Source organism: Ptychodera flava, chromosome 14 (assembly GCF_041260155.1).
Source record: "Ptychodera flava strain L36383 chromosome 14, AS_Pfla_20210202, whole genome shotgun sequence".
Lineage (NCBI taxonomy): Eukaryota > Metazoa > Hemichordata > Enteropneusta > Ptychoderidae > Ptychodera > Ptychodera flava.
This window is the reverse complement of record NC_091941.1, coordinates 31,648,058-31,792,236: the sequence shown is the minus strand read 5'-3', so window position 1 is coordinate 31,792,236 and position 144,179 is coordinate 31,648,058. Positions and strand designations below refer to the sequence as shown.

Sequence of the window (144,179 nt, the reverse complement as noted above, 5' to 3'; positions counted from 1 at the left end):
TGGGTTGGAGTTTGATGAATCAAAATACTTCCTAAATTTCTTTTAAAATATTTCATTTTTTATCGTTAGAGTCATGTCAAAGTTATATTTGTTTATCAATAAAGTGAAAATAGCTATAGTTTTTGTATAGTATCTTTTCACCGTCCTTGATATAAAACTCGAGTATACATCTTCTTATTCTCCTCCCGAAAGTGTGTTGTAATGTCAAGTATTACTCTTATTATTAGTATTATTAAAACACACAACGCACTGAGTACAATACGCAATATTACTATTGACGAATAAATCCTGGTCCGGACTGACCGTGACGTCCAGTACCATTTGGCGTTACACAAATACAAAGTTGTGTCGAAAGTTGAACTACGGGGCATTCAAAAGAGCCTGAGAACTTAAAGGGATATAGTCGTCGGAACTGCGCTCAAAGGTCGTATGGGACCCATACGACCCATGGCAACAATGTATCCAAGGCACAATGGTGATTGATGACAGTTAAAACATGTCTGTCATAATCTATCATCGTATAATTTAAATGTTGCAGCTATGATGATGAGGTGCATCTTGATATCGTGCACGAAATACATTGTTTGTAAACAAGAAACTCGCACAGGCGCAGTTCCGATGACTATATCCCTTTAAGGAATAGGACAAGAGCCTGCATATCACGTTTGAATCAACATTTAATCGTTTTCTTTATTCATGTCATGCACAAAAATCTTCGACGATCGTTTAAATTTGACAAAAACACAATTAAGGATTATTCATTATGTATCTGATTGCCGCCTTCAGGCCTTCATACGTCTCTACACCAGACGGAATGATCTGATCTTCCGGTAAGATGAAACCGTACTCCCCCGTGTCCCTGAGCTCAATAGTGTACGAATAGGTGATGTTGGCAACATCGTACGCCCAGTCCTGACTCACACCGGATCCAAGATCTGTAACGTACACCACAAAAGGGAAAATGAGAATTTTCTGAGGACTGCATTCGCTGGATATGTCATTGAAGTGGAGTTCAATAGCACGAATAAACTACAGTACGAATTCAATCTGCGCGAGAAGGTTAGCTTCTTACTATTATAGTGAAACAAAAGTTCTTTTCGAAAGAGCCAAGTCCCGGAACCAAAGTCAGCATTTTGTGTGTACCGAGTCTTGCATTTACAACTTCATAGAGCGTAGATGTTAAAAAAGATAGAAGGCTACAATACTCACACAGAAGTTCTTCGAAAGTACCAATTGAATAGTGTGTGCCGTTCACGGCTTCAATTGCCGCGCACGCGTCAACAGCCAGTGCAGTCTGCAGGAAACAAATTATGAGGCTAGTCAATGGGGTGCATGAACATCCTTGCAAAAAGCAAAAAAAGCAAATCAAAACATGTCACTTATGATTTCACATCTTCAATTGAAGTGATGCTTGTAATGTAATGGCACAGACCTGTGTTGCGTAGTCAACAGGATGGGTAGCTGTGTAACCATACGGCGACAACCAATACTGGCTGTAACTATGAACGTCCAGAAACATTCGATAGGTTTGAGTAAGCGACGTTTCTTCAATGAAAGCCGCTACTCCCTTAACTTCCGGTTCCGAATGAGGGGAAGGTCCATGGTAGGTACTCGAACATGGGATACTTCCAGCTCCTGGTTCTGTACATGACAAAATAAGTTTTAAAGATTTGACATTTTGACAGAAAATAGGAGTCGGTCACTCCAGCTTTTAATAATATTGCTGATCTCACTATGATCGCAACTTAACTTTTCTATGTCGCAAACAACTTAGCTCTTTATAGCAGCTCGTCAGTTTACCTATTTACAGCATAATCGAGCAGTCGAGATATGCACAAATTTGCTTACTTGCCCAACACTGAATTATCATCGACCAAGCACAACAGAAACCTACCGCAAAGAGCAACTCATACGATCATACCATACAACAATTACTATAGAATATGTACATTAACTTATAAGCCAAATCAATGTCATGGTCATGACGATATGTCACCACATGCAATACACACTGGATGGATTACAGCGTAAGCGAGTCCCCTTTAACTTACCCGCCCACTTAATATCCCAGTTTCTGTTTGCATCGGTTCCCACACAAGCTGAACCATCGTTGGGGCTGCGAGTTTTCCGCCACATTCTTTCCTGTGATTTTTGGAATTTTGTTCAGTGTACTTTATCAAATGAAGTAATATATTATCGTTGTAGGATATGGCAATACTGACAAAAAGCATAATCGTAAATGTCCCATTTCATGGTCATCGACGAAACTGAGTTCTTTAAAAGCGCCTATTGCCCAAATTATTAATTCAATGCCCTTGTATTAAAAGATAATCAGTTTTAAATATTTTGCAGGCAGTTGAAATTGTTAAAACAATACTCTACAGACACTTCCGTCTCACAAAGTTTAAGGTGACAGAAATTTAGACTTACCCCGCCCCAAGTGTGAGCATACCCATCGGCATTTAACAGAGGAAGCACGTAAATATCAAAGCGATCCAACATGGCCTTCACCTCTGCATCGGTTGTGTAATCTTCAAGGAGCTAGATAATGCGTTGTTACATGTAAACAATTACAGAGTCTGCTATGAAAGTCTTTACAGCAAGCGTTTAAAATTGAATTTTAAAAACTCCTTGTCGATCCGGTTATCATTGAAATATACCAGATTCGCTTTGATCTCATCCTGATCTCGTAATTTATCATCAGTATGTATTTGTCAATAGAGACTGTTTCAAACTATATTGTTGTAGAAATGAGAAGAAGAAATTTCAAAGTATTGTAACGAGCATCACTTGATACAGCCTCTTAAATTTGACAGTAATCGTCTGAATACAAAAAGACCAACCTGATTGGTCATCCACATCACCGTAGCGGGCGATATCCATTCTCGGGCATGGATACCACCTTGAATCCATATTGCTTCTTTAGGAGTTTCCGAAGGACTTCCAATCTGTAAAGAAACACGGGCGCGGGGTAATTCCAAATTTGATGATCGAAAATAAAGTATTCACTAAGTGCCCATGAATACATACTCTCGGAAATACATGCCCAATGTGGTATGTACAATATCCGTAAATTTTCATTGAATTACATTTAGTCACGTACGTTTTGAAGAATACCTACCAATAAAGCATTCAACTGTCTGGCTTCGTAGGACATTGTTACCACAAAGCTTGAGGCAAGATCTGGAAAGTTACTGGCTGTGTCTAAAACCCACTGTTGAATCTGCGAAGAAAGGGAAAGCACAAATTTATTGGTACGCAGAATCGGGCTGAAAATGCATGAGTCCCGAAGATATTCCTGGTCTTAGGCCCACTGAATTATGTGTGAAAATATGCTTTGACTTGCCTCCTCGTAGGTATGGTAGACGGAATAGTCGAAGCTGTCAATTTCACTTAATCTCGAAGAAATCGAAAATTGGTCGTCGATCAAACGTTGGACGTCATCTATCCAAACACTGTACTGGATGCCGTTGCTGTCAAAGATGCCCTTGATTTTGCCAAGGTGTGATGGCTCAACCATGACGTCACGGGGGAAGTCCCAGAAGTCAGCCTAGTATGGAAAGCAAAATAATAATGCATTACTAACTTACAACAGTGACAAACGGTGGTCATTGCTACAAAGACTGAGGCTCAATGTTTGAAAACTACCTATATAATAGCGCAGATAATCATATTTTTTCACGGTATAATTGGGTGATCCGCTGTCTTTGAGAACCCGCATAGAGGGTCGCCATTTTTGCTCTTCACACTGTCATGTCAACAGGTTGCAATATTTGCTCTGCACAACTCTAAAACAAGCTGAAGTCTTGCCTTTATCAGCGCTTGTAGATAGCTTGATAACTCGCGTCGACGTCGTTACATACCACAATATATGTAAGGTGCAGTAGGATGACAAAGTTTAAGTTACAATTATGGAAGGCATGATTGAGCAGAAGACTAATTTTATCGTAGTTGCTTCAAAGATTGATATCGATATTACAAACGATGAGAAAACAGACATCTTCCGTTGTTTGAACAAACTCGAAGACAAGTCACTTCAAGATGGTGTACAAACTGAATTTACATTCATTTTTCATACAAAGGCATTTATCTTTCTATTACTATTGGTCACTCACCATACAAACGTTGACTGATACAAGGTTCAAGCAAGGGAATTTAGATAAATGAGCGCAACAAAGTTACAAGCTATAAATCAACGGCATTAGTGAAGTACAAAATAATGCATTACTCATATTAATACTCAGTATACGTGTCCAAAAAGCATTGCAGGGCTCAAACTTCACCGTTTTCAATATGTAACAAACCATGGCGTAGTCCTTAAACGTTGCAAAGCTTTGCGATGAGTTTGCAAACAAGCATTTTATCCAGCAACTGTACGGTGCGATATTAGTTTTCACTTCCATGGTAGGACAATGCTTTTGTCGGAAAGCGAACGACTGTACACTCACCTCCAGTGAATTCAATAGCTCCTTCATGACTTTCATGTCGTCAGACTTGACGTCCGCGCGTAACACTTGATACCTGTAGTTATAGAATACAGTTTATTTCGTTGCGCACTTCACACTGGCCTTGGGCGTCAAGAGGTGCGTATTTGAAATGCCTTTCCTTCCGAAGAGCTGAATTAGGCAAGTTAATGGATTTCGTCCCTTCGAGGCGGAGTGCAGTGAAAATGCCACCACGTTCAAGTTCAGAATATCGTTCTCGAGTTATGAAATTGATGAGTATTCTCTTTAAACATGAAGGTGTTAGGGTGGACTAAACAAATTTGATGTCTTCTAGAGAAAACGCTCACTTGTTATACTTCCAACTGCATAAAAGCGACTGCGAATTTGCATGCAAAACGATGGTTCCATTTCAACAACTCTGTTAAGAAATCGTTTTTATCTCGCGTTTTAATCACTTTATAATTTGGTATTTTACTGTAACTTTCAACAAGCATTGTACATGATCTAAGTAAATTGCACCAGTTCTATCGAAGTGATGATAAATTTGACGGTAAAATGGTTAAAGTGTCTGTAAAAATGTCCATAGATTGATTGGTCTTTACCGAAGATTTTTTCGACCATTTAAACAAAACTGAGTGAAGCTTAACATTGAGAGGATATCTGTCATGACTGTTAATCTTGCTCTCAAGTTGGAGAATAATTATGTCCTCTGCCATCGGGGTAAACTGTGGAACATGGAAAGTGACTACACGGAATAGAAATTATGGCGTAATAGTTATATTTGTACAAACCCATCATATCTTTTCTCGGCAAAACAGGAAGAGATGGCCAACAACACGAACAGAAGACCCTGCAGCATAGTGGAACACGGTCACTTCGCTTCGTGGTACTGACATGTCATGTGGAAGGTACAGCCGATAACAACCCGAAAACACGACAGTTTGTTAGATAAATGTCGTAGATTGTGGACCCACAGCTGCTACATTCAGTTTATAGTTACTGTGTAAAAATGGTCATACGTATGCACAGGTTAGGGACTGGGTCAATTTCTTCACCCTGGGGGCCGATGAACTCATGGCCGGCGGTCACCTTGTTTTTGACTTTGGTGATAGAGGTCTCCATTTTTTGAAATGCTGAATTTGGGCGGGGGGGGGGGGGGAGTCAGTGTGTTTTTTGAATTTAGACACCGGCTCATACTTGCTTAAATGCATTGTACCAGCCATGGATTGCATCATTCAGTTGCAGCGTTCGACAGGCTTCGGGAGTATAACCTTAATATATCAGAGATATATCTGGATGTTTGCAAATTGAAAGTCTATTTGGCAAAGCGTACAAGTCTGTATGAAATCTGCAGTTCATATTCAAAGCATGACAAAAACCTGATCGTTTACCGTTTTCTCTGTGAGAACTCATTATGAGAAAGTACCTTGCAGTAGTATTTCACAATACATTGATACAGTGACATATTTTAGAAAATGACAAAACCATTTTCATTCTCATTCTTGATTCAACTATTTTTCTTCCTGTCACAGGTTTTCAAATAAAAGGCTTTTTTTCATAAGTAAAATGATAGTTAACAAAAGGCAGTTTTTGTCATTATTATCAGTGCTCTTATGGTTTCAACGTTAAAAGAAGGTCCTCTCAGACACTGTGCACATCAGATTTGTCTAAAACTTATAAAAATAGCTCTCTTGGGCTTCTCAGGAGATGTAATTGGAACCAAGTCAAAAGGCCAATTTTTCTTTGCTCCTCAGCTTCGGTTACAAGTATATTGCAATGCCCAGTGTTAAGCTTGTTAAAATAGCCTGCAAAAAGGGAATTTTCAGTCTAAACCAAAATTTATGTATTGGCAATTTTTTACCTTGAATGATACTGACTATTGGAACTTCATGTCAATTTCATACATATGTATGCTATGTTGACAAATTGAAGTCTAGGTATTTCTGTCTTTAATATACAGAATAAAATCACGAAAAATTGTCAAAGAATACAGCTAACTCTCCCTTCAATATGTTAAGCTTTATCTACAAATGAGGAAAATCGGACTTTCAATGAGCCAAGCATCGGTTCATAAACACTTAACATGATGGCTGGCAACAGTTTAATTACCCACTGAACCTTTTGATTTACTGTCGTTCTCTCTTTGATTTACACCAATTTATGTACAACAGTTCTTGACATCTGACTTTTTAGGGACAGTGTAAGATATATTCACTATTCAAAATACTCTATTCATACTTTAAAATTGAAAATTAAAAATTCCTATACACGGCAACTGACATGTCAACAATATCACCAAAGCAGAATGACTCTGTCTGTCTCTGTATGTATGTATGTATGTATGTATGTATGTATGTATGTATGTATGTATGTATGTATGTATGTATGTATGTATGTATGTATGTATGTATGTATGTATGTATGTATGTATGTATGTATGTATGTGTGTGTGTGTGTGTGTGTGTGTGTATGTATGTATGTATGTATGTATGTATGTATGTATGTATGTATGTATGTATGTATGTATGTATGTATGTATGTATGTATGTATGTATCTGTGTATCTGTGTATGTATCTATGTATCTATGTATCTATGTATCTATCTTGTCTTTATATTTCACCACTTGTTTTCCTTTGTGTCGGGGGTCACCCTTTTTTGAAAGGTGGAATGGTGGGTCAGCAACGTTTTGATGTCTGCAAAATATTATCCATCTACCCCCCAGGCCGAAGAAACTGACCAGTCCCTTATTTTGCATAAATAGAAGTCTAATCCAGAATTAGCTATTTAAAGGAATAAAGAGCGACGCGTCGACCATTAACGTTTATTATAGCAGTCGAGACGAGAAAAAATATGTCTCCATTGAGCATTTTACCAAAACTGAGTGAAGCTTGACATTGAGAGGATATCTGTCATGACTGTCGATCTTGCTCTCAAGTTGGAGAATAATTATGTCCTCTGCCATCGGGGTAAACTGTGGAACATGGAAAGTGACTACACGGAATAGAAATTATGGCGTAATAGTTATATTTGTACAAACCCATCATATCTTTTCTCGGCAAAACAGGAAGAGATGGCCAACAACACGAACAGAAGACCCTGCAGCATAGTGGAACACGGTCACTTCGCTTCGTGGTACTGACATGTCATGTGGAAGGTACAGCCGATAACAACCCGAAAACACGACAGTTTGTTAGATAAATGTCGTAGATTGTGGACCCACAGCTGCTACATTCAGTTTATAGCGGCTGTGTAAAAATGATGAGACGTATGCATAGGTTATCTTGCATAAATATGATAATGTTATAAAGTCTAATCCGAAAATAAGTTATTTAAAGGAATACAGAGCGACGAGCCGGCTATTAACGTTTGTTATGGCAGTCACATGCTCATACTTTATTGCAATTCGCCACAACATGTGACGTGACGAGAAAAAATGATAAGTCTAGTCTCCACTGGATCGGACAAATGTTATGTCAGATGGTATTTTTTCAAGCTGTTTCCCCGGGGAAATAATCTTGAACAAGTGCCAAGTCACGTAACAGTACGTGGAGAGTCGTCTGCAACTGTGGCGGACGGTTACATATAAAAAGACGGGTGACGAGCCCTTAATTTAAGGAGCAACAATTTTCTTTCTACATCACAGCGTTTTTGAAAAGCTCATCACTGATAACAAAGATCCAAGTGCAAGCAAATACGTAATTTGGTATGCTAAGGACATTTTTGCTTCTTTTTGTTGAGAAACTTGCATTACTTTAACCGCTTTGGAGAAATCGCCCACTTCTAAACATCATAATAACAATTCATTGTTGAGGTACATCAAAGTACATTAAAATGCATCACAGAAAACAGTGTGAGTATGTGGTGTGTTATATAAAACACCTATAATCTGGTCGTTATTTCGGGCTTTGGCAACTGTTTATGGTCACTGGAAATGGCGGTGTATTTCTAATAACGCATGGCCCCTTTTGGTAATATCCCCCATGACCAGGTAACAGGTGGCAAATACGAGAGGAAAACCAAAATGAACAGGCGAAGCAAAGCTGAACACATTAATTTGACTTTCCTGACGCCCAAGCCCTATTCGTAAACAAACGTTAATAGTCAGCACTGGGCCCTTCGTTCCTATTATGAGCCCAACAATGCGAAGAAAGCCAACATTTTTACAACCGTTACGTACGACTGACCGTTTTGCCTTTAAACATGGACAAGCAAATGTGAAATGTACGGAACAATGACGGACGCTTTCACTCACTGTCTGATAGAATTTATACTGACTGGGTCATACATAAACAGTTCACTTTAGTGGGTTTTCATTTCATTTGTACAAGTACAAGTAACCAATGAAATATCTTGATATTATCACATCGACCACCCCTCTCGAAAGTGTTAAAATAAAAACGGAAACCTTGGCTAAATAGTAAACATATCTTAAACGGATTTGAAAATGGTCAGGCAAGTTGCCCTAATTTACCAATGAAAGTGTCTCTTTTTCATTACAATTGATGTCATGCCGTACATCTGAAGAATTTGAGACTTACGGTATGTGATAAATCTGTACTAATTTGAGTCTCTTTAAATAAAGTTTTGCTAGATAGTGCGCAAATTGGGATTTCTCTGCTGTGTTTTATGTTTGATGGGAATGAAGATAAAACGTTTGTTACTATGCTAGGGCGTGGGAATAGTAAAAATCTATATTCTCGGCTCCATCTACCAGCCAGTCCATTTCCTCTCGCCCTTGCCATTGTAAGCGTCAATGGTCAACCCCTTGCCATTTATTCCTTCACTAACCATTATGTTGAGACCAAGTCGATAATAAAATAAACTGAGTAATGTAAATAGGTTCATGATGGACCCATAGACCCTGAAGCTTCAGGGTTTATGGCGGGACACGTAATACTGGTGAGCGGAACGAATATTTTAATAGATTCGTTGACACATGTATGTTTTTGAACTATTGAGTTAAACTGTACAGTTTAACTCAATGGTACAAAACCATGCATCTATTGAAACACTTCTGCTTCAGAATTACAAGTACAGGTTGGTGCAGTGTATTTCGCGTGAGCAGTGCTGCGTAGTGGGTGTAGCTAAGTGTCAGGTACATCTGGCCCAGAAACTTTCAAGGCCAGATTAATATCACATATATTGCCAAGCATTGGATGGAGGCTGGATGTCGTCATTATTCAAGAGTTAAGAGTGGCAGTTGAGTTAAGAGTGGCAGTTATCGATAGTAGTTGTTCAAAAGCGGTCATCTCCTGTACTCTGCTCTTCACACCATTGCAACGCTTTGCGTAAAGTGCATTTATTACAGCCTATGAATGTGAAGATGCTTTCTTCCCCCAGGCATTGCGTATCGTTATTGTTGGCAGTTTTTGTGAGTGGTTGTTATGGATACTCCATTCGATATGATGGGTAAGATGAAATTGATCCAACTCTCCAATCTGGTACCAAACTGATAGAATTAGAATGTTGTGGGTTTAGACCTGAAACTTCATGATACAGCAAAATGTAAACATATGCCATCAAACTGCGGTCCGACAGCGTACGTGAATCTCGCTTGTAAAGTTTATTCGAGATTCAAAAAGTATGAATTCCGAAATAATTGTTTTGGATATTTTATTAGCTTCTATTGTTAATAATAATTGCAACTTTTTGTGCGGAGTCTGATCAGCGATGGTTAAGGGAAAGGAAGGTTTCTGTTGCTTCACATCGGCTTTGCTCATAATTTACAAGGAAAGTGGAAAAAGTCGAAAACATTGCAAAACGTAAACATCGTTTCCACAGTTGACAGTCTTATGCATTTTGCAGGTACAAAGTCTTACGTGTGGACGCCAGTAATGAAAGACACCTTAGGCTTATGAACCAGCTTCAACACGATAGAGAGGTGGGTAAGGTACAAACTCAAGGCCATGCCAATTTGGAAGAAAGCGAGACCAAAGATGTTTTACTAATAAATGTGCTAGTGTGGTGTATTTTGAACAAATTTAAAATGGAGGTGGAATGAAGGGTGTTCGCAACTGGCCTTACACTACGACCTGGTCCTGTTTCCAACCCTCCGCCGCAAACATTTATATTTGCCCCTCTCCCATCAACAAAGTCCCCCTTTGTGATTTTACTTTAACTCTCCACACATTTTCTTCCAATGTAATAAAATCCTGTATCTTTTCACAAGATTCTACCTTTAGAGCTGCATACCAGAACCATACGTGGGACGCATGACCCCGACGGCCTAGATAACCATGCGAACGTTTAAAAAGATATCAAGCTGTATTCCCAGCCGATTAAGGTCAAAAGTTCACCCGTAGATGTCTAGCCCTGTATAATCCCAAAACCCGACTGGTTTTTTATTAACCTCTCACATTAGATGTGTAAATTTCGGTCTAACACAGCAAATCCCTAAGTAAAACTATTGGTGTGTCAGATAAAAAATATATTTAAACGTACCATTCGTCCGACACCTTCAGAAATTAGGGAAATACATTATTTCATAGCAGCAAATCACTATAATGGTGGTTTGCCTTTGATATTTTATTTTGCATTGCAAATATAGTTTTTCCCGCTCACATTCATCGATATTAAACGTTGCGCACAACATGTTTATATGTCCGATCATTGTGCCATTCGTCAAGTAATGACGAATCACCAATGAGCTTTCCAGAAAAATCAGAAAAAATATTTCGTTCGCCGATTAATACAGAGTATGAGATCCCTCCCACAATAGTGCTCTGACGTTTTCTGCTCATGGGCAGTTGATATTTAAAACTACGTAGATGACAAAAGAAAGTTATTGGTTCAGGGTTGGGCGGTGTGGCTATATTTCTATTTACCCGAATTCGCACTGAACATACGCTACGATTGCGCCATTGGACAATGGATATGCAACGTTACCATACTGATTCACATAGGTTGGATTGTGTTTTATAAATGTATCTTGTTACAGCACCTGTCAGCTTTCTAAAAGTCCAACATTCTATTTCGATAATTTATTTTGGGGAGGTTATCATGTTTTTTTAATATAGGATTTCTTTCTCTCGAATTTATGAGAGGGACTGGTCTGGGGAGAGGTCAAACGCAATGAGTTTGGTTTGCCATTTGCTCGTTTTAACCCGAGTAATTAATTTTATTCCTTAAAATACTTAAGTGCGGAAACACAAATTTAAATAACTGAACACTCGCCATATTATAAAGCTAAAAATTACCCGACCGCTAACGAACAACTTTGTGCACGCTGGGTTTCATCCGCCACGCCTTAAAGTCATTTACACCACAAGTTTTTAAAATAGGCAGCCTATTTGGATGCATTGCCTTCCAGCTTGATTTCTGGAAATTTCCAAAAGATGTCATGGTGCCACCGGAGAAGCTAGCTGGTGTCGTAGAAAGACTGGACAGCAACGGTGTGGCCTATGACGTCATGATTGCCGATGTTCAAAAATTAATCGATTCCCAAGAGACTCAATATATCGAAGGAAGACATAACCTGGATCTAGCAGGTTACGATTTCACAAGATACTACAACCTATCAGAGGTGAGATCATCTCTGATGCATTTCTATGTAGTGAATGTCTGAGAAAATGTCTCTTGCTGTCTTGACAAGAGCATCGGCATTCTTATGTCATCTTTCAAGGCTCACACCTCATCTCTGTTTTGCATATCTGGATGTCATAGAATCATGATAAACAGTGTTTATCACTTCAAAAGCATCTTAATATATTTCAGCTTGTACAGATATTAGGTGAACTGAAATAGAGTAGCTATAACAGCTGTACCAAGTTTGACTTTTCTCTGTGATGTCAATAATGATAAAACATGATGTATATGGGGAGACATTGTGCAGTTTCGTGCGTGATAGTTAATCACTTCGTGCAAGGTTTAAGAAATTGCAAACTTGTGGAAAGAAGATCAGAGAAAATAAAACTTTCAATTCACTGACAACTTGAACGTTTACTTATGCAAGGAGGATTGTCTCTTCGCAGCCTTATTCACATGGGTGTTAAAGGGAAACCGTCGTCGGAAGTGCGCCTGTGCAAGTTTCTTGTTTACAAGCAGTTTATTCGCGCACGATATCTAGATGCACCTCATCATCAAAGCTGCAACATTTAAATCATACGATGTAGATTATGACAGACATGTTTTAACTTTCATCAATCACCATCGTACCTTGGATACAGTGTTTATATTGGTCGTATGGGTCCTTTGACCTTAGAGCGCAGTTAATTCCGACGACTGTCTCCCTTTAAATTTTCCGTTAGGGAGCAGTAAAGTGTTTTCTTTTACATGCGAATGTAACAAAATTGGAGAATGAGGGAACTGTTTTTCGAGAAGTACGAAAGCGCTTATCTGCTCTAATAAGTCTAAATTGCGGGCCAAGAAATATTCAGAATTTTACAAATATCAAGAAATATTAAATTATCGTTGGCATCATTCTGTCTATTTTTAAGGCCTTCTTGGCCATGTTCATTGTATTTGCCTTCAACATTTTCCTATTAAATTTTCCAATGCGAAAGGGTGTGCACTCAGAAACACGATGTGATGAATTTTGAAGCTCAACATATAGTTTGTTGCTAAAATAATGAGCATGTGGTCTAATACATCATATTTATTATATAATATACATACAAGTATGCCTGACAATAAAATTAAAACTCATGTTTGCAGGTACTATGTGCACTGAAAATATCGTACGTATAGAAAGGCTTGTCTTTACAAAAAAGTGGACCTTTACATTTGCTTACAATAGAATAGATGATAGATAGATAGATAGAGTGGCAACGGGTATTGTTTAAGGCGTGAAGCGGTTACGTAACCCATCCATGTTCGCCTCGCCTCAGGTTGCTCTCGCCTCTCTTTTCCGAAGAGTGCCGACCATGAATCCTTCGGTAATTTTCGGATTTTCGCCAATTGTTAAGCGAAAGTATGTTCGGCAAAGTTTGTGTTGTTGTTGTCGTGTGGTGCTGAGCAGAATTGACGTGCTGGCGAAAACGGGAGTGTTTTGAGCTTCAGAAAAGGAGTTTTACTGTTTTAAAAATTCCTCTAACATTTTCATGAATATATAATGAGTGTGTTTGAACCAAATTTGAAAATCTTTTATCGATACTGTCTGGTTTTACTCAGTGGTTTACGGTCAGTCATACCCTCTTTTACACGTGCGTCAAGGAAGGACATGTTTATGAAACTGCTGGCGTGTTATGTTTTGATCGGCGTGAAGCAGTGTTTCTGGCCTGACAGCTCATAAAGTAACTATGGTTGCTACGCGACTGGCAGTACGATGCCATCTCGTCGTATTTTTCGCATAATCTCGTGTAATTATCAACCACAATACAAACAAAGCCTCCAAAAAGTTTAACACCTTTGAAGCTCATTTTAATATAAAAAGCCGATAGTCTACCGAGACGACCATGAACAAAAGGCATGCAAGTGTTGCCACTCTGTCTATCTTACTCTGTGCAATAGAATAGATGATTTCAGTAGAGTCATAGACAGTGGAGGGGGGCCCTCCACTGTCTATGGTAGAGTGTTATCTTTCCTTACCCTGTTTTATTCTCATTACAATGTGTAAATAGATTGCGCAATGGGTAAAGGACATCGCAGCTACATATCCATCGTTAGCTACTGAAGTTCAAGTCGGGTTATCGTACGAGGGTAGGGAACTCCGAGCTTTAAAGGTAAGGAGAATGTTCAAGTAACGTAGACGGTTTTGGACAGTGGTGGTTTCTCAAATAAACGCCGAACAGTTGCGGTGAGCGATCCTTAAATAGCTCCATCTCGAGCAAGTCTTTTTATTGACAACAATAATCTTCTGTAATTAGGAAGCGTTTACAAGGGGTAAGGTAGACGAAGCCCATGCGTGTATGTTGCGTAAATGTTGACCACCCACTTTGTAGACAGAGCAGCAATTGACGAGTTTGCATGTGGTTTTACCGTAGACCAATATACATTTGTTTTAAAAATAAAATACACGACTTAATGTTCTGTTGACTTGTGGGGCATGTACAAATTCAATTTGCAAAGTACAAACAAAATGTTTCATTTCAGGTTGGATCGGAACAAAGCGAAAGTAAAGAAGCAATATGGTTTCACGGTACCCTTCATTCCAGGGAATGGATTTCTCCGGCTACAGTTATGTTTATGACAAACCAGGTATTTTGCTTCAGTCTGTTATTGTGTGCATCGAAACTTAGGAGTGATCCATTCAATTTATATAATAAAGCATCCAATTGCATGAAATGCCAGTGTCAAAAGAAGGAGCTTGTCCCTCCAGGCAATGTTGTCTGGCGGAGCAACGCTTCGAAATAAACGAGCTAAATAAATAAATCATAGATTTGAAATTATCTAAAACATTAATTCAAGGATATACTAGTGATAGAGTATTTCTACTCAACGTGTTTAGTTACTGGTAGACTACTCTCACGATCCAGATGTCCAGAAGTACCTTGACACCTATGATTTCTACATCTTGCCTGTGATGAACCCGGACGGCTATGAATATACCTGGACGGATGTAAGTTCTTAGTACGATAATTGTCATATCTAGATAACTTGCTGTGGCTTCCATACCATCGCATTCATTTTACCTGATCAGATGCGCATTAATGATCACACTGACTTACCTATATTATTGACTACGTCAAAAAAAGGCACTTTGTCTTTAGTTTTTGGATGAGACACTTAAGAGAGCTGGAAAATCATTCGCAAACATGAACGACTGAAATCGACAGAGGGGTATGGGTTTTATTTCAGTGATCAACAACAATAATTGTAACATTTTATGAATAAGTGTTTAGCAAAGGGCTGCATACAAGGTAGCTATAGAGTATGGACGTGAAAGTGCGGTTAATGTAGCGAAAGTAGCGAAAATAATAGGCGAAAGTAGGCAAATTTGAAGATTTGCAGAAATGCTGCGTGTAAGTTATCCGTCAAATTAGAATATTTTGCAGAAATTCTGTATGTAAGTTATCCGTCGCATTTGAATACCCACAACTGACGTTGTACCTTAATTAACCGTAAATACAAATCACTTGCAGAATCGCTTATGGAGGAAAACTCGATCACCAAATGAAGGAAGTCCATGCTATGGTACTGACGGCAACAGGAATTTCGAGTTTATGTGGGGAGGTAGGAAGATGATACGGTCACTGTAACTTTCAATGGCAGTGACCAATTTGTAAAGTCTGAAAATTTATGACGCTTGAGTTCAAAAAAGAACAGTGTGCCAACTCTTGATAATTAGCAATTGCCTGTGAAATTTTACCGTTGGGTTGTATCATTTTTGCAGGGAACTATTTTAAATGTAGCAGAAGATGGTATATGTATAACAATATTTTATCTTATTTTATTTTTGTTTTGTTTTGTTTTGTTTTTTGGTTGACTTTTTGTGGATTTTATTTGACAGAGCCAGGTGCTTCAGACGACCCCTGCGACAACAATTACCGTGGACCTTTCGCACATTCAGAAATCGAAGTGAAATCGGTGACGGATTTCATACTGGATACATCGGAAAAACAAACATTCTCGCTCTTCATAGACTTTCACTGCTACGGTCAGATGTGGATTACACCGTGGGCTTACTCCATCGAAGAACCATTGCATTATTCTGAACAGGTGAATTGTGAACACTAATTACCCAGCCAATAGAGCAAAATTATAGTTTCTGTTGAGAAAAAGCACAGAAAGGGATTCTTCCCCGGCCTACTCCTTAGTTAGGTTGTATGTGGATTTTTTTTACCATAAAGTAGTCATGAGCCTAATTTTACACTCCTTCAAAGTTGGATTTGAACAGATGTGCCGTCTCAAATGGAATTTTCTCGCTAACAGTGAAATGAGGTAAGGGGACCTAACGAAAGTCTTGCCACAGTAGGCTATCTGACGTAATTTTTCAAGTCAGTTGACACTAGATTTATCAGTTTTCTCTTTAGCAAAGAACATGTGACACTTCATACTAAGCCATAACCTCTCTTAACTTGGTCATTTATGTCCTCTGCCATTTAAGCGATTCAGTCTAGGTTTGGCTGTCATCCCTGATTTAAGTTATTCCAAAGTTGTTGATGTTTGTATGTGTTTCTTTTAAAACTGTCACAGTTGTTGAGACGAACACAATGCAGCAAAGTTTAATATCGGATTAAACTTGCTCTATTGCGCTCAGCTACTGTGCAGCCTCTCAAACTACCATAGTGGACAGCATATAGGCTAAAACTTTTGTCCACAGAACCATAGACAGTGAACCGGCGCTCAACTGTCTGAGTCACAACTAGTAGGTTTTCATCCGCAATAATACTATGAAGAGTCGCGTGCATCAACCACTGCTGCCATTACTTTTTAAAAATACAATAATTTGAATCTTGGACATGAAATACGTGACAAGACTTGCCAGAACAAGTGATAAAAGCAAATAGACAGAAAAGTTTTGCTCAACTTGGCATTCACGGTATAGTTGTAGTTTGCTCCTTTTATGAAAATGCATTTCCCCGAACATTTTCGACAGGAAACTGTCAGTTGCTAATGAATGAAGTTTTTGTATTGCACACATAGACTACACAAAATGCTTTTCCGTTTCAGCATACCTGTGCTGGTCGTGCCGCATCAGCTATAGAATCAGTGCACGGAACGCCTTATATTTACGGAAATATTATCAGTAACGCCGGTGAGTACAACAGAGTCATTAGTTGTTCTGTTCACCAACATACACACCTGAGAAACAGGGCAAGAGGCAACCAACCAACCAACCAACCAAACGAACAAACAAACAAACAAACAAACAAACAAACAAACTAAAGTTAAAACCAATAACCGACCAGACTGAAATCAAACCTTCTCACTGACCATTTACTCCCAGTTCCTAAAAACTAGCCACTTCTCATCACCTGTTCAGCTCATCTTTATCTGCGCCTGCGTGAACGACCTAATTTACTAATCTATTCCTTCATCCAGCTGCTCAACCTTATGAATGTCTCACACAATAGTCAATTACCACAGAAACCTGGCCACATTTCCATATACCAACGTCCATCTCTTCCCAGGCCTGTCTCCATACGTCCCGTGATTACGTCATCTCCAGTCTTCATTTCTTCACGCCACATCCATTGACTAGGAGGAACACATCGGCACATTCACATACGTAACAAATCTCTACAAAATCTCACAAGATGGGGAGATGATCAAAGCGCCTAATAAATTCCACTGTCAAAATATTGTACTTTGCAACCTCTTCGACAGAATCATGTGACCTGTCACTTTGCACCACGTGACCTCACTTTATCAACCTTCAATAAACAAATATTATTGCAACCTTATTAAACTCTGGCAAAATTGGAGAATTATGGAGTGAAATGGAGACGAAAGATCTAAACCTTGAGACCTACCTAACCTTAAATTTCATTTTTTTTCTACCAGATCCCGCTTCTGGGCTCACACTGGACTGGGGCTACGGTACGGCTAACATAAAGCATTCATATCTCGTTGAATTGCGTGACAGAGGTGAATATGGATTCCTGCTGCCGGAGGATCAGATTATACCCAGCGGCGAAGAAACGTATGCTGGACTCAAGGCGATGCTGGATTGTATTTTGGAGGGTCAAGTCGTGTAAGGAAATGCTACAACAAAGTGACTGTCGACTGTCATCGAAATCGTCTGTATTTCGTTCAGCATGTTTTACAAGTAGATAATGTGTATAAATCAATAAATTAACACATGTTCGTTATGTGACTTGTGGTTTGTTTTTGGTATCGACTAAATCTTATTTTTTTTTACTTCTTGCAACTTTAGGAGAGATTTTATGGCCGACCGCTTGCTAATAGACGAAGTTCTTATTGGTGGGTGTGATGAACAGTCATACCGTCTGCTCTTGCTGCCTTGTTACTTGAACCTCTTACTGGCGGTGTTGACAGTACAAAATCTGATGTAATACGACGCAATGAATTTTACAAAAATATGCCCAAATTCCCAAAGACATTATTTATTTGTAGAGCAATACAGACATTTCGCTGCTTGTTCAAGATAATTCTAGAGAAAGACGAAGAAATTATACTTATACGATGTATTGCAGCTGTAGATATTCCTTCCAACCACTTTAATTTGTTAATCCTTTCATATAGATCTGCAGCCAGAAAGTCAGGCCTGAAAGTGCGTATTATGGCTGAAAGCAAACAAAAACCTGAAAAAATCGATCACGTATCGATAATGTCTGCATATGCTCGTCACCATCAGATAGACACCTGCTCACTCTCTCACGTCAGCTTCGTGTATGGAGACAGCGACACTATAGTTACATCTGCAGTTGCTCTGTGGTCCTAGCTCCGGGCCTACCTTTGTCCATCGTTTTCGTATCATTGGTTACATTTGTTACAGGTTATACGTGTTTGTCATAACGTGATGTAACAGTACATTTTTCGATCATTACTCATGAGGGAAAGGACACTTTTTAGACGAAAATAGAGCAGACGAATGAGGGGTTTCAATGACGTCGCTGAGCAGCCATGAAATTGACAGCTCTATGGTGTTTTGTGTCTCGTTTATGAGCTGCAAAGCTGATGACCACTCACGCGCATGTCAACTCTACAAATGCGATTGAGGTTAGATTGAGAAAAGATTGCCCTGATAAGTTGTAAGCCTCGGAAAACGACATGTAAGTCTGGTTTGTTTCGAAGAGAAAAACATTATTTTAATGGCAGGACTATTACTGTAAAAATTAACAACAATTTAAATGTCTTGTTTACTTTTGTGATAATCACACTTTTATTCATGAATCATATCAAACTTTATTTGTTCATGAGGTATCTGAAAGCTGCTCTGATTCCAGCGTACGTCTCTTCTCCGGTGGGAATGATTTGATCTTCCGGCAAAAGGAATCCGTGTTCGCCGTTGTCACGAAGCTCTACCACGAAGGAGTACACGGCGCCAATAACACCGTAGCCAAAATCGTTGGAATTTCCGGCCGCTTCGTCTGCAAATTTAATAACGGATATGCATGTTAGTCCGTAGATCATCCCCTAAAAATTAAATTAGTTTCTTCGAAACCTGGAGATTTTTATGATAAGTTGAGGTTACTAAGTTACTAATCACATCAAGTAGACTTTTCAACAGAGTTAAAGCCCCAATCCCTAGAGTCATCGGCGTTCAGAAATATCATCTTAATGACTGTTGAGAAATTTTTCTCGTGAAAATCTGTAGGTTAATTTATCAATTGATTTTAGTCTTCGACATATAAAGATTTCAAAATTACGCCAGTCTGATGAACATTGTTTACAAGAGTTAGGCCAACATGGTGGCCTCAGAGAGAGAGAGAGAGAGAGAGAGAGAGAGAGAGAGAGAGAGAGAGAGAGAGAGAGAGAGAGAGAGAGAGAGAGAGGAGAGAGATGGTTCAGCGGTTCAGTTAAAGAACACTCCGATCCAACAGGAAATGAAGACATCAAAAAATGCTTACATAGGACACGACCACATGGACCATAAGTGTATTCTTTTCCATGTACGTCGACTGTAGCTGCGCAGGCGGCGTCTGCCATGTTCATCTGTTCGGTAAAAAGTTGAAAGTAAATACAAGTTGCGGTACAGCGGTATCGCCTGGCCATCGGACAAATACGAGGCTACCTCTACCCTAAGTACGGAATTATGAAGTTCAAGTGAATAATTGGTAAAGATGGCACTACATCTAAAGAAACACGAGAATGATCTAAAAGACTGAAAGGGACGGGGAAATTGTTACATAACGTATAGTGTTGTAAATATAAGCGTAGTGATTCGTACAATGACATAACATTTCCATATTCGGTCATGAGGAATTATTGAAAGTGTCAGTGGAACTATAAGAATATTATCAGATGACGACATTTGAAAAGATCAGTTTAATTGGGAATCTTTTCGTGAAATATCAACATCGTGAAATATCAACATCTATTCTGTTATTTTAAAAGCGAGTGAAACTACGATTCAAGTTTTGGGTTATCTCCATAGATTCATTTCTTTTGGTTAAAAGTGGTTCTCATGGTGGTAGTTTGAGAATCCAAAATGAAAGGTTTTAAATTGAGCTATCTCTAAAGGGCTTGCGTTGCCTTCTAAATTATTCCCATGTATTTAATCATTTAATTTCTTTAAAAATCGAGTTTCCTATTATCTGAAGGCAGTTTTTGTCATTAATCTTCTATGGTAGGTGTGAGGCCCATTTCAGGACCGGTATACTTTTACTCAGCCTGTAGCCGGCGTGAGCTCATGTCCAATGAGAAAAGATTCATTCACCTGACCGATTGATGTAATATAATAGCATTTTATACCTGTTCTGTGTGGTCGGGTTCGGATGGGACATAGTTTCTTGTGTACGCATATGGAGTCAACCATAGTTGGCCGTAGCTGTGAACGTCGATAAAAATGACGATGTCTCTGCCGGAGTTCTTCAAATCCTTCAGGTAATCAGTGATGACTCTAACTTCTGATTCCGAGTTTGGGGTTGCACCACGGAATGTGTCGGAACAATACGAACTGCTCGAGCCCCATCCTAAAAAAAACCGGGGGTGTCAAAGTGTATTTGGAGGATGTGCTTTCGTATTAAACAAGGTGTATGCTTGTCTGTACCTTCTGAAAACTGGGACAACCAATCAGTCGCTTTTCAAAAATGGCTATGGGTCTTTTAATTCGTAAGGATATATTTTCAGGTATTGCAATTTGAACAAAGTGGAGAAAACGAAAGCTGTATGTAAATTGTGTTCCCGTTACGATTTGAAAGTTCTCCCTCCTGCGAGTAGGTTTATATCCAGGAACAATTATCACTGTCCTCAACCTATCCCAAACCATGCAGCCCACGTAAAAACTGAATTCTACCCTGGTCTATCCGCTACACATCTAACAAAGTTTAACGCCAAGAAAAATACAAAATATCCCACCCACGTATGCTATTAAATACCGATGTACGTCCCCTCCCCCCGGTGCTGATACGTGAAAGTTGTCTGTCTACCGGCCTGCCAAGAAACCACTTGCATACACCTATTTTAAGAAACACGCTTCCCCTTTGTCAATGAAAAGAGCAAGAAAGTATGGTGACATCAGACCTTCAAATGGTACATACAGATCTATCTACGTAGGACTTTCTTTGATTCTAGTCATGATTCAAAATTTGTTAGTGAAGGTTCTCTCTTCAAAGCGAAGAAATGTCATTGCCTCACGTTTACTGGCTTCTTTGTAAGTTTCATTTATGACTTCCTAAGTTTTTCTTCAACTTTGATTGACAATTAAACTCAGCGGCCAATTCAAACTTGACTTTGATTTAAAATCAAACTCTCCACCCTATCCATATTCATCTTTGATTCCAAATTAAACTCACCGCCCCATTCATATTCAAAGTTCCTATTTCCATCTGTTCCACGACATGGACTGCTTTTGTTCGGTGATCGCGTCTTCCTCCACATTCGCTCCTGTGTCGAAAAATTCCTCACACGTTATTGTCAATGGATTATGCGATCTATTTGATCGTTAATTCAGCACAATTAGAGGTCAATAATGTAGTCTATTACATTGTGGGTTAAGTGTTATTACATATTGAGTAAGTATGACATATTTGGATTAATTATTGCGTATCGGGGTGATAAAACAGTCATTGTCATTCTTTACTCACCTGAATTCTTGAATGTTCATAACCATCGGGGTTGACGAGGGGATGGACGTGAATTTCATAAAAATCGATGATGTTATTGACTTCGCCATCCGTGCTGTAATCTGATAAAAGCTTATTTCCAAAAGATTGGAAATAAATTTCACAGCTTTAATAAAACTAAGCGATGCCCCTTTTCGTATATGGGAAATTAAACATGCAAATTGAATTTTTGAGGTTTCAAACTTCGTAAGCTAAACAATGAGACCGTATTTGAAATGCACTAAATAAAACATAAAAATCAAAGGCCAAGCAATACCCTCTGGCCATGAGAGACATATATTGAAACAAGAATTATACCTTTTGCAAGTAAATGTACACCGATTGAATTCGGAGCGATGCTACATCTGTTCGCTATCGACCTTCTGCTTCGGCTATCAATAAACTCCGTAGTTTAAATGTAGGGGATTGTTCTTGTTTCAAAATTTCATCAAATGGTTTCTGCGTGATTATACAGAGGCCGATGACGATCCGAACATTCAGATGAAAATATCTTTTGTAAACCAAAGCTAACGTATAACTGTGTAGATATAGGCCACATTTGATCTATACTCACCTGATCTGTTATAAACATGACGGTAGCTGGAGAAATCCATTCACGGGCATGAATACCACCCTGTATCCAAATGACTGGTTTATCTTTACTTGTATCGCTGCTAATCTGCAAACACAAAAAAAAGTATTTTTTTATTATTCGTATAACAACTACATTCGGAAAATTATGCAAGACTGAGAGAAAGCAAGATCAATGCCCACCGGTTTGAACTTTTTTGTACTAACATAAAACGCTCATAACAGAACTTCACTTAATTACAAAATGACAAGCGCGATACTTACTTTCATCATAGATGACAGGAAAATGAACCTACATTAAATCGTGAATGTGTGATCAAGAATTCTGCATCAAAGAAGGACGTCGTGAAACAATTGTCACCTTTAAGGCGCGCAGCTCTCTCCCCTCGTACGATGGTTCCGAAAACACAAAGTCCTCGGCAATGGACGAATAGGCGGCAGCTGTGTCTTTGACCCATTGGTTAATCTACAGTGGTATGTGATTGTAGAGGTAAGAAATAGAATTAACACATTTGAATGGTAAAGACCTTACCAACGATATTATTTTGTGATAGTGAAAGGATGTTTCACAGTACAGTCTTTCCTTATGAAGCAACCTGACGAAAACTATGATAAAAAGTAAATGACGCTTTTTATATAAAGGGAAGCGGTCGTCGGAACTGCGTTCAAGGTCGCCAGGGACCGATATAAGTACTGTATCCATGCTACGTTGGTGATTGATGAAAGTTAAAACATGTTCGTCTTAATGTACGTTGTAAAATTTAAATGTTGCAACTATATTGACATGATGCATCTAAATATAGTGCATGAAATACATTGTTTGTAAACAAGAAAGTCGCACATGCGCAGTTCCGACGACTGCTTCCAGTAAATGAATGAGCTGCACATGATATATTAAAGCATAATTAAATTTCCTGTCCCGCGAAACAAGTAATTGTGATAAAATGCAGTATATTCTAGTAATGCAAATGGGAACACAAACAGTTATTTCTATAGTCCCTGTAATCTTGACGGCCAATTTTTGATGATTCTTTTCGGTGCTCATGTGATGTAAATGTAGAACAGACTGCTTGTGATATCTAAAGCAAATAATGTGTTATCTACCTCATCGTAGGTCTTGTACGAATCGTAGAACCCTTCTGATGCTTGACTTGTTGATGCGCTGTCAATCTTTTCTTGAACGTCCGGGATCCACACTTTGTATGGAATGTCGTGTTTTTCAAGAAGCTGCTTGACTTCGGGTGCTTGTTGTGGAGACACCATGAGGTCTCTTGGGAAATCCCAGAAGTCCAGCTGAAAAGAAGAAAATACACAAAAGGCGTGATAAATATAAAATTAATATCGCCCCCATTTCCGAATAAAAGTATTCTTCAGATCAAAATGAACCACTGCAGTTTTTTTGAGGAAAGAATATGAGATTGGATGCTGGGATATTTCAGTGGTATATTACTTGAAACAATGTTCAGAATGATATTCGTCCTATGCGTTGACTTTTTATCTGCTTTGACTGTACATAGTCGGGTTACACAGGAGACTGGCGACTTATCAACAGACTATGTAGGTCACGCCTTGCTATGTTAGCTGGTTCTTCATAAATTATGTGACTCATAAGGCAACCCGTCACAGACCAAATAACCAAAGAACGAATTAAATATCGGCAAGAAATATCGAATACCGTCATACGATTCTGGCACAATCACAAACTTTTGGGCATAAGTCTTCACAAAGTCAGTTATGAATTTGTAACAACACCTCGGGGGCAGATATTTAGACGTTCAAGCTTTTATAATAATTTATGTCTACCACCTGTGGTTGGGGGTCATGAAGTAAATAAAGATATCAACGGCTCATCTTTGTAAAAATTTGAAATTTAGTTTTGCCTCATAGAGTTAACACAGGGGTGATAAACGTTTTGAATTCAAGTGAATATTGGATAATTTGATTCAAAAGTATCAAATTTTGCTCGGTAACTCATGGATTTTATCCTTGATTTCTCAAGGGTATGGTTGAAGGTTTCCTTACAGAAAAGAAACATTCGTAACATTCCATGCTCTCATTTAATGCCCGCTGACCAACAAACTAGTGCAATTGTGATATACTGCTTCTCTGTATGATTATCAGATTCGTACTGACATATCGGCTGTTTTAATCTGGGCTGACAAACGCCATACTGTAGAAGTTTCAAACGTGTCTGTTTGCCACCCAACATAATCGCCCCAAGTCTGTTGGTATATAATTATCAAAACACAGTAAACTGAAGGAATAAACTGCAGCAAACTGTCGCGTAGATGGTGCGGTGGTCGAGAAGCAATATACTTTGGCAGACTGTTTACGCGAAACCTACAGACAGTAACTATCGGCCAGGCCCGAGAAAAACAACAGGATCGTACCTCGACTTCTTCTCGCAACGTCTCCATTATTTCAAGGTGAAGGTTAGACTCAACATCCGTTCGCAGGACTTCATATCTGGAAACAAAACGGAAATTTCTTTCGTTCTCTTGTGCATTCTTGACATTGTAAACAAACTGATATTATCAAATATTCATTGTATTGTCGAACATACGTTAAAGTAAAGGAATGATATTCATAATTGTAAGGTGGTCATTTCAGCGCACTAGTGCGGGGATGAGTGAATTGCTTACTGTCACACCTTACTGATGGGGACAGTACCACATGTCACTATCCTTCTCATTTCAACAGAAAACTGACTCGAATAAAGGTTATCATACAGTAAACTCTTCACTTGCTATATTGAAAGTCACATTTCATGCAAAATGTACCATTGGTTACAGCCTTTCCTCTTCCTATAATTACTGATGCAAAACTATGACACATCAAATTGTTGCAACCGAAGAAACATACATTAAAACTTGAACAAGAAATATTCATAAGGAAAGCGCTCACCCTTGGTAACGAACTTCAGCTGCCGTCAGCGATAGGCTTATACAGAGAAGAATAACAAGCTTCGACATATTGATCCTCCGTGACACGATATGGCTGGTGCGACTGGGTCTCGAACTGGGTCTGTTTCTGATATTCTCTGCATGATTGATTCGCATTGATAGCAAACTGATTAATGCCATTGGTCGCCATGCTATAATAACACTGATGTGAAGGCTTCCGTATGTTGGTGTTCTAACTCGTTCTATGAGACTTTGAAATAGATTTTTGATAAAAGAGATTTTGAACGTTTTTGCACTCGTGAAAAACAAATATACATGGAATGCAAAATGTAGGTTGTGTGGACACCTCGAAACTTCTCTCTTCCCCTAATAGCCTATAGGTTCACTGTGCATTTGACATGCTGTTAGACGATCTCGCTGAGACAATAGTACACCATCTAGCTGTGCGTTTTCTTGTTTAGTGGAATCAAAAATCAACAATTAGGTCTCAGACTTCTCTGACGACTTTCATGGAAACCATGTATTCCTCTTACACTGTATCATGGTTTCTCTGCCCGAGTAACCGTGCTCCGTATTCTGGTATAGACAACCATGAATCAGCATTGCCCTACAAGTGTTACCGAAGGAGTTTGATTTTGGGGAAAGGGCTTACATAAAGGAGTTAAAAGAAATGGAAAACCAGTCAGCTTTATTTCGCCTTAAGAATTTATTTTCTCTTTCATCTGTAAAACTCGTGAGGTGAAGATTTAAATGACAGACGACAATTATCAAACGGTTGCTTCTTCGAAACCTTAATTTCTTTCTCAGTAAATTACAGTCTATTATATTTAGTTTTAAGGCTTGTTCATGAGGTATCTGAAAGCTGCTCTGACTCCAGCGTACGTCTCTTCTCCGGTGGGAATGATTTGATCTTCCGGCAAAAGGAATCCATGTTCGCCGTTGTCACGAAGCTCCACCACGAAGGAGTACACGGCGCCCACAGTACCGTAGCCGAAGTCGTTGGCATTCCCGGCCGCTTCGTCTGCAAATTCAGGAAATGATAGACAATCGATAGTCTGAGATTTGCCGATGAAAATCAAAAGGTTTCTCTAAACGGCCATCTCTGAAATATGCAAATCATTGGCCATAATAACATAAATCATGATATTCATGAACAACTTTGTGGTTCATTGTTGCGCAGTGCCTCCTTTTGAACGAAAAATAGTAAACGAAAAAAAAAACTGTCCAGGAAACCCTTCCATTATCAGCTTATGTTTGTGAAGAAAAGCGACCGAGAAATGCAACTGCACCGAGTCAACTTTATTTTCTGTGACATGTATTTTACAAACACGGTGGACATTGGAATTTGAAATATTTTATGTGCTGCAAGATTCCTGAAATTTATTCCACGATGGCCAGCCCTAATTGCCACAGGAAAATGTAGATGTACTGTATACACCTGTACTTACAGAGTATGACTCCACACGGCCCGTAAGTGTACTCCTTCCCGTGCATGTTGAAAGTTGCGGCACAGGCTGCGTCCGCCATGGTCATCTATTTACAGTAGATATAACAAACAAACAGACTAAAGCAAGTTTCAAAGACCGGCCATATGAAAATGAAACAAATTAGAAATGATGATCCAGTTTATTCCTCTCTTAAATCGACCGTGCTGTGTTAAAATAGACCCTGCACGCAAACATGACACGCGAAAATAGCAATTATTGATGTTTTCATTATAACTTGCGCCTATAACTGAAGTCTCATTGACAATTTTTCAGTAAAATACGGAGGGAACGGCAAATAATAATTCCCATTCTGTCAAATATTATTTGGAAACAGAGATCATGTCTACGGGACGTTACCTTCTTCGGCGTGATTTTTAGATAAGGCAGTAGTTTATTCGATTTTATTGACGTAATTCTATCGAGTGGTCAAATCTCCAAATATACCTGCTCTCGGAAGTGATACCACACGTACTTCCATGACACAATTTTTGTCAGATTTATGGAAAAGGATGTGGTAAAGTTTTTTCTTTTAAATTGACGAGTAGAGTGGGGGCAGATTACTAACGGCACATGGCTGCAGGGTACTATTGCAATCAGAGATATAATATTCGAAAAAATGGTATATTGCATCATAGACAGTAGAGAAACTCTACTATCTATGATTGCATGAGTCTAAAATTAACAAAACACATTCCAAATATGGCGAACTGTTCGACCATAACCTTTGACCTTTGAACTTGTTGAGCAGATGCGCTCTCCAGCTCGAGTTGACGATTCCTGGCTGAGGAGGATGGTTAGCATCATTGTGTGCTGTTGTTTTGTTGGGTAATTTTCTTTTATTGGTTTATATGATCAATTTTGTTTGAAACTGATGATATTATGAAGAGATATTCGTTTTCTGGTTTGATTTACGACAATGTCTCGTATTCCATCAAAGAGGCAGATGATGACAGCTAACACGAAACATTAATATTAACACTATTGATAACATCCCAATTTTTTTTTTGCCAGTAATGTAATAAACGGCGCGGAAAGTAGTGTTACGGTGAAGACACGTATATTATCGAAAGCAAGGTCTCTTTTACCAGCTTTCACAGGACATCATTGGCCTATATATGTGTGAGTCAGAAAATTACAAAACACATTTCTTGGATTTTTCCAATTCTCAATACACAGACTCCTGAATCAAGCAAGTGTTCTTTTTTTACGAAAACAAATACCCCAGTGTAAATCCGTACCTGTTCGGTGTAGTCGGGCTCTGGCGGCACGAAATTCCCAGTGAAGGAATATGGAGTCAGCCATATTTGACCGTAGCTGTGAAAGTCGAGAAACAAAGCGATGTCCCTCCCAGAACTCTTGAGGTTTTTCAGGTAGTCAGTGACGACTCGAACTTCAGGTTCCGAGTTGGGAGCCTCGCCACGGTAAGAACCAGAACAGGGATTGCTACTTGAGCCATTTCCTTGGGGGTTAAAGATGAAAAGGGATCACTGAAATCTTTCAGGAAAGTAGAGACTGAAACACACTGTAAACGATTTACAGTAAAAATCAGCATTCCTAATATACTGTTGCAAATAATAAAAGGTAATAATTCTCTCTTTTTTTCTCATTTCGTTCATGAAATTACTCTTTTGATTGCGACAAAAAAGATCTGTACACACTTACCGCCCCATTCGTATTCAAAGTTTCTGTTTCCATCCACTCCTATACACGTACTATTCACATTAATAGCTCTAGTCTTTCTCCACATTCGTACCTGTTTTATTTGATTGAAAATATTTATCAGCCATGAAACGATGTAGCGCAACATTTTGGATTTTAATTTTCAGCAGCCCTTGCTTCTAACGACAACGCCACTGAGGGACAAAGTCGATCAATATCTTATCAAAGACACTGCCATTCGGAGTATGACTCTTCAAGCAGTACTAGCAGTACTATCAAAACGTGTTCCTGTCTCTTCTAATTCTCATGATAGTGCACTCTATAAAGCTTCGACTTTTATATAAGTGTCCCAGGAAACTCTTGGCAAAATGTTTCGTGACGTGGTGTACACACGTTTGTAGGAACTTTAAAAAGTGTTGCGGCATAACCTGAAATCACTTGACGAGCAGAAAGTGATTCTGGACAATCTAAATGCATAGACCACTGTTGATAACTATTTGATATCAGTATAGCAATTATGGCTCTGCGCATGTGCCAAAAAGACATGATGATAGGGTCAATATCGTCCGTGTACCTCACGCATTTATAGACATATTACGATGAAGTTGACAAAAAGAGACAACTTTCTAGATTGATGCAAGTCAATGGAAAAGTTTAAAGTTTTTCGGTGTTATTTTTATCCGAAATGTTTGATGATTTCCTCCTGTCAGCTGACCTGATTATTACATGTAACATGTTGCCTTTCGATTGAGGTTAGCGATTGAATGAAGATAACTGTACAGTGGTGGTAGCGGAGTCAAAGAAGGTCAAATGTCAGGATCCAAATATCAGCGTATATTGCCTGCATATCTTACACATTGCCAGCGCAGTCTTTTAGGGTGACACACAAAATTGTGCAATTGTTCTAGAAAGACCTATTTGGCTCTACACATTTAAGCGTCAGATCGCACACACCACATGCACTAAAACAATTCTATCACAAATAGACACTTTGCCACTTTACAAAAACCAAGTGTCTAAGAAATCTCTCTCATAATACATCAGATATCTGTCCTGGGTTGCCTCGATATACTTACATCCGATCTTGTATATTCATAGCCATCTGGATTCATTAGAGGGTGTACGTAAAGATCGTATGTATCCAGGAGGTCCTTCACTTCGCCGTCTTTGCTGTAATCTGCCAAAAGCTGAAATGATGGAGTTGTCAGTTGTGAACGTCTAGTAGTGGTATGGTTAAAAGTTTTAGCAAATGTTTAAGTCTCATACTATCTTAATAATTTTTAAGTACAAGTGCATGTACATCTCGCTGTAGTTTGTGGAATATGCATAGACTGTCAGTTGTTTCTGTGTACAATTCTAACATTGTGAATATACGTTCACGTTTTAGGATTTTTAGCAGGTTTTCTTTATCATTTACAGGTTTTATCAGCTTAATTTCCAATTCATAAAAACAACAATTTATCTAATTTCAGATGGGGACAAACCACTAAAATTAAAGATATACAGTCACCTGTAATCTAAATATGCCCATATATGGTCAAAGGCACGTTCCTTGGTATTCAAAATGCCCATGTGAGGGCGCTGTTTATAAAAAACGGCCACCCGCTTAAAATCTGTGATTGGTTAGATTTTCTCTTTCCACGGTAACTGTGGCAAAATTGGAACAGGTGATAGTATACCTTTAAAAGCAAAACATCAAGAGGTCAACCTTTACCATTTTATCTAATTACAATAGCGACAAGTCTATGCAGACGGCAATTCTAACCATGGTTAAATTAATGAAATTGATTTTGGAAAAGGGTTTTGGAAATGTCATGTAGGCCTAGACGTGATCTTGCAAATACTAAGCCAGTCCACATACTATCCTGCTTCATGGAACAACCATCAGGAAATGAGTATAACTGATCAGTGACTGGGGAGATAAATGAAAGCTGTAACTTGCGAACACTAGACTTTCCTGAAAGAAGCTTTTTATTCTCTTTAATATCTTTTATAGACAAAAATAAAGTCGCGCCGACATGAACATACTTGGATTAAAGACGCAAATTGCATAAATAATGAAAAAATATTGTGAACAGTATTTTGAACTTTAAAATGGCCACTATTCTATATTTTAAATAAACTTCAAACACAGGCATGACAGTAAATAGTCAATTTTCTGTCAAGGTTTACCAGTGAGTTGGCATATCGTTTAACGCAGTAAAGACTGTAAGATCTTTAGTGCCCGTAACCCCGTCGTCAAGGATCATTCTGCATTGATTGCAAGAAAAATGTAGGATCCTGTAAGACATATAATACATTCGCAGTGGAATGCCTGTGTTGCTTTTTAAATCATTTACGAAAAGTGGAATGTGCACCTAAGTCTTCATTCCTTCTATCACAGTGTGAAATAGTAAGGACAACTTACCTCGTCTGTAATAAACATGACGGTAGCTGGGGAAATCCATTCACGGGCGTGGATACCACCTTCTATCCAAATAACAGGTTTATCTGTGCCCGTACCGCCGCTAATCTGTGGATGTAGACAGTGTAAAGTTTGACATTATCCCACAACGACTACTGTGTTCAAGACAGGTGTACACTCACGTGACTCAATAAAGGATATTCTAACATGAATTATTACCTTTAGAAATTTTAGTTTGGGAATCAAGATTGTCGTCGCTAAAACGTTGGCATGCACACACACTTATTGACAATTTCAAAAACTGTAGAACGAGTCAGCTTGTGTTTGTCCGAGGTGAATTTTTCAGGGATTAAAGTTAACAATTTAGTTCTCGTGACATTTTATCATCCCTATTGAAGTTTAGGAGCAAAGATGTAAGATTTATGTTCTGAAGTTTCCATAAATATTAAAGGGGGTACAGTCGTCGGAACTGCGCTCAAAGGTCGTAAGGGACCCATACGACCAATGTACACACTGTATCCAAGGTACGATGGTGATTGATGAAAGTTAAAAGATGTCTGTCCTAATCTAAATGTAATAATTTAAATGTTATAGCTACGATGATGAGGTGCATCTAGATATCATGCACGTAATACGTTGTTTGTTAACAAGAAACTCGCACGACTGTATCCCTTTAAATTGTCATCTGCCATACATAATGCCGAGGGAAACCCATCGATGACTGTGTATTCGATGAAATTGAGGAAAAGAAAAATCATACTGATTACATTTTCGTGTTGGAAAAGCATCGACAAAATATTACATAATAAGCTTATCTACGGCCTACAAAAAGTAGTCACTCTTTAATTCAGTACGTTGGTATGAGCGGATAACGTGATCGCATCTTTAATCCTTGTTCTCACCTTTAAGGCGCGCAGTTCCCTTCCTTCGTAAGATGATTCCGAAAACACAAAGTCCTGGGCAATGGACGAGTACGTGGTTGCTTTTTCCTTGACCCACTGGGCGATCTAAAGTGACGCATCACACGAGATTAGACGAGACGAGCATGTCTTACAAAATTTACTCGCCACGTTGGCACCGACATAAATTGTTCATTTCTGAAAAGATGTGAATTGTATTGCCCCAAGGCGCCGTATATGCATGCCTCCATTAGAGGGATTCTTGGAAAGACCCTTAGAACACCAGGTAGTTCAGACATATGGTTTTCTTCAGTGATTTGAAGGAACACAGATCATTAATTTGCCTGGTATTTGAAATTACACAATAAACAAGGTCAATCGTTCTCCACTGAGAAAAGTCAGTCGCTCTTTTCCATAAATATAAGTAAATAAACTCCAGTTTCAAGTAGACAATAGAAAAGAAATCTGAGTGCTGAAGTAGAATGTATTCACCAATATTTCATGCATTCAATTTGTGGGCATACTGTGCATTGCATGTATAGGGAACGTTTTCACAAGCACAACATGGTCACATATTTGTTATAATCTATATCTATGGCAAAATCTACCTCATCGTAGGTCTTGTAAGAGTTGTAGAAACCTGCTGATGCTTGACTTGTCGACATGCTGTCAATTTTTGCTTGAACATCCGGGATCCATACTTTGTATGGAATGCCGTGTTCTTCAAGAAGGTATTTAACTTCGGGTGCTTGTTCTGGAGACACCATAAGGTCTCTTGGGAAATTCCAGAAGTCGAACTGAAATAAATTATATCAATAACAATATCAATACTGTCCAATGTCCTACAGAGTAAAGCATCTATTAGGGTGCCTAAAGTGATATAGGCCTTAGGTCACAGTCAAAGTTGATAATTTTGTCATAAAATGAATAAACATTCCAGGGAATAAACAGACAAGATACTCAAGCACTGGCGTTTTCTCTCAAGCGGGGCAGAATATGTAATTCTATCGACAATATGGTAGGTATAATTCCTCATTTTGCAGTAATTTGACCTGTACTCAATAAAAGAAATACCAAGGCAAGTGGGAGTAGATGTTTTGGTCAACTTTAGGAAGAGCAACTAATAATAACACAGTACTACTGATTTTGTTGGAGTTTCAAGTAACCAGAATGAGATTGCCCCTCGAGACTTAATACAAATCAAAGATTAAAAACATTTGACTGAGCGTGACGGTGTTTCATGAAAAGGTTGACAGTAAAATTTACACCACTTGGAACAGTTTTGAATTTGCCTGAAAACGTCGATTTTTTTTTCTGACCAACAGTACATGAATTGACAACACCATGAATTTATAATTTATTATTTTGTGCGTGCAATGATTAAACTCGATGTATTGTTTTTTTTCTAGATGTAGGTCACCATAATGATAGTGGCAATGTATGTCAGAAGTAAATGGTGTTTGATAATTTGAAGGCATTATTGAAAAGTCTATACCTCATCTGCTGTGTTTAACTTATCCATCACTTTCAGCTGGAGGTCAGACTCAACATCAATGCGCAGAACTTCGTAACTGGAAGGGACAGAGAACAGTTATCAAGTATTGCATTGGCAAAGGATAGCCACTCTTTATGTATGGCAATAACTCCCGCCATAAGAATCTTCGAAGTGTTACGGAAAAATCAGTCTGTTATGAAATTTATTTGAGATCAGGACGTCACAGAGTTAAATTCTCATAATCACTTTAGAATGACATACATTTCAAAACATCAATGTCTATACTGTAGAATGTATTTTGCAGATCTATGGCTACGTATCTCCGTTTCGAATTACATCCCGGTGGGTTCGCTAATCTGCCGTCCTCTTCGTGAATACGGTAACCCTGGCATGCCTGGGGTAAACCGCGCGACAAAATTTCACTAGAACACATTTATATATATGAATTAGCAATAACCAAAAATATGTGTTTTGTTGGCAGGCTCGAGATATGCCCATAAGCGTTGACACAAGCTAAATTGCGTAGAAATTGTAAGGGATGAAAAACTTTCTTTTGGCATAGTAGTCGGACTAAAGTGAAATAAAATGTACTCCAAAAATGTTATCGAGGTCAAAGTTCAGTATTAAAATTTGAAGGTTTTGAACTCTCTGCAAGATCAAAATGAAAGAGAACAAGTTAAACATATCAGGAAATGAATTTGCCGCATTCGATGTCTTACTCACCCGTCGTAGCGAACTTTAGCCGCCGTCAGCGAAAGACTGACAAGAAGGAGAACAGCTAGCTTCGACATATTGTTCCCAAAGATTGTAACTGCAGTGACAATGCTTGAACTGTGTGCTCCTCCTTTCGTGTCCTGCTCGAACTGAATGAAGCAAGAGAGTTCTCAGCTGTACGCTGAATTATGACGTCATCTGAAAAATACGGGATGTTGAGCATAGAGGTTTCCCACACTGTTGGTTAGGGGGTCTTGACTTGTGTCGCCCTCTAGAACATAAAAGTTTAGTAAATTCATATGATTAATGAGACTAAGTGTAAAATGATTTGCAACAGCCTACGTGACCTTAGAGGGGATGTCATTGTACTAAATAGACAGTCTGACGACCCTCCTCACACGATTTTTGCCAGGGGTGGGGGACGGGAGGTATCCACCGGATACCTTATGCTTGATGTGAAATATGCAATTTTGCTACAATAACATCTACGGACAATTAAGTGGTAATATATTAGGTATGGTTACATGATAAAATTATTCCGCAAATGTATACAACAAACAGTGTATGTAGTGTGTTTATATCCCATGCCCAACGGCAGGTTTTTAAATTCCATGGATCAAGCTACATGTTCAGGTGAAAAGCAGTGTTACTGACATTAAAACTCCATTATTTCATGAATTAATATTCCGACAGAGAAACCTATGAAACACATGCATCTGAAAAGTCTTACTTCAAGTTAGAACTTATTCTCTCCGTGCTTTTCAGGTTTAAGTTTCACGCTCAAAAGCTATCTGTGATAATTTCAGAAATTTAAATGTTTCATCGACGTTTGCGATACGCGCTCGGCTTTTTATCTAGAGGCCATTGAACAGTGATCGGTCAACTGGCGAATGACGTCGATGTCAACACATGATCGATAAAATTTTGAAAAGTAGGTGACGTTAACTGGTGCCCGAAAACAACTTCGTAATGGTACACGCAAGGAAGGTCAAAGTTAACACACGGGTCGTGCGAGAAACTTTACGTCGAGTTATGGACGAGCTGACAGAATCGTAACGGCCTGATAAATGTTGCACGTGGATATCATGCCATAGGTGGGAATATTACACCTGTGAGCGTTTTAGCTGTCCGATAAACCACAGAATGTATCGGCAGAAAACCTAGACGATCTAGATTCAGTAGATTATAACTCACTTAAATCGCCAAGATGAGCAAAAAGGCAATTCTTCTTTGAGAAATGTAACATTAAAGCCCAAGACTTTCCACATATACACCCTGGGGTGATAATATTTGTTAGGATTGTCATTTTTAAATATAACTTTTATGATCGGCAGGTTTGTCATTTAATGTAAGAAAATGCCGGCAGTGACGACACGTACGAAACTAAGTGTCACGAGACTTTGAAATGATAATGGGAAATTGTTCGCCTTCTGTCGATTGTATTGTGTAAATGGATTCCAAAATGTTCAGATAAAAGCACCCTGTTGGAATGACCTGTTTATCGCAACGCCATTAAACACATCTTGGTTTACAAGCTCCATAACTTCGAAGAAAGTAGAGGATGAGAGAGTTGTATCATGAAACGACAGAGTAAATAATGTGAAAGTTGAACGTCTTAGAAGATTACATTGTGTCAATGCCAACAAAACCCGGGAAAATTTGAATGAAAACTGGATATTAATACGCGCTTTCATTTTACAATACAAATATACGATGACTGGGTTTAAGTTTCATACTTAATACTGCATACTTTTGTGAACCGAACGTTTATGATTCATGCTTATGGGTTTGAAGATGATAAAAACTAACCAACTTTGTTGCACGATGATACAGTAAGTTATTCTACAATTTCTCTCGGAGAACATGAAATGTTTTCTTCGTTAAAACCGCAAACATAATAATTTACAAGGTCAACATTTACCGACATTTCGGCCAGGCGTGACATTAATAAATCCTATTCATTATTGAAAAAAGTATTACCCTGTGAAGTAACATTTCGTTTTCTGCATTTGTTTTTATCAGAATTACAATCAATCGTACGATTTAGATTGTTTGTGCAGCTGGATAACCTAAAACACATCAAGCATGTTTTCCCCCAAAAAATGCCGTTCGCGAGAAAAAGATAAGATCCATCGATAGCTCAAGTATATGGGTCACGCATGCTCAGTCCGGCCCGAATAAAACTATCTGACTAAGGCCTGTCATGAACAAAAATACGACACTTTCAGCCCTCTATTCCGTGGAAACCGCATAGTAGCAAAGATGCTAAGACTAATCCTATTGTCACTATGGGTAACTGTTTCCTTGGCAATGAAAAGCTACGAAGGGTAAGTGCGGCTATGTACCTTTTCCTGACGCACACCGTCCCCAAGGTCTAGTAGGGTGAGAAAAGGTGCTGTGTTTGTGATAACTTTCGAAATGTGTTAAAACTGCGGCGTATATTTTGAGGATTTAATATGGCCGACGAAATATAGAACGGCCAACTCGCAATCGAATCCATCATCACATGATAAAGACATGTTTGACTATTAGGGAAAGTTAATCGCTTGAAAGCTTTTTGTGATTTCATATGAAGTAGGGTATTCATGGCTGTACACCTTGCTGCCAAGGTGCTAACATCGACCATATCAAGTCAAGAGCCCTCAAAGAAGCGACTTGATCCCTTTTCCAATTCATAGAAACGAATTCGGTTTTACTAATCAATATATACTGAGCATAAGCTGCTAATTTGGAAATTAGTTTTGTCGCAGTGTTGATTAAAATTATTTATTAGTTCTGATTCGCTTAAATAAAACAAAATAGATAAGAATCAAAACTTGTCATAACTTTGTTTTTGATGTTGGTTTACAAGTCACAATTTTGTTTATGGACTTAAAAAAAGAAATTACTAAAGTTGGCGCGTTTGAACGATTTATGGCCGGGCTACATCCACTACAATCTTATCTTGTACATTGTATATTTCAAGAATGGGCGTCAAGACTTGCCGTGTTTTCCATACGTGCAAAAATATGGAAATTTCACAAGAAATTGCACGCCTTATGCCCTAGATAACTTTGAATGTTGGCCGTTGGCAAATAAGGTGCATGAGCTACCTATCAAATCGATCAAAGTATTGAAGCAGGTAAATTTTTGTAAACAAGTTTTTTTGTAAATAAAGCAGCGATAAAATAGCACCTGCCTATCGCAAATCGCGTGACAATATGAATCAAAAACAATTCTAAAGTTAAAGGTCAAGAGAAAAAGGGAGGGACCAAAACTTTGCTTCAGACGAGATTTGCATATCTGGAAAATTGCCCTTTCCTCTAACTGTTCACGTGAAAGCGTACTTGCCTGCAATCGAATAAGATATTCATTTTGAAATTCGTACATTGGAGACATGAAATGTTGCATACCATTAACGTTGACCTTGACGTTGTACAGACTGTAGCCAACATCTATACTCAATCATCAAGACTCATTTTCCTTTGGAATTTTCGATCAGCTATTATCTATGCAAAAACATTTTATTTTAAATTTTACCAAGCGAATACCTAAAACTCTGATTAAAATTCAGCCTTTCATTTACTAAGTGTTGTGATATTCTGCTTCATACTAGCAAATGGCATTTTATTCAATATCCTGGTATTAATTCCTGCACATTTGTCTGACTTCCTACCTGTCACGGCATTAACAAGAACAGTTACAGAAACAAAACAGCATACGTAAGTTGAAGTTGAATGAGTGTAATTTGCTAGGGCAAAACTGATAAATTTCGGCTTTCATGGTGTACATAACATTTCAGGTTATGAGGCAAAAATGACTCGTGCTTTTGAAATGCTTCATGCAACAGTCATTACATGTAGCTTGAAGCGTCGAAACTATCATTCGAAAAAGAAACAACACCATATATTTTCTTGCTTCTGGGTTCTTTCTGTCCATTGCCATCATTGAGAACTTTACATTCAAAGCAAAAATGTGATATTTTTGTTTATATACTTACAGGTACAAGGTTCTACGTATTGATGTCAGCGATGCCGGAGATGTTGCCATTCTTCAAGAGTTACAGGACGTTGCGGAGGTAAGACACTGACGTCAACCTTTTTCGTAAATGTCATTTTTGATTGTTGCTGCACGAATTGAGTTGATTTGAATTTAAAACAAACAAACACACACGAACAACAAACAAACAAACAAACAAACAAATAAGACCTACCACTAAAGAAATGCGAACAACGGGGGTAATTTGCGTACGAAGTAGTGAAATATAGAAACATTCGTTGTTATATTTCTGCCGGCGTCGAGCCGAGAACTGTTTGTATTCGCTACCAAGAGCTTTGCAAACTATGAACTATTTTGAAAGTCTGAAATAACTTATACGTTATATTTTAAAATGAAACTAAGGATTGACAAGATAACTGTGTAAATAGTTAGAACATACAGATATAACACCCGCCGTTGACAACATATGTTACTGGGATATCTTTTGTGTCGAGTTTAGTATCAATTGGTCAAGGTTAGATTGTCAATGCTAATGCTCGGATGAAAATTTACCACAACGTCTTTTGTGTTGAGTTCCATAGAAAGGCCAGACAAGATAAAACATTGTTCCTCCGAAAGCAATATAGACGACGAACCATTTTATTCCGAATCAGACCCCATAACTTAATGAAAATTAATGCTTAGTATATTAATATCATCGGAGAGAAAAAAACGTTAACTATTAAATTTATCCACTTTTTCATTAAACAAGAACACATGCAGTTACGGATAAATTGTTTTACTGAAAGGGTAAATAGCTACAACTTCATATTTTCCACTATTTTTGTTCTTTATCTGATTTCATAGTCTTCTCCCCTAACGCACTCACCACTATAGTTTGAATCTAACTCAGCTTGTGTTTTATGGTTGAGTTGGACACGAACGTTGGGAACTGGTGTGAAATGTTGTTGAACACTGTACTTGGAAAAGACCAGTGTTCACCTCATTTACATTCCTTATACGTGTAGTCATATTGGTTGAGATGCTTTGAATTCCACTGCCAACAATAAAATGTACATTACAAATACAGGTGGTGATAAAAAAATTGAGCAATTATATTATACTTTTCGTAATTGAGCAACAGAATGCTATGAAAAATGCCGCATCGTGTCAAGTCCCATATGGTAAAATCGATTGAGTCCGCGACAGTCTTTTTGGCAGAATCCCAAGACAATTTAAGTCAACACGATTGGAACTAATTTGGGATAATTTGATTTTCATATTTTTCAAATTTCTCAAAAGTGTTAGGTGCCGTATAGCTGAATGTTGCAATATTGCAAATTACTCAAAAAACAAGGGTGTAATGTAAAAAGAAAAGCAGATGAGATTACATTTGCTGATTAAATCGGCATTATTTCACCATCCAATTATCCCAAATTTGTTCCGATCGTGTTAGTCGCTTTAATGATAATAGTAACATTGTTGTCTTCAGTCACTTTATGCAATTTTAAGAATAAATAAAAGCACTATATTCCTGACTAAGTTCAAATAAATAGATAAGTAAAAAAGAGAAACTGTGAAGCCCGATGTTTTTAAAGGTCTATATCTATTAAAAATGCAAAACACATTGTCATTGTCGAGCATCTTATACAATTCGATATAGGTGTTCGCGACAGGTTTCTCTGATGTTAATCTTAGGTATTCGACATTTTCTGTTAACTCTTCATTAGCTTTGCATTGTGAAATTACAATTTTCATTATATTTTATGTATTTCACGCGTAGCTGGACTTCTGGGATTTTCCTCGCGACTTAATGGTACCCCCAACTCTGCTGGAATTTGTCGAGCATTACTTGACTTCAAACGATATACTGTATTATGTATGGATGGATGACGTGCAAGCAAAGATCGACGGAGTCATCACATCAAATAAACCCCGTACTGACGTAGATGGCTTTGATTACTACGTTTATCACAATTATTCCGAGGTAGGTATTCGCCGTAAACGTCCGGAGACCTTGGTCTGCTCCGCTTTGATATCCACCTGAGAAAATCATGCGGGGATAATTAGTAACCTACGGTTGTTGATTAGCAGCCCTGAATACACTCGATGTTTGGGTTTAGCGGCTATGTCTGTCGCGAGGGTATCTTCTCATTGCAAGGGAAACTTCTGGTCAAGACATTTCAAATCCAAATGAAGAGATTGCGGGCTTTCTCCGTCTCTACAATTTTCATGGTTTCAAACAGAAAAGTATATTAGTTATCACCAGAACTTGGTTTATTGTGACACTAATGGCCATGTTTAACTTTAAGAATACTTTTGTGTAACCCTCCTTAGAATCAAAGTAAAACTATCTATCATCTATCTATCCATATAACAAATTTGTATAACGCCTAATACCTAAGTTTCATTTTGAGTGATTAGGAGAACGGGAATGCTCTCTGAAAGATGTATTCGGTTTTGATATCTTGCTTAATTACAGAAATTCATTATAAATGTGCATTTAAGGCAAATAATCATATGTTACGCACTTCAAACTTTAAACAAAAGAAAGCTTAGAATACTCGATATACATGGAAGTCGATCACAGTCAGTGCGTTAAGCTTTGATATATGGCCTGATTTCATAAGTTCATTAAATATACAAATAGGCTAATTATCATATGTACGCTCATCATCATGCTCATCAAACCTTCCGCATAACCAAAACTAAGTAAGCTTCAGACATTATGAGCTTAGTGAGGTTTCCAACGCTGTGATGCAGGAGAAAAATTATTTCCAAAAAAATATAGACAGTTTAATCCTTAAAGGGGTGGTCGTCGGAACTGCGCGTGTGCGACTTTCTTGTTTATAAACAATGTATTTCATGCATGATATCTATATCCATCACTTCAACATAGCTGCAACATATAAAGTTTACGATATTCATTGTTAACAAGCATGTTTCAGCTTTCATCAATCGCCAACGTACCGTAGATACAGTATTTACATCGGTCGTAGGGGTCCCTGGTAACCTTTGAGCAGAGTTCGGACGACCACCTCTTTAAGATCTTCAGTCTGATTGCTAGACAGATACTAATATATTCTATGGATGCTTTTGTGTGTCAAATTTTGGAACTCACACAAATCAAAAACATCAAATGATATTGATATTGATATTTTAATTTTCAAGTTTTGCACACTCTACCAGATCATGTCATTGTGAAAATATATGTTATTTTACTATTGTAAATTCACTCGCTATAGTCAAGATCATTGTCATTGTTCGTCATATTCTAAATCATCATCATCATCATCATCATCATCATCATCATCATCATCATTATCATCATCATCATCATCATGGCTAGCCCCGTCATCTTCTTCAACCATTCATCTATGTACTACAGGACAGCTACTACAATTCTCGTAGATGTTTGTGAAAAGTTTCTTTTAACATTGTGAACAACAAATCGATAATTTGCATTTATCATAAAATTAGAAACTGTAAAATGTACCCCCCCCCTCCCCAAGAACAGGTTTGTAAATATCCTCCCCAAAAAACAATTGATAGCTCGCTAATTTCAAACTAGGTCGTGTGGTCTCTTAAATGACAAGATGATGCCGTTCTTATCAACTGATAACACTTACAATGTGCATAGTGTTTTCACGTACAAACAAGTTAATAATCGAGTGTTTCTTTTCTTCAGATAATGGATTGGATAGACTCCATCGTGGCAACTTACCCGGATTTAGCCACATCGTTCAGTATTGGGTTGTCCCATGAGGGAAGAGATTTGAAAACTCTTAAGGTCAGTACTATGTTGTAAAGCCTCAGATATCTTTTCAAGGCTCACGTTTGCTGGGAATGCCAATTTCGGTCCAATGAGAAACGCTGAGTATTATTCGTTTCAAGCATGCACCGCTTTCGCAGAGTTTACCTCACAAAGCAACGTCATGTGACTATAACACCATTGAAGTAATCCTGTAGTGTGTATTTTGTTAACTTTACCAAATGCTCGTTTTATATGTGAAACTTCATAATGAGATATGTCAATATTTTCTAAGTAAGATTCCTGTAATAACTTTTATCATTATGTCCTGGATTAATCGATATTCTTCTTTAGATAATATTCCTGATTAAACTTATTTGGGTATTTTCAGATTGGCTTGGAAACTGGAAAATTGAAAAGAGCCATATGGTTCAACGGAGCAATACACGCACGTGAGTGGGTGTCGCCAGCCACTGTAATGTGGATGACCAATGCAGTGAGTTGCACTGATCAATTGTAAATTTCAACATCAACCAATTAAACGCTCTCAAACCAAATCATGATGATTCAACATGAGACTGACGAATCGCATCCACTACGCATGCGCACTGTGGCCCACCAGTTGCGTTTCGAACGCCTTTAACACTGATAGCGAACTGAAACGTGCAAACAAGTTGTTCGAGATATTCATGATGGTAGTTGTACAGGCAATGTTACGTTTCATAAGTATCAATCAGATTTTAATTGATACGTGAGACGCAGGTGCATGCTTAATCAACACTCTGCTATATGGTTACTTACCACACGCGATATAACATAAGCGAGCTTTCGGTTGGTAACGTTATCGGTACGATACAGAAATTGCTGGGAGGGTCATATTGACATTCGCTAATTTGAAGATGAACACAACTTGTCAGTGTGGTGGTCTCGGTGTTGAGAAACGTTTTGTCCAGTGACAAATGTCTACAGCCAAAAGGAAGAGATGATTTATTCTATTTCAGTATCAAACTGGCCTTCACATTACCAGTATCTTGTCCCAATAGTAAAAGCTGTCACATGAAAATTGAAAAGTGGCTGAAACAATGGAAATCGAATGGAAACAAAAAGCAACATATGTCCCATCAGTCTAACATATTACAACTTCATGTGATAAAAAGGTAAACAATCGGGACAGATTCAAAGCATTATCTTTTGAATGCATGACATATACCTATATACATATATTCCCCTCAGCATTGCCAGGTGTCCATTGCAAGCAAGAAAAATCGCCCTCAGTGGCAAATGCTAAGCCAGCCGCGGCCGACACCCGAAGATAGAGCCAAAGGCAAGCTGCAAAGCTTTCGGAATCTCTGTTAACTGTACACATGCAGTGACACAACTCAACCGGCCGCAATTTTTTTCTAAAAATTATCCGTTATTATACTGGAATATCCAGGCATTACACTATGTTTTCATTGTTTGCGTTATTTTTATCATAACCAGAATATTGATATCACGACGACTTTGATGGCTCAATGTGCAGCCCAGACACAGTACCCCATTCGAAGTGCTGTGGTACATCGATTCAGAGGTTGGCTCTACGCGTACGAACGAACTGCTGTGTGGGCAAGAAAACTGAAACACACGAACTCAAAACTTTCGGAGTTGATGTACTTGCTATAGTTGATCGATTTTACGAACTTTTCACTTAAGATGTAGATTTCGATCGCTGGAGAAGTACTGGCAGCCATGTTGATTATTTTGGGGGGAGGACGCGGGCAGGTGCATCAAAGATCGCCGCAAACAGGTTCGAATTGAACAAAATCGATGACATCCACGCGGGTTGTCGTGACGTAACGACCAGAGTAGAAGTCTATTACTTTTTTGTCGGGAGGGGACAAACCTGGCTTGTACACGTGATAAATGTAGAGATGCGAGGTTTTCATACCATGGGCATATACCGTTATTTTCATTTCTTCAACATCTGAATTTTCGATGGAATTGACAAATTACCGACAAAAGATAGTCCATGTGTGTTGCATCTCTGCTTTGTTGGTAGACCTTTTTGTTTCTTGAGAACTACACTGTCATGACGAAATGTTATTGACATTCGCTCTCTTGTTTTCATCGATTGTAAATTTTCGTCGCACTTTTCTGGCGGATATATATTTAGCTGTTAACTCATCATTTCTGACAGGGATGAAGTTTGATGGTACGTGGACACAACCCCATCAAGGTCTGAACTAATTACGGACTTGGGTCTCTTTCAGTTCTTGTCCAACGTCACAGAGGGTACAAACCCGGATGTAACCTTCGTCATGGAATTTTTTGACATGTACATATTACCGGTGATGAATCCAGATGGCTATGAATACTCATGGACAGATGTGAGTCTTTCAATTTGGATATTTTAACTTACAAATACACAGGATCATTTCATCCATCTTTTCGGATATTATCGAAAAACGTTCTTCTGACATTTTTCAATAAAAACAAGACACTTACAATTCCCGTACTAAATCGTAACGCAAGGAGATAAGCCTTTGCGATCAATTCAGAACAGTCACTTACTACATTAATACACGAATGCATTTAACGAAAGGCACAAACAATAATCGGCATGGCCTATAAACACTCACAATATTAGCACTTCGGTTGCAAATAGCAATCACAAGATGAAAATTCCAAAAATCCAACTGTTTCCTTTATTTTTAGAGAGTAAGTTAAAACAAAGTATACGCTCTCACTTGCAAACCATTGTTTCAATATATACATAAATATACATGAGTATACATAAATAATTAAATATTTTCAGTGAGCGGTCCAATGCCGATTATTTTGAAGATTACAATATTTACACACACGCACATACACACACATAGTATATTGGGTTTACAATATATATATATATATATATATATATATATATATATATATATATATATATATATATATATATATATATATATATATATATATATATATATATATAAGAATTGAATATGAATTATCAATCATTACTTAAAATTCACACCAGATCAACAGTGGCAACCGAGTAATGTCTGTATGATGTGCACTGACGAACTAAGACACTCTATTATATCTTTACGTCCTTCAGGAACGTTTGTGGCGCAAGACGAGAACTCTACATCCCGGCGACGAATGCTATGGCACTGATCTGAACAGGAACTTCGATTACGAATGGGGAGGTCAGTAATACTATACCTGCACTATGTAAAATATTGGCTAGATTTTGCGTTCCTGCAGTCTCTTCTGCCCAACTAAACTTTAGAAAATGAACTGTGTCTTCATGATCCGTTTGAAACTGAACAGATGTGATACAGGTCAGACTTGTTCAATATTGCAGTATGAACGGGATTGTTGTAAAGTCGGTTTTGCAAATACTTGAACCGAAGAGTCTCCGAATCCTCTCCCGTCCTCGTTGATTGTTGAACATCTGATTTCTGTCAAAGATATACGTTCACAGTAGGACACATTATACTTTCTTTCGCTTTTGCAGACTGCTGATTGAGCATTGAGTAGCGACATGTAAAATCAGATTGAACCTTACAGTGCGGAATCATGAAATAATAGTGGCGACCATATTCTCCCTGGTAGTTCTGATCTCTGACCACCAAGGAGTATGAACCTCCTGAAATCGTTAAAGTAGTTCAATCATGTAACGAGTGGTATCTTGTGTCATGTTAGACGTAGCCAACTTCTCAATCTGTCTTTCCACAGGTTTAGGTGCCAGCAATGATTCTTGTGACAATACTTACCGTGGACCGGAGGCTTTATCGGAAGTTGAAACACAAGCGGTCGTCAACTTCATAAGACAGCAGTCTCAAGAGCAGCCGTTCCGTCTTTTTATCGACTATCACAGTTACACGCAAGTGATGTTGTCTTCTTGGGGTTACACCTATGACCTACCAGTCGACTTTGATCTCATGGTAAGCATGTTGGCTCCTGGCTTCAGGTCCTGGCTTGGGGATGACAAATGTCAGCATACAGTTTATTCCCGTAGTCACATTTCGAGGCTGTGAAGGGAAATGCACTGCACCATTTGACCTTGACGGTTTGTCCTCGGTTCTAGCTCCTTGCATTTCATGTAAAGTATCCCCGGGTGGAGTAAACCTCATCTGCCATTTTGGCTATGCATACCTTACTCCTGTTCTACTGTGGGTTCTTATATTCCTATGCTGAGACGTTTTCATAGCGATGGTCCACATACATCGATTAATGAATTGCAGTTCACTATGTATAACACGCACACTAACATGAATTAAACATTTTGACATTAGGAAGCCCACATGAAAGTTCAAACTGCAGCAATTACCAGTGTTTTCGGGGCCAATTACACATATGGGGCTGCCTCGTCAACTCTATGTAAGTATTCAAATTTATTATAAAGTTCCATAAATATTCATCTTATCGGAATATAACCTTTATGATTATTGTTTTGATTAGTTTTGTCAATCAGTATTTTTATTTATTACGAAGTCTGACTAATTGTTCTGGCTAAGTCATGCCCGTCTTGCTCTTCACATGAAAATTAAAATACACAATGTCATCTATTTTTTCAGTCGAAGTCAAATCAGTAAATGTCGTACTTTATGAACGCCGGGGATGTTAGCATATGTGATAACATACGTGAATGGCTTGGGCGTTTGCTAATGCAAACTTCGTGAGAGACCAGCTCAGAATGCAGGATGACAAAGCATAATGTAGGCATAGACTGTCGACTGCCTCTTTTGTATTAGTCCGTGGGCTGGAGGGGCCCACCGTGCACCCCCCCCATAAACCTACTACATGGGTATTTTTTTGTTCTTTGGGATCTGCTGAACTAGAAAAAAGATGTTAACATTGGATATTTTGGGATGCACTACCTGTCTGCACTGGTTTTTGATTTGTATGTACCGCAAAAAATGGCGAAAAATGGGTAGGGGTAAGGGGTACTATATCCTCCCATAAATTGAGTAAACTAGCATGAAATAGCACAAACCTTACATTTTTGGAAAGCTCAGATACTGCTCTTTCTGAGGAATACCAACTTTAGCAAAATTAATTTGTGTACATAGAATAGGACGACTTAAAATGAATTTTTTGACAATTTTGAAATTTTTTACCCAAATACCATGTAACAATTGTGATCTACTTTTTATTAAGCAAAATTTTCACAACTTTTTGTGTTTAAATTATTAATTCCGACATATTAAACAAGAAAAAAAGTGTTAACATCAGATATTTAACTATACACTACTTCTCTGGCGTCAATTTTGAATTGCGTGTATCTGTATGGGGTGTGCAAAAGCTAGGGGTAGGGGTACAACATTCTTTCCTTGATGAAGTAAACTGGCTTGAAATGCCATATACCTTATAGTTTTAGAAAGCTTAGATACTGGTCTTTCTAAAATGCATAAGGTTTTAGTAAAAAAATATGACGTCATAGAATTGGATAACTTTAAATCGATTTTTTCTGGTAATTCAGCAATTTTAACCGGAAGAAAATACGATAACTATTGTTTCCTCCCAATGAAGCAAATCAAACAGATTTATGGATGTTATTTACTAATTGCAATGTGCTGAAGAAGAAAATAAATGTCAAAATTGGGTATTTACAATCCATTATTGTCCCTGCTCACTAAAATTGCAAGTTTTGCTACATTGGTATATCGTGAATGGGCATTTTATTGTTATGCAATAAACTAATGCACAGCCTTAAAAAGAAGACTTTAAAACGCACACACATAGCCATATTGCCATTTTCTCCTTAAAGTAAATAGATTGTTGATGACTGTCTATTTTTATAATTTACTTTTTAAATATTTTCTATAAAATAATTTTGATAAGACGTATTTGGAAAATTGTGTATGCCTCCTTGTCTTACTTATACAGCAAGCATTACTAACAATCTATTAGGCCGTGGGCTAGAGGGGGCGTCTACGTGCACCTCCCCCCCCCCCAACCGCACAGGATAACTAACCTGTATTTTTTAGAAGCCTTGGGATCCCTAGAATAAGAAATAGGATTTTAACAGACAAAATATAGGGACTCAATAGCTGTTACGGTCATGTTTTGAAGGGTACCGCAAAATCACGATTTTGTGACCCACATGGATTTTTGTCAAACCTGTCTTCATGTACGTCATCTGCTAAGCTTACTGTTTAACATGACCTGGCTTATGGGGTATCATTAGAAAGGTGATGTATTCTTCTTGATAATGGTATATAGCAATATGCAATATCTTCTATAGTTTTTATGAAATAGGGCCATAATTTACCCCATACCCCAAAGTTTATGTCGCAAATTACTGTCAAAACTAATCTAAATTCTACCAATTATTTACCTAGACATAATACAAAGGGTAATGCTGTGTATTAACTTTGTGTTATTCGCTACAGGTACATGTTAGAAACCTGAAATAAACTTTTGACAGAAAAAATATTGGGATCCTGTAGCTGTAAAAGTCATATTTTGAAGGGTTCCGCAAAATCACAGTATTACTGAATCACATTCGTTTTTGTTAAACCTGTCTTCTTGTAAGTCTTCTGCTGAGCTTATTTTGAACATAAAGAGGCATATGCGATATCATTTGAAAGTTAATTTACTTTTCTTTAAAATGATATATTGCAATATGCAATATCTTCTATAGTTTTCATGAAATGAGACCAAAACTTACCCCATACCCCAGAGTTTTATGTCGCAAGTTACAGTCAAAACTAATGTCAAATTCTACCAATTATTTTCCTAGACACTTTACAAAAGGCAATGCTTTGTGTAAAATATATTTTATTTAGTACAGGGACATGTCAAAAATATGAGTTAGACTTTTAACAGACAAAATATTGGGGTTGAATGACTGTTACTTGCATGTTTTGAAGGGTACCGTGAAGTCAGAGTATTACCGACTCGCATATATTTTTGTTAAATGTGTCGTCTTGTAAGTCATCTGCTGAGCTTACTTTTTACCATAACCTAGCTTATGGGCTGCCATTAGAAAGACAATTTATTTGGCTTTAAAATGACATATTGCAATATACAATATCTTCTATAGTTTTCATGAAATGAGACCAAAACTTACCCCATACCCAAAGTTTATATTGCAAATTACTGTCACTACTGATTTCTAATTCTACCAAGCTTTTACCTAGACATATTACAAAAGACAGTGATTTGTGTGAAATCTGTTTTATTTGCTACATAGACATGTCACAAATATGAGATAGACTTTTAACAGACAAAATACTGGGATTGAATGGTTGCTGCTGTCATGTTTTGAAGGGTACCGTAAAGTCACAGTCTTGCCCACTCGTATGTGTTTTTGTTAAATGTGTTATCTTGTAAGTCATCTGATGAGCTTACTTTTTACTCTAACCTATCTTATGGGCTATTATTGGAAAGACAATTTTTGCCAGAAAGCGACCGACATATTGTAATATGCAATATCTTCAATAGTTTTCATGAAATAGGACCAACACTTACCCCATATCCCAAATTCGCAAACTTCAAAGTTTTAGAACAGATGTAGTTTGCAAATCAAACTAAGGGCTGGGGTGATGAGGTGTTTGCTATTTCATTACAACTTAAGATGATATTACAATATTACAATGCATATTACAATATGTCGGTCGCTTTCTGGCAAAAAAAATTATATCAAAGGAAAAAAAACTTTTTAATGATACCCCAATAGCCAACTTATGTTAAAAAATAAGCTCAGCAGATGACTTAAAGAAGACAGGTTAAACAAAATGTATGCGAGTTGGCAATACCATGATTTTGTGATACCCTTCAAAATATTACTGTTACAGCTACAGCATCACAATATTTTTTCTGTTAAAAGTTCGTTTCAAGTTTCTAACATGAACCTGTAGCAATAAACTAAATTTAATACAAATTATTGCCCTTTGTATTATGTCCCGGTAAATAGTTGGCAGAATTTGAGATGAGTTTTGACTGTAATTTGGAACATAAAACTTTGGGGTGTGGGGTAAGTTGTGGTCCTATTTCATGAAAACTGTAAAAGATATTGCATATTGCAATATATTATTTTAAAGAAGAGTAAATTAACTTTCTAATGATGCCCAACTTGCCACGTTATAATAAAAAATAAGCTCAGTAGACGACTTAAAGAAGACAGGTTTAACGAAAATGTATGCGAGTTGGCAATACTGTGATTTTGCAGTACCATTCAAAATATGACTGTTACAGCTACAGCATCCGGATATTTTTGTGTTAAAAGTTTATTTCAAGTTTCTAACATGTACCTGTATCAAATAAAACAATTTGATACAAAGCATTGCCTTTTGTATAATGTCTAGGTAAATAATTGGTAGAATTTAAGATTAGTTTTGACAGTAATTTACGACATAAAACTTTGGGGTATGGGGTAAGTTTGGTCTCATTTCATGAAAACTATAGAAGATATTGCATATTGCAATATATCATTTTAAAGAAAAGTAAATTAACTTTCAAATGATACCGCATATGCCTCTTTATGTTCAAAATAAGCTCAGCAGAAGACTTACAAGAAGACAGGTTTAACAAAAACGAATGTGATTCAGTAATACTGTGATTTTGCGGAACCCTTCAAAATATGACTATTACAGCTACAGGATCCCAATATTTTTTCTGTCAAAAGTTTATTTCAGGTTTCTAACATATACCTGTAGCAAATAACACAAAGTTAATACACAGCATTGCCCTTTGTATTATGTCTAGGTAAATAATTGGTAGAATTTAGATTAGTTTTGACAGTAATTTGCGACATAAACTTTGGGGTATGGGGTAAATTATGGCCCTATTTCATGAAAACTATAGAAGATATTGCATATTGCTATATACCATTATCAAGAAGAATACATCACCTTTCTAATGATACCCCATAAGCCAGGTCATGTTAAACAGTAAGCTTAGCAGATGACGTACATGAAGACAGGTTTGACAAAAATCCATGTGGGTCACAAAATCGTGATTTTGCGGTACCCTTCAAAACATGACCGTAACAGCTATTGAGTCCCTATATTTTGTCTGTTAAAATCCTATTTCTTATTCTAGGGATCCCAAGGCTTCTAAAAAATACAGGTTAGTTATCCTGTGCGGTTGGGGGGGGGGGAGGTGCACGTAGACGCCCCCTCTAGCCCACGGCCTAATAGATTGTTAGTAATGCTTGCTGTATAAGTAAGACAAGGAGGCATACACAATTTCCAAATACGTCTTATCAAAATTATTTTATAGAAAATATTTAAAAGTAAATTATAAAAATAGACAGTCATCAACAATCTATTTACTTTAAGGAGAAAATGGCAATATGGCTATGTGTGTGCGTTTTAAAGTCTTCTTTTTAAGGCTGTGCATTAGTTTATTGCATAACAATAAAATGCCCATTCACGATATACCAATGTAGCAAAACTTGCAATTTTAGTGAGCAGGGACAATAATGGATTGTAAATACCCAATTTTGACATTTATTTTCTTCTTCAGCACATTGCAATTAGTAAATAACATCCATAAATCTGTTTGATTTGCTTCATTGGGAGGAAACAATAGTTATCGTATTTTCTTCCGGTTAAAATTGCTGAATTACCAGAAAAAATCGATTTAAAGTTATCCAATTCTATGACGTCATATTTTTTTTACTAAAACCTTATGCATTTTAGAAAGACCAGTATCTAAGCTTTCTAAAACTATAAGGTATATGGCATTTCAAGCCAGTTTACTTCATCAAGGAAAGAATGTTGTACCCCTACCCCAAGCTTTTGCACACCCCATACAGATACACGCAATTCAAAATTGACGCCAGAGAAGTAGTGTATAGTTAAATATCTGATGTTAACACTTTTTTTCTTGTTTAATATGTCGGAATTAATAATTTAAACACAAAAAGTTGTGAAAATTTTGCTTAATAAAAAGTAGATCACAATTGTTACATGGTATTTGGGTAAAAAATTTCAAAATTGTCAAAAAAATTCATTTTAAAGTCGTCCTATTCTATGTACACAAATTAATTTTGCTAAAGTTGGTATTCCTCAGAAAGAGCAGTATCTGAGCTTTCCAAAAATGTAAGGTTTGTGCTATTTCATGCTAGTTTACTCAATTTATGGGAGGATATAGTACCCCTTACCCCTACCCATTTTTCGCCATTTTTTGCGGTACATACAAATCAAAAACCAGTGCAGACAGGTAGTGCATCCCAAAATATCCAATGTTAACATCTTTTTTCTAGTTCAGCAGATCCCAAAGAACAAAAAAATACCCATGTAGTAGGTTTATGGGGGGGTGCACGGTGGGCCCCTCCAGCCCACGGACTATTTTGTATATTATTGATGTAGTCTCTCGCACATACGGCCGGGGATGGGCGATTTGCAAGCGCCGACGGCGAGAGCTGCATGGGCACTCGTGCCTTCGGCACTCGCGGCTGCGACATTTCGAGCTCGCGCCTTCGGCGCTACGCTTGAGAATTCCCCCGTGTATATCAATAGCAGACGTAAAAGGCACGAGGGACGGTCGACAATCTCTGTAAGCACAAAGCACTTTGTTCCCAATATGCAAATAAACACAAATGCATTCTGACATATTAATAGTTAAAGTTACCATGCCGAATCATAGACAGTAGAGGGGGGGGGGGGGGAAGATGCTTCAATATGAAGAAGACTAGATAAAGTTGGTTGGCGGTCTCGCTATTCTAAAGCCGCTTGAATGGTTTTGAAGCGGGTATTGGCGGAACATTTCAGGGAGCTGTTTGTGTGAATTAAGACATGTACTTCTTCTGATACAGGATGATACAGCATCACTATACTCTTTAAGGCAGTAAGGGCCTCGAAATAGAAAAACTTAAACTTTTGCACACATTTCCTCAAATAAAGTTTGAGCCATTCTTTTTCAAAATCAAGAATAAAAATCCTGGGTTATCGTGAAACTTTTGGTACTAGTGTAACAAATTAGCTATTATTTATCGATATTTGGAATTCGAAATGGATGCAATTCCTGTGTTATCTCTATGGGAAAAATATAATTCAAAGAAATAAGCCGGTTCAAATATTGTATTTACCTCATAAGCTTCAAAATGAGTCCCATAAGTGATACATATAGCCTAAAAGAATATTGTAAAAGTGTGGCAGTCCGACAATCTGTCCTAGAGGCGCATTGTACTTTCAGAATAAGCCTTTCTAGGTTTCTGTTTCTTTTTTCATTACGTACCGTTTTCTTGTACGCAGACCCTTCCGCTGGAGGTAGCAAAGATTGGGGTTACGGCGATAGAGGAATTCCCTACTCTTACACCCTTGAACTCCGTGATATGGGGGAATACGGCTTCTTGCTTCCAGAGGACCAGATCTACCCGACGGCGTATGAAAACTACGTAGGACTTGTTGCTGGGTTAATACACATTTCTCATCAGTAACAAAATGGCTCAAGCTAAACTTAGCAAACTTAGCGAATATGCTGAATTAGGCCCCTATTTCAAGTGGGAAGTGCCTCGTGCTTGAGGACATGGTGTAGGCTTTGTTAATTAATGTATTAAAATCGAAATATCATGTTAAGGTAGTAGGCGCCTCGAAAGTGAAAGACCTAAACTTTTTTCTAAAACTTTCATTAATCTTTCAACCATAATTTTTTTTAAATCAAAAATAAAAATAGGGGTCACCGTGCAAATTTTGGTACTAGAGAAATAAATTACCCAAGAACTGTGAAAGTTTGAGAGTCCGAATATCTGTCCCCGAGGTGCGTTCTACCTTAACAGGACATTTGTTGGATGTTGTAGCCGGACGCTCGTTCTTCTAGTGTCTGTGCTGTAACTTAAAACGAAATTCATGATCACTGATGTACTCTAAAGTCCATGTATCACATTTTAAAATATCCAATGGGATACGCAATCATAGGTCAGCATTGTGATCGATCATTAAAAAAGTGAATTTGATTTTTGCAAAATATCGGATCATACTTCGTTCTTTTGTGTGATGTGTATGAGTGTCTACACACAGAGGCTTGACTAATGGATAAACTGCATGTGTGTCATTTTATTGAGAAACAGAATAAACGATGACGAAAGCTGACAGTGACTTTGTGTTTGTAGATATCCTCTTCTACATCCTTTGCCGATATTGGGTGTTCAAGCTATTGTAAACCGTTTTTGTTAAAGTGTAGACAATTACCGATTGTGCCGTAATATAAGACAAAAGCAATACAAATACACTTGCTTTTTACGCGCAGGTCTAACAAACTTCAAACAAAATAGCTTGAATCGATGATTCAAAATGTACGCCCCAACGGCTTGGCTGCTTTGCAGACGCGATAGTCAAAGTTTTGGCGGAATATGTATTATTTTATTAGTGTATCTAGCTGGATAGCTCCTATCAAAATCTGAGATGTCCGCCCATGCTTATTTAGCTAGTCCAAGTTTGGAATATTTAAGGGGGCTATGCACCCAACTCAGCGTATTTTGCTAAAAAATCACTTTTTTGCAAATATTCATTCAATTTTAATTAATTTGTTAACCCAAGATTAAAATATTAGTTGGGTTCACCTTTAGCTTGTACAGCAGTCAAAAGTTACATGATAAAGAAGTGTTAATTTATGCAAAGGTATACAAATCATCCGATTTCCTAGCTTCTTTTTCCATCCAATTTCAAAATTTCCAAAGAATTTAACTCCACTCTAGCTGGGTCAAATTTCTGAAATTTTCACATTATATTCTTTAAATGCTATATAACAAAACTTTTGACTTGTTTGGCAATAAATTTCTTACATTTTGAATAAGATGCATTTTAATTTTTCTAATCATGATTTTAATCACTTTTTTGAATCTCAGTCTTTCAACCCTCGCCATTTTAGAATGATGATAGATAGTGCAAAATAAAATAGTTGGTTTTTTCTACATATACTCTTCTTTCAAGTGAATACATTTCAGGAAATAGCGTCAAGTTTTTGACTTAAATTAATTTTTATCATTAATATCAAAATTAAGGTTTTTTACCCCAAATATACACCTACTTCATCCTTCGAGTAAACTACTGCTACCATACCAAACTTTACAGTCTCTGCTTTTAGAAAATATATAATATGAGGCGGTTTCCTTGTCATCTTTGATGAGAAATATTGCTTTGAAAACAACTGTGTTGGCAACATGCAGCTCCACATTAAATTTGGATGCAGCAAAGATTGGTGGGGGCGCGCGATCAATGACTCGGAGACCCTTTAGTAAGCTTGGTTAGAATTAACCATGCCGCATTGCTGCCACACCACGCTTCAATCTCTCTGTGGAGATTGGAAATATAGAAAAATATGGAAATATAGCAGTATCCGTAACACGATTGGAACTAATTTGGGATAATTGGATCTTTTTATTTTTCAAGTTTCTCAAAAGTTTTAGGTGTCCTAAAGCTGAATGTTGCAATTATATTACAAATTAATCATAAAAACAAGTGCATTGCTCAAAAAGAAAAGCAGATGAGCTTACATTTACAGATTAAACAGACATTAGTTCCAATAGTGTTATGTGCTTTACGTATGCTTGATCATTGACATAAATGGTCTTGAATACGTCAAGCTGGCGTTACATGTAACACAGCTTATTTGCTCAAAATCACTTTTTTGCATAGATTATTCAATTTTCATCTATTTGTCAACTTAATATTAAAATATGATTTTGGTTCCGCAACAAGCAGTCGTAAGTTGGGCAGAAGGAAATTTAAGCAACTGTATGCAAGTAACCCAATTTCCTGGCTTCTGTTTCTCCTCTAGCTCTACTTTAGCTGTGTCAAATTTTGTGAAATTTTCACATTTTGTTCTTTAAATTCTATGTAACAACTCGAAAACTTTTTGGGCAATGGATATCTTTGATTTTGAATGAGAGTCATATCAATTTTGCTTATAATGATTTTAATCACTTTTAAGAATGTCAGTCATCCAACCCTGCGAGAATAAAAAATGCAAAACGAAATTGTCGTTTATTTCTACTTGTACTTTTGTTTCAAATGAGATAGTAGATTTCATAAAATAGTATTGATTCAAGTTTTTGACTTAAATCAATCGTTATCATTTATACAAAAATTGAGGTTTTCTACCCAAATATGTACCCCTTCATTCTTTGACTAAACTATTGCTACCATAATAAACCGTAGATTCTCTGCTTTTTGAAATTATACAGTATCAGGGACTTTTCATGTTATCTTTGATGAAAATGAATGCTTTGAAAGATAGTGCATTTGCTAAGTCACAGACCCTTGAGGGTCTATGACACCTTAAGGTGGGTAGAAGTGCATATATGTACAAAATATATAAGAATTCACCCAAAATATAAATTCTCTATACATGGGTGTCTACAGTGAAAACTAACAAGAATTTTTGCCCGCACCAAACTAATTATACCAGTGCATTTATATATGCTTGATTATTGATGTAAATGTACTTGGTCAGACTAAGGTAGTTAGAAGTGCCGATATGTATACTGGAATGGAATTTCACACAAAAATGTCATTTAACTAGACATGTGAGTGCTATGGGCACAATACAATACACGCATACGGTTGCTGTTTACGAGTTACCGAGTTGCCTCTCCAGTTCGGTTTTACTCAGCAACGATTTGAACGCTGGACATATTGGGAATTATGCGGCCGTAGATGGAAGTGCCATACAGTGATGCGTCATGACTATAATCTTCCTGATTACTGTCCCGTACGCGGTAAGTGCGATGGCATCTTCTTATATGTTGCCCTTACATTAAACGTGATTATGGCAGGGACAGTCATAACTATTGTTCATGAAACAGGTGTGCTCACAAGATGATTTCTATTTTTTCTAAATTGGCCTGTGGAGAAGTAAGGCTGCGTTCGAAAAAAAGTGGTGAGGGGAGAGCTGGAGGAATTTGGGGGGGGACTGAAAAATTCTGGGGGTAGTCGAGGGGGGGGGACTTGAAAGTTTTGCTCTGTATATAGGGGAACCTAAAAATATTTTGGTTCTCAACATTTTGATGTCGTAAGTGCCACTAAAGAAATTAAGTTGCGAGATTTTCAGTGGAAATTTTTGCATCGATTAAAATCTAGAAGTGTTTTGTTGCATTTTATGACTTTTACCTCGAAAAAATCTAAAAATGTATGAATGCCATTAAATTTTCATACAAACAACAAGTTTGCCTTGTAACGGGACAAGAGCTGCAACTGTTGATAATGTTTTTTTTTAACATTTCTATGCAATGTATCAAATACGGTTTCTTGTGTCCCTCTACAGCATGCTGAAAAACACAATATTCAGTTTGTCAACAAAGCCCGTTTGTCTAAAAATTGGTGACAGTTGAATTAAAGTTCAGACTAAAAGTTATTTGTCAATGATACAAATGCGGGGTATATACGATATATTCACAAGCAATGCTTGGAAGCTTTTAATACTGGACAGTTCAACACGCTGTATAGGGAGTAGAACAAGAACGTAGTTGTATAAACTGAACAAAAATATTGTCAAAATGCAAAGTTAATACAGCTACTTCCCTGCCACTGCCTACGGGCAGTGTCACTGTAACTACACCGGCAGTGACAGTGATAGCTCTGATTCTGATGTAGTTTAAGAAGAGTTTGGGTCATAGGACAATCAATTGACAGTGAAACATGCATGTACTTGTTGTAATCAAGATCAGGCCAGAGAGCAACACATAGAAGACTAGGAGACTTACCCATGGCTTTTTGAATTTTGACATATAAGAAATAGAGAAAAATAAAATATTAGAGAAAAAATGAGGTTACTATGTTTGATTTTATACAAATGTACGATGAAAAGTCAGAGTTTTTCTCAAATCAGTTAAAATCAATACATTAAACCATTCATTTCCAGTTCATGCAATGAATGAAATTTTCTCGCCTCATCCTACAAATAACACAAAAGTAAACTTTTGAACAGTAAATACTCTAATTTAAATGAAAAAATGTGACGAAATGGAATCATTGCCATTACACCCTAAATTTCTGAGATTAAAACATTTATTTGATAAACCTTCCAGTATTGTCAATTTTGTAAAATATTTATAAGTAGTATCTAATTTATATATGTCTTGCACTTTTGAAAAAGAGATTTTATCGGTACGTCACTGTTCTCTGTTCTTTAACAACTTGGGGAAAATGTAGACAGGAATTCACAGTTTGTATGCTCTCTCATGATTTCTATTTTGTGTGCTGTTCAGCTGGTGCCATTGGCCTGGCCAGAGTTGGATAAACTCAAGTTGACTTAGACTGATAAATCCGAAAAGTCCACTGATGCATTTATAAATGAATCAATCTTGCCTTAGGAATATGGCTCTACAACCTGCTGATAAGAGGTAGTGTCGCACATTTGCGTGTAGAAGTACGCAATACATGTTTATTTTTACTCTGCGTGCATTCCTAATATGTATACGGCTATATGATAATTTGGGGTGGGGGACTTGAAAATTTTTGATCATATAGACAGGGGGGACTTGAAATTTTTTTAGGGTGTTGAGGGGAGGATCTAAAAAAATAAGATTTCAATCGCAATTCCTCCAGCGCACCCCCCCCCCTTCCAACCATATTTTTGAACGCGGCCTACGACAACTATATTCATTAATTTTGAGCAGTTGTTACTCACACTTGCCACGTTCATGTATGTTTAAAACAGTGTGCAAGTACGACGATATTTCATAGGTTTTTGATAGAAAATGTGTCTATATATCAGTTGAAAGTTAATCAGTTCGAGATCATGGACGAAGACTTCAACATGGCCGAGCTCTTCGCTCTCGCCGATGAACTCACAAACGACGAAATTTTCAAGGAGGCGCCAAAGTCCGATCAAACCCAGCATAAAAACCGATACACGACTTTCACTCGCTCTGAAGAGGATGAATTTATTAGTCTTCATAGGAAAAAACACTGTGAAAACACCAACACGGCCGTCGCCCAGTTTATCGTGTACGTTTGGTTCGCAGAGTGGTGAGCATGCCAATCGAAGATATGCCGGAGAATATTCTGGATGACTACCTTTCCAGTTTCTTTCTCAGCACACGTAAGAAAAATGGTCGTTAATATGAGCCAGATACATTAACTAATTATCAGAAAGCCATCGACCGTATCTCCAAGGAAAGAACTACGGACTTTCCATTTCGACAGACAACAATTCGAGTGCTCTCGTAACGTTGTGGCAGCACAGCGTTCGGAACTGAAAACATCAAGGGATTCCGCGGCGGCCAAGAAAACCGTTCATAAAAATCAAGCACACGGCAACAAACCTCGCGTACTTAGAGTTTAATGAAAGAGCTACGAAAACAAGATCGGGGCAAGTCGGAAAATCTCCGCGTCCGTTTAATCCCAAGATGTTTGCTACACACGGATAATCCAGAAAGGTGTCCCGTCGAAACATTCAAAGAGTACTCTGGTCGCCGTCCCCAAGATTTTAGCTCCGATGGCCATCCGTTTTACCTCGCGATAATCTACAAACTCGACGCCGAGGTATGGTTAAAACGCCAAGCCGTGGGTGAAAATAAAGTAGCCACCATCGTTCAGCCAATCGCGGAGGAAGCTAGAATTCCCGGGACAAAAACAAAACATAGTGTACCGAAGGCTTGCGTTTCACGACTTTTCACTGGCGCTCCTTAGCCGGTTAGTCTGCAAATAGATTGATTTTCGGCTCGATCTATCGATCCTGTAGTCGATATGCCCGGCACTGCAAATTAATTTAGGTTGCTGTGGCTGGCATATCGACTACGAGATCAATAGATCGAGCCGAAAATCGTTCTATTTTAGCAGACTACCCAGCTAAGGAGCGCCTGTGCGACTTTTACACGCTAGCGCGTACTTCCAACTCACGTCCAGCAGTTTTCCAGACATTCTTGTGTACAAATCGTGAACACATACGGAGCGGCATCGCTCGACCAACAACGCGAAATATCCGACATATTGTCAATATGTCGGATATTTCGCGTGTTGGGAATTGAATGGTGCCATGGGACCCGTCCCTGGTGAAAATGTGGGGTCCCTAAAAAATTTTTGGGATCCCACATTTTATGCAACGCAACAGTTCACAAACCAAACTCATCCACACACAAATATTACAATGCAAAAATATACCATACATGACATAAAATCATCACAACTCATCAAAGTTGACCGCTCGTTTAAACACGCTGTGCCCCTACTTCGTACCACGGTCCTTTTTGGAGGGACCATGTTCGTACTTGTCAGGAAGTTGGCAGGCAACAAATGTTTTCATTCAAACAATGTTGTTTTCACACTCCTTTCTTTAAAAATGTCATATTTTGAAGAAAGGGGATTCAAAGGCATAGATGCAGGCAGACCGCAAAGTAACAATATGATCAAAGGAGAGATAGATATCGATCGCTGCAAAACCGGCCGTGTCGGACGCACATGTGTACGATACGAGTCCCAAGGACGCATGCATCAAAAAAACAACTTGCGTCCCATGCAAAAAGTTTGCGTTTTGGACGCGGAATTCCGCGTTAACGCGAACTCAATGCAGAGCCGCGGCAAAGTAACGCCTTATCGATGGCAAGACTTTGCGAACTTCGGTACCACGGCGTCGTCTCAACAGGTGCCGCCAACGAAGCTGTTCGTGCGAAGTTTTTCAGCGGGCGGGCAGATTTCAAAACTAATCAACGGGCGGGGAGAAAATATCGATATTTACTGTGGGCGGGGAAGAAATTTCATTACTTTCAGCGGGCGGGGAGAAAATTTTTGACAGTGGGCACCGGAAAATACGTAGAGGGAGGGGAAAGCGGCGTGCTTAATAGAACCTAACTTAGAGGGGAGCAATGTTCCAAGATATACAGCTAACTGCTTGCATGGTTTTTTGTTGATGTGGGTTGCCTAGTGGGCATCTAGTTGGCAATGGGGAATTTCAGTAGTGGGGAGAGGGCAGCGGGGAGCTTGAATTGTTGTGGGGAGTGGGGAGCGGGCAGACTGTAGATACCGGAGGGCAGTGGGCATCAAAATTCAGTGGGATGGCACATTTTCAGTGTATACCAGTGGGAGGGCAGTTACGAACAGCTCTCACTTTCCCCTCCAAATTTTAGGTCAGGGTCAAAAATAAGAAAAATCGGTATATCAGCCTTCAAAACAGGTTTTGTGATGATTTTGAGAAATTCATGAAATTTACCAGTTGGCGGCACCTGTCTCAAGTACCTGCGGGCACACCGTGTGTTACCAGCAATAGTCATCAGAAGGCTTCCACATCAGGATTTCTCAACGGAGCATTTATTTATGGCGGGACGTTTACGTTCAACATAACATCGACAAACAACACTGATTCATCAGTGTATAAGCCCCTGCCCTAGTGTTGACTCAAATATACATAAAGCTGCAATGACAACAAATAATCAGTTTACAATTTAGGAATATCAACCCTTTTCCTGCTATACACAATGTTTACTTCACCATCTGCCAAGTCAGTAAAAGCGTTATTGAGCCAAAACCATGCATATTTTCACCCACGTGACATCGTAAATTATGAAGCTTATGTCAAAGACAGCTTTGAACATTATCTATGTTATCAGGGGCCTCCAAATGTTCATTTAGAAAAAAATATGCAATATACTAGATATGTTATGCTTCACAACATTTATCAATCTGTACCTTATGTTGAAGTATGAACTTAGCAGGATAAGAGTTTTAACCATTTTCCATCCAGACTGTATCACTTCCCTTTTGTTTTAATGAAATTGTTGTCATGTCTGTTGTGACATCTTAATAATATCCGTAATGTATTTTTGTCTTTTAAAGCATGTTATAGGATACATATATTAATATCCAAATAGCTGCTCGCATCAACTTTTGAAACATTGGAAATTCCGAGCACTTCTGTAGAATATATATATGCAGAAGCTGCATTTTGATTTCTTTGCATTAATTTGCATTTCTTTGCATTAAGTAGTGAAAAAGAAAATGAATTTTTTTTGTTTGGATTTTCACTTGTCACCGTTGACAAGGTAGTAATAGAAATCATTTCGTGTCTAGTATATAACTCTGTTAAAAAAACTTAAAATGGCCACTAAATCACTCCATTTGATATGTAAAATGCAGAACGTTCTGTAACAGGAGGGGAGCACCCCTTCCTTACCACTCCAAGTAATTGGATTATTGTGTCATTTCAGTATTCACCTACCAGTATGCATTTGTAGTCTTTCAAATCCTTAGTCGGTTTGTGCAACATGTTTAGCCTACTACCGAGAACGAACTTAATCAATGTCAGTGATGTGTCATATGTCTGCATCAGTAATTTTGATGTAGTAAAGGATGCATCTTAGTAAAGGATGCTTCCATTTTTTTCAACTTTCAAGCATTCTAAAGCAGATGCCATTTGCTTATAGTTCTATATAAACTCTGTACCGTTTTACATTTTTTTCCTTGTTCAGTCTTGTCATGTCATATAGGCCTAAAGAAAAGCATCTTAACAAATAGTACCATTTCAGCGCGCTCATGCGCTCAAAAATAGATTCCCCTGAGAGGGGAAGTAAAAATAAGACGCAAGATTTGATACAGTTGGAAATAAAAATTCCAGGTGAAGCAAGGAGAAAAATACTGCTCCAGGGACAATTTTCCAATCCCCCCATGATGTCAAATGGTCCATGCCGTATTTTGGCCCTGTAAGCTGCTGTCAAGTGTAATTCATAAGCTTACACGTTAAATGATTTTATCAAGTATTACGGAACAGAAAGGAAGCTCAACCCTGATGAAATAGTAGAATGATTTTATTGATAATGTCAATATTTATTTTACAATGTTAATATATTCGTAATTATGATGTAAATATAACATTTCTTGCCCTATTTATTCCTAGTTCGCCTCTGGCGAATGTGAGTCGTCAATGTGTCAATCAGGTCAGATTGACCGGTAAAGACTGATGACCTATATTGGGTATAAATCTGATAGAAAGCGTCTTCATGTTTTCAGGGCCATCAAAAATTTTGTCAGAGGAGCAACTGACACAGGTGTAAGGAACTACTGAACAAAGTTGGATTCGCTCACAAAAATTGGGCAGTTAAAATGGTGCAGTCAAAATGACAAGTTAAAACATTGCTGGTTAAAGAAACGTAAGTTATGGAAAGGTACGTCACGCGACCTTTCTTATTCATCATAATTACGTGTTCTTTACGCCAATATAGCAGAGGGAGTGTTTACAGACTGGAGATTGGAATGAGGGGTTATTGCTGTTAGGGTTAAATTCACCGCACACTTCTGTACACAGATGAACGCGGGTTCCGTATAACCAAACATTTACAACATCATGTTCTTCAATGAAGGGATTAGGAAGAAGGACCGCGCCCTCTATCATTTGTTGTATATGAGCCATTGATACATCGATGACTGAAACAATAGATTATGCTTATTAACAAAAATATACTCATTGGTCGCCCTGTAAAATTCAAAAGTATTAGGAAATAAAAGTAATCGGAGGACCATGGTGAATAACTTCATAACGAGACATGAACGAACATAAGCTTAATGATAAAAAATAGTGTCCGACTTTAAGTCGTTCATCTACGCCCATTAGTACATTCTCAATATGTTATACTTTGACAAATAAAAAACTAAATTAACTTGAAAATATTCGAGTTATGATATCCTGAATTGTATGGCCGCTGATAATCAACGTGTAATACCGCTAATCTTAAAACTGTCTATACAAAGTCAATATACAAATTTTCATAAAAATGAATAATCTGGAAGCCTCGAGGTGATATAAACAGTGGTACTCTATTCATGGAGAACTATGCAGACCTCATCTTGCATCGACGATTTCTCTGTTGAATGCAGATCTCATCTGGCATTGACTATTGCTGGGTATGCCTACACAAATATTGTGAAGCAAAAACCCATATATCTTAACGACTTCAAAGAAATCTAAGAATCTGCGAAACTTGCCAAAATTTCATTTCGACAACTACGATTTCCAGTGTAACAAATAGTACGTAGCATGTGTACACATCATACCGTTTATGGTAATGTTTATACAAAAAATGCACAGTTTATAGTCTCGGTGTTACAGTTTAGGAGAAAACCGGTACCACGTTTGGCTTAGTTCTGGTGAAGTATGGATTGTAATTCTTCCCATCTGTACTGTAGTAACACGTGCCGGTATTGAAGACCCCAGCCATCGGTGATATATTCTGATAACCGTCGACAAGGCTCCGTAATCCTGTAGTAAGTGCTTTTCTCACACGCTTACCGGTCTGAAATATATAATTGATTCAGCTCAGGAATAACATCATAATATAGAGTTCTCTTTTCTCATGTTGGAAATATCTTACATGTGAAGAGTCAAGGGTGGCTGTGCTCATATAAGCTGCGTGCATAAAAGTTTTGTTTGTATCTTCGAGAAATCAGCGTTGTTGTCACCAGTTGATAATTACAGTCTTGTCCACAGTACAATAAATTACCCGCAATCCTGTTTTATTTGTACCAACGACATTAGTTTTCTTATATTTTTTCAGTTCTGCATAAAAGAAATAATGCAAATCTCAAGATAATTGATTAATTATATTTATAAAAAGTACGTTGAAATGTTGTTGTATAAATTTCAAAGAAACCGTTTAATATCATTAAAAGTCATATTCTGCAGGTACTAGAAATGTCCCAGTTTTCGGAAGAAAGTTATGACCAACTGAAGGGGTCATGCTCTGAAAAAAGTTAGCATGTAAATAGCTTTTGTCTTTATCTATTTGGGAAAAAAACAATATCCTTTTGTTTCATAAAACAGGTGCAACTAGTCTCCCTACTTTCCATCACTTTATTCTGTATGGCTGAGGACACAATCAGTGGAAAATTTACAAAAATGCTAACTCCTCTCTCAATCAAGCACAATTTTCTTAATCCTTTAAAATGGGAATTGAGAAGAAAGGTGTCCTTAAAAGTACGTTTTTAGAATTTTTACAACTAGTCCAGGAATTTGTCTACACATGGGAGACATGGTTGACTTCACAGTGGAATCTACGTTGGTACAAATTAATCATGATGTATTATGGGAAATCTCTAGTACTGTGTTGTCAAGTCCGGATTAGAATCAGCCTGTGATTTTTATATTACAGAGATTGAGCTTGAACTATCGGAAACAAAGAGCTAATGTCTCATAGTTTTTTTTTCCAAAGGGGCTCCGAGTGTTGCTGGTATAGTCTATCAGAGGTCAAACGAACGTCGATTGCAATAAACGAAAGTCTTTCTTCTCCATACCGAAGTTACGCCTTCGGCCTAACACTGTCAGCCTTCGGGCCTTCGGTAGAAAATACTAGTAACACAGCGAGCCCCGTTTGGTTGTTTAATTACTGGTGCGTGTTTGGCTGGAGTTACCATCCCTGTCCTGGTAAATTAGGTGCATGACTCAGTGCACGTGATTGTCTTTCGTTACGACCGTAGTAAATGACGTGTACGTGCATAAAATTTCCACTATTAAGATGCTATTGTGTTGCAGCACAAGCTTTGCATTTGTTTTAAATTTTACCTTGACCGATTTCAAATCACAATGCTCAATGTACAAGTTGTAGTCGTATATTATCGAGGATTTAACCCAAATTTGACCCAAAAAGCTCTGACGTGGGATATTCGAAAGGTAGAACCATTTTGGATGATTGGATATTTTAACACTGGTGGTCCTACTGTGTGGTGATGAAACTAACCATTTTGTGAATTTTTAGTGAAAATACAAATTAACTGGACAGCAAACCAGCTATAATTACCGTACCCAGCAAGTTCACAGATGATCTTGAAACTTTGATGGGTAATTACCAGGGCACTAATGTAATTCAACTCCTATGACCATGTCTTATTTTGTCACTATTGCGGGGCACACGATAATGACAAAGCATTTTGAACTTCATATATAAGTACCAGCAAGTTTTACCCAAATCCCGTTAGGTACCAAAAATAAAAAGATTGATTATTGTTTTATTTATTAAGGCCACTAAATGTTAGCACTTCATTAATTTAAATATGCATGTCTTTTAAAGTTACACAACGGTCAACGGCTACAATCAAATTTGCAACGTGTCTAAAAAATGCATTTTACTCATACGTATGTATGTATGTATGTATGTCTCTTTATATGTGTATATATATATATATATATATATATATATATATATATATATATATATATATATATATATATATATATATATATATATATATATATATATATATATATATATATATATATATGATGCGTACATAATAGGGCCACAACTCCAATTAGAGGCGTAGAGCTAAGTAGCCCTGCGTACAGGTCTGTGTGTTCCCGGCGTTATGGAGCTGGAGGCCGTATAACGCCGGGAACACACAGACCTGTACGCAGGGATAAGAGCTAAGGAGCTCGTAAATAGTGGACTTTTCAAGAGATGAGATCCAAGACATCTGTGCTTAGCAGGCCGCACTCACAAATACTTCTGGAAGTGTTTCAGACAACCTCTGCCAGCGAAGTGTCTCAAAATACTAGTAATTTGGTCCCCGTGCAAAGGCAAAGTAAAGTCACCCGCTACCTCTACAGCTTATATCACTTTTGGTATCGTCAAACAAGTATGGCACTGTAATGTTTTAGAGATGTGATATTTGGTGCAACCAAAATATGTTGAATGGTGATTTGAGTGCCTTCTCGGAAACAATACTAAAATTTTAGCCAAATATAATTACGGGAAGTACCAAAAATAATGTTAAACCTCTAACTCTGAGACAGTGCCCGAAAAATCATTTGAATTGAAACTCAATCTGTACTTTGTAACTTAAATATTTACCCCTCGTACATTGTACAGTGATACCGAAAACGATCAGTTTTCAGGTGTAGGTCTAATTATACTTATTGACCATGCAATTATACTCAGTGCAGAGTCTATGCTACAGACTCGTGGATTCATAGTATCTTCAAATCGCAGTATGTCGCAATAATTCTAATCCTACATTTTAAAATTTCGGTTTGTAAATATGCCATGGTTTAAACACAGTAACTCCAAAAATTGTGTGGAGACTATCTTTAAACACTATACCAATAGCCGCTCTCAAGATCACTCGATAACATCGATTGCCCTCATTCAACTTGCCAGCTGTAAGGCGAGGTAAGTTTGTCAATACCATGTGCATGTCAGTACCCACATTTTCCTCAGTCCGCAAATTCCTCATCATAACATGAGGAGTTTCTGCGATATTATCAGAGAATCAATGTGTGGAGGTTACAAGGGTCAAAGTTCGAAAGGGAACAATGATTTATACGTATCACGTGATCAATTGTTGTATTATATTGTGGGACCATGTAGCCTCAATGGTGGGACTTTAAATGTGGATCACTGTGATCGAACAGTTAAGGCCCGCCCTTTTTCGATGGACTGTTTGTAACTAATGACGCATAGGTCAATATAGCGGGATAGATACAGAATAGCAAAATAAATATTAAAACAGTAAAACTGATCGTTTGCTTTTGATTCCCCAATGGGTTAGAGATTTATCTTATTTATGTTTACAAGCCAGCCCGTCAGACTATTGACTAGATTATTGGGAGTGTTGATCCTTTGTGTCACTGTCCTGCTAAATGTATGACTTTTTGACATCACCTTCTGATTGCTACATACTTTTACCGCTATGTATTTCACAGTATGTTTGATAAACGATTCCTCACGCCCTTCTTTTTCACCATGTCTCATTTCACTGGAGGGCGAACGCGACGACGTTGACACTTGAAATCAGGTTGACCTTGAAATGTAGGCATTACAGTGCATAAATTACCCGAGGGCCCTGTATTCATTCAAAACACTAACATAATTCATTGACTTGCTGTACCCTCAACCGCTGTTGTGAGGTTGTCACATCAAAATCATGTCACTTATAAGTCAGTATGCATATCCTTGTACATATGGAGAAAAATTTAATGGTACAATAACGCACCGTGACAGGAATTGCGTTCGATCGTGACCCAATGCACCAGAAAATCAGTTTGCACACTGCGGCATATTGTTTACCCACCTGTTGGAGTCTCTTTTTCTTTTTCATGTTCTCATAACCTTGGTCATCTGTAACTGTCGTTATTTCTTCGGACAGTTCTTTATAATTTGACAAATGCAATTTCCTTTTCAGTTTATGGAATGGCTTTGATTTTCCGCTTTTTGATGAGTTGTCCGCATTGCTTTTGCCGTCTTCTTTGTCGTCTTCTTTCTTGGATCTTGATGTGGTACACTCTCCCTTTCTGTCATCCTCCACCGTCTCAATACAAGGCTCTTGTCCCCGTGTAGTACTGCTTGGTCGCTTGGTGTGATCGGCTCTGTTCGGTCGGGCGACTTTATTCCTTGTGTTTGTTTCGGAAGCTGGATTCCAATCAGTCTCCCTGGAGTCAGTCACGTCGACGGGCGGGGTTTCAGAAGTTTTCCCCCTGGCCGTATCATCGGTTATCCCTGAAACGTTGGACTGTTTGTCAGATCTATTGCTCTTCCCGTGGTGTTTTGAACTACGCTTCGCCAATTTGAATAGACTTTGACCCTTCCGACCGCTCCCGTCTCCTTGGTCCTCAGGTGCGCCATTTTTGGTGAGGTCCGCGGTGGAGACGCCGTCAGTAACGCCATTCTGTATACACTCCAAGTTATCGACTATGTTTTCCCTCGACCCGAATTCGTTAAAACGCTTCCCTTTCTTTCTTCGGAAGAGCTTTGAAAGTTTAGACTTAGTCCTCCCGGACGATTTCTTCGCGGTTTTCGTTCCCGTCTCGACCATGTCGCCGATGTGTACCGATAGTTTGTTCTTTTAGTGCCCCGAAGCACAGTCCGAAGAATAAACAATGGAGCGGCCTGAAGTCACACGTAGCGCGTAGCACGGTAGCGATAAGATAAGTATACGTCACGATCCGCTATGCTTATTTAAGGCACGAGTCGGTGCTTTTCACGTACACTGACACCACAGTACTGTTCTCATGTCCAACACTATTTCTGCAAAATAAATTCCTTGAGACAGCGGACAGCACGCATGTAGCTACCTGTGTGTCCCATGCAGTGACAGCGACGCGTAGACACGCAAATGCTCCTATTCTGGACCCTTTGTTTGCGTGATACGCCTTATTTTGCATTACAAAGCACTGATAAAAATGGTGGCAGAGAAAACCGTAGCTATACAGCTGACAGGGCCCTGAATGTACTGACCCTCGGTGATTCACAAGGTTTCCAAATATATGACGATTGAGTCCTCTCCCCTAGAAACTGATAGGGAATACTGTCATAATGCCAATTTACTTATCAGAGAGTTCATTATCTTGCAAAACAGCATCTTATGCTAAGAGTTTATTTTAGTCAACCCTCGAAAAGTGGCTATTGCAACTACTGAAGGTCACAATGTTCAAAAAGTCTGTAAAATGGTTTAATAGTGTGCATTTTTCAGTTTACTGATTCCAGGACAAACAACTAAACAAAGTGACGTGAATGTATCGGCAGTGAAGCGTGTTGATGGCAGACGCTATGTTGAAGAGAAAGGTGCGTGGAAATCGCAAATCGTAGGGCGACAAAAGCGGAAGATAGAATGATCGTCCATCATGTGATTTTTTGGCACTTTCCATTCTGGATTTTAAAAGTCTAATTTCTTTCTTCCGATCTTGAAGTATTTGCATTCAGCAGAAGTGGGCCAACTGATTTGTCACCGGTCAATCGAATGACACACTTGTCCTTGCCGTGCCGTGGACACGTTATCATTTCATCTTTCGTACTCAGTTAAATTATGTCATATGCAGTGTGTCTGTGGACAAAATGATGTATGTCACGTGATGCAGTTGACCTTTGACCAAATTAGCTGTCATGTCCGATCACAAAACTTTTATGGTATACATATGTGACATCTTGATAGTAGTTGTGTCAACGATCGCTGTTTCGGACATTTTTTCCCTAAATCTTTAGTACGGGTAATCAAAATGGGATAACAAGTTAGATCAGAGGAGACAAAATTCAATCACTCCAACGAAATGGCGGATTATCCATTCTTAATACTGCTCGTGAAATTCGTATGTAACCCTTTATCAACGCATTTTTTCAGGCTGTGATGTGATTGTTCTGATGCAAATTAGTGGAGGCTTTTTGTCTTCACGTTCTCAACATCACTTGATCTTGTTCACACTTATATAGAGAGCGTTTAGTTATTATGGCCAGGAGTGGGTCAGCAAATTCCTCTTGTGCATCAGTCAAAATAAGTGAACCCCCACCCATTCCCCCCAAAAAAATTGATGACCCCCTTTTTTAAGATGACACAAATTTCATGACCCTCCCCCATATTGTTTGCGTAAGTATTGATCGAATTTTGAATGATAAACTGGCCATTACCGGTGCATAGATACAAAATAACATCAGTGGAAAATAGATTTATCCAAGATCTTCTCTTCTTCCAGATCTCGTATGTGTCTCGGGAGGTTCAAATATTTGTATGTTATTTGAATATAGTTTTCCCATTTCATGACTTCTCAACAGGCATTGGACCAAATGCTACATGGCCTTTCCCGGATCCCGTGATCCCTTCCTGGACCACACATATTTGTAGTTCTGTTGGTATGCGTCTCCTGGATGGATTGAAAACTCTGTAACATTCAACAACATTTTCACCGGTCCTCACTTCCAAGGGAAATTGTGCATTTTCACATAGATGCATTTTTTTTTCTGAGGAAAATGATGCATTTGGGATTCCCTCATGTCCAGGATATAAGGTCATGAAGGGGTCAAATAGCCAATTTACAGGCCTGGGTACCCACCGCTCCTGGGGTAAGTTGAAGGAGATAAGCCAACAGTGCTTGAGCAAGGACATGCTCCCAGTGGCATACTCTTGCCGCGATGCCATAATGCTACCTGAATGATACTTCACAATACAGTAATACACATATTGTATATTTATGATAAGTCATAATACAAAAGGTAGATTTGTGTATTTCTTCCATATTGCTAATTGACATGAAATACAAAGTCACTGAAACTTTTCATATTATCCAACCTGTATAAAGATAAGTTTCGTATCTCTCTTTCCTGACAATTTGGCCGGATATCTATAATAGTGCTATGCAACAACACAGGGGGAACCTTTCAATGTAAGCCAGGTTTCAGTTTAACATGTTGCTTGCACCAAATATCAATATCAGTCCATCATCCAACGGGCGTTAGCCCAATTACAGGATGTCGAGGTACGCATAACCCAGTAACTCCCCCAATGGAGCACGAGGAGTAAAGTGCCTTGCTCAGGGGCACAACACCGTGCTAGAGTCTTGAACTCACCGTCCTCCGACAGTGAGTCCATTACTCTGGACCTACCGGGTCTTGAACCGGGTTTCGAACTCACCAACCTCCGATAGTGAGTCCGTTACCCTAATCATTGCCTTACCTAAGCCAAAGGCTGTGAGGAATTGTTCATTGCCCACAGTGAGCTCAATTTACAACTTAAAGAAGACAAGCCAGAGAGTTGCCTAGCCAAGATGTTCATTTGATAGATAATTCATATACTTTTACTCAGATTACAATGAAATGGCGTTAGAGAATGAATCGTTTTTATTTCCCACACTGAACATTTTTGTAAACTGAAACTGTCTTTTGACGGGATGGGTACCTATGAAAATCAAGTGGCCAACCCTTTGTGCTGTTTGAAAAATACATGCCTCCCCTTCTTTGCATTTTTCAAATTTCAGGTGTGACACCCCCCCCCCCGGCCCAACTTCAGCCATAATAACTGGACGTCCCTTATGATGATTTAAAAGTGTGGCATTTAAACAGCATCATAGTGATAGAAGACTTGTGTGCGATTTAGTTCTAGCCTCGAACAAGTTGCTGCGGCCTGTCTCAATTTTATCCTGTTGATCAATCTGAATATATTAACACGATTGGAACTAATTTGGGATAATTGGATGGTGAAGTAATGTCTGTTTAATCTGCAAATGTAATCTCATCTGCTTTTTTATTACATTACACACTTGTTTTTATGAGTAATCAGTAATATTGCAACATTCAGCTATACGGCACCGAACACTTTTGAGAAATTTGAAAAATATGAAAATCCAATTATCCCAAATTAGTTCCAATCGTGTTTATTGCAAATCGGTTGTGCAATTCTTTGCTGTGAGTTGCCTTACTCATATTTGTATTGTCTTAATCGCTGATATTCTCTCATTGAACATTTTTATGGAGTCCGACAAAAACCGTAAATTCAAACATTTCGTTTTGAACTACTATCATAGACTATTTTCGTGTTTTCAATTTGTCCTTTTTGTCAATTTGTCTTGTTTAAAATTGTTATGCTGTTACATTCAACTTCTTGGAAAATGCTGCATAAATGTGGGACCGCTTTTTCTCATTTCTGTAAGAGTATGCCTTTGGACAATGCCTAATGAAATCATTTAACTTCTGTATAAAAAAAAAGTGCCGTTATTTACCTATGGCATATCTCTCAAATACAGAAATTTCCCGCTCGCATCTTAAACGTAACAAATAACATGAACACTTCACTCCAAGCGATGAATTTTTAGTACTGAAAATTCACGATGTTCATTAAATCACGCTGATTACCGTTACTTGTAACGTGACGTGATAAGTTTCGCCGGCGTCTGCGCAGAAAATACCTGGCCCGTGAGTGCCACTGTCGTTCGTGGCCTGGAGGTGTGCAGCGCGTTTGGAATTATGGGAAATAGAGTTCTTTTTATGACGTACTGTCAACAAGTTTTGGATTGTGACGCGTCGTATGGAACGTGGAACATCGGCACGATGTACTTAGATCATATACGTGTAGATCCTGCGGACATGTTAATTGAACCCTATTTCAACAGAAAACGATAGTATTTCTGTTTCAAATGTACGGACAGGCTCCATCGAATCATCCCAGATGGCTCGGTTGTCATGGCATTTAGTTGGGACTCCATCCGACACACAAAGAAAAAGGATCTGTTCATATACACGTCACTGTTTGTCGCCACCTTTCTTTTTGCAACTTTGGTTAATGACCTTACTCATTATACTTGCACGGAGAACACTCGACTCTCCACTCAAAGTTTTACACAGTCTATTTTGGTGAGTAAACTCTTTTTTACTTATTCTGTTATTTATGAACGCCAGTTTATTACCCATTTAAAATGGGCTATTATGTCATCATATGGTTCTTTCCAGTCACCATTTTTGTTTTGCTTCTACAGTTTCTTCACGCAATATCGTTCTACATATCACTGCTTGGTTTCGTCTACAACGTGCAAGCGGGTAAAAGTTGGAGGACGGCAATTTTGGAATGGATCGCAGTAGGTAGGTAACACTCCCAAGAGGTATTTCAAGACTGTTTTGATGACACTGCATTTATCGACACTTAAAATTTACCGAATTCGTTTACCATTTACCATGTTCGAGTAAGCCCATTCTACGAAAACCAAAATGACCATTCACGACAAGTTCGCCAATTCTGTAGTTGTGTTCATAGTATACAAACTGTCACAATTACTCGACAACAATTAATACCAATGATTGCATTGGCGACTAGAGGGATTAAGTATTATATGAAGCCCTCACCAGTTTCATTAGTTTCCCCGTCATGATTTTATAAGATACAGGAAAGGACCACCAACCGACACACCTCATGGAACAATGATGGTATACCGTAAAGCACACTTCCTGTTTCATCGGCGTATTTTTTCTCATGTCACCCGTCGTAATTATTTAAATATCGCAGTACGTAAGGATCTACGTATTTGAAAATTCTCGTTTTTTATCTTTCAGCTTGTAATTTTCTTGTCAGCGTTGTTCGTATGGGACTGGAGCTCGGATTCATTCAGTATCGACAAGAAGAATACAAGAGTTTCACCGGAAAATGACGGGCATTAATTTTCTTCTTGTGGATTCAAAGGAAGTAGCAATATTTTCGGACGACATTCGAAAAAGTGATCAGTATTTACTGATTCGGTGACCTTGTGACTCAATGCTGGAATTAAGAACACGGAATGTTACACAAGGACAGTTTCACATTGAACTTTTCACTCGTTATTTCTAATCCATGGACGTGTCCATGGACCGCAGTGCTGGGCCAATAATCTTCCTTTATCAGTTAGAGTATAACTTTTAAATATGAAATAACGATGTGATTAAAAAGGCTTATTTCTAAATAGACGCACGAATTTTAGTCGTCAGCGTAATTACTGCATGTTGTGAGTTGAGTACAGGCCCAAGTTTGAATTACACAATCTTTGTTCAATTCAGCCTGCTCAACCATTTTTAGGGTCTATTGGTCAACATACCATAGCAACCAATTGCAATACGTATTTGATCACTGAATTTTTATTCCGATTGTCTGTCTTCCCCTTCTACGGTGACATGGGTTGTACCAATCCACACCGTGCCTGCAACATCGCGTCCAAGGAGTCTGAACTTTCAGCGGCCGCACTATTGACTGAATCGATCCTCCCTTCATCCCTGATTTAACATTGGTCAAACTTTTGATGTCAGAAGATGACCACGGCACAAACTGTGAGAGAAATATAAGGCAGTTCCATTATATCTTGGGAGATGTCAGCATAAGGATCAGCTCTGCACTTTATTTCCATTTTGTGACATCCCCCTGCAAGGAACTAATGGCTGATCCCTTAAAGGGGATCGTTTGTGACATCCCCCTGCAAGAAACTAATGGTTGATCCCTTAAAGGTGATCGTTTACCTCGCCCAAGCCGCTCTCGTGGCCCGTGATTTAACGATAACTTGTGTGCAGGGTTTCAATGCGTACTATGAAAAAGAACTATCACGTCACAATCAATTATTCTATTCACTACTTTGAGCATAATTAGCTACTCGACATTATAAGGATAATAGCTGTAAAGTTTGATTGCATCAATAGCACTGCTGCTTGTCATGAGGGTTGGTATTATACTCCATTTTCTATTTATACGTGCGTTTTTTACTATGCTATTTCTGTTTATCAGCTAAGATGGTGTAGATTTTCTCCCATTAAGTATAGCTTATATTAAGTATAGCTTATATATTTATTACCAAAGTCTCTGTTTATATTCTTCAAAATATTTAGTGATTTCCATGCACTAATTTTGCATCTCTTGTGATTTGTAAACATCAATACCTTACAGAGATGCACACTTCTACAGTTACACTATGATGTCACTACCTGGACCATATACTAGACTAATTCAGAACTATTTCCATGACCCCCCTTACCCCATCAGGTTGTAGACTTCTTGGCCTCTGAATTCCTGGTTTCTGTTTTGTTATCATCATCTGATGAAACAAATATACAATAATATATATATATATATATATATATATATATATATATATATATATATATATATATATATATATATATATACATATATATATATACACATACCATATAAACACACACACACACACATATATATATACACACACACACACACACACAGAGAAATACACATATGCAGATATATATATATATATATATATATATATATATATATATATATACATGTATATATATATATATATAGAGAGAGAGAGAGAGAGAGAGAGAGAGAGAGAGAGAGAGAGAGAGCATTACACAGTGGACTGGAATTATATGTTACATGAAATATAAGAAATATATATTTAGAATATTTCAGCCTTGAAGCTGTCATTTTGATAGTATTGGCCATCTCCTCCTTTCTTATGGCTCAGCAAAAACTGGTGACCTTCCCCAAAAATCATACACAAACTTTTGTGACCCTTTACAAATGCTTGTGCAACAAAGAGTGATGCACCCCAAAGAGACATGAGACAGAAGCAACACTGATGTAAAGTGGAAAGCAAGTTTTCAGTCAATGTTATGAAACAAGTAGGTGTAACAGTATTTGTTAAAGACAGCAGATTATAACTACAGGACAATAAAACATGACAGGTACATGTATTTTTCATTATTCCGTGGTAGGAGATCTACCGAACATATCCACTTCTGTTACAAATTCTGTAGTGCTTCATATGCATGTCATTTGAAGTTAACTTTTGAATCCTTGGTATAGTGATTTCAGTGGTGACTCGGCAAGTAACAGGGTTTGTCTCTACATAATGCAGTTATATCTTTACATACTAGTATATCAACAGTAGAAAACTACACACTGCATTTCTAAGAACCACATATTTTGCATAAATATTTACATAGTAGGGTTTGGTCTTCTATATATATCTGGTCCATTATCCTAATACATATACAGTACTGGTTGTATCATAGGAGTGTTTTGCTTCCATTTATGATTCAAATACATATTTGTACATTCATTTTAGTGCCATAATGCTGTTGAGCTTTCATCAAGATAAACATGGACTCATTTCATGTTTGCATAGGCAATTTTATGTAGAATAATCTGCCTTTTAAATTTGACCTGATAAAAGTCCTCCAATAAATAATTATGATTTCACACAATGACATTAACAATTCTTGATCCAGCACCAGCTTTTACAAGTTGTGGAAACTTAATGGCCATGCATTTTGTAATTACAAGTAAGCAGTGTTCCCTGGAAGCAAAGGAATTTCACTGAAATATATTCAAGTTAACTCTAAAAAAATTTGTCATGTTACCAGCACAGACTGCTTGGTGTATTTTCACACCATTTCCAGTTTGTGATTTTTGCATTTTGAACAAAAACAACAGCATTTCTATGAAAGTGTACAAAATTCGAAACCAAATTCCCTTTGATTCAGATTCTACAATTCATACCTGTAAACTGTAGGCATGAATTGCTTTATCTGTCAAATGAACCATGTGTCAATGAAAAATACACATTTCAGTGATTTATATGTTGGAATGCACCTTTGCAAGTGTTTTGGAAACTTATATTTTACACAATGTTTTTCTGTTGTTGCTGCTTGTGCAAGCACATTTTAAGATCTGTTGAGTAAGCAACATCTTAAGCAACTGGTTTTGTGAAAATTGAAATTTTGTTTTTTCCAATTAAACAAGCGACCTAGCGGCCGATATAGCTCCGCTGTGTTTATGTAGAGAATAACTATTTTTTACACATGTTGATGAAGAAGGGTGGAAATCTTTGATAGCTCGATGCAGTGGCCAGAAAAAAGTGGCTAAAATAAGCTGCAAAAATACGCAATTGAAGATTTCATCATACTTTGAATATATCACATAGGATCATCCCTAAGAACATGTCAACCAAAGCTATCTGATGAGTAGTTTTTGAGAATAAATTTTTTGACCAAAAATGGCAACAATTGCCCCAAAAAGTAAAAATTGCAGATTTCATCATAATTTCAAAAGATCAAATTTAGTTCATCTATAGAAACCTGTATACCAAATTTCAAAGCTTGTTAGACAAGTACTTTTTGAAAAACACATTTTTTGACCAAAAATAGGAAAAATTGCCCCAAAAATTCAAAATTGCAGATTTCATCATTATTTCAATAAATACCATTTAGTTCATCTATGGAAACCTGTATACCAAATTTCAAAGCTATCAGATGAGTAGTTTTGAATATACACATTTTTTGACCAAAAATGGCAAAAATTGCCCCAAAAATACAAAATTACAGATTTCATCAGAAATTCAATATATATTACTTAGCTCATCTGTAGAAACCTGTATACCAAATTTCAAAACTATCAGACCAGTACTTTTTGAGAAACACATGTTTTGACCAAAAATGGCAAAAATTGCCCCAAAATTACAAAATTGCAGATTTCATCATAATTTCCATAATTATCATTTAGTTCATCTGTAGAAACCTGTACACCAAATTTCAAAGCTATCAGATGAGTAGTTTTGGAAATACACATTTTTTGACCAAAAATGGTAAAAATTGCCCCAAAATTACAAAATTGTAGATTTCATCATAATTTCAATAACTATCATTTAGTTAATCTGTAGGAACCTGTATACCAAATTTCAAAGCTATCGGATGAGTAGTTTTGGAAATACACATTTTTTGACCAAAAATGGCAAAAATTGTCCCAAAAATACAAAATTACAGATTTCATCAGAAATTCAATACATATTACTTAGTTCATCGATAGAAACCTGTATACCAAATTTCAAAACTATCAGACCAGTACTTTTTGAAAAATAAATTTTTTGACCAAAAATGGCAAAAATTGCCTTAAAAAAGCAAATTTGCATATTTCTGCACAATTTGAACAAATCTGAAATAGATCATCCCTAGGGACCTATGTACCAAATATCAAAGCTATCTGACTAGCAGTTTTGAAGAAGAAGATTTTTAAAGATTTTTTTACCAGAAATGACAAAAATTGATTTAAAAATACAAATATGCAAATTTCGCCACGATTTGAACAAATCTGACTGAAGTCACCCTAAGCAAACTGCATATTAAATTTCAAAGCAATCGGACGAGCGGTTTCAGAGAAGAAGATTTTTTTACCAAAAACACCAAAAAATGCCCCAAAAATACAAATATGCAAATTTCACCACGATTTGAACAAACTGAAGTGAGGTCACCTTAAGTGAACTGCATATAAAATTTCAAAGCAATTGAACTTGCGGTTTCAGAGGAGAAGGCAATTGTTGACGGACGACGACGGACGACGACGACGACGGACGACGACGGACGACGACGGAAAATCAACCTATTTGATAAGCTCCGCGTCGCTGACAGCGGAGCTAAAAATGGTCATTTTGAATTTCAAACATTACTAAAAATTTTTGGTGATTCATTTCTCTAATCCCAAACTTTACACATTGACATTCGATTGTTGTTCTTGATTATGAAAGGAAGTGCTCTAATGTTTCCTTGAGGAGAATTTGCACAAAACGTGTACAGCTTTCTGTCACAAGGTGTGTATTGCCTTGAAACAGATCCAGTTCAGGTAACCATACTGAAATAACAACTGATACTTTTGAGTACAGTCTCCATAAAATCATAGAATGCTGCAATAGACTTAACATGTACAAAAACACTTCTTCTTTCATGCATTATTTTTGATGTGTTTCAGTTTTCTCACAATAATAATCCAACTTTTGTATTGCGAAAAACAGCACAGAGAAGTTACTAAATCTGGAAGCTCCGAGAACACTATCAAATTGGGACTTCTTTTGCTTCATCTACAGACCTCTACAGAAGTAACATAAAACCATCAGCTGCAATTGTTTCTGAGGTAGACACAGTCCCTCCTGTAAACTATACAGTGTTGTAAGAAACAATGTTGTGTGAAATGCCCTGATTCACAGTCTTATATAATGGTACACAGACATTCCAATAAGAAATTAAAATGTCCTACACAGAGAAAGCATGATAGAATCTGATTTACTTCATTATGACTTTCATTCAAGTCTTGTAGTTGTACATTACATATAATAAATGAATCATTCATGCTGAATTAATGTCCGGAAAGCCAGCAAAGGCTGTCAGTTGAGTTTCAAAGTTATTGGTCACAGCCAAATAGTCTCTCTGCATAACAATGCAAAATTCACTGGCGATGACTTTATACATATCTTTATGTAAATAAATAACAAATGTTATATCCCCTAAAATGAGACATTACAATGGGAGGCTGACACATTATGATAAACAGGTTGTACATGTATTTCAAAATGTTACTATAATGTCTTTTTTTAAAATATTTTTTTAGAAATAATGGTACTCAAAGCAAAATAAGGAAGGACTGACTGACTGGATCAGCTGCGGACTAATTTAAACCATTCACCAAACTTCAAGGTCAACATTCACCTATGATACCCATGGGTTTGGACTGGACCATGGTGGGGAAAGGGTAAAAGTATAAAAACACAGATTACATATACAAATTACTATATATATATATATATATATATATATATATATATATATATATATATATATATACACACACACACACACACACACACACACACACACACTCATACGAACATACATACATACTGAGAATCTAGGAACTTGTAGTTGTCACTATACAGGCTGTTTCATGCGCTAAGCAATCCTGATGATTGCTGTAGCCTGTAGAGTGACAACTAAAAGTTCCTAGATTCTTAGTATTACCGCCCTGCAGAAATGCATTGAGCACTATACTTTGCCTGCATTGACAAGAAAATCACTTTTCGTATACACATACACTCACATATATATATTGAACTTAGACAAGATACACATACACACACATTGAACTTAGACCCGATGCCCTCAGCGTTGAAATATATATCCTGTTTTCAAAGGGAAGATTTGATTATGAACAGCCAGTACAGCTTTAGGGATATCAGTCATATTACACACTCACCTGTGTAATCTGCTGTTTTATAAAAAAAATATCAATTAGAGTTAAACCATAAAATCCCTTTAACCAGCATTTGTTCAGGGTTTTTGTTCTTATCGGTTACAAATAAATTAATAATTTCAAATAAAAGCATTGGGAGTAATTTATAATGTACAAGAATAAAATGGCTGAGATTTAGCTTCTCACTTTGTCAAAAGGGTAGCCGTTGAGACACTAAACAAAATGAATAATTGCATGAAATGAAATTTTGACCATATTTAGGGTTGTTTTATGATTGGCAGATGGTTGCTTGCGTCTCATGATCCAACATAGGAGGATATTTGGTTTGCAACCAGTGCATTCATAAAACTGTCTTACATGGACAACCACATGTAAAATTCAAACATTGAAGAGTACAGATTAATGTACAAGGTGTTGCTAGATATGCATTTCATCACAACCTTGGTCATTCCAGTGTCCTTTCAAGTCCTGCATTGTATGCTGTCTAACTTAATGAGTGTGTTGTTGTGGTTTGATCTAACTAGGAATCATCAGGCAGTCCCCTAGCAACTCTGATATTTGGATTAGCCATAGGATCTAAGAAAGGATCATCATTTGCCGCTGACCGTCCAACTCTTGTCATGATGATTACCAAAGTAAAGAATCCAATGAGTCCAAATACTAAGATGACGGCAAATTTCTTGAAGCTTGCATTTGGATCCTTTTTCTGTCTCTTGGCTCGTGACCTGATGAAAAACAACAAGGATGACGATGATGACGCTCTTGTTACTTCTACATAGCTATGCCAGTGTTTATTTTAGTCTATATTATACGTAAATACATTCAATGTATATTGTGGATGTTACAGCTTATTTCACACATCCTTTAGTTTCATAAATGCTCAAATACAATGACATATCAAAGCTCAAATATAATACTCAGATACAATATTTCACTTATATCATATGCCACAAATTAAGAGATTTGAGAACTTGAAAAATCTGTACACGGTACATGATCTGTACACTTCCAAAATAAATACAAGCAAACTGCACATGACAGCAATAGCTATTGCATTATCATGATACACAGCCAACTGTACATCAGACTGATTCTCCTTTCATGCTGTACAATATTGAATGTTGCTCTGTTTCAACTCAACTGCTCAATTCTATTGATGATATGTAGATCAATAAACATAAGTGACTTACTTGAACCACCTTGACAGCCAATCAAGGGCACTTCTCCTCTTGTACTTGTCTGCATCGTGGTCATGTGACATATCAAGCACTTTGTCTTCCTTTGTGGCATCGTAAAGTTTGCGAGGTGACGATACTGACGCTGAGAAAAATACAGAGAATCTCAAGACTCATAAAACTTATTCTTGCTCACTTTCAGTCAATATGAAAATACTTTCTCTCATCTTTGCAGTCATGCAATTATTTCGATGATAGTAATCTTTCAAATATGATGAATTGTGATAGGGTGAAACTTTCGAAAATTCTGATTTTAAACCAGCTTGAACTCTGCTAAGTACAGCTGCCACAAGGTTTTATCACCCTTTGCGGCTTGATCTTGAATGGCAAGTTGGATGTGTGTGCAAACACACCAAAAAGAATTTGAATGGGGCAATGTTTTCTATGATAAACCGGTAACTGTGAAAATCTTAATGAGCAAACATAATGACACTTTGCAGTTACATACTACACTTACATAGTGTTTAAATGGTGAGTTATCCACCAAATCAAGTTGCATAACAGAAAACTCACAGTGTGAAGTTCTTGCATACATGTAACGACTGCCAAATTGCACATTACCAGAAAAAACTACCATACTGTCAATACTGTATACCAGGATGAATCTCTATGATTATTGTTCAAATCTTATCCTTTGGCCTCCCTGGTTTTTCCATCTATTGGTCAATTTATGAATTTGCTTTGAAAAAAATTAGTAAATACAAAATTATGTCATGCTGATGACCCCCTTAGATTGGACTTTAGATGCTGAATACATGAACATGAACCTTGACAAATTGTTACTGTACTGCATCAGAAACACAAAGCTGAAAATACGTTCCAATGACAATTTCGACAATAAACATTTCCTACATGTTTAATTAGTTGAAATTCAGGAAAACCAAATATAAGAATCTGCAGTTTTCATTGGTTAAAATTATCATAGCAGCATCTACTAAAAAAGTTATGTAAATTTGTGAATTTGTTGATGAGATTTGTACATACTTCAATCTCATACTCAAGGAGACCATCCAATGTTGCTTGTCCAATACTTACGTGTCATCATACTGGAATCTAACATACTGGTGTTTGTACTGGACTTCTTATCCAGTCTGGCATGTGGCACTGTCTCTGTTATGTCTACTGCTGCTGTGCTGCTGTATTTGGGAGTTGTCTTCTGTGGAGTTGAAACAGCACTTGCTCTGTTGTCTAGTCTTGTTTGATTACTGGTCATTGTCCTGGTTTCATCTCCGGATACTAATGCCTCACTTGACCGAGCGTCTAAGTCCTGCTCTGTGGGTTCGTCAATCTGTTAAAGACAACTCAAAAATTGTAATGTGGCTCCAACATAGCACATACATCAGTTATAGCAAATATAATTTTTTTTCCATCATAAAGTTAATGCTGCTACTCTCTATCGATAGTTTCATAAAATTCACAAAAATAACTTTCAAACTTTGACCAACATTAAAGAAAAAATGGCAATATGGGGTACATAAAATTGTTTTTTTTTTCCAAATCAAATATTGTACTGTTTTGCAATGGTTTGATTGAGAGTAAAAATTTGAGTCTTAATTTTGAAAATTTGGTAACATGCAGTTGAAAGTATCTGCAACTCCAATTTTAGTGGACAAGAAGTTTAGTAGTAGGTTCATGAAGTTCAAAGACGGAACAGATACTATTTTCTAATCATTTCAAGAACTGATTAAACCCAGACATCAAATGTAACAGTAGGTTGTCTGAACCTGGCATACTAAATAGTTTTTACTAAAATTTAGTCGTCCGTTCTGCATTCTGAAAATACATCTTGCAAACTACAAAGCCATGTCAGATCTCATTACATCTTAACAGCGTGGAAATTGTCTTAGTGTGTGGAAGACCAAATATGCTGTAGATAAACAAAGAACATTGATGACAGTCACCCGAAGTGGTACTCTTATAGATTGTGATGTGCTGGGATGGAGAAACAGAACTGTCTAAAGTACAATTGGTCTTGGAACCAAAACATCACACTTATCCATGTTTGCTTTATCTTGAATGCTACTGCAACAGCTTACAAAATGTTACAAAATATTTCTGATGAGCTATTTTTATCCTACTGGGCTTCTACAATCAAAGGTATAGATTTTGTAGTATAACAGTGCAGCACACTCCTAAAGTAAATTCATGATGTATAACAATTAACAATTATGGACAAGATGTTCATATTGGATTCAGAGATGCAATTGTGATGAATAAGGTTGTTGATTTAAAAAAAATCCAATCAAAATGCAATTGCAGGATATACCCATATCAGAAGTACAGAAGCAGTTTCCATCTAAATCAAAGCATAGCAGAGTCATACTCATAACGTATGAGGTTATAGCTCAAAGACTTACTAGTGGTAATCCAAGGCCAGCCCTGGCCCAATTCACTCGTGATAGCTGTTGTTTAAGGGCATCTGCTACAGGTGATACTAAGTTGTTTGGGGGAAAGATTCCATTTTTACAGGTGGGACAGGTATACCCTGCAGGGGCTGTGTTGGCTGGGAATTCCTTGGCATACTGATCCAGGCATTCCCAGTGAAATATATCTGAAATACATACAGCCATCAGAAAAAAAGATTAATCAACGCTCTGAACAACGAGTTATGTACTTAAGCAGGTAGATACAAATTTCAAATTTAGAAACGATACATTTAATTTAATTTATGTGTTGTTAATGCATTGATATGTAGCATAAAAAATGAACTAATTCACCTTATACGATAACCTCTCTTTGGTATATATACATATACCAAATGCGAGCTAAATAACACCACACTGGATGGGCATGAAATTCTGATATCAAACATCTCCCTGTACAATGAAGCCAGTTTTACTCAATACACAAAATATAGAAAACATACAATTGACTATAAAAAATACAAAAATCCTTGACATACTGATTGAAATGTCTGATTTCACTTTCTGATTGTCAGTGAAACTGATGACAAACAATTGAGAAAAATTGGGGAAAACCCAAAACAAGGAAAGAGGACAGACTGAAAGGAATAGTCTTGATTTGTATTGAAATTTTGAAAACATTGTGCGAGCCACTTGCAACAGGATCTCATGACAATTTGATAAATGTTAACCCAAGGAAAAAAATAAATGGTAAACCTGTACAGAGAATACCTATGTTTTAATAACTTTTGGAACATACTGCAATGAAGAAACTATGGTAACAATTAAACATATATCTTCTATTTGTGAGGAACCCACAACAGATGACTGGGAACCTAGTGACATTTACTGGCTTACTGATCTTAGCAAGGGGCACTGTGATATAAACGTCCAAAACATGACAGGTGTTCTACAAAAAATGTGTCCCTGTTTGAAGAATTGGTTTCTACTGAATTTGAAATATTGGACAGAAAGGTTTGTTTTTCTTGGGTGGATACTCTAATTGGAACTGTATCAGCAACAAGAGGTTCCATGCACATGTGTATGTCATTTACCAACCACACTTACCATAGCATATAAGTCTCACTACCTCACCCTCTGATAGGCTTACTTTACATAATGTACATGATGCATCGTAGTCACTGTCTTGTAGCCAGTGAAGATATGATTGAACTATACACTGCAACAGAATGGAAGACCTCATGTTAGAAGGAATAAGAGTACACATGTACTTTGGGAAACTTTAATGCCATGGTTGCTTTCATGCTGAAACCAGGAATCAATCAGTAAGTGTCATGTGCGGGAATTTTGGTTTTCTGTCCATTGAAACTACATGTTGAACGGACAAATTTATTCTTCTGTGCAATACATCGAATACAGTTTCTTGCTGTCTCCCTACAGCATGCTGAAACGCACAATATTCAGTTTGTCTTCAAAAGCCTGCATATATGAATATTGGGTGATAATTGAATTAGAGTCCAGACTAAAAGTCATTTGTCAATGATACAAATGCTGGGTACATATTCACACGCTGTGTTGGCAAAACAAGTAAGGTGCTAAATATGAGCCATAAGATAAACACACTGTAGGCTTTGTGCTGCCAATGTTCAATTTTAAATGCAACAATAAAATATGACTATTTTGTGAAGTCTTCTCAATATGAGATCTTGTCTCTCTGTGCAAGCACTAAAATTTTACAATTGCGCATTTATCGCAAAACTTACTTTTGCTGCTGTTGATATGATAACACAAAAACTTGTCAAAATATTTCTTTTCAATTAAAAAGAACATTTCAGAGGATACACAAATGACTCACGCGAATTGTAAATCTGGCACCAACAAACTTACTATTATGTGTCATTACTGAGCTGCCGCACACTCTCTGCTGATAGACCCTTTGTGAGAGCAAAACTGAGAGCTGGAATAGCCATATTAGACTCATGCCTTCAGAAATCCAAGAAAACACTTTCACTTTTCAAATTCAATGCAGCAAAGGGATCGGACTGGAGCCTGGAGGGGCAAGAATATTGCTGACTGCAGCAGGAACATCATATTTATGGAACTTTCCTCGTAATGTTTGAACAACTTGGGATTCTTTCAGATGGCATAAGTTCCCTACTTAACTTCGTGATGGCACAAATACTAGTAGTACGTTGAAACGTGACAGCTGGCATGAAACTACAGCCGCTGCACTCCCTCACCGTTTAGGATGTACGTCCCCTCCCAAACTTCTGCTGTTTCATTGAACTTGACTTTGAACAGAATGACCACGTAATAGTGATTCGAAAAGCTCAAACGCTGTTGAAATTGTTTTCTCATAGATACAATTTGTCATCAACGTCAGTACAATCAAATCAAATTTTGAAAGTGGTGTAGCTGGAATGAAGTTATCTCTCTGTCCTCAACACAATCACGGAGAAGTCTTACCTTCGGATGGTTAGCGACAAGACAGTGCTCACAAACGTTCACACGGTGTTCAAAACAGAATAAATTTGTAACTTTCCTTTTCGGACACTTGCACAATCCCATTATTCAAAGTAAAAAGATGCGACTGTGGACGTGATCTTCAATATTTTGTTACCAATGGACTGGGTACGTCCAGCGAGAGTCACAAGTCGGAAGTAGCTGTTTTTCTGTGCCACGTCACTCCGCGCAGTATTCTGCGCATCTCGCCTGTAACGAGACTTTATGGAAACGCGACCATATTCGCCATTTCCGCTATCGAGTGAGACGAATTAAATTGATCCCACGGCGTATCCATTCATTTTTCCCTAACGGATTACAAAATATCTTTTCTTTCTACCATATTTTAGAACAGGTAAGTACATCCACTTGTACACAACCTTGTCAACTCCAACTGGAAAATTCCCTCAAGTCTGATTAATTGATCTGTGTGTGTGCAGTCCAGTGATTCGTACACACGTACGTGTACACTGTATTGCACTGAACTGTCGCGATTGTCATACATGTTCCGGTCTCCGAAGTAGAAGTGTGAATTACGTCTATTGAGCAGAAGAGTGTCAAAACACTTATACTGTTAGCATTATTAATTGTTTGATTATGGTGGTTTGACAAGTCTAATCCATAGCAAACTTGGTTTGAATACGAATTCCCGACTGTCCCTGAAGCTTGAACATGAAGTGAAGGACTCGGCTCCTCCACTCTCTCAGTATAGGGAGATCGGTTCACCTGGAGCTGGTGGGTGTGCCAACTATGGTTCGTATGAAAACTGAGAAGAGAATGTTGCACCTTACGTCTGCAATGTTGCCAGGGGGACTATACATCAGTGCTGTCTTGTGCAGATCGTACTGGATCATATCTCAATACTCGAATTTTTCACGAAGACTTCATATTTCGCATCCATTCTTTATAATGCCAAAGACGGCAAGCTAGAAATGGTTATTGAATCCACGGTACCTCCAACAGTTTCTCAGTACTGAGCTCAGTGGTCTGTAGGTTCAACTGTTCAAGTGCATTTCTTGGAGCAATAACAACACAAGGTCAATAACAACACAAGGTCTGTCGAATGATGGTTTTCTTACCTCACTAATGTGGTGTATTGATGCACGGTTACTCTAATAACAGTGATTGATGTCACTAATTCTGGCATTTACAAAGTATACATCAGCTGTTGATATTTCACTCGTATTCGTCAGACCATTATCTTCTATCATCTCACTGAAGGATGTGAGATGATAGTGTATTATATGAGCCTTTCATGGCTTTCTCAAAATTTGGCAATGACTTGACATTCGAGTCAATTCATATCAACTTTAACATTCACCCAACATCATTTTCATAAAGCGTACATGCAATGGTATACCAAGGGGAACCCTAAGCAGCATAACTAGGGAACCACTGTAAAATTTACATGACTACTGTCCACAACAAATCTATTACCGCTAGTCAAATTAACTAACCTCAATTGCTTTCATTGTTTTTGTCTGGTCTTATCAACTGGTAAGCTTAGAACCCATTTATTCTCAAAACTGAAAGTAAAGTCAGAGATTATGCTGGCCGTACATGTTGTGTTTCCCGGGGAAAACCATTTTGTCATTGCTTTTATCATTCATAAGGTCCCCTAATTATGTATCCAGTTTTGGGAAATTTTGTAGACAGTTCCAATCTGCTGTCCAAGCTAAAAGCTCAGGTCTTCAATCAATGAGCCACAATTCAGGTGAGAAAGAAAATGAAGAAAAATAGAAAAAATGCAAAACATTCTCACAATGTTTTTTTTTTTGGTAATTTCTCAATAAATTATGGTCTTTCTAGAGCAGTGAGTGTGGAGGCTCTTATTAATTGCCCAGCTCACTGAAGTAAGGCCAGAATAAGGCAATTATAATGTATAAAGTCCTGCATTACTCAAATATTTGGCAGAGATATACACCTATGGGGTGAAGCTCATCTTGCAAAATAATATGTGATCATAAAGACAACCTTTCATATCAGACCAGTGTGACTTTTTTTAAATCCCCTTTACTGTGTTGTGAAATACCCAGATACTGGAGACTGTATCAGAAATTTGGTTTGGTAATGCTTAAAAAGTTGCATAACTGCCAGTTTTATCGTTTTATCTGAAAAGGTTCAAAGTTTCATTTTACGATTAGCATTTCTACATTTAAGAGCTTACCGTATTATCATGTGCATTCTGCTGTGTAACCTTGCCACAAACAACAGCTGAGGTCAACAATATGCTATTTGTTTATGTTGGACACAAACTTAACATCTGTATGATAAAAAGTATTTATAAATCAGTTCACACCAACATTGAATCTTCACAAACTCAAAATGGATCAATTACGCTGATACTGCTAAGTATTTTATGGACTTTGAACAGCCAGTCACTAGACAATTTCAAGACCTCATGCCAGCAGCCTTTTCAAAACATTGTTGTACTGAATTGACACTGCCACATCACTTCTCTATAGCAATTTTTGCCTTATTGCATGGGAACAACTTGAGAAATATCAATTTTAAAAATAAAGTCAAAAATAGAAAGATGTGAAAAATACCCTACCGTAAATGAAAAAATATCTATCGTAGTAATTGAGAAAAAAAACAGTCCTATTTAATTTATCTTTTATGCTAGGTTTTCATTTTTGCTCTGTGTGTAGAGTTTAACAAACAGATGATAGTCTTTCTTGCAACTTCTTACAAATAGCTTCACCAGTTTCTTTGATATTGAATATTTGTCAGATCAATGATGATGGGGACTGATAGTTCAAACTATGAAAAATCTCTTGTTCAGTCACTTACTGCATAGGATTTGTAGGCTCCTAGGGTTGATTATATTCAGATAAGTCAAATTGGACAAAATGTACAATTTAGTGATTTTGGATGTTTTGTTGTTATTGGGATAAGCTGTTCTGTATAGTCAAAGTCACATTAAAAATATTGCAATTTTTTCATTGCCATCACAAAAATGTCTTGAAGTCAAAGCAAGTCTTCTTGATAAGGCATACCAGATCATCTCTATGTCACTTGATAAGGCTAGATTGTGTTCCTAAGTTTGCAGTAAGGTTATACATGATGTTGATATTATGATGTTGCTTCTTGTAATTTTAGCAGGGCAGCTGCTTTTTTGTTTTGATTTTTGATACACACTGATATAAATCAAACAATACTGACAGATGTCATTGAAAATTAACTCCATGACAATGTGATAACCTGCATGAACATTTCATATTTTTCAGCATCCAGTATAGCTCTGTAGTGGCCATAATTTATTCTGAATAAATGATGTAAATTTATTGTGTCAATCAATGTCTGTTATTCAGATCAAGGGAAAGTGACAAGGTCAACAACTGGATAAACAATCTACAAAGAAAAGTCAATGCAGCAAAATATGTTCACTTGTCATGTAATGTTGATTAACAAGAGGTTTTAACATATGTGAACTATATATTACGTGTGATTTTAATTGAAAAATGGAAATTAATTTGTTGTTGACATAATTTTATATTCAACTGAAGTGTTCACAGGAATAAGGCGTTGAATTTTTGTGACATTCCCCTTCAAATGACTTTGTCTTGTAAATGTGCAACACACATTGACTCCATTGTGTGCACCTATTTGAATATGTCAGGGACATTTTTTCTGGTAAACAGCAGTGAGTGAATAGGAGTAAATCACTGTAAGTGACACAGTACCTCTGGATGACTCAGAGCAAGCAATTATCCTCTTGAATAAGATGGATAATGGAGAAAGCGCCCTCACAGTCATGTTGCAATCGTCTCAGACCCACTTCAGCACTTTTCCCGAATTACTAGAACCACTTCGTTTTCAGTTTCTATGTACAATGTACACAGTACAAGTTTGATCAGTAAAGACAAATGAGACGTGAGATTGAAAATTCTTGTCTTCTTGTGTACTTCAATGTTGTACATGTAAGTCCACAAAGTGAGAAGGGGTTTGATTTATATAGTATTGAACCAAACGGTGATGTACGCTGAATCAATGTCTGATTTAGTGTTTTGTCATTACAGTTCATGTACAGTTGTTGCTGTCTACCTAGTAATAGTTGGAAATAATATACTGTAATTCAAAATGAGAATAAATTATTCTCAAAAGCAGCGAAGCTACGTAAATTATACAGACCTAGTACCATACAACATTATATATACAACAATGAAACCAGGTCAACTTCCGTAACTGGTGACATATGCCTTGCCAGATGATATAACAAACCATATTTCTCCTGCAGTCTTCCTGTTGTCAAACAGTTTCTCTGCAATTGAGGTCACTTTGCTGAATGGGGTTTTAAACTATTTTGCTTTATACAAAACAGAGTTTACCGAAAAGGTTGTTTCTACCCCATTGTCACAATCATAAAATTGCAAAACTGACAAGAAACTTATTCAGTAATTTTGTAACATTTTCAAGGCATACATACATGTCAAAATTTTGCATAATATGCCAGATGTGCAATCTTGGAGGTCCCTTTTACCCAGTTAGACAAATTTCAGTATTGTAGAACTATCAATACAGACATTTCTAAGGCATTTCAGTATATGCATTATGTGTGAGAATATTGTACACATTTACTCTAATACACCAAGATTACTCATATACATTATTACGTCATAATTATTTGTTTGATCTTTACTTTTGATAACTTTCTGGTGCGTACCCTATGTTCTTTTGATTATAGTTTTTGTACATTATTTCATGCATGTGTATTCTGCTGACATACGCCCTACATTTACGTTGTATTTTATTTTTCATTTTTCATGATTCCAGGTGTCACAGCAGGTGACAAATTGGGCACAGCAGAGCCTGTAAGTTCAATACCTCATTTCAGTACTTTGTCAATTTATGTCAATTTATTTACACATACATTTAGTTATATTTACATCATTAACAAAGTAGTTTTCTTATCCATTTAAGATATTTCTCACTAGTTTATTAGTTTTTACATACTGTTTGGTGTACTATATCTAGCATTCTTTGAGAATTCTTATATTTTGTTCCCTCTTGCATTAGCAAGGTTTCCCTGTAGTATAATCCCCCACTGACAGCATTGCATGTTGGCCAGCTTATCTGGTACCATGTGACATTTGTGTTACCTAGATGTAGTTTGGCCAGTTGCTCAGTGTAGTAATTTTTCACAAGGTGAAATGGTTTTGCACCACTGTCTCAAGGTTATTGTGTCAGTATTGTTCAGTCTGTTTTTGCATTTTCATAAAGATGGGAAATCAAGTACACTTGGTTGTCACACTGTGCTTTCACATCGCACAGAAAGATGTCCCACTGATTCTGCAATATTTGTACCAAGAATCAATGATTTACCTGTGTATTTCAAGACTGCAGTTCATGATATAGTAATGTTTACTTGTCAATATTGCAACATACATACTTCTGATTTATAGCAATTATTTCCTGTAGATATTTGACCAAATATGTATGGTTCCGCATATGTATGGTGTAGGTCTATTGCATAAGGAAGATATGTGGAGGTGTTTTGCCATTCACTGATGCATAAGTTGTGTCTGTTAGACAAAATAAATTAATGTGCCACTGGGTCAAACATTGTAAATTGATGAAATTTTGTGGTGATCAGCCAATAATGAAACATCCCTGAAATTGCATTCTGTATATACCATACAGTGTACATGTTTGGATTAGAATTGTAACGTACTGCTTCATGTTAATGAGAAATAGATCTGCAATATGAATGATGACTGTGTATCACACTGGTAGTATTTCATGTGCACCCACCATGTACTCTTCAACTTTTTTTGTCAAATTTTAGTATAATTTCACTCGATAAATCAATAAGGGAATAATTTTTGGTATGGATAGTATAATTTAATATTCACAATTTCATGTGTATTCACCACAATGCACAATATTACATCAGCTAACATTTTTCTATCACTCTTCCTTAAATTGTTAATTTCACCTTTTTAAAAACTGGCAATATTCAAGATTCTGACACAAATTCTAGTGGGAAACATTAAGTAATAATGTACCAAACACATTAAAATCGTAGCATACTAGTGAACTTTTTTGTGCGTATTGGTTCTTCACACTAAAGCACATCTTAAAACCACAAGGCCACAGATGTAATTACTAGAAATTATACCGCACTTGAAACTTTATTCAAGTATGTTTTGGTGACATTGCTGCCTGTCTGCACACACAAATCATTACAGGTTGCATTCCATTCCTCAGAGTTCAGTCACCCTAAACTCATTTCCTTTACTCCCCTTCTGAATCTTGCATCTTCACACATACTGTTATATATTTCTTGTCAGTACTGTTTTGCCAGTGGTGCAAATATACTGTGATTGTCAGTCCGGAATGTTTTTTTCTGAAGAGATGAATTAAGTCAGATACAGACAAAGTGCTTTTCATGTAAAGTTCTGTCCTCGTGTGATGTTGCAACTTGTTTAGACACTGAACACAGAAAGAATACTGGGAAATGTTGATTTGCTACAGCAAGATGCCAGGGTCGAAAATATGATGCATATTGTGTAAAAGACAAAAACGATCCCCTACAGTCTATTCATAGACCAATGCAAAAGCTATAATTCTACTGTTTTTCGGGTTCAGTAAAGGTGAAGGGATAATGGCTGGTACTGGTGATGGAGTAATTAAAAATTTGGGCTCCTTATCAATGTATTGAAGTTTCATAACTTGTAAGTTGCATACTGTATACTTACTTTGCCTGCCTTTTACACTGCAGATGATATTTGATACTGTTTTGCTAAATTTGTCCATGAACTTGGTGGCATACACCATTTACATGAGCCACAACTGCATGCATGAATAAAGCACATATTTTCTGCCAGGTTCCATAGTACAATGCACTTTCCAAGCAATGGTAGTGCTTTCAGAAAGGCTAACACACTCCAATAGTCTGCCAAAGATGAATTATTATAAAACGGATGCAGAAATATTGTCACCTTATACATGTATCACATTGACTCAAATGCTTTCATTGTCGAAAACTATTTGGACCATGATTTTTTTTCCAAATTGTGATGTGTGCCTGGCTAAGTATTCATTTTTATCATCATGCACATCTAATCATTGCACCCGCATACTTGCAGCATTCTTGAATTGTTTTATGAAAAAGAGGTGAATCACCCACTTTTGGCAAGTTGTAGAAATGGTACCAGCCTTTCTTAAAGTGCCACCATACTTAGAGTGTTAAACGCTGTAGTGTAGATTGTACTGAATATCAAATTGACTGCAGGAAACATTGTAGGTAAAATATTAACCACCTATTTTTCCTTTCTCTTTTCCTCTCTTTCACACCTTTACTCTCCTTTCACATGTCTTATGTGTCTTTTTGCCTTCCCTTCTTGTCTCGATGCTTATCAATTGGTAATGCTGGCATGTCTTTCATTCCCTTGTGCTTTTTCCTCATTTTTTGTGGTCAACCCCCAACTATATGCTCTCTCCCAATCTGCTATCCTATACAATACAGGTGTCACCCTGGGTAGCACACAGAGTACCATCAGAAACCCAGGTGAACCTGTACACCAGGTGGTGATGGAGCTGTCACACAGCCTTCTACTCAATGAAGAGGCCCTGTCACAAATAGCAGAATCAAAGAGGCCAGTTTTCATCTTTGAATGGCTGAGATTCCTTGATAAAGTTCTAGTGGCTGCACAAAAGGTTAGTGTGAATCAACATTTTGAATAAGGTGATTTGTGTGTGATTGAAACCATTCAGATCCAAGAACATATTATTTTTTTTCCTCTATCTACATCATGGTATGTGCTTTCCATTTTGCAAATGTGATAAATATTCGCAGGCAGTTTGCATAACATTAAAATGGTCCTTACTCTGTACCAGGATACTTTACAAAATTGCTCTCAAAATGTAAGAATAACAACCAGTTCAATAACTAGAGTAGTCACTGTCATTCACGTAACCACAGCATACATTGAGAAAACTCATTGTTTTTATAGTAATGTATGGCTACATCATTCACAAAGTTGATTTATGGCAATGTCTCAAGCGCTCTTCAAGCTTTCAAGTACTAGAAAATACATGGTTGGATATTGTATGATGTGACAAATCTTTCATAAAAACTTTTTTAATAGAAATGTCAGGGCAACATCTATCAACATCAGCCAGCTTGCTAATTGACTTCAAACATTTCAATAGGTCTCTGACAAGCAGATTTCATCTAAAAGTATCTGAACTACAAACAAGGGGGTCTGTATTGCTATGACAACCATTGGAACATTCCTTATGACAATGTGTTCTTTCAAAAGTTTCAATTGTATATATAAATATGTAACAAGCTAATTTCTGATATACAAAGAAGCTTAGATGATGGTTAATCCAATCATCATTATAGTCTTCATCACTTTGCCAATCATCTCAAGAAAGGGTTTTCAAGAATTGAAAAATTAAATTTTGCCGTCTCGTATGAAATACTCCTACCAATATTTTTCTTTCTAAAAGTTGTGGCAGAGCAGGCTTTGTATAATATGTTCTCGGAAAGTGTGAGAACACTGATTTCTCCATTTTTTGTCTGAATTTTTCATTCATTTTGACTGAACATCTTTGATACAATCTGCAGAAATAACAAATAATCAGTAGATTGAAAAATCCATGAGGCATGGATTTTTCAACCTACTGATTGTATGTCATGTATGTTGATAACCCAATTTCTCAAGAAGGTGTGAAAAATATTTATCACTTAAATAAATTGCCTGTCTTATCATAGACCATTTGAAAGCTACTTGGATGTGATAGTCAATTACCTTGGTAATTGAAATTTTAAAGGTTTTGGGTGTGAAAAGATATAAAGAATTTTTGCATATAAATTGGTTGCCAACCTGAAGGATTAATGAATATAAACACATACCACTTCTATAGACACTGTGTATAACAGGTTTTGCTTTTAGTGTGTATGAAGGTCTTTGGCAGAAAAAAATCAAACTTTCAATTTTAAATGTGCAGCTGACTTCATGTATCTGGAACAGAGTATAGAGGGCATCACATGCAAACCAGAGCTCTCTGTAGTTCAAAATTGATGCAAATAAGTTTGTACAGCTGCTTCACTAGATTTCTTGAAGTGCATAATGGCTGTGAAGAGCTGTGTAACCTCGTGAATGACCTTCCATTTCAATACTGTGATATCACAAAGGCAATTCAAGACTTCAGTGATTTGCTTGCTTCACTGAAACAAAATTGTTTTATCATAAACTGAGATGCATAAAATGTCCTCGTCTTCTAAAATGATAGAAAATTTTGTGAAAAATCCCTACGGTCCAGCACATCAAGGAGATTACGTCTGTGAAATATGTTTTTTTTACTGCCAATGTTGTATCTGCTTGGTATTTAGTTGTGAAAAATTTCAAGGGATGCGAAAGACTGCAGCATTATTCACCAAATATGTATATTGTATATATTTTGGTTAGCACATTGCTGGCCTGTCACACAATCCCCAGTGAGTTTTTAGGCGCTTTCAGTTTAAAATTCACAAGAATTTATACGCGTAAGAGTACAAGATCTAATGCCAGCATTAAACACCTAGATATAATGTATTGAAGTGGTGTCGTGAATAGGTTCCATAGAGCAAGAATGGAACATCTATTGATACATTGCTAATGGTGTCTCTCATCTACACACATGCATGGCTGGGTTTTTTTTTCAATAGCCCACACATACAATGTTTCCTTTGCAGAAACAAGTCTCCATTCACATTTTGATTGTGCGTTGTGTCAAGGAGTCTTACAGTGACATGTGCATTGTTCACCTGATGTATATACTTTTAAATTGAAAAATTCTTGTACATTTACACCAGTCTGACATAAAAGAATCCCAGCAGAAGATTGTACAGCAGCTTCTCAGTCAACTTCATGAATCGCCAGGTCCACCAACTCGCAAACTACTGGGCAAGTGTCTGGCCACAATCTATCATGTAGGGGACACATTTACCCTCTCGACACTGTCAATAAATGTAACGACATCATCAAGAGCAAAGATGATTCACCAAGCTTCCTACCAACACGATTGTAAGTCCATCCCATGTTTGCATACAAGGTCAATACTAGACACCGTTAATTGTAAGGTTGCATGTCTTGTCCAGAGGCATAGTTTAGGAATACCATCAGGCTAAACAATAGTCCAAAACTCAAAAGAAGTTCAGTAATAATATTCACATGCTTTCAAAATGGTGACAGCTCTGTGAGTCTTACGAATTTTGCTGAAGCCTGATGTGAGTTATGCTTAAGATAAATATCACCAAGAAACAAAGCAGTGACCCTTGTAATCTCAGTTCAAGAGATTAATTTTGTAAATAATTCAAAAGTACTTAGAAAGTGATAATGAACGAGAATGGATATGACAACCAACAAAACTTTAATTTCCTGCTGACAAATCCATTCATTTCATGTGAACTATAAGTTGCTTGTGTATTTGATATTGAAGTATCGGAGGTATTGACAGGAACTTCAAGCGCAACTATGAATTTAATTAGTCAAGTAACAATGGTTAAATCATGCTTGGGAACATAATTACTGAAAGATGACTGTCAAAAAACCTTTCATATCAACAGGGCGGCTGTGGCTTGCATTGGTGCAATGTACGAGAAACTTGGCAGAATGGTTGGAGGAACTTTTGCAGAAACCATTCAGCACTTGGTCAAAGCTCTAAAAAATGCCGAGGTTAGTGTTTTTGAACCACTTCAATTTAAACCAGTGATCTTTGATTGCAGAAGCACCAGATGGAGTGGATCATCTGATCCATACAATAAATCATATCATCACAAGATGGTAAAACTTACAGTGTATAAAGATTATAGTTCTTCAAATTGGCAACAGGAAGATTAACCATTTGAGCGCCAAAGTCAATTTTTGTCGCCTATATCAAAATATACACTAGTCAGCTTTTTTCTAAATTTGGCTAAAATTTTGATAAAAATCTAAAGCCAATAAAATGTGATGTTCATTTGATCCAAAATTGTCAAAAAAAATACAGAAAAATTCACAAAATTGGTAAAATGTTGCGCACAATAATTTTCATGGGAAAAATGGCAGCGTTTAAAGAGTTAAAAATGAGGAGCAATCATGAAATTTTTGTCAATTTTGATCAGGGAAATGGACCCCCAGAATACAGAGCTGCATGTTCACTGTCAGTTCTTGTGTTATCAGAGTCTACAGGTCCATTTTAACTGATGTATATTTTGTCACAGTCTCAAGGGCGGAGTGAAATCATGCTTTGTCTACAAAAAGTTCTGGCTGGTCTTGGAACTGCGGCCCAGTCTTACTACAAAGAGATCTACAAAGCTGCCAGAAATTGTCTGGTGGATCGCAGTATGTCAGTCAGATGTGCTGCATCAAAGGTAAAATATTTTTTCATCATGTTTTCCATTTAGCTTAGAAACGTTTGAAATCACAAACTTAATATCATTACACTTTCTAATGTCAATATTTTGTACTACAAGAATCTCAGCGATTGACTTGTCTATAAATTTAAGATCATTGAAGATTGCTTTGTATGTTAATTGTAGTGTACGCCTTAAAATTCAAAGACTTAAACTTTTGCTAACTTCAAACCATTCCTTTTTAAAATCATTAAAAAAATCAGGGTTCACTGTGCAAAGTTTGGTGCCGCGCAAATTACCAAATATATCCCAACAACTGAAATTCAAATTGGCTGCCATCCCATTTAAGTCTGTGAAGACTGATTAATTTTCTGCTTTTCACAAAAATAAGTTCATGAAAACTTTATAAACTCCATGAACTCCAAAGTAAGCCCCCACAAGTGGTAGACCAAAAATATTGTAAAAGTTTTAGGAGTAGGGAATATCTGTCCCTGAGACACATTCTACCTTAGGACCTTTTGAAGTTGTCGTCAATATAGTAAAAGAACAGCCACTGACATATCTTGCTGTGTTGTTTTGTCTACCAGTGTCTTCTAGAGTTGATACAATGGGCACCATTCATGTACACATCTGAAGTAGAAAGCATGGCCAGTCACTGTTTCCGTGCTCTAGACAGCTCAAATTATGATGTCAGGTGTGCCGTGGCAAAATTACTCGGTGTACTGATGGCAACCACTCAAATGAACAAACCTGGAGTGAAACGAGGTAAGGAAGATAACACTCCCGTGTTTTGCAATGTGTTAAAGTTATATGGAAAAATGTGTTTCGTCTTTGCTGTCTGTAGTTTAACACTTAAATCTTGCCTACGAACTATAGGATATCGATATCCGATTCAAATCTGTCACATCTCCATAGCCAGTCAGAACATATGTTACATTGAACTAGAGGCATTAGAGGATAAAATCTCCATTTTGTAAAGAATCACAGAGTGTGTGAAATTATGCACTACATTTGGCATTTACAAAAGTGGAGGAAACCGAAAATTTAAGGTACACAACTCAGGCATGTTAACCATTTTAAGCAAATTCTCTCAATTTTCAATACCAGACTTATGAAATGTAGTTTCATTGAGTGCAGTACAGATTCAAATAATACCAGTTTAACTGCTTATCAATACACCTTTGTTTGCCATGCATCTTCAGATTAAGTTGAGAGAATGAAAGTTGCACCATGGTTTGAACTGCAGAGTGTTTGTTTCCATGTAGCCCATGAAGAGTTTCTTTCTGTGATTAAATCACATGACAAATCCATGGATCTTATTAACAGATGCCAAAGTTAAGAAGATAACTACAGAGGAAGCATTGAACATTATGGCGTCAGGATTTCTGAAAGGTGGATCAGGGTTTCTCAAAGGGGGAGGTGGAGAACTTCTCAAAGGTGGAACAGTGAACCGAGAGATCAGAGTCGGTGTTACACAGGTATGATATTGCAGTCACAGCCACACCATAGATTCAGTAAGATACACACATACGGCATGATACACACATACATATCAGTAAGCTATACACATACCTAGTTTTGTGTGGATCTGCAGAACTTACTGCCTCTTGAAATATGTATGGCAAGAAAAACAAACTACCGTATTGTCAATATGGATTGTAAGGCCACCTGTTTATTTCATCACATTCATGAATTACCATATCTGTATACATGCATTATTTTACAATATTTTCAAGTGTAATTAAGCTAATTCATAAAACAGTTGCCATGGTAGTCTTCTGTCGACATGTATGCAGAGAAAAACAAATACGGTAAATACATAATTTGTAAGAAACTACTAGTCCAAGGCTTGCTGTACAAAATCTTCAAGTTTACAATATACACTCATATGTGCATAAATTCTAATGAGTGTCTGTTGTTTCTAGGCATATGTTGTGTTTGTGAAGACACTGGGTGGACTGTGGCTTGAAAGGAATGTTTCTATCCTGCTGAACCATGTGTTAGAACTGGTAGCCAATCCCCGGGCTGCACCTACTCATGTTGATGCTGTCTATGCCAGGAAGTGTGTCGCTTTCATCCTGAGAAGTTTACTGGGAAGTATGCTGGGAGAGAAAGCCCAGAGATCTGCTGCCAAGGAGATATGTATCATTATAACAAAACAGATGAACCTGGTTGGTGAGTTTCAGAGCATTCGTTTCTCCCCATCTAACATTTGATCTTCAGTTCAAGTATAGGAAATGTAATAGTATGTTGCTTTATCAATGTAAAACATATGAACCACTGATTTGAATGACACAAAATCAGACACTGAGTGAAGGAAGTATAGGAGTATAACAAAATATTTTTGTGTTAGCCAGAAATTCTTGTTGCACTGGAAATAGCGCCCTCATGCGACAGATCTTTGACTGAATTTTTGCTTGCACTTTGACTCACCCTGTAGGTGATGATAGTCTTGACAGCATGGATGGCAAGGGAAACAACAGTGACATTACCACCAGTCAACATGTACTGGTGTGTGCTTTACAAGAACTTGGAAGTTTGGTTAAACTACTCGGTACATGTGCCACGCCTTTGGTGGCAGAGCCTGCTACAGGTATGTCTTTATTTGAAGATGTCCTTTTATTTCTTCCCACCATCTGATAGCTCTAAACTGGATATTAAACTGTTTGGAAGATTAAAAACTGTTATGTTCTTCTGTGAAATAAATTCAAATAGTAATAATTACTATTTAGTGTTACCACATCATGGTGCTGGTGAGAGCACATATCATTATAAACATGTGAACTGGAGTGCTCATTATCTATATTTCAGAGTGATGTAGTCAAGTTGTCAAGTTTTTCTGATCTTTTTGGTTTTATTAGCAAATGTTTACTAGGTAAGGTTCATTATAGTCATTGATTGTTTTCATTACAGGGATAATGGAGCCTGTGATCTCAGTGTTACTGCATCCATCGCCAGCTGCAAGACTTGCTGCGGCATGGTGCCTGCGCTGTATAGCAGTGGCGTTACCATCGCAGCTGATGATCCTGATTGACAGATGCATGGACAGGATCAACAGCCTGAAGTCATCACCAGAAGCAGTGTCTGGGTATAGCTTTGCACTGGCTGCACTACTAGGAGGGGTACACGAGTGCCCGTTAGGAATCCCACATGCCAAAGGAAAAGTAAGTTCAATTTGGCATGTACTTGACGCCACTTTGGCATCAGTACCAGTCCTTTGCAAATCTTTTTTAGGAGATTATTTGCCATTAAAAAGTTGTTCCTTCCACAATGAACCTTATCGTATGAAAAGTTTGAGAGGAGAAATAATCTGAATTCAACTCACAGAAAAGATATTTGCATGTGCTTGCAAAGCAACGTACTGGTGTGTTTGCTAAAAAATCAAAAGACTTCATCCATGTTACTTTATTCTCTGAAGATTTGTAATGTTGTTGTAATTGTCATACTGTATTGTCATCAGGTGTGTAAGCAATGATGACCAAATTTTTTCCTGCTTTTTGGTATAATGTTACAAAGTTGTAGACTTGGTGACCCATATATGCACAAACTTATTCAAGCTTTCTTACAAAATATGTGATTCTCAAAAAATTTAAGAAGTACAAGAATAGCCAGAATTAGAGTCACCGTAAAAAATTTGTCGTCACAGGCCATATTCAGCATTGGAGAAGACCTACTGAGAACAGCGTCACAGAATAGCCGTATGTCTTTACACCGTACCCAGGCAGGCTGGCTTGTACTCGGTGCTGTAATGACATTGGGTAATATGAAAATTCAACAATATCATTGTAAATTTTGTGCTTATTAAAGTTGTCAAATTCAGGCTGGGCCTATCTCATTTCTTTTTTACAAGTACTCATTTCTGTACCTACGTACTTGAATAGTTCATTCAATTTTTTCATTTTCCATTCAATGTATTTGTTTTGTATAGACGAATGTTTACATAATTGGTTTTTTGAGATTTATTTATTTGTTTATTGATTGATTGATTGATTCATGTATATATTTTGTAGAAATATTTATTACCATTGAAAGCACACTCTGCTTGTAGAAGGCTAATGAACAGAAATTCTTATATAAAGTTTGAAATGATTTTGACAAACTCTCCCGTTGTTTGAATACCAGGTTCACCAGTAATCAAACAGCATCTACCCAAAATGTTACTGCTGTGGAGGAATGCTTTCCCCAGGTCAACCAAAGAGCTGGAATCAGAGAAAGCCAGGGGCGATGCATTTACATGGCAAGTCACACTGGAAGGAAGAACTGGAGCTCTCTGTGGTCAGTATTTACAAGCAGTATATTGTTTGCACTATAACATTACAAAATCCTAATTAGCTGGTGTGTGTTTCTACATAAATACCCTTTACACGGAGTGAAACACTGAGTCTCTGTATACAAGACTTCAGAATGCGAAAGCAATGAAAGTTTGGATGTAGAGCAAAGCAGATGTTTTTATACCTGTTTTGCATTCGTATCAGATTACATAAGAAATATAAATGTTCATGTCATGTTTGAAATGTGCAAGTTAGTACATCACAAAGATTGTCACCTATGTTGAACAAGTAATGAATGACCCTGTGAGTTATTATTTATCAATGTTTTATTGCAAACAAACAACAAGTGGTTAGAATGTGCTACTGCTACAGAGAAGATCTAGCAGAATTTCATGTGTGAGATTGTCAAAAGATATCAAGTCGAATTAGATAGTAATATAGCTATAGGAAGAACTGTTTGTAAACTAGTGTGTAGTGAGTTGTTTTTGTCACTTATCTCATTGTTTTTGTTTCCACAGCAATGCGTAGCTTCTTACTGCATTGTCCAGAGTTGGTAACAGATGATGTTGTGAGAAGAATTATGACACCACTGGACTGTGCAATGTCTATGATGGCCAAGTAAGTTGTTTTTTTAAAGAAGTGAAATTTTCAACAAGTTTTTATAGAAAATAATGTAAAGGTAAGGGGAAAGACATCCAAGTTCCTAGACTCAGTGACTTGTGGACGAAGTATCTATCTATGTCTGTGCAGGTAAATATCCCTTTCATGCAGAATGTGACGCATGGTTAATTACTTTTTGAGTGGTAAAAAATTGATGAAATATGAGTAGAAAGCAACTATTGAACGCATTGTTCATGTTTTGACTGGTGTTGTTATTGTTGGGTAGCAAATATCAAAGTGAAATGGTCAATTTGCAAATGTATTAATGTCTGTTTTGACATCGACTAAATCTTGTAGTCACAATTATGATGGCAAAGTAAGTTACCACTAGAATTTTTTTCCTGTTTCCTCTCTTAGTATCCCCAGTGTCATCAAGATGTATGGGGCACATCTCAAAGCCTGTGCTGCAATGGTCAGGCTACGGCTCTATGAGACATTGGCCTTGCTTCCACCGGTATCGTATGAAGGTATGTAACTGATAATATACTGCCATAAAGCTATTTCCTCAAGTTTTTGTGAGTCTCATTAATTTGATTTCTACCCCATAACCCTTTCACCTCCATTTTCTGTAGTTATGTCCAGCTTTTAAACTGTTCACCCCCAATTACCTGTAAACAGGTCCACAATCACTATTGAGAACAATGTGTTTGGGCTAAACCATCATGGTTAAAGGGTTAAAGCGATGGGAATGTACCAAAGGCTGATGGTGAAAGGTTTAACTTCCTGCTGAAAATAAGGAGATCATTCTTGTGAAATATGCCGAATATTATAAGACACTTTGTACTCTAAGGGTCAGTATCTGTAAAGTTTGATGATTTTTACTCTATCTTTGTTTTTATGTCAACTTCAGGTTCGTATCATTGTTAACAAGTGAATGCTGGTCTGGACTAGAATCCAAATACACACAATAACAGTGCATTCTATAAGTGTTATGTTGACAAGCGAAATCGTAAGAGATTTAACATGCTTTGGGGAGTGGAAGAAAAATTGCAACTGACATACAAACAAAAATAGCGAAAAAATCATTAACAGTGGATGCCTAATTCATTTCAGTAACCCTAACCCATATGGTGTTATATATTTTACTATACAGGAAGCCTTAGTTCACTGCTGAGGGAGCTTGTAGCTGAATTTACACTGACAGACAACCCAGCCAACACTACCACATCGTTACTGCGCAGTATGTGCCATGTGGATGACAGCATCATTCTGCAGTCATGGTTACAGGAGACCGATCACAAATCAATTGAAATGCAGTTACAGCCCAACAGTGCATCGGGATCTGGTGCCTTGGAGCACGACCCTTCATCTATCTACTTAAGAATTGGAAAGGTGTGTCCAAATGTATCCAAATTTGCTGAAAGGGTTGACAGCTTTGTTTTAAGAATATACACTTTGCAATCTTTTTCAATAAAAATGTGAAAAGTGTTCTTCAAGATTTTGTTTGACAAGTGACTGAACTAGTAGTCATATTACTGGAGAGTTGTCTCGCCTCTTGCATATTGCAACTCAATTGATCATAACTGAAATTTAAGTTTGTGTGTCTTTGTCTGTATTACTATAGTACTTGTACAATGAATTGGGTTTTGTGTGATAATGTTTTCTATGAACTGATTTCTGTGCAGGGTGAAGCAGTACCAGGTCCATTACCGCTAGGAGTGGCAGTGATTGATGCTTCTGTTCTTCTATTTGGTAAAGTATTTCCAAGAGTAGCACACAAACACAGGTATCAGATGCTGGAACACTTTGGGGAATGTATAAAGCAAGCCAAGTCAATACGTCAGCAAGCTGTACAGATCAATATTTTTACTGCAGTACTTAGCGCTCTCAAGGTGAGATCTGTGGTGTGTGGATTTGCTGAGTCACAGCTTGGGTAAATGTGTTGATGGATGGACAACACTGATATACTGAACAGGCAGATTGATCAATGAGTGGTAGCTGTAGGGTAAAATATTGATTTTATCATCCATTGTACATAGAAAATGTGAGTTGAATGGTTACAATTAGTCATGATGACCAATTTCCTAGTCAGTTTAACATTATGGTATTATAATCACTAGGTCAAGTACCTTAAGGATGATAAATACCTTTTAGACACTTTCAGATTTTTATTTTTTTCTCAATTGAACATGTCCCAAACCCCAATAAAGTATACATTTTCTGAAAGCCCTGATATAGAGCTATCCGACCAAGAACAGTGCACGGTCATTATTTGCATAAGAGTCACGTGACAAGCGTTTTGCTGAACCTTCCAAAAACCGGTTTTCCCGGCCTTATGCGAACACGCTGCAAGATTTCCGGTTGGAATTTCTTCATTGACAAGCCTTGACAATATCCTTCAAAACCGTGTCTGCGATTTTTTCTCGGAGGCTCCATTCAAATTCTATGGCGTGATAATTAAAATTCCTTGAAAAGCACCTTCGTCCAACACCTTTAAGAGCGCATTAAAAAATAACAAAGGCATATAAAGGAAATCCCAGACACGGATTTTGAGTTCATTATGTTTCCAATGGACGGTGTGAATTTCAAGCAGCTAGTGTTTGTGAGCGCGAATTGACGAGGTGCCAAAGAAGGGTACTTCATTCACACATTCAATTCGAGAAAAACGCAAAAAACATGTTTTGATACTTCTACGCTACGGCATTTGATAATTAGACGTGCACGAGCCTCAACACGGAAATACTTTGTTACCAAGTAATGATGTCGGCCGGGAATGACAGTTGTTCAGAGAAAAAGTCCCAGGAAAATAAAATAAATCGCGGAAAACTACCAATTTTTGGAGCCTTGTGCGTCGACACATCGCCACAGCGAATGGCTTCAGTGGGAAAAACAATGACGTCAGCAGCATTACTGATAGCGGGCGTGTCCTAAATTCATATGCAGATAAGCTTGTTTGCGTTCCCCAGATCACACTCCCCTCACACGCTATATAGACATTGCAGAACCGTAAACTTGATAGCGTACTATCGCACCAATTGCAGAGTTAATTCTAGGACGCGCTATTGCGCAATAAAATCTCGAATGGCCCTCATTTCTACGTTTGACGCGCCAGTAAGGGCGCAACATTATATGAATGGGTCGATCACGCAGAGTTCACGCAAAGGGGATTCAATCTCCGATGATGACGATGATGATGATTAAATATTTAAAAATGAAGATAAATAAACATATATTTGGACTCAGTAAATTTGTTGTTATTGGTGTTGTTATTGTTGTTGTCGTTGTTGATACTATTTGCAGAAAAGAACAAAGTATGCGCTGCAAATTTCAACACAGCCTAACTATACATGTGCGTCGCAAATTCAATACAGCCTAACTATACATGTGCGTTGCAAATTCAATACAGCCTAACTATACATGTGCGTTGCTGCCTAACTATACATGTGCGTTGCAAATTCAATACAGCCTAACATTACCCAAGGGGTGTCACTTCATTGCCACACACTTTTTTTCGATCGCCAAAAATGCACCTAGCATGCATCGAAATCGGTAAAATTCGACGTAGGGTCAAAGCACATTAGTCCTTCTCAATAATACTCCAACATTTTTACCTCTTACCGATGAAAAGTCGAGAAATCAGCAAGTTTTTCAGCGTATCTGGACGTCTCTTACATTTCAGATTTAAAAGGCGCGGCGGTGTATTGAGTCACGTGGGCGCTTTTCAAATCGAACCAATAGCAGAGCTCGCCAAAATGCACCCAGCAAGCATCGAGAGCGGTAAAATTCGATGTAGGGTCAGAGCCCATACTGAACGAATGGGCCCAGCGTGAAAACCCGGCAGTAACGTAAGTTTCTCACGTCTTTGGAAGACTATGCGTGCGTCTGCATACGAAATTCTGGTAACTTTAACAGTTCCAGTTCACCCGCAGCAAGAGATCGTTCTTTCCAAAGATGTGAGAAACTTACGTTGCCTTCGGGTTTTCACGCTGGTCCATTCAGCTCTGCTATTGGTTCGATTTGAAAAGCGCCCACGTGACTCAATACACCGCCGCGCCTTTTAAATCTGAAATGTAAGAGACGTCCAGATACGCTGAAAAACTTGCTGATTTCTCGACTTTTCATCGGTAAGAGGTAAAAATGTTGGAGTATTATTGAGACCCTACGTCGAAGTTTACCGATTTCGATGCATGCTAGGTGCATTTTTGGCGATCGAAAAAAAGTGTGTGGCAATGAAGTGACACCCCTTGGGTAATGTTAGGCTGTATTGAATTTGCAACGCACATGTATAGTTAGGCAGCAACGCACATGTATAGTTAGGCTGTATTGAATTTGCAACGCACATGTATAGTTAGGCTGTATTGAATTTGCGACGCACATGTATAGTTAGGCTGTGTTGAAATTTGCAGCGCATACTTTGTTCTTTTCTGCAAATAGTATCAACAACGACAACAACAATAACAACACCAATAACAACAAATTTACTGAGTCCAAATATATGTTTATTTATCTTCATTTTTAAATATTTAATCATCATCATCGTCATCATCGGAGATTGAATCCCCTTTGGTTCACGTAGTTCATACATTCGCGTAGCTCCCCGAAGGTCATTACCTCAGTCATAGTGTGACATGTAAAACGATTCAGTTACCTATCAACCTTTGCAATTAAATACCCACTACAGCATATATGGTGGTACATAGGAAGCTGGGTAGAAAGGACTTATGTAGGGGCAACGGTGTTTTGGAGCCGTACGCATGTGGCATGGCCACATGGCCGATGAATAAGCATATAAAACAACGGCACTGGCCGCTGCGTAAAGGTGGAAAGCTAGTCGACACTCGGATTTTTAACGCCGGTATAGTTGATGAACCCAGGATGATCGGGCAGTCCCTTAAATTGAAGCGTTTGCAACATCTACCGTCCGTACAAACGAAACGTTGAACACTGCAAGGAAAACGTGCATGATCGTTTTGAAGAGCAACACATTTTAGGTCGGACACATCTCGTTTTCCAGAGTAGCGAGGTCTTTGCATTGAACAACACCGCTGTGTAAAACCCTTTGACCAGAACCAATGATCGTAAATTTGCTAATACATACGAGTTATGTTTAAAAGTTGATGTATCGATCACTTTATTTAGGTCGTACGGGTTACAGTCTCGTGCTATATCAGTGTATAAGTAGCCTAATTGTCGATGCGTGCAAATCGAGGGCCACTCCCGGAGAAATCCTACCAGTGTTAAAGCTTTGATCATGATCGTTTTCACAGTCAAAATCACAGTCCTTAGCAATTTGTACAGTTGTTCAAGTCCGACATATCAATAATTCATCACATAAGTTACGTAAACAATTGAATCAAACCAAACGGTTTGCTGTTGCCGTTATTGGGCCTGTTGCGTACGTACAAGGGACAACTTTGCAGTAGGCTTGGTTGGTTACGGGGGGGGGGGGGGGGGGGGGGGATCTCTAGTATTCTCCTTTTCTTGACTTGATAGACTATTGTATTTTCTGCAGAAAATTCAAGGTTTTTACATGTGTGATGATGATGGCCCCCCAATTTTCTAAAATGGCCCCCTTGGAACAGGAGTTGGGGCCAACAGTGGCCCGTTGTTTGTAAATCCTAGAATGAACACTGTGTAATTGTTTATGTAACATTGCGAAAAAGACGTCAACCACCGTAAAGCGGCGTGTGCAGGCTCCGACCAACCCTAAGCAAAGAGTGATAAAACGTCGCACTGCTGAGAAATCGTCGTTGACACGATGTCTTGACCACACTAAGAAAAATGACTTGCTCTCTGGTGTAGACTATGTCTGGAACTGTACGAATACTTGTTTATTGGACTAGGCTTCGACAAACATTTAATTACGGTTTATTAGTCCCCACGGACACCGTCCGGGGGGACTTATAGGTTTGGTCATGTCCGTGCGTGCGTGCGTGTGTGCGTGCGTCCGTCCGTTCACACAGATATCTCAGAGATGCAAGAAGCGATTTCATTCAAACTTGGTACAAGGATTACTTCATATGTTATACAGATGCAAGTCGATTCGTTTTGGGATACGATCCAATATGGCCGCCAGGCGGCCATTTTATTACGATTTTTTCATGTACAGAGCCATAACTCAGACATGTTTCAAGTGATTTTATTCAAAGTTGGTACAAAGACATTGACCAATGTCATAGATATGCACGTCAATTTTTTTTGTGATACGATCCAATATGGCCGCCAGGCGGCCATTTTATTATGATTTTTTCATGTACAGAGCCACAACTCAGACATGATTCAACCGATTTTATTCAACATTGCTACAAGGACATTGACCAATTTCATAGATATGCACGTCGATTTGTTTTGTGATACAATCCAATATGGCCGCTAGGCGGCCATTTTATTACAATTTTTTCATATACGGAGGCATAACTCAGGCATATCTCAACTGATTTTATTCAAAGTTGGTACAAGGACATTGACCTATGTCATACATATGTACATCGATTTTTTATGTGATACGATCCAATATGGTTGCTAGGCAGCCATTTTATTACGATGTTTTCATGTACAGAGCCATAACTCGGACATATTTCCACCAGTATCATTCAAAGTTGACATTGACCTATTTCATGCATATGCTCGTCAATTTGTTTCACGTCATGTAGCAGTAACATGTCAATTATTGAAGTTTCGTAAGTAGGCTGATATGTCAAGAAATATGTACTGCATCAAATTCATGAAACTTTATACAGATGTTAACCGATGTTAAGCTCACATTGCTTTAACATTGAAAAAGACATTTATCAGTGTCATTTTAATTAATTTGTAATTGCATAAGTAATGAACTTTCCTAATTAGGGTGATATAGCCACAAATTAATACAACGTCAAATGTGATGAAACTTGATACAGATGTTGATCTCATAGTGTTGTAAATACTGCATCAAACTTTATGAAATATGGTACCAGTGATAATCTGTTAAGTGTTAGAATTGTATGCAAAAATGTTTTGCAACATCCTGTTGATTAATTCCTAGTTGACTCATTTTATGAACTTTAGGATGGTGGCCTACATTGGTTTTATGTTTTCATCACCATGGAACTCATTCTTGGCCATTGAGCGCCATCTGTATCAAAGTATTTTTATCACAGACCTAATTAATGAAGAGGACTCTATCCTCTCTGAGGACATGTAATCAAAGTACCCATTATTAACAAGTGGGGACTGTGTCATCAACGATGACTTGTTGTTTACAGACGGAAGTAATCCTGGTGTTTGGAAAAGTCACAGCACGTCATTATGTAAATTAGCTAGTGCAACGCAACGTTGTGTCACTCAAGATGGATTATGGAAATAGCAATGCAAATGTGTCCACAATGTTTACAAAAGCTCCCCGGTTTAACCGGGATAGCCACGTGCATTTGTTTTGATTTTTAAAAATCGTGAATTACACGGAAACCATTCCTTATCTTGAACTGGCGACACATCTCAATTCTGGGTCTTACTTCAAGGCGTATTCTCAGAGAATTTTGAAAATTTGACAGAAAAATGAACGATTTGGTATTTATCATCCTTAATGCTATTTATTATTTACATTCTCAATTTCCAGGGTTTGGCTGATGTGAAGGGAAGGCTGAAAACAGCAGATGTACAGAAAATAGCAAATAGCCTTATAATGGTAGGTCAGAGGTTTTTTTCACTATGCTGTTCACATCTTTAATGTCTTTTAAGACACCATATACAGAGGGACGTGTATTATCAAAATAGCTAAACAGATAAATACTGTATATATCCAATAAGAGTCTGTGAAACTTGTCTTTTTATAAAGAAATATTGTGTATGAACTTTGATTCTCATGAAGTAACTCCTGAAACATGGTCTTGTTCTTCTTGTCTCCATGTCCCAGAATATGGAAAACATGATTCCAGTGAATTTGTATAATGCCACAATTTCTTAGAGAACCAGGCTAGCAGTTACCCCGTATTCATACCCAGTAAACTGAAGGAAGGTGCATACATATTTAGTCTTTCCTACAAGAACAATGTGCCCAGAACTATGCCTAGCCTTTATTTTTCTGAAGTTTATTACCTGTATGTACATGCATTGTCAGAGGTTATTGTCATCAGAGTGTGTGTGATGTAATCTCCAATGGTGCTGTTGGAAGACATATTCAAAATTGAAAAAAATCTGACCAAAAACAATTTGTTTATCATGTTTCTATTAATTTGCAGAGTGCATTAACCAATTCTAATCCCATATTACGGTGTGCTGCTGGTGAGGCTGTGGGTAGAATGGCCCAGGTCATTGCTGATAGTTCCTTCATTGCTCAAACAGCTCAGACATGTTTTGACAGGTAAGACTATAACTCTCACCAAACCCTGTAATGCAGCCTCTGTGTTTTCTACTTTGTACTTTTGCCGGGGAGTAGATATCTTTTCAAAAGCTCCCTCCAAAAACTACTTAGCTGAGAGGATGGATCAATTTAGACTGTTGGCCAGACTCCCATTCGGCACATCAACATTTGACTAAGACCTCAACACAACACCAAGCCAATATGCTGCAAAAATCAATGCATGACTAAGGCCACCCTGCAACTTTGCACTGGTCTGTTCTCTTGGTCAACTGACTTTCACAGGAGTTTTTGGCAAAAAAAAGTTTCTTTCACATAGCTAGCACTGTAGATGAAGACTTTGAACACTGATGAAGACTTTGAACACAGATACATATATGTACTGATACACACTACTGAACTTAATCCTATGATGAAACAATTTCTAAAGTCATCACATCTTCACATTTTCTCTTTCAGACTGAAGACAGCACGTGATGTTGTATCTCGTACTGGAAACTCCTTAGCATTAGGGTGTTTACATAGATATGTAGGTGGGATGGGTGCTGGTCACCATCTCAACACTAGTGTTAGTATACTGCTAGCTTTAGCTCAAGACATTTCATCACCACAAGTACAGGTTAGTCTCAAATCAAAGATCAAAAAATTCTTTCATGGTAACAGAACTAGTGTTTTCTTATCTAGGATCTGTTAGCATTTATACATGTCTGTTTTGTTCTGTATTTACGTCCTGTAATTGTTTATCTGTAAACGTTATGTGTATCAAATGTTATTTGATATGCTATTACACATACTGAATTGTGTATATCCATGCACATCTATAATTGTGTGCATATATTCTACATCTTGTTCTAGTCTGTCACTTTGTCCCAGTCTGTCATTAACTGTCAGACAAACATTAGAAAAATCAATTTAGAAAAATTAAATCATGTTAACTGACCATAAAATCTGAATAGCATTGCAGCAACTTGATTTGTTCATCTTACAGGTATGGTCGTTGCATGCACTTGCTTTGATAGCTGACTCTGGTGGTCCCATGTTCCGTGGCTATGTGGAACCTACGCTGTCATTGTGTCTTCAGCTTTTACTCACTGTGCCACCGTCAACTGTGGAAGTTCACCAATGTTTAGGCAGATGTCTGGCGGCTCTCATCACAACGCTTGGACCAGAGCTACAGTGTAAGCTTTGACATCTCATGGTTTCCATGAAAAGAGAGTCAAATATCAGTTGAAGTTTGGAGTCAGATTTTTCATTAATGTGAAAGCAAAGGTGAAATTCAAGTTCATGGTCAGACAAAGTGTCAAAACAGTTTATGAGTTGCAGTCTTTAAGGACATGTGGCCTGTCTCTCCGCTATTGTGTCTGTATTGTTGAGTCAGTCTGTCTTCATGGTCTCTGAATGACTCACTGCAGACGCATTTCTGTTTTGGATGAAAAAAAGAATGGAATTTATGATAAGGGTATTTTGTATCAAGTACCAGTGATATGTGGTTTATTAGCTACTATAGACTATAGTCTATAGAAGCTATTGGGATGGGTATCCATCCAGCGTCCGGCGTCAGTCTGTATGTATGTATGTATGTATGTATGTATGTATGTCTGTCCGTTTGTGAGGCGTCCGTCCACTCAAATATCTCGAGAACTGCAGTACTTACTGATTTGATATTTGTTGTGTAGATGAAAAATATGATTTTGAGAAACTATTTTTTTTAATTTTTTGATATTGTTGAAAATGGGCAAATTAATGCCAAAAAAGGTGTTTTTGGTAAAAAATCTTCTTCTTCATAACCGCTGGTCAGACAGCTTTGTGATTTGGTATACAGGTCCCTAGGGATAACCCAACTTAGATTTGTTCAAATTGTGATGAAATATGCAAATGTGTATTTTTAAGGATTTTTTTGGTCATTTTTGGTCAAAATTTGACTTACATTGTATGTAATTCTTGTACTGTATAAACCCTATCAATTCACCCAGAAAAAAATAATTAATATGATTTTAAATAATTGATTTAATTAGGAAATCATCAAAGCCAAAATAATTTTAGTGTGGAATTATCAGAAAGTTCAACTTTTTTTGACAGTTCATAGTGAAATGCTTACCATCTTGGAGGATTAAAACATGTAAAGGCAACTTTCCTGAATCCCAACTTTGATATATTCTGAACCACCATTTATGTTATCTAAAAGAAATTGCTCATAATTGTTTGTCATGATAGGGTGGTCAAATAAATAGAGATAGAGAAAGTTCTAATTTCCATTTATGGTTGACTTGGTTAGGATAAAATAAGGTTACTTTTTGAGGAAAAAAATAGAGCGGTCAGTTAAAAGAGTGGTCAAAGTGATAGGGTTTTTATGGTAAAGCTTGGCTGTAAGATTCCTCATGTGCTATTTATAGCAATTATGCAATCTGTGTAAACAGTGCAATGAAAGTGTAACATGATTCTTTATAATGCTTTTGATGACCTTGAACTTCTTAAGTTTCAAACATTTGTCTCTTCAGTGTGCTTTCTCTGAGTAGCTACAGTCTCAACTTATTCAACAGAACTTACTTACAATGTTAATTTGAAAGTTAAAATGTGCTTGATTAATAGGATGAAAATACTGATATTGAAAGATAACCAGCTAAAGATAACCAGCTCAAGATTCTTTATAACCTGACAGATATGCTGTTTTTTTATGACGTAAATCTTGATTTAAGCAAGTCTTGTTCACTTTAATTAGAATGTAATTAACTCTCGTTTATTTGCTATTATAGACTAATGTAGTCTGATGAAATATGCAAATCTGTATTTTTACGGAATTTTTCTCCATTTTTGGTCAGGCCATCCTGAAATGAGCTATCAAAGATATGCTTCTTCATCAATACATGTGTCACCAAAGGTTATTCTCTACATAACACAGCAGAGCTCTGTCAACTGTTGAGTCACTTGTTTTTTCAAAACCGCTGGTCAGACAGCTTTAATATTTGGTTTACATGTCCCTAGGATGACCTTAGTGGGATAATTTCATTCAGTCAGGAAATACTTAATTTTGTATCCATGTCTATAGTAGCTTCAGGGACGTTGGCCCTATGTTTTGTAACAAGGGATGTTTGTCAACTATGATTGGACCAATTTTCTAAACATAAAACAGGGACAGCAAACAATGACAGAAAAATTATTTGAATACTGCACATTGACATCTAATTACTGTTTTAACAGTCTTGCTACACCTTGACATAGTTAGTCAATATTCTGTATATAGTTGTAGAACGTAGATTTGGTCATATTTCTGATCAATATTCATACACTTGTGCCAGTAATCTGACCATAATCAAAGGGAAACATACATGTATAAACCCAGAGTATGTTTAGCTTTCGTCTGATTACCCTTACTAGTGTGTAACTTTTCTAACCATCCAATATCAATCCAATCTTTGCTCTGTACTAAATCTAAGACAGAAATTTTTACATGATCAACTTTCTGTGGAAAGATTATGTTTGCAAATAATCACCATGTGTCATGTTTACATTCTTTAAATCATTAGAAAGTGTTCAATTACAAAAGGTGCCGGGATTTTAATCACCTGAACAACTAGCAAATAGTATAAAAACTCTGCATTGTTTTGTATACCAGTGACACTGATGATTTTACTCATTATCTTTTTTAACAGCCAACACAATAACACTTTCAACGTGTCGATCGTCTTGCCTAGTTGGTTGTGCCATAATGCAAGATCATCGAGATTCATTAGTTGGAGCTGAAGCCATTGCATGTCTTCAACAGCTGCATATGTTTGCACCAAGACATGTCAACTTATCAACTCTTGTACCTCACTTATGTGTAAGTATAAGAATCTTCAACTTGAGATAATTTGAAACTTTTGGGTTTTCATGTATGAATGTGTATTTCTTGCTCCTTTGGCCAAAAGATACAGTGATGTACTACATGCATCAGTTGTTATGTCCTGGTAAAAATAGTAAGCACAATTCGTCTCTGGAATTTTCGGACGGGTACTTATAATCTGTAAGTTTCCGATATTTGTCATGATAGTTATTTTAATTTTACTTCCCCTTTGTTTCATTACTTTTTTTCTTGCTCTGCATATCCTCAGGTGTGGTTTTCATTCTTTAAATTGTGAGAGGCCATTTCAGGTGACCTATGACATTATGTAGGAATTTATGTTATGATACATAGAGATATGCATATAAGTTCAACCGGTAGGTCTGGAATGATCTGTAATTTATACCAGTGGCACTAATCCTTTAGAAGATATCTTTTTGTTGTGCGACCTTTTACCTACCATACAGATATTGGCCACCATGGTTTTGAAATGGGATACAGTTGATAGGTTTCCATGTATTGCCAATCGACACTTACCTCAGTTTCACCAATTTTATTTTCTCAGAATACTTTGAAAAGTCGGCACCTGTTGCTACGGCAGTCGGCAGTGGCATGTCTTCGTCAGCTATCACAACGCGAGGCCAGAGAAGTGTGTGAGCATGCGATGACGTTAGTCAATGAGGGAACACTGGACAGTAACCCAGATGATGCCAATACTATCTCTATCACAGGTATGTATAATAGAAACATAGTTACTCAACAGCTACAACTGTAACACCAGATTGTATGAAAATACTGCTATATAATATATTAAAGAAGAAAGTTACATCAAATCTTATGCTGAATATATAGAGTAAACATAGTTAATCAGAGACAGTCCAAATTTCTTATGTTCCATAACATTTTTCACAGAAACTGGCTTGGAAGGTATGCTGTTCCAGATGCTTGACACGGAAACAGACAACAAGTTGAGATCGGACATCCATGATACTCTGACCAGCATGTTACAAGATCTAGCAGCAGATCATCTGACACACTGGATTAGCCTCTGTAAGAATGTATTGCAGGCATCTACAGGTAAGATATAAGTTGTCATCAACATGCCAAAATGTATGACTTATGCATTTATATAGGCTTTCATTTCATCCATTCATTCATTCTGCCCCACAAAAGGGCCCAGAGCTCTGATTTATTGAAAGTATGCAGTGCTTTCTTAATCTTTGACGAAACTATGTTTGTCTAGTTCTACTTAGCAGTTTATATGATAACACTTACATGATTTGAGGGGGACCAATTTTCTTAAACATAGAAATCAAAAGGTTCAGAGTCAAATGTGAAAGTGTAAAATGTTGCTGTAAAATGTTGCTTGTTTTCTTTGGTGGAAATGTCACATGAGGAAAATTGATGTGTTTTGTTCAGATCAATATCCCATCAAATTTGTGGTTAATGTGTTTTCTAATCAAGGTAGAAATGAACCCTGAGCTCCCTATTGTTTGTTGTAATGGCTTGGTCTATTTTTAAAGGACAAAAACTTGCAGCTCAAAACTCGCAATGACCATCACTGTACTGTGATGTCCAATATTGTTACCTTTTCAAATACATATTTACTGATAATGTTTGGAGTGAAAAAGTGTTTCATCAGTTAAAAAAAATGGAAAGTGTTGAGACATTTTTTCATGGTCTATCATTTTGGTTCCAATGATTTCAGAACTAAAGACCCCTGGACAAGAGACAGAGTCAACTGCTGATGATAAGGATGATAAAGAGGATGAGGGAGGTGATGATGTGGAGACTTTCAAAGCGGCTGATGTGGTAGTCACACATCCTAAAGGTAAACTTGTACATTTTGATAGAAGAGTATTTATTTGTACAAATGGGCAATGAAAGGACCATGTACCTGTCTTTTATTGCACATGGTATAGACAATAGTTCACACAGGATTCATTTGCTCTTTAAAAGTTTTTAAGTTGCTTTTAGTGTATGAACCTGTGTTCATAAAGTTAAGAAATGTTTATTGTTAGATGGTACACTACAAGTGATTAATATAACAATTTATTCTGTCATTCTCCAATTTACAGTTGCACCACGTTGGCCGACCAGAATATTTGCCACACAGAGTATGAGGAGAATCATTTCAGTGTGTGACGGTAACACTGTGCATTTTGATTTAGCATTGGCCAGAGATAGGAAGTCAAGTGGAGAGAAAGGTAGGTTTAGATCTATCATTCCGTGGATGGGAAACTCAGTGGGGTAATGTTTTACTTTGTTCTGGTGTAGCCAAGTTTAGTTTCCAATGTTCAACAAAGTGAGTGCACAGCTGTAGATATGTTCAAGCTATAACCATCAGCCATTTTATGTAAATTAATTATTATGTCATGCAAATTTTGAATTTGTTTTTGCAATGACATTGAGTAGCATGAATTTTTGAAGTAATTTCATGTCCTTCTGATTAACTCAAGACTAACAGAAGTATTTTTGAACTTTGATGATGTGTAACTTTGCCATCATCTGAAATGCCACCAAAGAATTTAACATTTTTAACTCATACACATTTTGTCACAGCAACCTTGTGTTGACATCAGTATGACAGATCCTAGAGTATATATTTTATCCAAGATTGTCTTGCAGGATGATGAGTACACTCTTGCAAAGTCCTCGAATTTTATTGCACCCCAAAAGATTCCAAGAAATCTTCCATTGACCACTGCATACTTGATAAGCCACCGCTGATTAATGAAAATCATTCATGTGATCATAAAATGTGTATTGTATAAAAACGTTTGTGCTACTGAGGTAGCCGTCCATCGCATATCACTCTGGTGGAAAGTCCTAGGATTTTCAGTAATTTTTAGTGTACCAGCTACAGTCTTGTGACAAATATCACTTTGCTGCATGTGTACTTCACATATATTTCTGTAAGCTGTATCACAGTTTAAGTTTTGTCATTCTATGGAAGCTACTGCACCAATAATACCAAATTTTATTCACATCTACATTTTGTAAACTGCTTCTCCTTGAACAGGTCACACTTGCTAAAATCATGTCATTTTCATCACCTATGGTAATGTAAAATGTAATATTTGCTGTTTTCAGCTGACTACCTGGTCTTGCATCTGTCTGACCTGGTACGCATGGCATTCATGGCTGCAACTTCAGATAGTGATCAACTTAGAAAGGAAGGTTTAGAACTACTTCAAGATGTCATCAACAAGTTTGCTAAAGTTCCAGAACCTGAGTTCTTTGGTCATTTCATCCTTGAGCAGTTCCAAGCACAGGTATGGATACTGGCAGTTTTCAAGTTGGCTCATTAAGTCTCTCCATTCATACACACATACACACAAACACAAGGGGATTTGCACATGTGTATAGACCTAACAACCATCACACAAATGGCAGCATTCTGTTATATTCGGCTGAACAAGTTGAATGAAAATCTCTGGCACAGACATTATGTACATGTATAAAGATTCATATATTCTTGAAATCTGCTCTTCGAGTATACCAAACATTTAAAATATAAGTTTAAAGTAAGTTATACAGGGTATTTTTTTTCTCCATTATTGCAGGTTGGTGCTGCCCTGAGACCAGCTTTTTCTCCAGATACACCTCCAGATGTCACAGCAATGGCTTGTCAGGTTTGATTTGCTTTTGTCCCTTACATTACAAGACAGAGGAGCTATTTTAAGGATCTGTTGCTAGGCAGAATGGCTATTTCCAGGATCCGTTGCTAGGCAGAGTAGCTATTTCCAGGATCTGTTACTAGACAGAGCAGCCATTCCAGGATCCGAACACGCCTGGAAAGTTCTTGAAAAGTCCAGAAAACTGAAACAGTCTTTTGAAGGCCTGGAAAATGATAAGCTACTTATGATTTTCAAAAGTCAATAAATGATCAGTCATGATATCGTAAAAATGATATTTTGAACATGATACCTGGAAAATGGCATTTTTGACTTAAAAGTCCTTGAATATTGCTGAACAAAATCTTAAGAGTCCTTGAAATTGAAGTGACTCTGAGTGTGTGGATCCTGTATTTCAGATACAGTTATGCACAGTCAGTCTATCAGTATCAATGTGATCTTGGCATCCCAGCTCATGAGATCGTGAGAATATAAATTTTATCAGTAATTTTTAGCTCATATTTGGTTTTATATATAAATACCAAAAAGAGCTTATATGATGAGTCTAAGTGGCGTCTGTATATTTGTGGGTATGTGCGGATGTATGTCCGTCACACACAAAGGCTCCCATACCGCCAAAGCTACCGTCTCAGTATTTGGTGTACAGGTAGATGTAGGGGTTGAGATGTGAATTTGTTCAAATGAACACATCAGTGTCAAAAATGTGCAAATGAGGTAAGAAAAAGCGAAATTCTGAAACAGGCTTGAAACAGGCTTACTCCACTGACTTGAGTCATTTCCTGTCATTGTTTATGAACTGTTACATATTAACAGACCTGCTCAAACCATAGACAGTAGAGGGGAGGAAGACCGTCAGTAGAGGGGAGGAAGACCGTCTATGATCAAACTAAGGGGGGCTACCTGCTTTCTGCTATGCATGTTGCTAAAGTTGACCTCCAGTACCTAAAGTTTCAGACCTTAATTACTTTTATCATTCTTGTTTTCTGGTTTAAATATTTCTTGTTGTTTTTCTGGTTGTACTGTGCAGAAATCATTGTCATAACATCAACGTAGAATTTTCCTGCACTCACAGATAGAAACAACATTTATTGTTGATCTTTGGTACCCATACCAATTCTGATCAAATTTGAGCGACACCGTAAAATTGCGGTATTTTTTGTCCTTCACAATTTCTTTGGATGTAAGTCGATTTTTCAAAGTGATTGAAAGTTCAAGTGGTGTTCAATAACCATGCATAAATTAGCATAAATTAAGCATTTATTGCAGATACCATGAGTTGCTGGAGTATAACCCCTCCCCTAGTATAACTGCAGTTTTGTGTTGCCAAATTAGGGCTTATACTTGGACAAGTATGGTATCAGTACAAAGGACTGTTGTGTGATATACATATTGTATCACAGAACTTAAATTCCTTTCAGCAATAAAATGTACATATTATTGCAAATAAATAGAAGACTTTGACATATGATCAAGTGCTTTCTTTTGAGACAGTAATGTACATTTAACAGTGCAATGAATGTATAGGGAAATTGAAAGTGTAGATATCTATACCATTTTCAACCAAGTGTAGCCTCAACTCTCCTGTATGTATATTGTAGCTAGCCATGAATCAACAAATCGTACAGCAGGGAAATCATTAACATCATCATCATGTAACTTTGTTTCAGGTTTCAAGTGCATGGATCGGCAGTGGTTGTGCCCATGACTTGAACGATCTGAGACGTGTCCATCAACTTCTAGTGTCATCATTGGCCAAACTAAAGACTGGGAAAGGAGCATCGTCCATGTTGTACAGTGAGAGTGCCACCACCATGGAGAAGCTAGCTGTTCTCAAAGCATGGGCTGAGGTATAGTCACATTGTGCAATTCATCATTTGTTTAACTGTTATTTCTTTGGAAAGAACATAGACCCTCCAAAAACAAAATGTGTACCAAAATAGTGAGAAACACTCATAATAGTTTCCAAGGGATATCTTAAGTCAGTCTGATTTACAACAAAAGGAAGAGTATCTGTTTACAATGATGGATGTCAAATTACCAACCAAATCAATGTACCTTTTTTTGGCAATGAAATTATTAAGAATATAGATTCATGTTACTGGAAGCAGGGCAGCACTGCTGTATGTCCTGTAGTATGATTTTATTGATATACCAAGGCAACCCTAATGTAGAATGAATTTCTAACCTTTGTAAGATTTACTTGCATAACACTAAGGAAAACACTGTAGCATTCAATCTGTGTTGTGAAAAGTAAATGTCTTTCAAATGAGACTGAAATGACTAATCAAGATTTTGACGTCAGATTAACAATGGCTATCCATCACATGTATTTCATGATTTTACGAGTTAATATATCAGTGCATACATGAATTTTCATTGATGCAGTTTTCATGTAAGATACTACTGTTGTGTATGACTTTTCATTAAGATACAACTACCCTACCAAATCCATCTTTTTGTGTTTCTATTCTAGGTATATATTGTTGCCATGCAACAAGATCAGCCCTCTTCAAATCAGACTGCAACGGGTGCATCCAATGGCAACAATTTTGATGAGGAAGATAAGCCCACAGAAAGTTTATTGACACTAGTTCAGCCCGAGTTAACATCACTCAGCAGGCACTGGCTAGCTGCTCTACGTGACCATGCCTTGTTAGCACTGCCGCAAGCGTATTCCAGTCAGCTGCCACCAGAGGGCGGTACATTCTACAATGCAGAGACCATGGACAGTGCTAGGCCACATTACAGGAAGTCATGGGCACCCATGCTCTATGCTGCAGCCCTGTGGTTGAATGATAGGGGCTTTGCCAATTTTAACAAGGAGAAGAAAGACAAGCGTTCAGGCATTGAGGGCAGTATTGGCGATAGTGCCATGTCATCCATGTCAGAAAGGGGGATGTCAATGTCAGAGAAAACACCAGATGAGATAAATGCAGACAGATTTTATCTCATTCAAGGTAAGTTTATACATCAGCAACTTTTGATGATTTTTCCACTTGGTTTGTTTTGTATGTCAATTGCAAGTACTGGTTCTACTTCCCAAAGCATATTGACGCTACTGTTTTGCTTGACACTAACAGCATCTATATGTGTATGATGCACCATTTTTACATTTGAATTCTAGTCCTGACCAGAATTCACTTTCGAGAAATCACAGTGCAGCCTACACTTGTACAGGCAGAGTTGAAATTTCGATTTGACTGTACAAGTTTGGGATTTATCAGGAGCTCAAATTGTGTAAAAGTTACATTTACAGGGTCATAAAGTTCTCATTTCTGAAATGTTTCAAATCCATCAGCAAGTGCCTTTCAATGTTTTGTTGTGTTATGACTTGGACTATTACGGTACTTGAAAATAATAATTACTTGTCAATTTTGGAATCAAATATGGCCAGTTGTCCATCTCAATATCCTATTAATGAGATACCTCCATATGGATTTACTTTAAAAGTTGACAGGTTTGGACAGTGCAGTGTTACCAGATAATCCATCATGTTTTTCTGATTTTTGCTGAAACAAATCCTGTCATTTATTTGTACAGGTATCTGTGTAGAAGCACTTTGCAACCCAAGGTCATCAGAGCCACTGGAGACAGTGATAAAGTGTCTCAAGGCATTGTACATCATGTTAGATTCATCATTGCCGCGTAACAAACTTGGAGAAGACCAATCACTAGCAATAGAACTGCTGAATGTTCTGCACAGACTCCTACTGACCAGAGAGATGCCGTCCATACAACTACTTGTCATGGACGTCGTCAGACAAGTCATCAGGGCAGCTGAGGAACATCTTGAGAAACAAAAACATGAGTTTGGTAAGTAGAGAAGATGATCCATCTGACCTGTGGAAAGTGTAAATGATCATGTTGTCCTCTGTATGTTGAATAACCCATCAATTCTGCCATATGGTGGCCAAGTACAAATGTAAAATGTCATTGTATGCATGAAATGGCAACTTACTCCGTTAGCAATTTAGATCATGATAACTACCAACAGGTGATGGTTTTATTCAACTGGTTTCATTTTCATCATTCAACAAACGCTCAATGGATTAGAAAGCAACTAGAAAAAAGCAAAGACACATATGAAAGAAAGATATAATACAGGACTACTGCTTAAATACTGAAATTGTTGTGCTGGAGATGTAAACGTTGTTGCTTATTAACCTGTTCATCCCCAGTTCCCAGTAAACAGGTCCACAGTCACCATTGATAACAATGGGTTTGGGCCAAACCATGGTGGTGGAAGGGTGAAATGAATCTCCTGTTTTGTTGTTGCAGAAAAATCTAAGGATGAGGGCAAAAATGGCAAAGGTATAGGAGAAGGTGGTAATGATGGTGAGATTCTACCTGGCAAATCATTGGTCTTTGCTGTGTTGGAAGTGTGTCTGTGTGTACTCATCAGACAGATTCCAGCTCTCAATCCATCCATGCCAAGCTCAACAATTCAAAGCATTGGTAAACGGCTACAGCTTTCAGAAGAGAGTAATCAGCTGGTGTCACAGGCAGTGGCTGTAATGGCCAGGCTGCCTGACCTTTGCACTCCATCAGGTTAGTAGATATTCTATAGACTAATAACATCTTGTGTGTAAAAAAAGTATGTATGTATTTTGATATCAGATGTTCAAAGCAGGAAAAGGCAATATCGATACTAGCTAGAACTTTGCAAAACATCACAGTTTTGAGGTGTCAGGTATTCTTGGACTGATATTCATTAAAAAAGTGCATTTATAAAGACCAGACTGTGATTCTCTGTGCACAGCAAGTACCGTTAGTTGTGTTTTGAGTGAGGCAGAGTTGTCACAAATCTATATCATACCCTTGTACATTTGTCATGGTCTCAGGGAGATTACTGACTTCCATAGTGCATGATGAGAGGTACATGAATATGCACCATTGATAATTAGTCTTTGTCAGCAGATACAATTCTAACTGATATACTTGGCATATATTTGCACTAGTAGCATTAGATATCATTGACATGATAAGATGCATGCATCTGGTGCTATGTATAGTCAAACCCTTTGATGTGACATAATAACATATGCAGACTCCTGTGATACAAATAGGAAAATTAATTTGAAAATGAAAATGAAATTTGGCCATAAACACAGTTGCAATTTTTTGTCCAAAGCACCTTTTTTTGAAGTACGCACATGCATGTAAGTAGGTTACAAGGTATGTGATGAAATTTAAATACAATCTACATAGTTGTCGATATTATTGTTTCTGTAGTAGAATACAGAAAAGTGTAATGTATGAATTCCTTCAGCGTTGTCCCAGTGAATGGCAGGGCTTTGTGTGTTTAGACCCTGAATTACTTCAAAGAGATCGTGTCAGTAAAATCAGAAATCAATCCTCTTCACACAGGGAGTGTATCAATACTTCCGACTATCTTATTCCTGACGACTGGTGTCATCAGGGAGACAGCCATTTCAACAGGAGATGCCAGTGTCCCACTGCCAGTGGCAACATCACTACAGTCTCTGAAAAGTCTGTTGTCATCTCACTTGCTTCACAATAGCCAGTGTTCTGAAGAGTGGATCAGTCTTCTGAGGAGTGCGTTAGCAACAGTTCTTGACCTGCCAAAGCAAGGTGGGTAGTTGGATGTTGTGTAGAGTACAGTTAATATAGAATGACAGAGTGTGACCAGTATCAAGAGGAAATATCTGCTGCTGGACTTTCTATACTACCAACAGTTAAAATAATTGAAGCAAGTTTCTTCCTCCTAAATTGCTTCAGTACAAGGCATAGAGATATTTTCTGAACCTGACAAGAATTACACATTTTTACACGTTGTACACATGTTTCCATATTTAAAGACTTGGTGATTTAATTTGTGCTCATAGTAATTATCGGAATATTAATATTCATCATGTTTGAAAAGTACAAGTAAAATTTATTTGGCATTTCACAACACAGTTCTTAACAATAAGTTTGACTGTCCTTTCTCTCATGAAAACTGACTGGTGAATGGAAAAGTCAATACTTTCACACTTATTGTCAAAAGAAAGCCAACAGTTTACAACTGCAACCTGTACTAATGCATATTGAAAATTAATGTTGTTCATTACGTCATGCACATCATTCAATTTGTATGCACCTTGAAAATAAAAGTTAAATTTCTGCAAATTTTGACACCAGAGAAACAAATTACCTTAAATTTAGGCTAATGAGCAGTGCCTCAGAAGATTTTAGCCAATTGATTGGCTTAAATTTAATGTTCTAATTGAATAATTTAAAAACAGCCAATCAGGTAGAGAATAGCCCTTGTTTCATACTCCTTAAGTTGCTGTAAATAACGACTATCCATTAATCATATATAATCTGCAGAGCCATTGTACATCTTTATCCCTATGCTAACTCTACAGGGAAAATTTAAAATTTTTGATTTTCACTCTAATAAGATGGCCAAATTTCATTTACTCAACTAGCTTCAAAGTGACCCCACAAAAGTAGCATAGCAGATAAGTATTGTAAAAATTGTGATGTCGAAATTTGTCCCTGAAGTGCATTGTACCTCTAAGAGAATATCAAAACAAGGTAATCGAAAGTCATGTGTTATTTTCCTGTCTAGGTGACAATGTCAAAGAGAGCAGTAAAATAGATGAAAGTAGTGTGATGTTGGCTGTGGCAGTTTTTATCCTATCAGCTCCTACATCAGTGACGACTGTTCCAACGCTTCAATCACAGACTGTCAATCTCTTTGTCTCAGCTTTCGACTCTAGGAAACAGATGGTAAGTGTCTTCAAGATATTGTCATTTTTTGGCACCATCTCATTATGATAGCTGTCATTGCAAACTTTCCAACATGGCAATACATTATGCATGTTCATAGTTAACTAGTTTTGTAGCTTTCCAATCACTGCAAGACTTTGCAAAATAAACTTTGGTTGCTTCCCTTTGTTTATGTGAAGCTGCTTTGGCTGCGGTCACCAGTTTTGGTATAGCCACCATTTTCAAATTTCAGATATGCAGGATATGCACAGGGGATTTGTTGAGATGCGTTGTGTATAGCGACAGACGGGTCCCATACGCACAGATGCAGATGGGACAACCCCTCCCTTTAAAGCACAATGCCCAGGGCAAGCATATCCATGATTGGAGGATGGTGAGTTTCATATCCCGGTATGGCCAGGATGCCTGATTGGCATATCATTGCATCATTCACTCAACCAACTTACCAGTGAAACTCACCTTTCCTTCAGCATGCAATGCCAGTCAGCTGACAACTCACCTCCTCACACAAATATACCATTCACAACCATTCAGTCACCCCTGGCTGATATGTTGAGAGACAAACACATATTGGGATATTTTGTATTTTCAGGTACGTGTCAAATGCCTTCAAACATTGACATCCATCTTCCAGCACCCAAGCAAAGAAGTCAGTACTCCATACATTCATGCATTAGGACCTAAGATTGTAGAATACCTGCATCAAGTCAGTAGCAATAAATCTCAATATGAGGATCAGTTCACAGTGGTCATCGAAGCACTAAAGTCATTAGAAAACTTAGTGGCGCTTACTGATGAGTCACATCGTAAGTATAACGTCAGTATTTTCCTAATTTGGCTGTGGCAATAGGGCCGTCTGTAAATTACATCATCGTTCTGTCATTAATATGCAAAAATAAATATTCGTCCACATTTTTAGATTGCACTTTTGGAAATTACGTGCGCAAGAATGACAAAAAATACATCTCAGTGGGTGACTGCTGGTGTTACAATGAATACTCAGATTACAAACTGCAACAACAACCACGCATTCAACAATTACAAAATATAATGACAAAATTTGTCCAAATCTCAAGGAGCTATGTTGGATGTCGCATGCGTGCAGCTACATTTAGTTACAAACCTGTAACTGGGAACAGTGTTATTGACCATTTTCATGACCAGTTTATGACCTGACATTATTACATTTTCATTAGTATGAATCCACCAGTTTGATTTTAAAACTCAGTGCCAACCATTTTTCGGTTACTTTACTGCAATAAATTGAATATTTCTCTGGACAAAATGTTCATTTTTGGATGATGTGCAACACCAGAAATAAGTGGATGCAACATCATGTAGGGATTATGAGAACGACCCATTGGGTGAGGCAATCAGAGCTAGTAATTTCAGTATGCTCAAAATATATGCAATGATAGAATACACGTAAGTGTAGACACTAACTCTGTCAATTTTGTTGATTCACAGGAATTCAAATGGTTGCCTTACTTGTACCCATACTCATTTCATTTCTCCTGGACTCCGTCTCCCTGCCAAACGCGTCCAAGTTTAGCCAATCGCTCCACGACTACGCCCTTCAACGACTGATGAAGATCGGTCCACAGTACCCGACTCCATTCAAGACAATCATGAGCACTGCCCCAGAACTCAAGACAAAGCTAGAAGCAGCAGTGAGAGCCAACCAGTCACTGGCAGCTGCGGCCGCTGCAGCCGCCGCAGCTAAACCCAAACCCATCGCACAACCATCACAGCCGAGCATTAAACTGAAAACAAACTTTCTGAATTTTACTGGATAATTGATGATCATAGCATCACTCATTGGACTTTTCTGAACTTGTTTATTCTTGTCAAACTTGTTTATTCTTGTCAAGCAAGTTCATGAGGTGGGCCAGAGTGGAAACAGAAATCGAAGTTTGAATACTTTGTCATTTTGTATAGCGTTTGTGCTGTTCATATTGGTTTCTTAGCCATATATGAATACGAAAACCTTACACTGAGAGTGAGGAAAGTCCATATTAATCATTGAGCCCAAGTTGTCAATGTATAAATTACAAATTGGGGACAACTTTTTTTACAATGAAATGCAATTTGTTGCTAGTCTTTGTAGATTACAGCTCAGTTTATAATCATTTTTTTCAAAAAATAAAAACAAAATCTCTGCAAATAGGTGCTGAACAGTAACATAGAGATAAATTACCAAAGAGAATAGATAAGTGTAACATGTTTTCTTTGGACCATAAACTTCATTCAGAGATGAACACAGGTGTATATACCTGTGTACCTGTGTACTGTTTGACCCACTCAGAATGGCTACAGTAATGTCAACAAAAAGATCAAAATATTCAAAGATACTCATGTAAGACAGTGTGCACGATTGTGTACTGTGTTGAAATGGTGAGACTATCACATCGAAAGGACGCAAACGCACGCACACACACACATTCAGACAAACAACATTAACAGTCTTGCATTTCATGGCCTGTCGGCCAAAGAAAAAACTGAAGTGAAAAAAAGTCGTTTGGTTCTGCAAAATTGTGACTGAAAAAAAGAATTGGAATCGGTCATTTAAACTGCTGAAGATAAGAAGTTTGAAAACTTCATGCAGAATCATGTGTGATGTGTCATCAATCAGTATATTGATTTCAAGTTTGTAAAGTATGATACTGGACAGAGACTAGCATTGATGTGAGATATTTTAGAGGTATCAACCCTGCATTCTTGTAATGTCAGCTGTTGCACTCCGGAATATGACAGTGAAGTCAGGTTATTTGAAAGGATGTGGAGATGCCAAGATCTGCAGATGCAGTTCGAGTTATTTTGTCTTTGAGGCATAACTACAAATTATGTACCCGTTTCGCCATAAGGTTGTGTTTCGTCCCATTGTTTTGAATCGAATGGGAGAGCCCATTAACAGGGAAAGGGGGATGAGAGATTTAAAAGATAACAGTTAGCTTTTGGTGCAAGTTTATTTTGTTCAGGGTATTGAATTTCAGAATTTCAATTTTGGAGGGAGAGTTTTTACCGTACAAAAAAATGGTACTCTGATGAATGCAGTGAACTTTTTAAACTAACAATATGACATGTACTTAAAAGCACAAAGAACAATCAAATTTATATATATATGACATAATGTAAATGTTTATAGTCTGTCTGAAAATATGAACTTTGCCATTTTACTTTGCATGTGGTGCTATGATCTTTTGTGATGTTAATTATTTTGTGATACATGTAATCTGTGCAAATATTGCCAGTGCCATCTTTAATGCTTCATAGTTCGTTTAAAAGATGCATTTTAAGTAGGATGTAGATCTGTGGATATTCCACACTGGAGCTATTAGTTCACATTACTTCCTCTTTATACAAAAATTGAAAACTAGTCTGTGTAAAGTCATGCATAAAGTAAAACAACACCAAAAATTATGGTTTCTGTGGTAGGAATATTATCTTGCATGCGGACGTTCATTGTGTTACTCCTCACATTTTTTTCACAAATCTTTCTTGTCTACGTGTGCTTCTTTCTTTATTACTGACATCTCCCTCTAATAAAGATTACAATTCAACTGTTCTAATCATTCACAGACTTAGCAGTGCTCAAATGAATGGGTTAACAGAATGCAAATAAACGTAGTCACTGTGAAATGTAATATTACACAAGCATGGACAGATGTTTCCGATGTACTAGTCAATTCTCACTACCTTAAATAGCTTATGTCTTGTGCTAAGGGGTCCAGCTGCATGATATTGAAATGTGTTGTGGGTAAAAAGTCTACTTCTAGCCACAGCAAGCGTTTGAGATAGCGAACTGATAAATACTTTTAACGCAAATGCAATTGTATTCATAGCAAAAAATCTTTTGTTAGCGAAATTAGCTTAACGTGCATGTTTTCATCTTTTTGAACACTTCTGGAGCGAAATTTCTGTATAACCTAAAATTTTACTTTGGCTTCTGTAGTTATATGTGTTTTACCTGTAGAAATCTGTAATGTTGAAAATATGGTTGACCGCCTGAGACTTTATGCCTCACTTCAGTGACAAATTGTATTTCAGGTACTGAGAATTACATGTTAACCAAGTTTCAGACATTTCATTTTTTCCACAGCACAGAGATATTCTCACCTCACCATATTAATTGAGAAATTACCGGTATATATTTACAGAGATGTCTGTTTGATATTTGACTGTTTTCATTCATATATTTAATCAGCAGCTGTTTTGGTTACGTCTGCTGACATTGTAATTGTAATGTTATATTTTTGGTCAATGTGAAAGTTTTTACAAGTTAGTTGAAAAGTCATGCTCTTCACATTACAGGGGTGATATTCACTGCCTGATGTAGAATTATTTCAAGTCTGTTTATAAGCCAAAAAAAGACTGAGTAGATTAAGTTTGTGAAATATCACAAGCAAGTGACATTTTTTCCTTCAAGTTACTCCAAATAAGTTACTCAATAAGTTACTCCAAATGTTCTAGCATACTGAATTTTCAAAAATAATTAATACTTCTCAATGTTGTCATATGAAGTGAAAAGTACTCAAGCACCTTGGTAAAATTTTCGGATTTCTCATTTGCGCTATGCACTTTGTGTAGCCCCCAGTTGATTTTATTGAATTTTGCTTTTCTTTGTACATATAAAAGTAAATTATTTTGTTGAAATTTTTTACACTCTTTGATGTTTAAAATACAATGCACAAGGAAGTTTATGTTGTAGAGATAAATGTAGCTCGGAATCTATCCTGTAGTTTTCAGGTTCTGCGTTGCCCAAACTCAAAACTGTTCGCTCTAGCTCTATGTAGCTGATTTTGAAAATTTTTAGCAGATTTGCATATGAAGCATTATATGGAGTTGCTACATGATGATGTGTGGTGCAGTAGTTTCAAGGCAAACCATTCATATACTTTTGAAATCTAGAAAGTGGTTACAAATTAAGGAGACAGTTCGCCTAAGGTAGGATGCGCCTTGGGGACAGATTTTAGAACTATTGAACATATACAAAATTCATTTGGCCTACCACTTGTTGGGGCTCATTTTGAAGCTTATGGAGTAAATAAAGTTTTCACTAGCTTAGTTTTGTGAAAATTGAGAATTTTGTTTTTCCCCATACAGTTAACGCAGGGAGGGTGGCCATTTTGAATTTCAAATATTGGTAAATATTGGGTGATTGTTCTCCAGTACCAAAATTTGCACAGTGACCCCAATTTTCATTCTTGATTCTGAAAGAGAATGGTTATGAAAGATTGAGGAAGATTTGAGCTAAAGTATGTCTTTCATTTTCAAAGCCGAAACTATCTTAATTTGGAACCACACTTCCCCGGCACACTTCAGCTGTCATGGGCATACTAGCTATGAGTTGTCATTATCTATAGAACATCTTTATTTGTAAACGCACCATCATGGGGCAGTGGTTAGGGTACCGGACTCGCTATCTGAAGATGGTGAGTTTGAGACCCACAAGGTCCAGAGTAAGAGACAGTCGGAGGATGGTGAGTTTGAGACCTTAGAACAGTTTGTGCCCTTGAGAGCAAGGCACTTTACTCCTCTTTGCTCCATTGGGAAGTGGGTTATGGGTACCTCGTCCTGTAATTGTTTGCCTGTTGGATGATGGATAAATAAATAAATAAATCTTGCTCAAATTCCAGAATTCATGAAGCAATGCTAGATTCACATTTCAGGCAACACAGAGCACAGAAATTGCAGAACAGGTTCTGGGCTGGCAGAAAACAGAGCTAAAAAAATGTAATGGTTTTGTATGTATTCAAGCAATTTAAATGGAGCATTTTACCGTTTACTTTTTCATATACAAAGGTATGTAGATTACCAAACAGAATATTCAGCGAATGTGAATAGAATTTTAAGCATTGTTTAATAATGTATTGTAAAATTGTCCAAGACAGAATCCCAAATACACACTGCAGTAGACTGAAGTTGCATTGTTTTACAGGAGTATTTTTCATTATTAAGGTGCATGTATATAAATGAGCACTGCTTGTAGCTGACATCCAGAGTGTGACATAGTACAATCCACTACATATAAATATCCAGTTACCCTGTATACAGAAGCTTTGTTTCATGGTATGCTAATGCTGAAAATATTGCTTGAATACTCTCATACCATAGATTTTATTTCTTCGGATCATTTCAAGCCTAAAACACACGCACCACAAATTCTGAAGTGCCCACATGAAGACATTTCCAAAACAAAACATGCGTTCCAGATAAATGATAAAGCGTAAACACAATGTTGATCTTGTCAGCATATAAAACCAAAGAGTGATGTCCAGTGTTTCCAGGAACTAAACAAATCGTGCTTTACTGGGCTTTGTTGAGAAAAGGCCCAAGGGCTAGCATGTCTGCATAGTAAAGAATAGAACCTGAATTTTTTCCATTATCTATGATTAAAGGAGATCAAAAGCAAAATTCCTATCATTCCCCCATCTACCATAATGTCACTGTAAAGTGATCATGTCCAGAGCTCACTATCCCATCAAAACAAATAGTTTGTCTTTTTTTTGTTCAATTTTTTTCAAATTCTGAGGCAGTAGTAGACTGACATAAACAAAAATAACAGTAAAAATATTACCACTTTAAGCAAACAGTTAAAACAGAACTCATTGAAAAATTTATCGGTGGTCGTAGAGGGCATACAGGACGAAGCTATTCTTATTTTTTTTTGTGTGTAGCCCAAAGCAGAATATCGAATATCGCTTTGATAGTCTGGTTCGATCAAATACAATTCAGCTTAATATTCAGAGAACTTTTATAGAGAGACAGGCTTGCATCTGATATTTCAGGTAAGACTTTTCAGGAAAAATAATTTGTAATGCCCCCTTTTGCACTGAGATAACGTACTTCAGTGCAGGGGCAGGGAAGAAGATACACTGTCTCAGCTGATGGACGCCGCGCCGCGCCAGTGGATATGAAGTAATCGTGTTCCGGTCACAAACAAAAGCGAACATTTTGGGGGCAATAGAGGGCGCGAATTATTGTACCACTGTAGCTCAAACCGGACCTAGCTCCATGCTCAGACATAGTTCGTTTTGCTGTGTTCCGTTATGTGGAAGGGCCGTGGTTCCGTACGTACATTTCATGTCTTTAAATCTATCATGTTGTACTGTAATCTCACATTTAAATTCCATTTGGTTTCTATTTACGAAAAAAGTTAAAGGTTTCATGGTATCCTTTTAATATTTAATACAAGGAGTTTGATATGACATGGAAAAAACACATGCCTCCATGGACCATGGATGTACAAAATGAAATAGAGAGAGATCCGTTTTATAGACGCACAGAGAGTCGTAATTCTGACGAAAATGTTCTGTGTCGTCTTGAAAAGTAATATTTAACACAAAGTACACTGTAACTTCAAATTTCAGATAGTTGATACCGAGCTGAGATCTGTTGTAGAGAGAGAGTGGGACGTGGAGAAAATAACTTTACAAAAGGTTTCGCATCTGAGCCTTGTCTCGTCGTTTCTCATTGGAACAGCAAATCTTGAAATCTGTAGCTTCAAACTCATAACGGCATCTACAAACGCGATATTACAGCCCCCAACCTCCTTAGACAATATGGTCACGACGTATGTTAATTTACTTTGAAGAGTAGTTATGCTGTTATGGGACTGTAAACTTCGTATCGTATATTCATCCGATCGTAACATGTAAAGTGGGCGGGCCAGCCAGCTAGCCGGCCAGCGAACACCTGTACGCGCGTCATGCTCATATCATGAAGTTGGTACCCTGTCGTTACCGAGGTTACTAGACTTGTCTTTGTTAGTGATAAAATAATGGTATATCCAGATGACATTCGTGAATCCGAATATTTGTTTATTGAAAAATAGACATTCAACTTCGAGTTCATTTTCATGAGAAAGTAGTTCCGTTGCTAGGTGACATGGCCGTAGGTTACAGTAAACAAGTGTGCAGTGAAAAGTCACTTAAGAACTTCTACACCAGCTGCTCGACTGGAGGTAAACACGCTCACTCTCGGAGAGAATAGCCAGTGCACTTTTTTGTAAAACTTTGGCAGTTCAGGCGAAGATCACCAAGCAAGCACAAACGTGAAAATGTCAGAAGCAGCAGATATATCCGACATGAACTTACAAAGGGAGTCCTGGTGTGCTGTGGAACGGAACAGTAAGCAGGCATGGCTCAGAGCAGAACGGAAACACGACCCCGACGCCTTTCAAAGTCGCGTATTTGACAACGCCAATAAACAAGAAAGCGACCCGCGATGCACGTTTGAGCCAGACCTGCCAACCCATCGGGAAAGACGTCACTTCCCGAACAAAGCTTGTAAGTAATTTTTGATAGGAAATAGCACTGTTGTGCAGAACACCTGTCGCCAGGTCACTTCGGGACCGATTGTAATTTCATAGGATCAGCGGCGGTCTTTCGAGTTGCCTGGAAACGAAATACGCCCGTCTAATAATTTATATATCATTGTGTTGTTATCCAGTGAATTAAAACTACAAGTTCGAAAATAGGTATGTCCTAATAGCCTCAAAACCAACAAAGCCCAACTCTGTATCTAGTGTTCAGTGCGCCGTCTTGCGTTTACGTGGCAGAAAACAAACAAAAATGTTTATAAATAGTATGGAGACATACACGATACCACTGCACTGGCTATGCCCGATTCTAAAATTGCTATATCGAACTCTGCCTATGCGGACATCTTCACACTGTATCAACGAATTGTCGAAATATTTGAATTCATGCACCGTAAACGGAGAAATTGTTAGACACATTGAGGAAAAATATAGAGAACGGCCGAGTCCCATCTTGAATTTGTCGAATTACGTATTTAATAGTCTGGAGAGCCCTCCATTCATTGACGCGTTTCAATTAACACTATGCGGCTAACAACAAAGGCATTTGCTATCATTGATCACGATGAATTATGTGTTCTTTTGACATTGCTGGGAGTCTCGGCATGCAAAGATGTATAATAATGCAACCATCTCTCTTTTCAGATCACAGCCACCTTGCAATCTGAAGTCAACAGTGTTACCATAGCAGCAATCAGGCAGTTCAACTTCCAGCCATTTTCAGCTGTGTTGTGCATTGTGTTTGGGTATTCAACTTTTGTGCAAATGGATGAAGTTCAACAACGAGCAAAACTACACAAAGATAAGCAAACAAGGGAAAAAGAAGAGAAAATACTGTACACCTCTGTCATCACTTCAGCAGCAATTATACGTAAACAAAAATCCTAAGTTCAATTTCAATAATATTTTTAAGTTACTGTTCAATCGTTTAAACATGAGTCAAAAAATATATGCAGATAGAATTTTTCTGGTAAGGATCAATTAAAATTTTTACTTTACAACCATTCTGAAATATGTCATCTGAAAGCCTGTTGTTAAGTAAGATGAATAATACATGCATCGACCTATACACGTTGTTTAATCAGCACAACTTTCTAAGTAATTTGCATATGGGTCGGCCAACAGACAACGGCAGAGTGGGACTTTGTCTATGGTGAGCCCTGCCATGTTTAAATACATCCTCTGAACATCTCAAAATATGTGCTTATTGAAGATTTTGTAGATAATTTCCAATTGACGTTTTACTTCTTTAACATCTCATTTGACATGTACTATGATGATGCAGGGCAGACTGATGAAAATTTTAGATCACATATTTCAGATTCTTTCAAAATCATCACATTTGAGTCAGAGGATATATGATGCCTGTTTCTGAGTTTGACAGCATCTGCACCAAAATAACAAGAGGGCCTGTTTTATGACCTAGACAGCACCTATGTATTAATTTAAAATTAATCCCCAAGGCAAAATAGTCATCCTAATTGGTAAATCAATAGTTGGTATGCCTGGATCATAATCGAGAATGTGACTGTATATTTGTCGTCGTACACTCTCTTAAACGTGCAAGAAATCAAGATATTCTGTGAATTTACAATTATCATACTCCGTCCACATGAAGTGTATTTTACAGTATAAATTACCAACAGCATTATAACAGTATTATTTTGCGGGATAGATATTTTATCACAAAGTTTTTTACTCTGATTTCCGTCCAAATTTTGGCTTGTTTACACAGTGATTGTTATAGCAATACTTTGTTCTACAGCCACAAAAATGCTCATTTTAATCAATGATTCAATCACATTAATTGATCAGCAACACACTGGGGGAGTGCAGGAAGGCAAAAATTACAAAGCCCAAAGTTGCACTAACATTTAATTTGCAATGGAGTCAGAAACATGATTCTGTGATGTGTACATTTATTCTGTGGTGTGTACATTTATTCTGTGGTGTGTACATTTCCTGAATATGCATGTAACAGGAAATTATTGCTCAATGCCTATCTGAAAGTGTGTGTGTTTTTTGTACTGCCAACATGTAGATTTGGTTTTCAAATACATTTTCTCATTCAGTATTACTTTATATAATTGCAATAAATGTTTCGTTTACTTTGTGAATTTGTGTGGGTGTTACGTATATTTATCATACTATCCAAGTTATGGCTGTCAGAGATGAAAGGCACAGATCTGGGTGTGGCAATGAGTTCAAATGAAAGAGTCTACACATTAACCAAATCCATCTATCCCCGAGGAGGATCGTTTTAGCCCTGGTGGGGCCTGGCTAGTTTCAGGTGTGTGAACAAGATAACAACAATATCAATGGCAAGCCAGGGTATTTGATAGTGGGCACAAGACCTCTCTTAAAAACTGAGTATTTGTTGGGACATAATAATTGCAGAGGCAAAGTGGTAATATTCAAAAAGAGGTATAGATCATCAATAAACAAATATTGGTGAAAAAAGAATGCTTCAAGGGCTCGACTCTCAGCAATATAGATACAGTGATACTTGGGTATGTGTAGCTTGGCAGTTTGTGTTCTTTGGAACACATAAAATTCAAAACACACTAAAGTAGAATCAGTTTTTCAAAACAAATTAGCATGGAAATATAGAATAGAGTTTGTATGTCATTATATGAAGTCTGGAAAACACTGTTACATACGATCTTTTCACTACAAAATAATAACAAAACTTGTTACTTCATTCACTTTATTAACAGTTCAATTATTTAAAATTGATTATATTAAAAAAAACAACAGGCTTACTGTCCTAAGAGACAGGATATATTGTTGTGTGATTCACACACAAAGTCACTTTTTTACATACTTTTGTATTTTGGGGAAAAGTTTAAGAGCATTCTGAGTGGTTTTCATCATGACAGTTTCCATGGAAACTCCTTTTATCTTGGCAACCATCTCACAGGAAATCTTGATGTTCATTGGTTCATTTCTTTCCTGTACAATTGGATAAAGGGAACAACAGAAAATCAATACCTTCATAGTAAATTTTGCATTAGAGTACAACTTACATGTTAACCTGTGGGGCTTGAGATCAGGAGAGAGAGGACTTGGTGCTTTACATACAATGGATACGTTACATTTCCTGCTCCTGCCACAAAAATTGCCTACCTTCTCTTCCTTTTGCATTAACAGTGGTGACCATTTCCCTAATTCCTGCATGAAGTGAAATGACACTTCAAACAATTGCAGGAAAAATCCACTTGCTGCTCCTAAATGTCAGTGTCAGTTGTTGTATGCACAATGCTCTATTCAGTAACAAAGCTACAATCATGAGCATTATAATAGAATACTTAATATCACAGTCTTGCTGATTTACTGGTAAATTGGACAGTTCTTATCGTCACTGAAGACCAACCTGCCTTTGCTTTTTTCAATGATCTCCAAAGTTGACAGCCAATTCACTGGAATAAGATATTGCACGTTGCATCACGTGTAAGGACTGAGAATCATGCAAAATTTCAAGGCTGGATGACAGTTTGCTTTTTATTGTTTGAGTGAAAAAGTCACCTGTTTTTCTGGACCCAAAGCTGGAGAGTCTGTCTCCAAAAGTAGATGATCCAATGGAATTGCATCAACTAATTTTTGTTTCTGAAAGAAGCAAAAATGAAGAGTAAAACTTTACTTGTTGGAAAGTCATGATAAACGTCCTGTTTTTTTCAGCAAAATTTATAGTTACAGTTGATGAATAATTGATGATTAATTGGACAGTGATAGAAGACTTAGAAAAGAACTTAAAACAGAATTGAAAATGGAGAATGAGTCAAGACATGTTTACATGTGTAATATAGCTCAGCCTTGGGTTATGTAACAATTTGAGCAATGTCTATCATGGGCTTCATAAATATTTACCTGTTCACTTCTAACTATTGATGGCGGCACAGAGAAATAATAACCACATTCTACTCCCTGCTTAGCTACAGAGACTTTGCCATCAAATGCATGCAACAGCACTGGACCAGCTCCTGAAATACATAGTGGCAGACTGTAATTGTCTGAATCTCCAACATTTGAACAACAACAAAACACAATAGAAACAACGCATACAGTGGATAATAAGAAGAGAATTCCACACACCGTTAAGGTTGGATGCACCTTAAAAGTGAGAGACTTAAGGCGATACCAAAGGATTCAAAGCGCGCGTTGGTTGCTATCGCTGGCAACGTTCAAAATACGCAATTTTGCATGTGCGAAATCGTACCGTTCCGTTGTTCTCTATGGATTTTCAACTCCTGGTATTTTGAAAATGCTCAAAATCTTTCAGCTCTCTCAATTGCAAACCAATTTAGCTGACTTTTGGTAGGATTATTGAAGTCATACATGAGAATATAGATAAGTATGCGTTTCCAAAATTCCAAACCATATATGAGATATCGCCGTAAAACCCTTCAAAATTTCACAAAATGACACAGTAGATATTTTCCTGTTCAAAAATCGTTTGTACTTGAACAAATGACCTAATTAATCCATGCCAGGGGCTCTAAACAGGTATCTCATGTGTTACATTCTGAAATTTTGGAAAATTTGGCGCAAATTTGTAGGAGCTGAAATGTTTTAAAGTAGAGCTGTGAAAATTTGTATATGTGTGATGTTACTGATCAATCGGGCGACAAACCTGCGTCTTTTGGAATAATATGGTTCTGTAAATCTTTATTATGCAAAGAAAACCATGAAAGCTTTGCATTTTGATTGATTGTGGAAATTACCCTTAGCAACCGTTGCTTAGCAATTTGAATCCTTCGGTATTGCCTTAAACTTTTGCTAAAACTTTCCTCAATGAAACTTTCAGGCATAATATTACTGAATCAATAAACAATATCAGGAGTCACCACACAAATTTTGGTACATGAGAAACAAATTAATTAACCTTCACCAATATTTGAAATTCAAAATGGCCACAACCCTGAGTTAACTCAATGGGGAAAAATAAAATTTTCTTTTTTGGAAAAATAGTGAAAAGATTGAAAATAGTCTTACTCAAAGAGCTTTAAAATGACTCCCCACAAGTGGTACATGAAAAAAGAATTGTAAAAGTTTCGGAGTCTGAATAGAGTCCCCGAGGCGCATTCTACCTAAGATTTTCAATGTATGCCTATGTTAATGATTACTGGTGTTCATAGCCACAACTTTGCTGTCAATACAAGTAATGGCAGCAAACAGAATCAAATAGATTTCAGAATTCTTTGATAACTCTTGTCTCCATAAATCAAAATAAGGATTATTTTCCATCATTAAGCCACTGAGTATTGTCCTAAAACCTACCATTTTCTTTTAAGAAATTTATCACAGGTCTGCCAGCTGATCGAGAATGCACATTCCTAGAGGGCAACAGACAATTTGTATTAATTCCAATATATCCACCAAAGTTGCATTTTTGGAATTATACTCTACTCTATTAAGAAACAATAATTTCTAGAGAATGTACTAGGTGAAATAAAAACATAATTTTTAGAAGTCCCTCACTGTTTCGACCAGTGTGAAGAACCCTAATGGCATATTTATAAATTACTAATATAATCCAGAGTTTTATAATACATTAAGATATAATACATTCATTGTCATTGTACCTGGTTTCTATTTTGCCTGGTTTGAAAGAAATAAATAACAATAGCCACAGCCATAAAACGGTAAAAAAAAACTGAAGCCAGAGGGTTTTCAGATGGTCCGAAAATGATGGAATCCAAAAATGTTTTAAACAATTTTGGCTTAAATTACGAATATTACAGCTCTATGACAGCTACAAAAGTCAGACATGTAACAAAAACCAGTTGGTTAACATTGATCAAAATTTGAGTAATATCGACTCCAGAAGCCACAATACACACAATGAAAAAAATACCTTGCATAACAAAATATGCTATTAGGGTTTTGACCCATAAATTTTTTCAAAAAAAGACATGCCCTCTTACCTAATGTGTTGCATACTTACACAGGTACTTCTAATCTCTTGGCAAGCTCAATTTGTCTCTTGAAGACTTCCCTTTGCTCTGCTTTTGCCTCGGCTGACTTTACATACCAAGGTGTGAAATCCAAACCAATCTGATTGTACAATGTATAATTTATTCTCATTTAGCAGTTCACCTGTGTTTCAAATTTTCATCCTGGACTCACATAACATGAGAGTAATAATACTTCATAGTGAATAGTTTGACACCAAAATGGCTGAACACTTGAGTATTTGTGTGAAATCGAATTTTAATTTTTGTGTATCAGTAAATCTACTGTATCAATAGTTTGCAATTTGATTGAAAAGCTTTCATTACTGATCCAAAACTCAAAGTTTTATGACTTTTGTGAATGATCATTTTCTCATCTGTGTAATGATCTACGGTAAAGAAGGATGACACTGCACATTCCCTGTGGAAACTGGACAAAGTCATTTTGCTCCGCTAATGGCTTGCTGCACAGCATGGAGTGTTTGCCATGTGTGTATGTTATCATACAATAAATTTCAGGTAGGTAGACAAAAAACATGACTGTAAACTGAATATTTGCACATTTTATATACAGACTGCATTTAATATTATTGATATGACTGTAAATATCAAAGTTTGCAGACACTTTTTGATCACTTGAATAATCTAATAACACCTTAAACCATTTAGTGGTGAAGAAATTGTTCACACATACTCACTTCACCGACTGCTACAATTCTATCAGCATATTTTTCAATGATCGGTAAAGCCTCATCTAACTGTGACAATTTCACTCCAGATCTACCATCGTCACATGGCTCACCCTAGGCAAATATTAGAACAAAAGAAAATACAATTGTCATTTCAATTAAACACCAACATGCAGAGTGTGTTGACATTACATGCAGTTTTTCTGTAAATTGTGTAATATGTGTCTTATCAAGATAAGTCAATCATATTTTCAGCAGTTTTCAAAATGGTCAAGTCTGTTTTAAAATACGTCACATGTTGGGACATTTCATACTCTGCTGACTTTACCAACGTGACCTGATAGCAACAGATGAACCTGGCAGGAAGATGGCTGAACAAAGCATATTGAAAACATTGTCTTCCTGAAACAAATGACCTGTTAGATTTGAAAAACATTCATTTCAGTCTAGACTTGCTTCAAGTCATGTAACCATGCAGAAACCATGTGTTCACTCTTTTCAAATTCAAATCAATGTTTGAAAAGGTAAGGTTTATATGAAAAACATATTTCCAAGTTTCATGGATATTTTTAATAAGTGATGCTCATCAAGCTTTTTTGTAAAATCTTCCACTCCTCGTTGGCTCTTTAACCCTTTCACCACTGTGGTTTGTCCCAAACCTATTGTTATCAATAGTGATGGTGAACCTTTTTACAGTGAATTGGGCGTGAACAGGTTAAAAGAAACCTAGTAATTTACACAAGATTAATGCCTGCAATTAATCCACAAACTCTTTAAAATGATTTCAATCATTAAAACTGAAGTATGATAAATGTACTTCAGTATACAAAACAGCCCTCACAGATCAAAGACGGAATTTTAAAAAATACTCCAGTAAGCATAAACTGCTAGTAATTCATTCATACATCTATAATCACAGAAAGTTCCCTGATTAACAATCATCTCACCTGCACTGGATGCAGTCCAAGTGATGGAAATATGAAATCAGGATGGCTGTTAGCAAGTTCAATGATCTTCTCAAACTCTTCAAAAAATTCAGCAACAGCAACAATGCCACTCACATTACTCTAAAGGGGAAAATAGCCATTATCAAAGCATAACATGAAAAATTAAACAGACATTTTAGTTTTGAAATTTTGTCGATGATCCATGAAATGCTATTTGTTTGGCTGCCTTTAAAATAGGTCAAACCCTGAATTCAAAAGACCATGCTACTTATAAACAAACCATGCTCAAACATGCATAGAAGTACATGTATTTCCATATGCGTTTATATATATGTGGATTTATTTGTACTGCCATCACGTGATCACTTGGGCATACTGAAACACATCCTTTTTATTCCAGAGCAGAACCATTTGTGAATGAATTACACTGTCACTGACTGTGAACTTAAGTATCATTTGAGGGTATTTTGTTCATACAGAACTTAAACTTTTAAAGAAATGTCAGCATTTACAGAAAGTCAACATTGATACAGAGTACTGTTCAATGTCTAGGTATTACCTCCTTTGCTCTCTGTATCACTGCATCAAGATCCTAAAGGAAAGAAAACAGGGAGATGACAGTTTAATATTCAATTTTGACTATGTGAAGCATCCACATAGCAATGGATATTCACCATATCTGTCTCTGACTTCATTAATTGGGGTTATTCACTTTGGGCATACTGAATAATAAAAGGATTTTGGATGATTCAACTTCAATCTCCTCATGCTGTGACAATAACTCATTCACAGGCCTCAACTCAATTGTGCTTCACTTTAATATGTTTAGTGAGATTCGCTACTCAGGCCACATCCAGGTCTCAGCCCCGCCATCATTTGATTGTCAGTCAGGTGCCCCTATACTTTGCCCATTTGGTCATAATACTGTACCAGCGAGGATACTAATCATATACTGAATTTTAAGTTTGTTTTTCAAACTTTCAAATTCCCTCTCATGGGTACAGTACATGGGCTATGGGGGAAAACTTGTTTAATAGTGATATGTCCTGGGTCCTGTTTTTTGAAGCTGACTCTCTTCTATTTCAGCTGGCCTTTTAAAGCTTAAAAAGAGATATTTTACGAATGGGTTATAAGGCTAAAAATTGTACTTCAGAACAAAACATGATGTGTTATATGTATTCATATGGATATTCCTTGCCAGGATTATGTGTTAGTTAACAGCATGCAGCAGGAGCCAATTTGCCGTTGTTCACATCATTTTATGTTGTTGTTCTGACTTATTTCAATACATAAGCAACAAAGAAATCTATAATACACTGGTTGATAACATTGCATCAACATTATACTAATTTATCTATGCTGTTAACTGACCACAAACATGAAAACAACAAGTTTACAAAACCGCTATTACGCCACAATATTATCTGGCTATGCCAGCAAACACAAATGCAAGACGAGCAATATCAAATCATAGCTGATTCAACATATGGCGAAACGTGGTCAGAGAGCCTAGCGCGTTGTGTACCAGTAACAGCGTATGTGTGCCCGCTTCCATGTGCAGAAACCGCGCCGTACGGTACATGCAGAGTCAATGGTGGGCAGTGTTTTCATTTGTCTTTGCGACATGATGTATCGGCATAAGGACAACCAAGGGTGACTGAATCTAACTCGGCTGTATACTTCATCAAACATGGTATCAGGGAAAAATACGCAACTTGATAAGCCTAACCCTTAACAATCAATTTACAAGCAATAGTTTGACACCTGGTTGCAAATTCCTTACGTTGTCAAACTCTTGTGCTGCTATATGACAGTGACCATCGATGTAGCCGTCCATTACAATCTGTGCGCAAGTTAGCGTCAGATTTCGAAGGTTGCGTGAATCTCACCCTGGCACACAAAATCGACGCCAGAATCAGATTCAGACTTTCAAGTTCCTCTCTCGTTCCGTTCGGGACACGGTTGCGAGTGGAGTGATACGTACCGGCCGCCGCGTACTATGCATAGTGCAAAGTACGCGGCGGCCGGTACGTATCACTACACTCGCAACTGTGGTTCGGGAGACTGACATGACACGCGCACAAGACAGCATCAGACATTTTCTGCTTGGCTCGTATGCATCGGCGACATAGTAATGACAAATTAAAATCGAAGGCTATAAGTCATGCAACAAAACAGGAGCCACATATAATTCTTTTCTGCCTTTTGATTAATCTCAGCTCTTAGTAGATGAGACCATGGAGGTAGTAGAGACCATGATAATGAGATCACGAGAAGACCCCTGGTCGCAGTGAGAATCCCAATCAGAATACTTCGTGGACGAATCGCGAAGTGGAAGATAGTATCTCTGAGTCGTCATCGAAGGGTTATCAGTAATTTGAGAAACGATAGGATGGAACAAAATGTCATGAATAAGTGTGAAACGTCAAGGAAAAGAAAATTTGTCTCGTCTCCTCCTCTTTACTGTCATCATACCCGAGGACAGATTAAAGCCTAACATTTTATTTCTCATGTTTCTGGGCTTGTTTTATTGTAAACTATAGTAGTAGATGAGGTTTTATCAAAATATGATAGGCCTACATAATATGGTGTCCAATCCATGCCAAAATTACTACTTTGATTTTACAACACAACATGCCTTTCCGAATTCTATTTTACAATTCAACATGCTATTTCACAACACAACATGCCATTCCGAATTCTATTTTACAATTCAACATGCTATTTCACAACACAACATGCCATTTCAAATCCTATTTTACAACTCAACATGCTCTTGCCAATTCATTTGACAACACATCATGCACTTACAAATCCTATTTTACAACTCAACATGCTCTTGCCAATTTCATTTGACAACACACTCATGCACTTACAAATCCTATTTTACAACTCAACATGCTCTTGCCAATTTCATTTGACAACACATCATGCACTTACAAATCCTATTTTACAACTCAACATGCTCTTGCCAATTCATTTGACAACACATCATGCACTTACAAATCCTATTTTACAACTCAACATGCTCTTGCCAATTTCATTTGACAACACATCATGCACTTACAAATCCTATTTTACAACTCAACATGCTCTTGCCAATTTCATTTGACAACACATCATGCACTTACAAATCCTATTTTACAACTCAACATGCTCTTGCCAATTTCATTTGACAACACATCATGCACTTACAAATCCTATTTCACAATTCAACATCCCATTCTAAACCTAGCTCTGCGGAGCAGGGTAGTGTTACTGGCTATCGAACAAGATTCACAATGGCGAACGCGAAATGGTCCCCTCGCATAGAGAGAGAAATGCGAACTTTGCATAAGTCTAAAAACGCAGCTTAGCACATTGTGTATCTAAACAAGATGAGCGTGCTCGAAAA

At 37.4% G+C, this 144,179-nt stretch overlaps 9 protein-coding genes and 1 long non-coding RNA gene across 11 annotated transcripts; 4 read left to right on the top strand and 6 right to left on the bottom strand.

The window, feature by feature from the left end:
* Window positions 1–659: 659 nt before the first annotated feature.
* Window positions 660–5,388, bottom strand: LOC139150171 (carboxypeptidase B-like). The gene is made up of 10 exons (XM_070722355.1): window positions 5,237–5,388; window positions 4,449–4,521; window positions 3,347–3,550; window positions 3,122–3,223; window positions 2,844–2,948; window positions 2,431–2,541; window positions 2,052–2,142; window positions 1,433–1,641; window positions 1,210–1,294; window positions 660–935 (listed from the first exon to the last, which is right to left on the bottom strand). Exons 1-10 carry the CDS (start codon window positions 5,302–5,304, stop codon window positions 748–750), a joined length of 1,236 nt encoding a protein of 411 aa, XP_070578456.1. The 5' UTR covers window positions 5,305–5,388; the 3' UTR covers window positions 660–747.
* A 4,269-nt stretch (window positions 5,389–9,657) lies between these two features.
* On the top strand, window positions 9,658–18,139 carry LOC139150169 (carboxypeptidase B-like). Of its 2 annotated transcripts, XM_070722353.1 has the most exons (10): window positions 9,658–9,855; window positions 10,252–10,327; window positions 11,756–11,968; window positions 14,004–14,105; window positions 14,476–14,580; window positions 14,831–14,941; window positions 15,465–15,555; window positions 15,833–16,041; window positions 16,996–17,080; window positions 17,830–18,139. In XM_070722353.1, exons 1-10 carry the CDS (start codon window positions 9,758–9,760, stop codon window positions 18,021–18,023), a joined length of 1,284 nt encoding a protein of 427 aa, XP_070578454.1. In that variant the 5' UTR covers window positions 9,658–9,757; the 3' UTR covers window positions 18,024–18,139. The 2 variants fall into 2 exon arrangements, with proteins under 2 accessions (XP_070578454.1, XP_070578455.1); XM_070722354.1 differs by lacking the exon at window positions 11,756–11,968.
* Window positions 18,140–19,142: 1,003 nt separating this feature from the next.
* On the bottom strand, window positions 19,143–25,681 carry LOC139150167 (carboxypeptidase B-like). The gene is made up of 10 exons (XM_070722351.1): window positions 25,551–25,681; window positions 25,037–25,112; window positions 23,751–23,939; window positions 23,008–23,112; window positions 22,630–22,734; window positions 22,038–22,148; window positions 21,747–21,837; window positions 20,704–20,924; window positions 19,860–19,944; window positions 19,143–19,379 (listed from the first exon to the last, which is right to left on the bottom strand). The coding sequence occupies exons 1-10, from the start codon at window positions 25,616–25,618 to the stop codon at window positions 19,195–19,197; spliced, it is 1,236 nt and encodes a 411-aa protein (XP_070578452.1). The 5' UTR covers window positions 25,619–25,681; the 3' UTR covers window positions 19,143–19,194.
* A 555-nt stretch (window positions 25,682–26,236) lies between these two features.
* LOC139150166 (carboxypeptidase B-like) lies at window positions 26,237–34,375 on the bottom strand. Its single transcript, XM_070722350.1, has 10 exons — window positions 34,217–34,375; window positions 33,494–33,569; window positions 32,607–32,795; window positions 32,002–32,106; window positions 31,103–31,207; window positions 29,772–29,882; window positions 28,699–28,789; window positions 28,275–28,495; window positions 26,998–27,082; window positions 26,237–26,570 (listed from the first exon to the last, which is right to left on the bottom strand). Exons 1-10 carry the CDS (start codon window positions 34,282–34,284, stop codon window positions 26,383–26,385), a joined length of 1,239 nt encoding a protein of 412 aa, XP_070578451.1. The 5' UTR covers window positions 34,285–34,375; the 3' UTR covers window positions 26,237–26,382.
* A 2,022-nt stretch (window positions 34,376–36,397) lies between these two features.
* LOC139150165 (carboxypeptidase B-like) lies at window positions 36,398–53,819 on the top strand. The gene is made up of 10 exons (XM_070722349.1): window positions 36,398–36,534; window positions 38,189–38,264; window positions 39,948–40,151; window positions 41,853–41,954; window positions 42,307–42,411; window positions 44,165–44,281; window positions 45,013–45,103; window positions 45,636–45,844; window positions 46,196–46,280; window positions 53,108–53,819. Exons 1-10 carry the CDS (start codon window positions 36,470–36,472, stop codon window positions 53,290–53,292), a joined length of 1,239 nt encoding a protein of 412 aa, XP_070578450.1. The 5' UTR covers window positions 36,398–36,469; the 3' UTR covers window positions 53,293–53,819.
* An 8,755-nt stretch (window positions 53,820–62,574) lies between these two features.
* On the bottom strand, window positions 62,575–68,914 carry LOC139150163 (uncharacterized). The gene is made up of 2 exons (XM_070722348.1): window positions 67,844–68,914; window positions 62,575–64,074 (listed from the first exon to the last, which is right to left on the bottom strand). The coding sequence occupies exons 1-2, from the start codon at window positions 68,582–68,584 to the stop codon at window positions 63,892–63,894; spliced, it is 924 nt and encodes a 307-aa protein (XP_070578449.1). The 5' UTR covers window positions 68,585–68,914; the 3' UTR covers window positions 62,575–63,891.
* A 3,831-nt stretch (window positions 68,915–72,745) lies between these two features.
* On the top strand, window positions 72,746–73,714 carry LOC139150164 (uncharacterized). The gene is made up of 3 exons (XR_011556200.1): window positions 72,746–72,885; window positions 73,008–73,110; window positions 73,579–73,714. It is a non-coding gene; the product is annotated as an uncharacterized lncRNA (long non-coding RNA).
* A 6,663-nt stretch (window positions 73,715–80,377) lies between these two features.
* Window positions 80,378–86,330, bottom strand: LOC139150162 (zinc finger protein-like 1 homolog). Its single transcript, XM_070722347.1, has 6 exons — window positions 86,112–86,330; window positions 84,753–84,864; window positions 83,640–83,833; window positions 82,318–82,570; window positions 81,238–81,367; window positions 80,378–80,772 (listed from the first exon to the last, which is right to left on the bottom strand). Exons 1-6 carry the CDS (start codon window positions 86,211–86,213, stop codon window positions 80,568–80,570), a joined length of 996 nt encoding a protein of 331 aa, XP_070578448.1. The 5' UTR covers window positions 86,214–86,330; the 3' UTR covers window positions 80,378–80,567.
* Window positions 86,331–86,373: 43 nt separating this feature from the next.
* On the top strand, window positions 86,374–130,799 carry LOC139150161 (HEAT repeat-containing protein 5B-like). The gene is given in 37 exon segments (XM_070722345.1): window positions 86,374–86,502; window positions 90,924–90,961; window positions 93,619–93,809; window positions 95,956–96,091; window positions 96,094–96,166; window positions 96,709–96,817; window positions 97,345–97,494; window positions 98,064–98,241; window positions 98,803–98,954; window positions 99,402–99,651; window positions 99,917–100,069; window positions 100,390–100,640; window positions 101,123–101,234; window positions 101,599–101,751; window positions 102,266–102,365; window positions 102,765–102,874; window positions 103,501–103,739; window positions 104,033–104,239; window positions 109,945–110,013; window positions 110,567–110,688; window positions 111,145–111,304; window positions 111,674–111,863; window positions 114,336–114,505; window positions 115,071–115,236; window positions 115,418–115,582; window positions 116,214–116,336; window positions 116,584–116,712; window positions 117,599–117,780; window positions 118,072–118,140; window positions 119,811–119,990; window positions 120,617–121,100; window positions 121,684–121,956; window positions 122,422–122,691; window positions 123,511–123,735; window positions 124,718–124,878; window positions 125,471–125,684; window positions 126,346–130,799. Coding segments are annotated over 35 exon segments (6,180 nt in total). The 5' UTR covers window positions 86,374–86,502; window positions 90,924–90,961; window positions 93,619–93,683; the 3' UTR covers window positions 126,675–130,799.
* A 5,089-nt stretch (window positions 130,800–135,888) lies between these two features.
* On the bottom strand, window positions 135,889–142,698 carry LOC139150160 (putative deoxyribonuclease TATDN3). Its single transcript, XM_070722344.1, has 9 exons — window positions 142,569–142,698; window positions 141,345–141,377; window positions 140,786–140,905; window positions 139,848–139,952; window positions 139,143–139,252; window positions 138,476–138,531; window positions 137,066–137,178; window positions 136,724–136,804; window positions 135,889–136,150 (listed from the first exon to the last, which is right to left on the bottom strand). Exons 1-9 carry the CDS (start codon window positions 142,620–142,622, stop codon window positions 136,007–136,009), a joined length of 816 nt encoding a protein of 271 aa, XP_070578445.1. The 5' UTR covers window positions 142,623–142,698; the 3' UTR covers window positions 135,889–136,006.
* Window positions 142,699–144,179: the final 1,481 nt, after the last annotated feature.

What these genes read in the sequence shown, in the direction of transcription:
- LOC139150166 (XM_070722350.1), bottom strand. Translation starts at nt 34,284, where the DNA reads ATGTCGAAGCTAGCTGTTCTCCTTCTTGTCAGTCTTTCGCTGACGGCG. An exon ending in AGTTAAACACAGCAGATGAG is followed by an intron (nt 32,796 to 33,493) that starts GTATAGACTTTT and finishes AATTTATTTCAG; the next exon opens with TTCGACTTCTGGAATTTCCC. An exon ending in CTTTGAATACGAATGGGGCG is followed by an intron (nt 28,496 to 28,698) that starts GTAAGTGTGTAC and finishes TTAACCCCCAAG; the next exon opens with GAAATGGCTCAAGTAGCAAT.
- LOC139150171 (XM_070722355.1), bottom strand. Translation starts at nt 5,304, where the DNA reads ATGCTGCAGGGTCTTCTGTTCGTGTTGTTGGCCATCTCTTCCTGTTTT. An exon ending in ATGCTCACACTTGGGGCGGG is followed by an intron (nt 2,143 to 2,430) that starts GTAAGTCTAAAT and finishes CAAAAATCACAG; the next exon opens with GAAAGAATGTGGCGGAAAAC. An exon ending in TACTTTCGAAGAACTTCTGT is followed by an intron (nt 936 to 1,209) that starts GTGAGTATTGTA and finishes TGTACGTTACAG; the next exon opens with ATCTTGGATCCGGTGTGAGT.
- LOC139150165 (XM_070722349.1), top strand. Translation starts at nt 36,470, where the DNA reads ATGCTAAGACTAATCCTATTGTCACTATGGGTAACTGTTTCCTTGGCA. An exon ending in CAGTCGACTTTGATCTCATG is followed by an intron (nt 45,845 to 46,195) that starts GTAAGCATGTTG and finishes TTTTGACATTAG; the next exon opens with GAAGCCCACATGAAAGTTCA. An exon ending in GGCTGCCTCGTCAACTCTAT is followed by an intron (nt 46,281 to 53,107) that starts GTAAGTATTCAA and finishes TCTTGTACGCAG; the next exon opens with ACCCTTCCGCTGGAGGTAGC.
- LOC139150160 (XM_070722344.1), bottom strand. Translation starts at nt 142,622, where the DNA reads ATGGACGGCTACATCGATGGTCACTGTCATATAGCAGCACAAGAGTTT. An exon ending in CAGCACAAGAGTTTGACAAC is followed by an intron (nt 141,378 to 142,568) that starts GTAAGGAATTTG and finishes TCTTTCCTTTAG; the next exon opens with GATCTTGATGCAGTGATACA. An exon ending in GAATTGTAGCAGTCGGTGAA is followed by an intron (nt 139,253 to 139,847) that starts GTGAGTATGTGT and finishes TTGTACAATCAG; the next exon opens with ATTGGTTTGGATTTCACACC.
- LOC139150167 (XM_070722351.1), bottom strand. Translation starts at nt 25,618, where the DNA reads ATGTCGAAGCTTGTTATTCTTCTCTGTATAAGCCTATCGCTGACGGCA. An exon ending in CGTACAAGACCTACGATGAG is followed by an intron (nt 23,113 to 23,750) that starts GTAGATAACACA and finishes ATACCACTGTAG; the next exon opens with ATTAACCAATGGGTCAAAGA. An exon ending in TCCATGTGGTCGTGTCCTAT is followed by an intron (nt 19,380 to 19,859) that starts GTAAGCATTTTT and finishes TTAAATTTGCAG; the next exon opens with ACGAAGCGGCCGGAAATTCC.
- LOC139150163 (XM_070722348.1), bottom strand. Translation starts at nt 68,584, where the DNA reads ATGGTCGAGACGGGAACGAAAACCGCGAAGAAATCGTCCGGGAGGACT. An exon ending in AGAAAAAGAGACTCCAACAG is followed by an intron (nt 64,075 to 67,843) that starts GTGGGTAAACAA and finishes TATATATTTCAG; the next exon opens with ACCGGTAAGCGTGTGAGAAA.
- LOC139150162 (XM_070722347.1), bottom strand. Translation starts at nt 86,213, where the DNA reads ATGGGATTGTGCAAGTGTCCGAAAAGGAAAGTTACAAATTTATTCTGT. An exon ending in TTGTCGCTAACCATCCGAAG is followed by an intron (nt 84,865 to 86,111) that starts GTAAGACTTCTC and finishes ATTCTGTTGCAG; the next exon opens with TGTATAGTTCAATCATATCT. An exon ending in CTGGCCTTGGATTACCACTA is followed by an intron (nt 82,571 to 83,639) that starts GTAAGTCTTTGA and finishes TGTCTTTAACAG; the next exon opens with ATTGACGAACCCACAGAGCA.
- LOC139150169 (XM_070722353.1), top strand. Translation starts at nt 9,758, where the DNA reads ATGAATGTGAAGATGCTTTCTTCCCCCAGGCATTGCGTATCGTTATTG. An exon ending in AGCTTCAACACGATAGAGAG is followed by an intron (nt 10,328 to 11,755) that starts GTGGGTAAGGTA and finishes ATTGCCTTCCAG; the next exon opens with CTTGATTTCTGGAAATTTCC. An exon ending in AAATATTATCAGTAACGCCG is followed by an intron (nt 17,081 to 17,829) that starts GTGAGTACAACA and finishes TTTTTCTACCAG; the next exon opens with ATCCCGCTTCTGGGCTCACA.